This window comes from Tachysurus fulvidraco, chromosome 26 (genome assembly GCF_022655615.1).
Source record: "Tachysurus fulvidraco isolate hzauxx_2018 chromosome 26, HZAU_PFXX_2.0, whole genome shotgun sequence".
NCBI classification, from domain to species: Eukaryota; Metazoa; Chordata; class Actinopteri; order Siluriformes; family Bagridae; genus Tachysurus; species Tachysurus fulvidraco.
Window position 1 is genome coordinate 9,819,550 of NC_062543.1, and position 144,179 is coordinate 9,963,728.

At 36.9% G+C, this 144,179-nt stretch overlaps 3 protein-coding genes across 12 annotated transcripts in view; all 3 read left to right on the plus strand.

Moving 5' to 3' along the window:
• LOC113656687 (coronin-1C-A-like) overlaps nucleotides 1-31,574 on the plus strand; it is a 40,671-nt gene extending 9,097 nt beyond the window's left edge. The window contains exons 1-11 of one of the 2 annotated variants that reach the window (XM_027168033.2): nucleotides 2,393-2,765; nucleotides 5,145-5,344; nucleotides 7,146-7,268; nucleotides 7,347-7,476; nucleotides 13,444-13,625; nucleotides 14,045-14,164; nucleotides 16,435-16,539; nucleotides 21,146-21,291; nucleotides 24,004-24,061; nucleotides 27,793-28,035; nucleotides 28,129-31,574. In XM_027168033.2, the coding sequence (XP_027023834.1) occupies nucleotides 5,147-5,344; nucleotides 7,146-7,268; nucleotides 7,347-7,476; nucleotides 13,444-13,625; nucleotides 14,045-14,164; nucleotides 16,435-16,539; nucleotides 21,146-21,291; nucleotides 24,004-24,061; nucleotides 27,793-28,035; nucleotides 28,129-28,248 (1,425 nt within the window). In that variant the 5' untranslated portion in view covers nucleotides 2,393-2,765; nucleotides 5,145-5,146 and the 3' untranslated portion in view covers nucleotides 28,249-31,574. Of the gene's footprint in view, nucleotides 1-2,392; nucleotides 2,766-5,144; nucleotides 5,345-7,145; nucleotides 7,269-7,346; nucleotides 7,477-13,443; nucleotides 13,626-14,044; nucleotides 14,165-16,434; nucleotides 16,540-21,145; nucleotides 21,292-24,003; nucleotides 24,062-27,792; nucleotides 28,036-28,128 lie in introns of those variants that run through there. The other variant, XM_047809518.1, reaches the window with a different exon arrangement.
• Nucleotides 31,575-38,499: 6,925 nt separating this feature from the next.
• Nucleotides 38,500-51,466, plus strand: ptcd2 (pentatricopeptide repeat domain 2). 2 transcript variants are annotated; one of them, XM_047809600.1, is made up of 10 exons: nucleotides 38,500-38,664; nucleotides 43,026-43,118; nucleotides 44,097-44,226; nucleotides 48,538-48,655; nucleotides 48,868-48,946; nucleotides 49,244-49,335; nucleotides 49,536-49,649; nucleotides 49,971-50,045; nucleotides 50,133-50,246; nucleotides 51,257-51,466. In XM_047809600.1, exons 1-10 carry the CDS (start codon nucleotides 38,547-38,549, stop codon nucleotides 51,404-51,406), a joined length of 1,083 nt encoding a protein of 360 aa, XP_047665556.1. In that variant the 5' UTR covers nucleotides 38,500-38,546; the 3' UTR covers nucleotides 51,407-51,466. The 2 variants fall into 2 exon arrangements, with proteins under 2 accessions (XP_047665556.1, XP_047665555.1); XM_047809599.1 differs by having other exon boundaries at nucleotides 38,502-38,664; nucleotides 51,188-51,466.
• A 2,658-nt stretch (nucleotides 51,467-54,124) lies between these two features.
• Nucleotides 54,125-101,324, plus strand: fcho2 (FCH and mu domain containing endocytic adaptor 2). 8 transcript variants are annotated; one of them, XM_047809112.1, is made up of 28 exons: nucleotides 54,125-54,368; nucleotides 63,485-63,576; nucleotides 65,984-66,058; nucleotides 69,324-69,465; nucleotides 71,416-71,568; nucleotides 71,750-71,854; nucleotides 71,959-72,057; nucleotides 74,286-74,382; nucleotides 76,157-76,202; nucleotides 80,042-80,110; nucleotides 80,277-80,301; nucleotides 80,650-80,706; nucleotides 80,824-80,881; nucleotides 81,462-81,631; nucleotides 83,475-83,499; nucleotides 86,034-86,079; nucleotides 86,314-86,399; nucleotides 88,292-88,621; nucleotides 90,148-90,263; nucleotides 90,600-90,720; nucleotides 90,951-91,010; nucleotides 92,850-92,961; nucleotides 95,419-95,574; nucleotides 97,248-97,380; nucleotides 97,666-97,865; nucleotides 98,180-98,244; nucleotides 98,362-98,526; nucleotides 100,440-101,324. In XM_047809112.1, the coding sequence occupies exons 1-28, from the start codon at nucleotides 54,336-54,338 to the stop codon at nucleotides 100,460-100,462; spliced, it is 2,859 nt and encodes a 952-aa protein (XP_047665068.1). In that variant the 5' UTR covers nucleotides 54,125-54,335; the 3' UTR covers nucleotides 100,463-101,324. The 8 variants fall into 8 exon arrangements, with proteins under 8 accessions (XP_047665068.1, XP_047665066.1, XP_047665067.1 ...); XM_047809110.1 differs by having other exon boundaries at nucleotides 54,126-54,368; nucleotides 76,157-76,201; nucleotides 80,038-80,110; XM_047809111.1 differs by having other exon boundaries at nucleotides 54,126-54,368; nucleotides 76,157-76,201; nucleotides 80,038-80,110; nucleotides 86,317-86,399.
• Nucleotides 101,325-144,179: the final 42,855 nt, after the last annotated feature.

The window sequence follows — 144,179 nt, forward strand, 5'->3', positions numbered from 1 at the left end:
CACGCCTCCAAAACAAATGAAATCAAAAATTTGCACAACATTCTAGTTTGGACTACAACTGTTTAAACACCTACTGGTACATCCAGACTACATCCATGGGACTACTTTGTGTTGGCCCATGACAGAGCTTATCCTTAGAGCAACACGATTAAAGATTAATATCGGCAAGATTAATCATTTTTTCCCTGTGGTAAACTCTTTCATTAGTTCACAGGCTGTGCTGTAATTGGCTTTTCAGCTCATGAAGCCTAGCATGAATGATGCCCAGCTGTTGTTGCTCTTCATAAACTTTCATTTAAGCAAAAAAAAGCCTAACTTTACATGTCAAACCTTCATCCCAAGGTTTGCATCTACAGCAAATACATGATTATTTTAAAATTAAAATGGGTGAACAAACTCACCGTGAAAAGCAAGTTTGGACCATTGATCAGCAAACAGAATGCAATGTACTAGGACACTAGAGTAACTCTAGATAATTACTGTACTGTATATAGAACCATATTGTCAATCAGAACAGTATGGTCCAAAGCATCACTTATTAAATGCAAAGACCAAAGAATGATTGACTAGATTATTGATTAAACTATTGAAAAGTGTTCATGATCATGAACAGGTGTGCTTGATTTTGAACTGGGATATAGAGTATGTCATATGACTGGTCAGGTAATGTTGTTTGTAGTTTGCTAACTATCAGAGCAAAGTTAACATTAATATCTAATTTAGGTAGTGATGTGATTTATTTAGGAGCCTTGTTTGTTTTAAAGAGTGACTGGGTATATTGTAATGTTTGCAAATTGTAAACATTTGAATTATTTTATTTAATAATAATTTAAAACACTCATCATGCCATGGTGGTGCCATGCATAGATCTGCTGCTCACAGCTACAGGGTCCTTGATTTGATCTTGAAGTTGGGTTAATGTCTGTGCAGAGTTTTGCATGCTCTTCCAGTGGTTGAGTGGGGTTTCTCTTGGTTCTTTGGGTTCCACTGTTTACAAACATGCCACTAGAGGGTTGTCTAAACTTTAATGTCCTTAGTTGTGAAAGATTATGTAGCAAAGGACACCTCGAATCATATACATCACTGAGTTCACTGTGAGCCCAGCCTGCCTTATGTGCTACAAATGCTGCTCCCAATTAGGTTATTATGTTATATAAATGTGCAGTGGCTTATAAGCTATAGGGTCATAACACCTGAGCCATTAATCAAACAGAACTGTGGTGTAATAAATAGGTGTACCAGCATCATGGAGCTGTTCTGTGCAATGGTGGACTCGTTTTCACAATTTGTCCTGAACCACAATTTTTTTCTTCAGTTATGACATCCAAAAACTCAAATTGCAATTTGGCAACATCTGCCCTCTAGGCTGGTAAGAGTCTGGGATCATAGTTCATTCAGCTCTCTCTGACACCTGTCTCTCTCTGCCATAACTGCTTCAACAAGGACTGCTTCTCTCCATTGTCTGATGGAGTTAAGGTAATAAAACTACGCACTCCCCCAGTCTGTGCACAAAAACGCAACCCCTTCCACTCATTTCATTTTCACCCAGCATTTTGGTACAAACTGCATAACTGACTTGCCATTTTTAGTGTCTCAGCACATATGATGTTGGTGTTCTTTAACAACAGCCAAATGTCAAAAGGTTAGCACTGCCCCATGCCCTACCATTTGTCCATGTACACTGTCCTGGGTCTTGCCAGCTGGAGGTACTACCATCTTTTCACATACCCACACCTTGTCAGAGTCATGTGTTGTGGGCAGAAGAATATCCAATTCCAAGGTGGATGGCACATTTCCGACGCCTTGCATGGAATCAGGCTTTGGTAAATCTGGGTCTGCACACTGCCTGACTCCATCAAGTCCTGATGTATACACCTACATATACCAGTACAAACCACCACTTAGTGGGTCTGCTGTGGACTGGGGTGACTGTAGATGGCATTGGTCAACAAGACAGGATGATGGCACTGCACCCACGGTTTCGGTTGGCAGAGGAGTGATGCACTATTCTAGTGTCTAGGGTCCAGCAGCCAACATTTATAGGAGCCAATCACCCTCCTCTAACCCCATTAAAAGGAACTTCTGACAATATACTTCTGACCTGCTCAAGCATAGTTCTCTCTGCACAGGTGTATAATTCAGCATGGCTTTTTAATTCAGATGGGCCTGAATGTGCAGCTCCTCTTAAGCATAAAGCAAATAAGCAACTGGTGTACTACATTAATTTGCAGCTCTTATAGCACATCCCATTCTGCCATAAAGCTTGTGTCAGTTTTGGACTGGCATTCCCTCTGGAGTGAGTTCTCTTATCTATTAACAAATTTATTTATTAATTACTTTTAATAATATTAGTTGTTCTACAAGGTACTGTACCACTTGACAGGGTTTCCCCAGAGGGACAAATAGAAGACTGTACTAGGTGAAACAATATTAGAGTGAATCTGCTGGTAATGGGTCTGCTACTTGATTATGGTTAACCATATTAATCAACTATTTAGTTAGTGGCTTAACATTTTCTGTTCTAAACATTTGGGAGTATTAGTGTTGCTAGCGTGTGTTTAAGATGAGGTCGGGAATATAGTGCATATCACTGTGGAGGAGGGGAAGGGTAGAGAAGCAAAAAAGGGCGTTGCTCTATTTCATTCAGATACAGAAGAAGGGGATTAGATTTTGCATCTAACAGCAATAACACCTTAGTATTTAGGCTGGAGGATATATCAATGTTTTGATTACCTGCTTCGGAAGAAGAACCATTTCTATAAAAGGTAAGCTATTATGATCTTAAGGTATTATGTTTAGCAATAAACGCTTGATTTATCAGGCATCATTGATTTACAATGAATGCACCGGGACATGAGCAGCTGCAGTTACGGCCAGCTGGCGTTTGCTATTCAAATCATTAACCGCATTTTGTGCAGTAATAAGTGCAATCATTTCACGTTTTAGTAGCACACTGTTATTTATAGCTTGTGTATTGCCGCGTTAATTCAGGTTATTCTCCACCATCTTCTGTCCTGAAATTTTATTTATCGTCAGCTAACCACATAAGAAAGACACGAGCAATGCCAACCTGATCGATATTATCATTTACACACGGAAATACTAATTACTGCATCCATTTGTTTGTTCATAGCAGAAAGACAGATCTGAGTTCAGGGACAATAGCAGCACATTGCAGAGCATTTGATTTTTTTTGGCTTGCCTTTTCGTTTTGCTTGTAAACCCCACCAAATTTAATGCCACCTTCTTTAAAGCGATTTTTTTTTCATAAACAATGCTGACTGAAATCTAGCTGTGTATCGGGATAGGCATCATTGTTAATGCAGTGGGCCATCATCACAGAAGCAAAGGCAGATTTGCAGGCTAAACAGAATTGGTTAAAAAAAGACATGGGAGGGGAAAAACCATCAGTACAAGTTTACCTCAGCAGCATGGCTGAAGATTACAACACTGAACTGACTTAAACGTCGGCGTGTGTAAACGCATTTACAATAATACACAATTGCATATCATATAATTGTTTTAGTTACCATTGTTATAATTACAAATTTGTAGCGACATTTATCTACAAACTGGTCAACATACTTTTGTTAATTTACAGACTAGGTTTTTGTAAATGATACTAAATAAATAATACTAAATTCTTCTATAGATTTCTATAATCATTATAACAATTTTTCCATTGTTACTGCATCACATTGAACTGCAATATAGCTACATGATAGGCTGGTTTTTATTTACACACTTAAATGATCATATGGTAAAACAGAAAGCTCATTTCAGTACATTATACGTTGCCTCTGTACACCACCACAGTAGATTTTAAATAAAGCTACCAAAAAGTGATTGAAATCTAGACTTTCAGCTTTAATTACAGGTGTTAAAGGCAAATATCACATTAACAATTTAGGAATTACGACCAAAAGTAATTAGGACAAAATCATTAATAAACACCAGTAACCAGTTCAATTGGAGGCCATAACACTGCCTCCACCATGTTTTACAGATGATGTGTTATGCTCTGTTTCATGAGCCCTTTTTTATTTTTCTCCATAATATTCTTTTCTTATTACTTTGATGCCTGTTAATCTTGGTTTCATCTGTCCCAAAAATCTTGTTTCAAAAATAGGCATGTTTTTTTTTTGTTTCTTCATCCTGGTTTGTCTATTATTGAGTGTTACTAGTGGTTTGTATCTTGGTATAAACTCTCTGTATTTACATTTTATGATTGTAAACTTTGACAATGTATACAGAGTGTTCTTGACATGGGAGGAGGTTGTGAAGGCTTTTTCTTCACCAGCAAATGATTTCAGCAAACATCCATAAATCAACTGATTTCCATGGTTTTTTTTATGACTTTGGTGTTGCTGAGCTCACCAATGCATTCCTTCTTTAAAAATACCAAATAATTGACTTGGTCCTTTAAAGTATGTGCTTTTTCCCCCTTTTTTTTCAAACTTATAATGATCTCCTTTTCTTGCATTGGCACCTTTTTTGAATGCATTTTGAGTTTCTATGAACAGCTACCAAATTCAACACTTGAGAATAAACTCCAGACCTTAATTTATAATGAGGAAACAGGTGACCCCAGTCCATGAGTCAATTGTCCAATTACATTTGAGCCTGTGAAAATGGATGAACTGTCTATGCATGTGCATCTACAATCTATTGTGCTGGTGAAGAATTGCAAAAGTATCACTGTCCAAATATTTATGGACTTAACTGTGTTATTAAGCTGTAATTAAAGCTGTGATACTGCATCCTTTTCGGAAGTCAAAATTGTGGTCAGTTGAATAAAAAATTATTTAGTCATGCCAGATATTTAACATGTCACAGGTGTCTGTACAACTTAGAGTACTGTAGGTCAACAGATGGAATCTGGTGTGTCTCATACTTGGTTTAAATTACGAACCCGCACTGGCCTTTTCAATAAATTTGACACCCCAATCTAGTGAAGTAACTGTTATAGTACACCTTAGATTTCTAATTTCACCTATTTGTCAAAAAATATGAAAATACTTTTTTTTGCACTTTGCCTAAGTGAGAGTTTTGTCTTGCTCGAATAATATCCATTGAGAACCAGTGTGAACAAATGTTAACATTAATGTCTGTCAAATGGCTTTCTCTGATCTGTTCTTCTTCAGAGATGATCAGGCGTGTGGTTCGGCAGAGCAAATTCCGCCATGTTTTTGGCCAGGCGGTGAAAAATGATCAGTGTTATGATGACATCAGGGTGTCACGGGTCACCTGGGACAGTGCCTTTTGTGCTGTTAACCCCAAATTCGTTGCCATCATTGTGGATGCCAGTGGGGGTGGAGCCTTTATTGTCCTCCCTCTTCAAAAGGTAACTTATATTAACCTGTATTTCTTAAATATGCACTTTAAAAAAAATCACACAATTCCATCAGATTTTTCAGGTGCACTTTCATGCCTCGAAGGTCCAATTCAATCGCCTGTCAGAAGTGTTGTATTAGATTCAGATCTGGTGATGGGAAAACCAATTTTAGATGACTTCTACTTTTTGAAATGCATTATCATACTGGGTGATAATGGCAAGAAGAAGTATAAACTGTGGTGATGAAGCGATACACATGGTCCACAACATGATTGCTATTAAGAGGCCCAAATTGTGCAGAGTAAACATTCCCCACAAAATTACACTACCACCACCTTTCTAGACTATAGTCAAAACGCCGTTTTGTGAGCTTAAACCAGTCTGGCCATTTTCCATTAACTTCTCACATCATCAGAGTATTTCCTTCCCATTTACCATTCTGGGTAAATGCTATAGACCCTTATACAGTTAAATCCCAGGAGGTCACCAGTTATAGAAATAGTAAAACTAGCTTTTCTTGCACCAGTAATCATGCCATGGTCTAAATCACTAAGAGCACACTTTCCCTATTATGATGGCTGAAAAGAATATTGCCCAGATTTGGTGTCCTGTATCTGCAGGATTATGTACACACACTCACAGGCCACTATAATCACTGTTTATACAGTCATTTAAGCAATGAGCCTATCATTTGGCAACTCAAAATCACACATAGTCTGGTTTAGTTGAAAATTGGAAAAAGGCCAAAATTCTTCAAAATTTTGCTCTTCAAAATTCTTCAAAATGTTTCAGTTTGTGTTGCAAGTTAAAAATGTTAAGAATGGCAATTCTGCATTATTAAAAAGAATTATACTGAAAAAATCATATATTCTATGACAAAGTCCTTATACCTTTTTCTGCATTTATTTTTTGTTAACTAAAATCCACTGCTAAAAGTCCTCATTCAACTACCATCTTTTTCTTAACTTTGTGGATATTCGAAAACACCTTTTATAAAACATAAAGCATTATTACTATAACTGCCAATTCTTAAATCCTGGAGTGCAGAAATAGAGAAAAAGATTGCATTTTTTATTTTTTATTATTATTTCACATCTTATCATCAAAGCAAATAAATGCACTTACAGTCTGCCTAAGAACAATACAGCCTGGATAACACACCTGAGTTTTCCAGCCCTTTGAGAAAGGTGTTCCTGCTGCCTGTGTTCGACCCTTCCCTAGAAAACTGGAGGGACCTGTGAAATATAGACTAAATAGTTGAGGGAAAATGGGTGGTAGGAACACTGAAGGGACAGTAGGAAGCAGAGAGGGAATTAAGGCTATGGCCAAGCCCAAGCATGAAGCTGAAATAGCAGCCTCCATAGCCAAGACTAAGCCTGAGTTCAACATTGTGAATGACGTGATCACAGCTCCTGCTGACTACAACTGCTTGCTGACTTGTTACTGACCAGCTGGTATTTCTGAGTGATTCTGGCTTTCTAGCAGTCCTGTGACCACCTCTAGATTTCAGAAAGTGGGTTGGTCTGCCCCTCTGGTTTTGTAGAGTGCTTTATTCTAACTCCTGGTTTCTCAAAGAAGGTTACAGTATTTCTCCTTCCTGCTCCACTGATGTAGCACCACCTTCTTCCTGTTTACTGAGGATAGCCTTTCTCAACAGAGGATGCCACTCCGCTACCCTGCTCTGCTGAGGATGTCATTCGGCATCCCTTTGGATCCGGCTTTGTCCCTATGACACATGTTGCATGTTCTTTTCTCTATTGTGGTTGAGCACTGCTTGTGGAAAAATAATTATTCTCCCTTTCTTCTGCAGACAGGTCGTATAGATAAGGCTTACCCAACTGTCTGTGGACACACAGGCCCTGTGCTGGACATTGACTGGTGCCCTCACAATGATCATGTCATTGCCAGTGGATCTGAAGATTGTACTATAATGGTATGATTTAGCATAATCCAGGGTGTACAGAGTGAAAAGGGTTATGGTGCTACACCTCACTATTTATTGTCTCCTCAGGTGTGGCAGATCCCAGAGAATGGACTCACTACTCCACTTTCAGAGCCTGTTGTTGTGTTAGAGGGACATTCCAAGCGTGTTGGCATTGTGACATGGCACCCCACAGCCCGTAACGTTCTCCTCAGTGCTGGTAGGCAACCTACATGACTTAACAAAACATAGTTATAGTTTCTTTACAGAGTTTAGTTGGTTATCTTGAAAGATTTGGGGGAAATTGGTTGACTGAAATGGTATTACAAAGGATAGAGCCTAATAGTTTCAGTGTAGCAATAATAGCGCAGAATTTACTTCATGATCTCTATAAATATTTTTAAAATTTTTACCCCTTTTAACTTCATAAACTCACCAGACATTTTTTTTTGGGACACCTGCACCCCCTGCTTACTCTTAGGTTTCTTAGATTTTAAAATCTAATAACTTAAGGTATGAATAAGGTAAATCTTAGCAATTTAAAATCTTAAGTTAAATCTTACCCATAGCAATTTTAAAACAAAGGAAAGAACATGGATAAAAATGTAAATTTATGTCATTTTAAATAATTATTTAATGTTATGTCTATTGATTGGTATTTAAAATTCAGATTCAAATACTTTTGCTGCTCCTTTGTTGGTCTTTTTGCCTTTAGTTATGTCTTCAGTAAATTAATGTTTTTTTTGCAACATTTGAATGAGTCTGAGCAGAAAATATAGCTCTTTTTTGCCTCAGTCACATCATCAATAATCATACATGCCCATGCCGAATCACATACGACTAAGACATTTTAAATAGTAATGGTCTGTAGAGGTAATGGTTTTATATTTAATCAGTATTAAATCAAGGGTGTGTCTGTCATAAGGATAAATATTCTGATTGACCCCTGCTGATAAAGATATGTAGACATTCCTAGAAAATTTGTGTCTATATTTAGCTCAGGGAATTGACACTGTACGAGTATAATGGAACATTTGTTTTAGCCTGTTGATCTGTTGCCTGGCCCTGGATCTGGATAGTGACTGAATAGTGATTGACTATGCCTGTAAAACTATGCTGCAGGAAATGAGAGCAGCACCTTCCAAAGAAGGATACAATCCTGTCTGAAAATGCCAGACTTGCCCTAAAAAGTACTCTTATCAATGAGCCAACAGTGTTTTCATGGCACTTAGACATCTAGTCTCTTAGTAATGACTGACAAAAGTGTAGAACATCATCCCAAGAGTGTGGGGTTAACAAAAGGTCTCTGTGAAGGCCTCTCAAGTTTATCCACATCAACCTTGCAAACCATGTATTCATTGACCTTTGTATTTTAATTTTCAAACTTGAAAAGGTCTTGAATTTACATTTTTTTCATCCCACCTTAGTCTAGGTGTATGTGTGGAAGTAACACAAAAAAAGAAATTAAATGATATTTTCAAAGAGCACCGGTCTGAACACCAAACATAGTACCTTCAAACAATTTACAAAAAGAGCAATATCAATATTGCATAATATTAACAAATTAGACCAGTAATAATAATAAAAATTATGTTAAATGAGTAGCAAAACAAGACAAAAAAACCGTAAATAACAACCACTCGCCTAACTCCCTTTCTAACCACATTAGTAACATTAGTAACTAGCACATTCAACATCCAGGATAGCAGCTATAGCAACAATCTGAGAAGGACAAAGACAGAAGTTGTTGCTTTCTCTCTCTTCTCTGGCACAGTCCCCTTGGCTTTATACAGCTTCACTTGTGAGTGGACAATCAGCTCTTACCTGTTAAGTGGCAGGCAGGAGGACTCAAAAAATAAACATGGGAAAAAGAACACACGGTAGCAAAAACACAACTCTAACACCAGTTAACAATACAAATATGTCCTAGACATAACACATTCTTGAAAAGGTTTGGGCTATGTATCTTAGTGAACTACAGGTACTGGTCATATAATTAGAATATCATCAAAAAGTTGATTTATTTCACTAATTCAAATCAAAAAGTGAAACTTGTATATTATATTCATTCATTACACACAGACTGATATATTTCAAATGTTTATTTCTTTTAATTTTGATGATTATAACGGACAACTCAGGAAAATCCCAAATTCAGTATCTCAGAAAATTAGAATATTACTTAAGACCAATACAAAGAAAGGATGTTTAGAAATGTGGGCCAACTGAAAGGTATGAACATGAAAATTATGAGCATGTACAGCACTCAATAGTTAGTTGGGGCTCCTTTTGCCTGAATTACTGCAGCAATGCGGCGTGGCATGGAGTCGATCAGTGCCACAGACTACCTTTCAGTTGGCAATATTATGCAATATTGATATGAGAGCCCAGGTTGCTCTGATATGCCTCTTTTCCACCAAAAAGAACTGAGTGCTGGTTCAGAGCTAGCACTACAGTTGGTTCAAAGTTGGTTCCACTGGCGAACCTGGTGAACCGGTTTGCCTTTCCACCGGCTAGAGAGCCATCACAAAGCCGAGTCTCACGTTACCCAGCGCAGCAACGTTAGTGCAGCAACGTTAGCGCAGCAGCGGCAAACACAAACACAACAACAATTGCGGATGTTGCTTTACTGTTAATGCTCATGGCTTTGTGAACCTACATTGGCATCCAAACGCGGCGAATCCAACGTGTACGTGCAGCTCCATGTAATCTGTATAAACGGAGGTTGTAATCGAGAAAGTATATAATGTTATTTTATCATTAACACAGAAAAAAGTTAGCCTTAGCATGTAGCTACCTACTATCATGTGTGCTGATAATGTATCATATTGCGGTAAAGTAAAAGTGTTTTAAACATTAGTAAACTTTAGGTACATTATCAAATGCGCTAACAGTAGCTCCGCCCCCAGCTCCTGACGCAAGCAGTTCTTAAGTCTAGACCAGCAACGTTTTAATGCTACTTAAGAACCACTTTTCCTGGTTCGGAGCCGGTGCTTTGGCGGTCGAAACAGAAAGAACTGGTTCTAAATTAGGCTCTGGCTCCGAACCAGCACTCAAACTGCCTCAGTATAAAAGGGGCAATAGTGGCCTTCAGCTCTTCTGCATTGTTAGGTCTGGCATATCGCATCTTCCTCTTCACATTACCCCATAGATTTTCTATTAAGGTTAAGGTCAGGCAAGTTTGCTGGCCATTTAAGAACAGGGATCCCGTGGTCCTTAAACCAGGTACTGGTAGCTTTGGCATTGTGTGCAGGTGCCAAGTCCTGTTGGAAAATGAAATCTGCATCTCCATAAAGTTGTTTTACATCATCTGGAGCTCCCAGAAAATGAGCTTTAGAAAATGGTCAGGCTTTAGGTACTGACTGCCAAAGCAGTAATTGAGTGTTTCAAAACCAAGAACCTGAACTTGTTAAAATGGCCGAGTCAAAGACCTCAGTCCATTTAACAGTCTATAGCAAGATGTGATAATTGCCATCTCCATCCAAAGCTAAGAGAAACTCGAATAGATGCGCTACCAAGTATTGGCCCAGCCTGTGCAATTATCCAACATCTACATTTTGTTTAATTATACTTTACATAATAAAACAGGCATAAAGGTTTGCATTTTAAATGTTAGACATATTGAGACATATTCTATAAATCACATTACAATGAAGCCCATCTCAATTCAATTAACATTACAGAAAGCATGTGGTACACTGTATTTGTCTATATACGTCTGTAGTGTTTTGTCTATAACACAAAGGGTAAGGCCTACAGAGCTGGCTTGTGTGTCTAAATCAACACAGAATGGTGCAAGAATTCTATGCTTGTATCTAATTACTGTTCATAACTAGCAGAGTGGTTGTGATTGTGATGTTTAAATGCAGATCAAATCCCCGGGAATGTACCACTGTTTTCATTGGATGCAGTACACATTCCCCGCGCATTAATGCCAAGGAGGCACATGAACTCTATGGGGCTATAAGTAATCTGTAGAATGCTCATACAGATTGTTATCAGCAGAGATTTCAACCATGCAAATCTAAAATTGGTACTCTAAAAGAGGGGCAAACACAAAGGATCTATTTACACAAACACCCCAGGCACATACCCCGCAGAGCCCCAAGCCCATGGTGGCTACTCAGACCATATCCCTGTTACGCAAATTGCAGCAAACAGTGCTCATCAATTACTCTAAATCAATCCTGAAGCAGATGAAAACCTAGCTATCTCTGTCCTTCAGGGCTGTTTTGAACACACTGACATGTTCAGGGAGGCAGAAACCTGAACAGCGATTCCACCAACTTGGAGGAGTACACAGGATGAATGACCAGCTACCTTGGCAAGTGCATAGATGATGTTACTGTCTCCAAGACACCACGTGCTGCAACCAGAAACCGTGGATGACTGCAAAGGTGCAAGCGCTTCTGAAGTCCAAAGACTTCACCTTCAGAGCAGGTGACAACATGGCCTTAAGAACAGCAAGGTCCAAACTGTCCTGAGCCAATCGAGAAGCAAAGTGCACACATGCCCAGAGAAGTCACTGCCACCTTTGTGACAGCAGCGACACCCAGTGCATGTAGCAATTCATCCAGGCTATCACTAACTACAGGACAAGGTTACCTGCCTGTGACATTGATGCCTCCCTACCAGATATGCCGAATTACTTCTATCCTCGGCTTGAGGTGAAGAACAATGTGGCAGCAAGGAAGACCATTCCTTCTCCCAAAGACCAGCTGCTCTGTCTAACCATGGCTGTTGTGTGTGAACTTTAGAGAGGTTGACTGAAGAGTCAGCCCACAGAAGTCTGCTGGACCAGACAACATTCCTAGCAGAGTACCCAGAGAATGTTCAAAGCAGCTAGGGGATGTTCAACTGAACTGTTGAACTGACCTGTTCAACATTTCCCTCTGTAGTGCTGTCATTCCTACATGCCTGAGGGCCACCACCATTTTCTCAGAGCCTAAGAAGTGTACGGTCTCAATGATTACTGTCCCTTCACACTCACACCCATCGGTATGAAGTGCTTGTTGAGGCATGCTTACATAGGCCCCTATGACACACAATGTAGCTCTTGGGTACAATATATATTTGAGCATTAAGTATTCCAACCTTGGACTGAACTTGGACTGAAAATTCTTTATTTTTCCCATAACGGTATGTTATACATAAACATGTAACATGAAAGGATTATATTATTTAATTGTACAAGTTGTCAGTCCTACAATAATTCACAGAGATCTGTGCAGCAGAAGCTAAAAGCATTTTTGCTCCCTGACTTTTGAATTAAAAGCTTAGTCATGAGCCTGCCTTCTTGTTTAATTTTCCTCCAAAGTATGGCAAGAGACGTATTAGCAGTGTCTGTCATATTGTGCCAAAAAACTAGACTTTTTCCAAAAAAATTTCAGATTATTATGATGTTAACCTTAATGTAAAATATTGACTAGTAATGAATAAGTGACTGGTGTTGAAATGTATAAGATTAAGATGTAACTCATGTCCATTCCTGTTTCTGTTATTGGAAATTGCTTACAAGTTTCAGTTTACATGCAGGTCAATAAACATTTAGATTTTACATATTTCCACCCACAATCCAATTTACTCCCAGTGAAGCAATGTTGCATGGCTCAAGTTAAAAGCCTGTTCTCTAAAGAAGGCTGTTGTCCAAATTTTTGTATTATGGTCACATCTGTAATAAACAGGCAAAGACCCACAGTCTTCACCTTGTGTAGGTTAGCTCTGTGTCAGTCGCCTCAGAGGATATTTTCATGCAGACTATGCTGTCCATTAAAAGGTTTGAGTTAAATGAAAGAACAGTGTAAAAAGTTTGCTTATTTTGATTAGCTAAAGAATTTCATTCCAAAAATATGGATGGAGGGGGGCACAGTGGGTTAGCACGTTTGCCTCACACCTCCAGGGTTGGGGGTTCGATTCCTGCCTCCGCCTTGTGTGTGTGGAGTATGTTCTTCCTCGGGGGTTTCCTCCGGGTACTCCGGTTTCCTTCCCCAGTCCAAAGACATGCATGGTAGGTTGATTGGCTTCTCTGGAAAATTGTCTGTAGTGTGTGAGTGAAAGAGAGTGTGGAGGACAACACATTTTTGGTATTTTGCTAAACATTATCTTGTAATGTTTATACTTATTATTACAGTAACTGAAACGTACATCTATTTTAACAAAATTAACATAACTGCTGTTTTTTGTTCAGGATGTGATAATGTGATTATAATTTGGAACGTCGGCACTGGTGAGGCACTCATTACACTGGATGACATGCACCCAGACATGGTCTTCAGTGTTTGCTGGAACCGCAATGGCAACCTCATCTGTACCGCCTGCAAGGACAAGAAAGTGCGCGTCATTGATCCGCGCAAGGCCAAGATCACCGCAGTTAGTAGCACAAAGTTAACTGTGTTGATCGTTGCTCCAGTATATTATTGTCCATGTTGTTGGGATCTTTTGTACCTTCATCATGTAAGGAAAAACATTTTTGAAAATGGATGTGGTGTACCTCTTTTTAGCTTTTAGAATACAGGTTTAAAGGTACGTCAGTGCTCTTTAAAATCTAATTATATACGTTAAATAATATTAACACATACTTTTCAAGGTACAAAAGATGGCCCCTTGATGGTACAACCCAAGTGACAAGGAAAGTTATAGTTTTTTTGATCATGAACTGTTCTGTGAACATGTAGAATATATGAGTAACTGTCAGAAAAAAATAATAGTGGGATGAAAAAATGAAATAGCTTAGTGGGTAGGAATTCTTGTCTCTAGTGTATTCTTACTTTTTTCTATGTATTTTACAGGAGAAAGATAAAGCTCATGAGGGTGCACGGCCTATGAGGGCAATCTTTCTTGCTGATGGCAACATCTTCACTACTGGATTTAGCCGCATGAGTGAGAGACAACTGGCCTTATGGAACTCGGTGAGGCCTGAGAGACACCCCTCTCTGATGTACAGCATAGATTGATTATACAATCTGTGTATTATAATGTAATATATGTACATTATTACATATTTATGTTATTCTCAAATTCAAATCCTGTTTACAGTATCTGACTGGGGCTAAATAAACCAGTGATTGTTTTTATTTACTTAAGCTGTATGCTCCTCCCTGTCAACCATCTGTGACAAAATAAAACCCCAGGCCTCTGTCTGACAGATCAGTCTGCAGAACAAAAGAGAAAGTTAGGAGAAGGTAGCTGTAACACTTTTACTTTGCAGAAAATTCACTTGCATGGCTCTGTCAAATGGATAATATGCTCTCTGGCCAAAGTAGAAACCCAGATATCTTAATTCCACCATTTACACTTAATTCCATCCAATTGCATACATCTTTGGGTCCTCATCTCTTGGAACTCAGGACAGTCCTCAGATTTAGATGTAATGCTGCTGCCAGTCATTACATGATATGTTAGCTTTAGGACTACAAATTACAAATTTCAAAAGCAATTTTGTATTTTAGTGAACAGTTGAAAACCTCCAGAAAAAATTATATATTTAAAACTAGAATTGATTACATGGTTTTATTTTGACCATATAGTAATGTAGTGAGTCAAGAATCAAGTGAGGGATGAACACGGACACACCGGAGACAGGGATTGAGCAAAGGTGAGAGTTTTTATTCTGTAACTTGCAAACATGCAGCAGTGAAAGTGCAGGTAGGTGAAATTGTCATGGATGACAGAGTGCTCTGAGGTGTTGAGGCACAGCAAAGTCCGGGTGCATTGTCTTTGGACTCCTCCAGTGTCTCTGAAAACTAGAGGCATAGATACGTGTTAGTATTTCAACTTACGGACTTGTGTTACTTCACTTAAAACATTGCATTTTGTGAAACACACTTTCTGATTCCTGGTGAATAATTGTAGCCGGCACTCTTATTGGCTGACATTTTAGTCACACTCAGTTTGTGTTGCTCAGCCATGTGCTTTTTGACTGTCTACAATACTGTGGGCGCTGAAGTGGTGTTGTCCCGTCAGCACCCATGCAGTTGCACGAGGAGTGGAAAGATGCCGTTGATAAGTGGTGGTGCATGTTCTGCCATCACAGTAGCAGCTCAGAGGCAACTGATTGTGGGTGCTGCTGTGAAAGGAACCTCCAAGTTACCTTTGCATTGGTATCTGGGCATAAACCTGAGAGGCATGTGGTTGGTCAGCAAAGTGAAATGCTGACTGGTCACATAGTATCACAGATCATCTATGGCCCACTTAATTGTGAGGGCTTCTTATTCTCCTGTGACAGTAAACAGAATTTCTTCTTGGTGTGGTTGGCTTACACCTGATATAGAGGACAGAGTGCTTCTCCTCATTAAAACTCCAGTACAGGATGGCCCTCAGCCCTGTGTCTGATGCATCAGTGTCTAGGAGAAAGGGGAGGCTGAAGTCAGGGTTCTGCAGGACCGGCTTGCTGGTGAAGGCATCCTGTGCTAGGACCACTGCACCTGTATTGGCTGGTCTTTCTTGGTGGGATCTAAGAGGGGAGGCTTTAGAGGAGAGGGTAGAAACTGATGATAACCCACCAACCCCAAAAATGCACGTAACTGTTTTTTGGGGGGTGGGATAGGGCTACTTGTGAAAAGCATCTTCTTTCTTCTCCTACAGCTTAAATAGGTCCTGGCTAATGTGGTACCCCAGATACTGAAGCCTTGGCTTCATCCATCTGGGCCCAGGGATTAGTCCTGTGGTGGTAGGTTTTTTAGTGGTGCTAAGCTTTTGCGCTGATGGGTGATCGGCCACATAGCATAGTAGAGTGCATAGTAGGCTAGCTGGGCCTACCCAGAGAGAAACGGGGTCAAGGATGTGACTCCATTCTTCATCGGGTCACTCTTCCTTCATAGCGACCCACTCAATGATTTGCCGATACACCTCCAGGTCATCGTCACTGCTTATCTTGGTGAGGAATCACTGGTCATCTTGGCAGGGGCTGAGGAGAGGAGAGGTGGCGGCCTCTTTTATTTGGGTGAGGGTTGCTTGGATATTGTGTTTTACATATTAACTTAAAAAGTGCTACTGATTGGTAGGTTTGTTTCTCACTCACTAAGAAGTGTTTTATTTTGATGTTATAAGAGATGATTCTTGGATCAAACGTAGACTTGTTCATTAAATAGGAATGAACTATTGTGTACTTTAGGTGTCATTTTATGAGATGTTTGCCCTATCATACGCATAGACAATTAACATTGCATCTAACTTGCAGAAAAACATGGATGAGCCAATTTCGGTACATGAGATGGACACCAGCAATGGCATTCTACTTCCCTTCTATGACCCAGACACTAACATTGTCTACCTGTGTGGAAAGGTAGGAGATCTGTACACATATAAGTGCAACAGTGCAACTTTGTCCAACTGGTTGCTATATATATTTTTTACACCTCTATTGTCATCATCTTTTTATTTTGAAAATTTTAATAAATATTTTATTTTATTTTGAAAATTCTTCTGTTGTTTAATGGCATTGTCAGATATGTTTACAAATTATTTTTCTCATATATTAGGTAAGGTCACACCAAAGCCTTTGTGGATTTCAGTTTGTTGCTAATAGTCACCCAAACAATGAAAACATTTATTTGCACATTAGATGAGCTCTTTGGCCTTAAATTAAATTTACATAATTTCCCCTTTTGCTCAAATTTTTGATAAATTGATGTTAGTGTGTGAAGTTTACTTCTTTAATTTTGCACTTGAGCTACAAGGCAAATAAGGGAAGGTTATAAATGCATTTTAGCATGGTGCTTGTTTTAAAGGGCTGTGTTAAATTAATCAATAAATAGGTGGACTGAGCACATTATTAGGAGCATCTTCTTTGTTGAGTGGCAGTTCAACACATAAAATCATGCAGTGTTCACATCAGAACAGGAAATAATGTAATCCCAGTGATAATATCTGTGACATGCTTGTTGGTGTAAGATTTTTTAGTATTTCAGAAACCGATGACCATTTTTTAAATAACATAGAAAGGTGTGGAAAACAAAACAAAAAAACATCAAGGCAATAACAGGATTGTTGGTGGGAGAAGTCAGAAGAAAATGGCCAGATTGGTTCAGGTCAACAAGAAGAAAACAGTTACTCAAATAATCAATAACTTTTGTTTATTTTTTATCCATTAAAAAGAGAAAGTAAATAAACAGAAGATAAATGTAAATCAAATCAATATTTGATGTGATCACACCAACAGCATCAATTCTTCTAAGTACACTTAATCCCAGTTTTTAAAGTAACTCAGCAGGTAGGTTGTTGCAAACATCTTGGAGAACTAACCACAGATTTTCTGTGGATGCAGAATGCCTAAATTCTATCTGTCTCTTCATGTAATCTTAGACATACTTGATGATGTTGAAATCAGGGCTCTGTGGGAAAAACCATCACCCCGGATTTCTTGTTCTGCCCTATATAGTGGTGAGATGAAAAGCATGTCAGAATGCACAAGATATTGAAACTTGAGGGCGATGGGCTACAACAGCAGAATACTACTTTATGTTCCACTTTTGTCAGACAGAAACAGAGACTGAGGTTGCTGTGGGTGCAGGCTTAGGTTCAGAATTTGGCTACCAACAGAACAAATCCATGGATTTGTGAAATCAAATGAGAGATTTGAAATCAATGGAGAGTCATGAAAATGCACCTAAAATTCAGAAGAAATTGCATAATGCAAACCTGCCAACATGGACCAGAATCACCTTGTGGAATCTATGCCATGAATATTCGAGGCAGTTTTGAAAGCAAATGTATTAGTATAGTGTTCCAGACTAAGTGCTCAGTGAGTGTATTATTTAATTAATCCAGGGGTCCTAACACATTCCAGGGGTATTTGAACACCAGAATTCCCAGACTGTGCATAGAGGTAAACATAGTGCATTAAAGATTTTTTTACAAGAGCTTGCAGGCATACACTTGTGAAGACCCCAGGTTCCAATTTACTGAGCACTTCCAAGGGTAAAGGACATGTATGACCTGGTAAGGCCATGTGGTATTGCCAGTGATTTTGCCCCTACATCCAAAGCTGATTTCATTGTTTTGCTTTGCTGTGTATGATCATTGTGCTATATTTCCTGGTTTTCAATTTTGGATTCTGTTTCTGTTTTTTTTGTAAGCCCCGTGGACTGTTGCTAGTGGTTGTTTGACTTCACTGCCGTTCTCGACTTCATTACTGCCTACTGTTCGGATTTGTTTGTTTAATAAACTTCAACCTTAACACCTTCTACGCCCACTTCAACACCTCCAGTGTCAACACAGAGTGGAGGCACACACTGGGACCACCCTCCTACTGTATTATCAGCTGTGGTACACAAAGATAATCCCCTGTAAGGCAGCATGGCCAGACAATATCCCTGGGCTGGACCTCAGAGCTTGTGCTACGGAGTTGGCTGATGTACTGACTCCATCTTCAACCTCTTCCATAGTCAGAGCACCATACCCACCTGCGTCTAGACCACAACTATTCTTCAAAAGAAAAGCCTCCTGAACGATTACAGACCAATAGCACTCACTCCAATCATCATGAAGTGTTTTGAGGGAGTGGTGCTGGCCGATATTTAAATCAGCATTCTGGACACATTGGACCCACCGCAGTTCGCATACTGTCCCAAAGGTTCCACCTCAGATGCCATTGCTGCTGCCCTCCATATTTCCCTTTCCCTTAACTGGAAGATAAGTACACCTAATCAGGAAGCTTTTTATTGATGACAGTTCAGCCTTCAACACGGTCATCCAACATAAACTCACCCACAAATTTTACTAGGACTACACCCCTCACTCTGTGAGCGGCTTCTGGACTTCCGCAGTCTGTCAGTATTGGAAATAAAACCTCGGCCACCATCACAACAAACATGGGCAACCCCAAATGTGTTCTCAGTCCCATCCTCTATACATTGTTTACGCATGACTGCATCACGTAAAGCAGTGGTCCCCGACCTTTTTTCGCCGTGGACCGGTCAATGTTTGATAATTTTACCGTGGCCTGCTGGGAGTGTGGGGTGGCGGCTATACAATTAATTAAAATGAATGATAAAGCGGTAGAAAATGAATGAATGAATGAATGAATTTTAATTTAATTGTATTTAATCATGCCTTTTTAACTCACTACAACGCTAAATCAATGAGAACCTTGAGCTTGTTTCTTTGCAATGAGACGGTTCCATCTGGGGTAATAGGAGACAATGACACCCGAAATGTATTGCTAATGTCCAGTTTATTCCCGTTGTTTTGTTTTGGTTGGTGTCACTGCAGAAAATCCCGCTTCACACAGATAGCATGTTAGAAATGGCAATAGGGATTTAAGTGCTGTGGTGACAATCTCAGGGTATTCCGCCATGACTTTAATCCAGAACACCGGCAGAGTTTCTAACTTCCTAACGACGTCTGTTTCGTGCTCATTTTTGCTAATTTGCAGGTTAAATTTGAGCAAACACAATATACACATACACCAAGAACATGTTAAACATGAGAAAGAACAGAGAGAAGAGCGATACACACCTTCTCTCCACCAAAGCTACAACGCCACTGCCGCTTGCAGGCGCTCAGCTCCAGACGTCACCTAAACTCGGCCCGATATCATGATATTTTGCGTATGCAATATTGGTGCGGCTTCAGGTGACATCTCTCAGCTGAAGTTTAACCTCTCGTCCATGGAAAGTCACACAAATCCGAGAGAAATACACCACAGTAAATAAAATGGAAATAATTTAATGTTCCTTGGGTGGCCCGGTACCATTCGGGGGTTGGGGACCACTGACGTAAAGGACAACATTATCCTGAAGTTTCCAGACGACACTGCAGTGATATGACGGATCACTGTCTGGGACGAAGCGGCCTATAGAAGGGAGGTGGCCAGTCGTGTGATATGGTGTGAGGACACCCTCATCACAAACAAAACAAAGGAGATGATAGTTGAAATGAGGAAGGAGTGGAGAACTCATTGGTCACTTTTTATTGGTGAGCCTGAAGTAGAGAGGGTGAGCAGCTTCAAATACCTTGGTGTCCACATTAGCAATGACCTCATATAGACACAACACCACCCAGCTGGTTATAAAAAGGCACAACAGCAGCTGTACTTCCTGAGAAGGCTGAGGAAGTTTGCCATCTCATTTAAGATCCTCAACAACTTCTACAGCTGTGTTATTGAGAGTGTCTTAACCAACTGCAATTTTTGCACATATTACAGTAACATTGATTATATACATATATAGTTAACATTGTACAGATAACGGTCTATATTTCTATATTTACTGTACATAAATCTGCTGCAAAGTTCATTGTTTAAAACTATGTTTGTATTTATGTGTGTTTGATTTTTTACTTAATGTAAGATGTACTTTTTTTTACCTAGTTACTTTTTTTGGTACTTGCCAGGCATTCACTCTGGATAGCAAAGAAAGAATTTCATTGTACTGGAAAACCCGTTTCCTTACTGTGCATATGACAATAAATGCTTTAGATCTAAATCCTAAATCTAAAATCTATAATTGCATTGTCTCTTTTCAAATTTAACAATTCACATTGTCTCAAAGCAGCTTTAGAGAAGTAGCAAAATAATAATTAAAAAATACATACATACATTTAAAAGAAGTTTGAAATAGTAATTTAAAATTTAACATACTATGTATCTCAAACATATATCCCTAATGAGCAAGCCGGAGGTGATGGTGGCAAGGAAAACTCCCTAAGATGATATAAAACAAAGCACAAATTCAGCCCATAATTTATATTCCCTAATTATTCTGGGTTCAAATGCTTAACTGGCAGCTTGCCTAACTTGTTAGCAACATCTTGTAGCTCAAGTAACAAAACAAAAGAAGCAAACTTCAGAGACAAATTTCATTACGTGAGACATTTAAAAAAATGTTATGTACGTTTTATTTTTTGCTATATTACTCAGCCAAACTCTACATTATATTTTCTTCACACAGGGAGACAGCAGTATCCGCTACTTTGAGATCACAGATGAAGCACCGTATGTTCATTACCTTAACACCTTCTCCAGCAAAGAACCACAGAGGGGCATGGGCTACATGCCCAAAAGAGGCCTAGACGTTAATAAGTGTGAGATTGCCAGGTACATAGCACAATGATGTTACATATATGTATGTTGGTCTACAGGAACAAAATTTCTCATCTTTAGTAATTCTGTTGTATTGACTAGTGATTATGGGCACTATTATTAGGATCGTAATTTTTTATTTATTCTAAAGCCTGTGACAAAGCATAGTGTCTCCACTGGAGGCAAACATCACTCCTCTGATATCATTCAAAGTTTATTGTTTTTAGTAGTCTTGTCTTTATATTCTAAGGGTACTAGTTGTACCATAAAAGTACCATATTTTCCAAGTAGCTCCAGAGTATTTGATACTGTAAACCTCCTGTGTTTAAAGTGAAAAATACACTGAATATACACCACAATGTAAAATTAAAGCTTGTAAAATGTATGGGATCTTGCTAGACCATATATTTTAATAATTGTTCATAGTGAATCACAATGGGACTATGAGCGATATGGGCTGGGCGATATGGCTGAAAACTGTATCATGATATCAGTGTTTCATATTGGTCGATATCGATAATTATTGATATTTTTTCATGACCCATTTAAAATAAGGACCAGGAGAAAAATAGATTACATTTATACATTTTTATTTTAAACTTAACCTTCCTCTGATCATAATACCCTCAGTTATTAAGACAGAAATGTCAACAAGCAGGAAAACTCAAATAATTAAAATGTAAACATAAGTCTAAAGTCATGGTGAACACTTAACAATTATCTCTTAACATTTAATGTGCAAAATAAAAGAAAATGTAAAAAAAAATGATTAATAAAATGTAATAAAATTGTGCAAAGTGTTAAATATAAACATGGGCGTCGGAACCATTATAAGATGGTGAAGACTTTTTAAGACAAATAATATTGGACCCACCCACTTTTACCATCTCTATTCAGCGCATGTCTTTTTTAATTACTTTTCAGAGCGCCGCCAGACGAATCCATTCTGCTTGAGGAATTCCCTAATAAATTAAACTCCATTCCGTGTTTTACTTACAGCATTGACCATGCTCCTGCTTTCTGAAATCTATGGGCTTCCGATGCCCATGAATATAAACATAGAGAAACCTGAGAATTTAGTGCAAGTTTAGTGCTAGGAAGTTCACTAGCTGTTCACCTTCTGGTAAATAAAGTGTCTTAAAATATGTGCAGTATTTTGTAAACATAAATAAAACTGAGGTAGACTGAGATACATCTGTAATATAAAACACACACCTGATATACTACAGTAACATTGTTCGAAATACAAAACCTGCAGAAATATGAAAAGGTAACTCTTCAAGTTATTCTTACTCTAATCATACTTGAAATTGAACTATTGAAGTATATTTTCAGTCCAGTTTTATTTACAACTTCAGCGCTCGCTGTGGCGTTCATTTTCTGCTTATCAGTCGCCGGTTACTGAAGTATGAGACAACGATACATACTGTTACATGATTGGCTGTTAGCGTGTCACTCCCTATGTTGCTAGGTTACCAGAGAGCGAGTGCTCTAACTTTGTTGTTGCAACCAAACTTGCTTCGCAACCTCTGTTTTCTTCCGACGAAGTATAAAAAATATTGAATGTTTTATCGAACACATTTTTTATTGATATCGATCACATGTTTATCGCGATACATATCGTTATTGTTTTACCACCCAGCCCTACTGTGAGCAGTTTTTTTTTAATCAGGGCAGCACAGGTCTGTGACCATTAGGTTTGTGATAGTAGTGAAGTGGATCTTTCCAGTCCCCAACAGTCTTCATCTCAGACATGGATTCTTACGGGAAACCAGAGGAATTTCTATGGTTTAGCTAGTTCTTCATATCTAAGTTATCTACTGCTCCTGAATCAGTGAGGGTTTAATAATATCAATATAGAGGGTTTACTAATATCAAAATATAATGATTGTGAGCACTATTTTCTATACATACAGGTAATAATATTCACACTGCTTGGAACATTGAATCAAAAATCCTTAGCATTCACCTACAGAAGCGGGCCATTGTATTGTTTAGGGTATTTAACAGAAAGTCTGAGCAAGCTGACTTTGAGGTTATTAAATGTCCATTAATTCCTTCATAGTGGTTACAAAGCTATTCTCCATTTGGTTTCAAGCTACCCAACTTTCTCTGGATCCAGGGTAAGACAAGATTGATACACAGTGTAAGGATCCATATGCAGAAATCCACAATCCAAATATCAAAGTCATGAGAAACTGCAGGATAGTGTATAGATCTGACTTTATGTTTAGTTTTTACAAGCCAATCAAAATGTAACAGTGGATAAAGCCAGATTTTTTAAATTAATTTTTTTATTATTTGCCTCAAATGTGGGGGACACGGTGGCTTAGTGGTTAGCAAGTTCGGCTCACACCTACAGGGTTGGGGGTTCGATTCCCGCCTCCGCTTTATGTGTGTGGAGTTTCCATGTTCTCCCCATGCCTTGGGGGTTTCCTCCGGGTACTCCGGTTTCCTCCCCCAGTCCAAAGACATGCATGGTAGGTTGATTGGTCTCTCTGGAAAATTGTCCGTAGTGTGTGATTGCGTGAGTGAATGAGAGTGTGTGTGCCCTGTAATGGGTTGGCACTCGGTCCAGGGTGTATCCTGCCTTGATGCCCAATGACGCCTGAGACTGGATAAGCAGTAGAAAATGAATGAATGAAGTAGATTTCAAAAATAGAATTATAAATGATTTTACTACTGTTTGTTTTGTGATTTAACATGAACTTATCTTTATATTTAAAGGTTTTATAAACTTCATGAGAGGAAGTGTGAGCCAATTATCATGACTGTCCCAAGAAAGGTACTACTTATTGCAAATATGAATTTGTATTAACGTTGAAATATTACTTCAAAGAAATGCATCATGAATTGTATAGATATTTATATAAGCAAGTCTGCATGTTAACTAGCATGCCAATGCCTTCCAATCAACTACATGTATGTCTGTTTCTAATTGTCCGTGTATATACAGTACACTTTCTATCAGTCAGATGAGCCAGTTTCAGGAACTGCTGATCTCCATGGAATTTCTATAAACACTCTCCAGAGTTTACAGAAAATGGTGTAAAAAAAAGCAATTGTGTGTAACTTGAGGAGGGTCAGAAACATCTTGTTAATGATAGAAATCAAAGGAGACTGGTCTGAGCTTGTAACACTTTGTAAACCCCCAGTGCTGCTGTATTAAAGGAGAGCATTCATGCTGTATGAGAGACTCTGCTGTTTCTTTGGCTGTAGGCAGCTTTGGTAAGGAGATAAAGTAAACCATCGTGGAGAGTCTGTCAACCACGATCAGGACTGTGTACTTTCCATCTGACATGTGTAGTCCAGTGACAAAATCCAAGGCAACATGAGACAACAGGGAATAGGTAAGGGATGAAGGAAGCCTGCTGGTCTGAGAATATTGGATTTAGTCTGAGCGTTATCCTTGAGAAGATCAGGCCAACCAGAAGCACTGCTGAATTATTTGACATGTGCAATTAATACTAGAGTGGCAGAACAAACGAGATGAACAATTAACAATTAAGACTTGTGAACAAAGTTTCAGTGAGACAAACTGAGACTCTCTGCTCTTTGTCAAATCTAGCAGCCCCCAGATGAGCAGAAGAGGGCAGGATGCAGTCAGGGGCAGGTTCAGAATCAACTGGTGCAAATTAGTGGGACAGGACATCAGGTTTCAGGTTCCAAAGAAAAATTGAACCGTCCAAAGAAAAAAGACCATTGAACCTGTTGAGGGTTTAATCTCTTGGCTGTCCGAAGATTGTCGAGACCATGTTCGTCCACATGTTGAGCAGCTGTTTGGTTGAAAAGTTCCCTTGAACCAATGTCACCACTCCACCACCACGTCAAGTAGTTCCCAATCTCCAATGTCATAGTTTCTTTCTGCTGGGGTCAGGTGATGGGATAAGAAGGCACATGGATAGAGTCGATTGTCCCCAACAAATCATTGTATCATTAGTTCCCAGTCTAAGAAAAGTCAACCACAGTCTTGTGAGCAGGGTCCGACAGTGTGAGAATGAGAAAAAGTTAAATTGTTTTGAATGGCTGGTTGGCCTCTGAGTCCCAAAAGAAAGTCTATTTGGCTGAGGCAAGGTAATGCAGAGGATAAAATACTATACTAATACTAAATAACTATGGATAAAGTGGTGGTAGAATTTGGAAAACCCCGAAAACTGCTGTAGCTGTTCATGTGGTCCCCAGGAGCAGGCCAATCACTAACCACTGCTATGTTATCAGGATCCATATAGATGCTACCAGCAAAGAGAATGAAGCCAAGGAATTGAACTATTTTAGCAGGGAACCTGCTTTTCCTTGCTTTTACAAACAACTGGTTCTGAAGCAGCCTGCCAAGTACAGCACAGAAATGATGGACTTGATCTTTGAGGGAACAAGAGAATACTTAGATGTCATTTAGGTACACAAACACAAATCTAATAATCATATCCCTAAGGAAATTATTAATGAAGGCCTGAAAGACAGAGGGGGCATATGGGGCATAGCAAGGTACTCATAAAGTCAAGACAGTGTGCTAAAAACTGTCTTTCATTTGTCTCATTCATTGATGTGAACCAGGTGGATATGAAGGTCCAGCTCAGTAAAAACAGTGCCATCCTGAAGGAGTTTAAAGGTAAATAAGGTCAAGGGTAACGGATATCGATTCTTGACTGTGATGTTGTCAAGTTCTCAAGTAATCGATGCATGGTCTGAGAGTCTTGTCTTTTTTGAGACAAAAAAGATGCAGGATCCTTAGGTGATGTGAAAACTTTGTGAGGCTTCCTTCTCAGCCAGGGCAGATCAAAAGGAAAGAAGACGAGTTAGAAGCTAATGTATGGCTAAGTGAGCCTGGCCAGAAGATAATACTCCGACAAGGAAGTCGGAGCTGAAACAGGACATTGTAAAGAAAATGCTGATTTAGGGAGAATAGTCAAATGTAATAATCCCATCCAGGCACAGGCTCCCCGTGACCCGAGAAGTTTGGATAAGCGGTAGAAAATTAATGAATGAATGAAGGGATCCATTGAGTTTTGTAATAAATATACATACCGGTGCATCTCAACAAATTGGAATGTCAATGAAAAATTTTAGCAATTTTAGCAATTTGACTCAAATAGTGAAACTCATATAATAGTGTATTACATAAATTCAGTACACTCAGACTAAAGTAGTTTAATTCTTTGGTTCTTTTAATTGTGATGATTTAGAATACTTCATAAGACAAATAAAAAATTTTTTTTACTGAATTGTTGGTCTTCTGGAAAGTATGTTCATTTACTGTATATGGTTTTAATACTTGGTAGGGGTTCCTTTTGCTTTAATTACAGCCTCAATTCGGTGTGGCATGGAGGTGACCAGTCTGTGGCACTGCTTAGGTAGTATTGAAGCCCAGGTTTCTTTGATAGTGGCCTTCAGCTCATCTGCATTTTTTGGTATCTTGTTTCTCATTTTCCTCTTGACAATAGCTCATAGATTTTCTATGGGGTTTAGGTCTGATGAGTTTGCTGGCCAGTCAATCACACCAACAGTCATTTAACCAACTTTTGGTGCTTTTGGCAGTGTGGGCAGATGCCAAATACTGCTGGAAAATGAAATCAGCATCTTTAAAAAAGCTGGTCAGCAGAAGGAAGCAAGAAGTGCTCTAAAAATTTCTTTGTAAACAGCTCCAGTGTCTTTGGTTTTCAAAAAACACAGTGGACCCTACACCAGCAGATAACATTGCACCCCAAATCATCACAGAAATTTAACACTGGGCTAGGGCTATGGAATTCTTCACCCTTTCTCCAGACTATAGGACCTTGGTTTCCAAATGAGATACAAAACTTGTTCTCATCTGAAAAGACTATTTTGGACCACTGGGCAACAGTCCAGTTCTTTTTCTCCTTAGCTCAGCTAAAACGCCTCTGACGTTGTCTGTGGTTCTGTTGTTGTCTATGGTTCAGGTACAATTGTAGCCAAATTCCTTGACATGTCTGTGTGTGGTGGCTCGACCCCACACTTTTTCCTTCCACTCAACATTCTATTAACATGCTTGGATATAGTGAACAGCCAGTGAAGGGTGTCAATGATTGTCTTCTGGACAACAGTCTTCCCCATGATTGTGTAGTCTACTAAACCTTTTTACTAATAAAGGTTTCTAGGAAACCTTTGCAGGTGTTCTGAGTTTATTAACAAATGCAACGAATTGTATGAATTCGAAAGTACCAAAGACTTCTTCACTACTTCAATCTGTATGTACTGAATTTATATCATATATGAGTTTCACTATTTGAGTTGAATTACTGAAATTAACATTAACAATTAATTTCCATATCCATGTAACATCCAGATTGTGCTTGGGTCAAAAAATTCTTGAAAATTGGTCAAAATGTTGAAATGTTGGCATTGTAGCACTGTAAGTGTGTGTGTCTGTGTGTGAAGCCTATAGTGTTTAACCTAACCTGTAATGAAAATAGCAATGCAGTTCTTAATACAAATCCTTTGATTGATAATATTTTCAGAAATAACTGACAATTTTGTATTTGTGCTTAACACCCACAGTCAGACCTGTTTCAGGATGATCTGTATCCGGACACAGCTGGACCAGATTGGGCCTTGGAAGCAGAGGAGTGGTATGAAGGCAAGAATGGTGATCCTATCTTAATTTCCCTTAAACATGGCTATGTCCCTGGCAAGAATCGTGACCTCAAGGTGGTCAAAAAGAATGTACTGGACAACAAGTCACCCAAGAAGGTGGAGGAGACATCAACTATACAAAAGCCTGCCTCTCCTCAGCTCATTAGAGTAAGTATTGTAACAGTAACACATGTTATGTTGTGTAAAAGTATTCTATTAAAGCATATGCTTTACAATATTCTCTCCTCTTTTTATTTAAAGAAAAATGAAGTTAAGTTGGAGGAGCTGCTCCGAGAAGTGAAATCTCTTAGAGACCTGGTGACAATTCAGGACAGGCGAATCACCAAACTCGAAGAACAGGTGGCCAAAGTGGCATTCTGAGGCTGTGCTACAGGTCTGAGTCACCATATCAGAATATGAAGAGATACATTTCAGAGGGCCAGTCACTGCCAAAAAAAAAATCAAAATTCAACTGATCATTCCTCTTGCTGTTTTGTTCTTGTGACTACGACTTGAAGCAACATTCCAATAGGAACATTTTCATCTTGCCTCCCCTGAACATTTATTAACAAAAAAAAAATCAGCTTAATTTTGCTTTGTGTTGTGTTTTTTCATGGTGGAGTGGGTTTATCTGATAAATATTTCAGATTTTAGATTTCATGATTTTCTTCCGTTTTTTTAGTTTTGTAAAATTGTGATCCTTTGAATTTTGAAAGTCCAGAGTTTATCAGTATTAATCTTTTATTTCTTTGTGCTACCAAATGTGAGGTGTACCCCACCTGCCTATTTGTTTTGCTTTTATTTTATTCCTTTTACTGGTGGGACTTTACACTGTCTGTTTTTCTTTTGATGACTGGACAGAGAGAAGGTTGACCTCAGTCAGAACATCTCAGCTATAGAGGTTAAAATTACATGACTGACACAGAAATTAATCAAAATTAAATTTAGGATAAACTGAGAGTAAAAAAGATCTATCACAAACAAAAACACTGCAGGGAAAAGCACCATTGAACAGATACAGTATATTGCTTATCACCATATACTGTACCACAATTCCAGCATTAATTCCCTGCTGCTCACTGTAGTAGATTTTTATTCCAAGCTGTCAGTATCAGTGTACTAATTCTAAAAAATGCTATACATTTAGATGATTTTGATAAATTTACCAATGTTTCCAAAAGCAATAAAGCAAACGTTTAATTGAGAATCAAAATTTTTACCTCTTCTAAAACTGATCTGTGGTTGCTGTTCACCGATAGGACTCCCAGAAGTCAATTTAAGTTATAACTTATAGATAACGGTGTAATATAAAATTTAAGCTGTAATCATTGGCCTCTTGAAAAAAAAAACTTAAATACTACTGCTACCTATTTGATCAATTTAACTTTTTGTTCAATACAACTCAGCTACTTATTAATAGAGCTGTCCAGCCACTTTACTATTTGAGATTTAAGTACGGTCTATAAATATTTGGACATTAACTAAATTATTATTATATTTTAGATATCTCACAGAATGTTGGATTTGAAATAAGTTTAGGAAGATTTATAGCACATTTTGTATTTGTACCCCTCCCCAGTTTTAAGAATTATTAAGAAATGTCAACATGTCAATTCCTGTTCTTGTTTTACTTTGTACCTGTAGATGAAAGTCATGTAATTGCATGTAAACAACTACAAACAAACTTTGTTTTCACTTATTAAACAAAAGAAATTGACAAAAAAATATTTAAACTGTGGAAAATATTAGGACACCTTATGCCCTAATAGCTAGTGTTTTCCCCTTTGGTTGAAATAACCTCAATTTAACCACAAATGTTTCCTCCTTACACACCTCCAAAGATAATTACTGTAAAGTTCGTTTCTGATTATAGATTTATGCAATTTGACATCAACTATAGCAAGAGCTTGCTGTAGGTCCTGTGATAATATTTTAGGGTTTTTTGGAGATGCCTTTATGCATCTTGCAGTCAGCTCTTGGGGTTAATTTGCTATGATGGCCTGACGTGGCCATGTTGGCATTTCTTTGAAATGTTCTCCCCTTGTAAATGATTTTCTGGACGGTGGAATGGCTGATTACAATTATTGAGATTCTTATGAGATCCTTTACCAGACTCATAAGCATCAACAGTCTTCTTTCTGAAGGCCCCAGAGAGTTATTTTTTGTGAACTAACTTCATTTACAAGTAAATCAGATAAAAAGTTGATTTCAAGCATGGCTTTGAAACTAAAATCTGTTATTTTTACTTCTTAATATAGGCCATTTTGATGGCTATTCCCAGGTTCATGGAAGTGACCTCTTTGGCCCTTGAATGCTTCCAGTTAGTTGTGCATGATCAAAGCATTGGTGCTAGGCCATTTCTAAACATTGATGTTACAATTGATTATTTAATCAAGCGATTAAATATGTTAACATTCAATATTTTCCTTACCTTCAAAGACCTAAAACCTTGCTTGGTGAGACTGGTGTGACTGCAGTAGACATGATGTTCATGCCAACCCAATTGGCTTCATTTAAAAACAAATTGGCATTATACATCATTAACAAGTATATATTTATCTAAAAGCATCAACAAGTTTAACTTCTTTTTAAAAATAAAAGAAGCAAACATTGAATTGCATGAATACATTTCAGAATGTAAAATAATTTAATTTGCAACTGGTAACAATGGCATATAATTATTTTTACTGCCATACAGTTAGTAATGTAATTTAATTGCATAGATATGAAGTCTGACCAGCCATGCAAGTGGAATGTCCACTAAGGACCTCCCTAAGGATTCACCTTGGCGAAGAGCCATGCAGAGTAAATTTTTGTCACGTTATAAGCATCCAGACTGTGATAAGCTTTTATAACTTCTTTTGTATAGACACACTCAGTTTCAACCAGCTAATGATACACATCTGAATACGTTAATTGAGGTAAACAGTTTAGGCTTTGACTGAAAAATTGGTGCCTTAAATACTTATTTATTTTGTGAGGTTTTGTAAATTTCTTATTCGTTAAGTTCTTAACAGAACTTAAAAAGTTAATGTGCTTGTCATTTGGTTTTGACAGACCTGTGATTTAAAAATGGCACCACCAGAAATGCCTCAGGACCAGACATGCGCAGCAGCTTTGCAACGTTTGTTATTGTTTACATTTTTTGAAATGGTCTAAAAATCTCTCAGTGAAGCAAACTTTTTACAGTCTAAAAAATAAAAACAAACTTATCACAGGGATAGCAAAAACATTAGGTGTGTACCAATGAACTATTTGCAATATCCTTAAACAGAAAGAACACACTGTAGAGGTCAGGAACACCTTAAGGCCTGGAAAACAAATGCCAGAATAATTCTATCCTTGGTGAAGAAAAACTTAGTTTTGAAGCCAACAAGTGAAATGTTCTGCAACAGCCAAGTCAATCACATGGCCTGAATCCAACTGAGCATGCATTTCACTTGCTAAATGCAAAACTGAAGGCAAAACACCCTAAGAACAAACATGCACAGAAAACATTGCAGTAAATGCCTAGGAGACCATCATCATCGAAGAAATCCAGTGTCTGGTGATTAGTGTTATTATATTAAAAAGAGGGACCATGTAACTTTTTAAATGCTTTTGTTGGTATTCCTTCAGCTGCTTTCCTAACTTTTCCATTACTTTTTGTCTCTAAAAAATAGAGAAAACATAAAAAGTGGTGTAATTTCTACACTGTTTACCCAATTTTGATGTACATTCACTTAGCTCTTTTTCATTGTTTAAATTCTAATACTGTATACTGTGATAGTCAGCTTAAAAAAGAATAGCTTTGTTCAGATATTTATTTACTTGTCTATATATTCAGAAAGGCTACAGTATGTCCAGGTGCTCTACCTTATTCGCAATTTTCAGATCATCCTAGTCACATAATAGTAATTCCCCAAGTTGACATCTGAACTTGATTTTCATGAGGCAGTGGCTACCAGCTGGCCCTCAGCCATGTAAATGATATGTACTGGTGCCTCTTTGTGTATAACTGATTTTAGCCTTGCCCCTCAACAGTTTCTTGCTGGAGGTTAACTGACGTGAACCTGAACACTTGTGTATCCTAAACCATCATGTGCATGCATTCCAGGTTTCACTAAAAACACCCACAATAAATCTTGTTCGTATTATGTTATGTATTCAGTGTTGCTGATTGTGCATTGCCTTGTAACTTGTAAGTGTAAATTGCAAATTGTAAAACATATCAACAGTAGATTACAAACTTTCAGCTAAAATTATTTCATTATTTACCTTTTTAAGATTTTTAGTGTTCTCATAATTTAGTCTTTGACAGTTCTCACCCACCAATTAGACTGGCATAAAACAGCCAATCAGAGAGTAGTGAACACAAGATAGACAGGTAAAGCCAGCCAACCACATGTTTTCAAACTACTACTCCTGTTGTATCAATGGGTGATGCAGCAGTCAGAGAAAAAGGCCACTGTCACTGACATTTCACGCAACATGCATAGAAACAAATGGTTTCAGAATATATATATATATATATATACGTATATATATATATATATATATATATATATATATATATATATATACGTACATATATACGTATATATACGTATATATACGTATATATACGTATATATATACGTATATATATATATATATATATATATATATATATATACATATATATATATATATATACGTATATATATATATACGTATACATATATATATATACATACATATATATATATACATACATATATATATATATACATACATACATATATATATACATACATACATATATATATATATATATATATATATATATATATATATATATATATATATAATACTAATATACGTATATATATATTTCATTTTTTTTCATGTTTTATTACAATTCTGAGAACTTGAAAATTAAAGCAATTCTGAGCCAAGAAAAAAGGTTTAATTTATTAAAAAGAATAAAAGGTAAGAAGAAAAAAAAACAGTTGCCTGGAGCAATGCAATGAAAGTATTTCAGCTTTTCAGTGTGTATTGTATTTCACATAAACACACAGTGAAATGCAGCTGAATGAGGATTGCGTTTTGGAGGCGCAGGCATCTCAGCCTGTTTTGCTACAGTGTGGGGAGGATAGAACCCATGGTAAAGACCTTTGTTCTGTCTTCGCTTCTGGCAGTGTTTTTTGGTCCCGTTTCAAAAGGCCTGTGGAACATTTTTCTACAGTGCTAAACATGTATCAGTACTCACAGGATGCAAATTTTGAACTTATTGCACTGATTTTACATCACCTTGCTTCAATGATAAAAAGCAAGGATTGCGTTTTAAAATGTATTTCAGAACTGAATAGTATCCATCATTAAAAGCAGCTAGAGTATAACATGCACTGAGGCTGTCTACACTAGAATGCACACACAATGCAATTCAAGGTGGGCTTTTATACATTCTGTATCATTGCTGTTGCCAGTTGGATTTGGCTGTCGGGTTTGGTTCCCTTTGTACCTTCTTGACGGCCAACATCTCATCCCCCAACCATTTCTCATCTCCTAAAACATACATTGTCTGCGACTCTGTGTGCTACTAATGTCTTTTTTTCTATAGTCAGGCTGTGATTATATATGACTGATGCTTTCTCTCACCATGGAATTCAACAGCAAGCTTTAAAACCCTTCGCGTTCAGATTACTCCCAGCTAATACACAGTAGGCTTCATAAGCTTTCACTACAAGAAACTGATTTTCATCTAAGTTTACAGTCAAAATAAGCAATATTAATCTAATCAATTCTACTACATGAGAATACATGATTATAAGAAAAAGAAAAGCAATTCATAGCTCTATTGAACGTCTGAAAATAAAACATCATAAAACATAATGGATTATAATTTTCTTTTCTTTTGGAATCTTCTTCCAGCTGTCTAGGTACAGCGTCTGATCCCTCTATGTCTTCTTCTAAACACTCATATTAAAATCCCGAGGTGTGATTCCCCCCGTTGAGATTTTCACAGTTCTTTTGTTGTGCAAACACCCCCATCACCTGTAAGGCCTGGCTAATTTGCATATGCTCACTCAGAGTAGCTTTGTCATTGCCATAGTACATATCACATTTATATAACCCTTGTGCAGACCTGGGGTCTATTTGACTCATCTGGAAAGTTTAATGTGTCATAACTTGGGGTTCCTTCCACATATTTGCATGAAATTTACCAGGATTGTTCCAAATTATGAACTTTGCAAGTAAAATTAATTTAGTCTATTTTCATTGAACTATGTGTTCGAAAAATAAATACTTTCCTCCTCAAGTCCTCCCAAGTCAATTTGACCCAGCCACATTTAGTGGGGCAATAGGTCACACTTTTGCCCTTTTCAGCGCAATGAACATACAGACACAAAAATGCAAACATAAAATGTCCACTAACACACACACCCAAAACACACACTCACACACCACACACACATGCGCACACACACACACACACACACATACGCACACAAATTAGCTGAGTGAAGATATGGTCCATGGCTTTTGACATGTTTGTACACATACAGAATAAAACAGTGCATCTTCCGTGGTACTGGGAAGCCCTATCTGAGTCAGACGGCAAAAGACGGCACTGTGTGGGTAGAGGAGGACATTGGAATGCCTCTGTGCTTTGAAGTTCATGTAGCTAACATCACTAGTATTCTTTCATCTCAAAAATATTACTAAAATAAGAAATTCCACTACATGATGCATTAATACTAGTCCATGCAATTGTTACTTCTAGGTTAGATCATTGTAATTCCTTACTCTCTGGATGTTTTAGTAGGTAAAAAAAGATCCTACTACGTACAAATGGTGTTCATAGACTTCATTTAAGCATTCAACATAATCATCCCTCTGCACAGCTCAAACTGTCATGACACGGGGTAAGGAAGCGGACCCAAATGCAGATTAGCAAAACAAACAGGGTTTAATAACAAAGGGAACACGAAACAATCCTGACAAAGTCCGGGAGAGGGGGCGAGGCACACGGCGAGGTAGATGGGGGGAGTAAGGACCACGGCGAAGGCAGGTGTCTCACCGTTCCTAACCGTGACAGAACGACTAACCGAAATGGATCCAGCAGATATCCTGTTTTGCCTATGCCAGTAAGATTCCTCAATTGAGGAATACGCCGAGGTTTTTTCGGACCTATGTAACCAGGTGGACTTTGGGGAGAAGGCCCTGAAAGACATCTTCAGGCATGGACTGGAGAGCAAGGTGTGCTACTTAATGCCGGCTGGCCGAGAAATGGGGTCGTTGTCAGACTTTGTCAACTTAGCATTGCTCCTGGGCGGGTCCGCGTTAACCATGGGCAGTGGAGAGACGGAAGCCGGCCTTAAATTTTGGGGGGGGGGGGGGGGGCAGCAAGCACTGGGGTCTGTGGGCTACGGAGCCGAACCAGCCACCAGAATTCCCTACAGTACCTCCGTCCAGCCCAATCCCGTGCACACCTGTGACCGAGCAGGTTCACATGGCTACCATACCAGCAAGCTTGGCTGAGGCCCGTGCGAACCGGCTGGTCTCCAAACTGGCGGATACCCCGATGAGGTCGGTTCGGGCGGCTGGCATCCCTAAGCCGTCGGTCTCCCTACGGCACCGCCCTGGTCTCCGGCCCTGCTCTGGTCTCTGGCTCTGCCTGTAGCACCACACTGGTTCCCAGATCTGCTCTGGTCTCTGTGTCCACCTGCAGCACCGCCCTGGCCTCCTGCTCTGCCGGCGCCGCCCTGGCCTCCTGCTCTGCCGGTGCCGCCCTGGCCTCCTGCTTGGCTGGCGCCACCACTACACGAACTCGACCTGCCCTCCCTCCCTGGTTGCGCCTTTGCTCCACCCTCCTGGACTGGTTTCTGCGGACTTGGGAGCATCTGGAAGCCTCTCGTGGGGTGGGGTGTGGTGTAGGGGTTCTGTAATGAGTCTGTCTGGGTTTTCCTTTGTTTCTGTCTGCTGCCTTGTCCTGTTGTTAATTGTTTGCTCCGCCCACTTCTTGGTTACCATGGACACTAATTGTACTCAATCTTTCCTCCAGGTGTGTTGTCTTTGTCTCTGATTGTCTCTGCTTTGTTATTGGTTCTTGTTCACTATATCTACTCTGTTCACTTCCCTGGTGTTAGTCGTTGTTTGGTGTAGTATGTTGTCTGTTCCTGATCCCTGTTCTGCTCAGTGTTCTGCCCTGTTTTGCCTGCTTATCTGTTGCTTGTTTCTTGTTTTTGTTATTAAATCTCAAACTGCATTTGGATCCTCACTTGCCTTTGTCTAACCGTGACACAAACCATATCATCAAGTTTGCCAATGACTGTGGCCAACAACCTGTCTCTAAATGTTGATAAAACTAAAAAGATGGTTGTTGACTTCAGGGAAGCACAGAGCAATCACTCTCCACTGAACATCGATGGATCTTTTATATAGATAGTCAAGAGCTGAGAACCTCACCTGGCCACTCAACAACAGCTCCATCACCAAGAAAACTCAGCAGCATCTCTACTACTTACAAAGGCTGAGGAAAGCACATCTTCCTCCCCCATCCTGACTACGTTTTACAGCGGAATCCCCCAAACACCCCTCACACACGCTATTCTCTCTTCTGCCATCTTGAAAAAGGTACCGAAGCATTCAGGCCGTCAGGACCAGACTGTGTAACAGTTTCATCCCACAAGCCATCAGACTCCTCAATAACTGAACTGAACTGTACCGAGCACAATATACACACACATCAACTGTATGGACTGCACTGATCTGCACTAAATACACACTCTTCCAATATACATCCATGTCTACAGCACCACTCATATCAAACTGTTTACATGCTGTTTTGCACACTGCTTTTGCTCTTTGCACATTTCAGTCAATTTTTGTTTTGCAAAATCCATTACAATACCTCACATAACTGCTGCTATTATATTAAGTGTTCATTTCAGTATTTTTACACATGTACTATAGAAAATACAGTATGTATTCTGTTCAGCACTGCTTTTGTGTTTTGTTTTGTTTGTACTGTCTTTTGTCTTGCAATGTTTGGACCAGGTTGCACAGATGTGGCAAGGACTAACTTACTTAAGTCCTTAGCTATGTGTTGAATGGTCTTGCATCACAGTGCCTAAGTGAACCATGTCTACACCTATAAAAAGGTGCAGTCTATATGTTGGTACCTGAAGTATCAAAGGCTACAGCAGGGGGGGCAGAGCTTTGTCTTACAATTAATGTAACAACCTTCCAATAAGTGTTCAGTTCTTAGTCTGATAACACATTTGTTTAGTCAAGCCTTTTATGAATAGTGTTTTGGTGAGCTTAGATGTTTGTTTAGCTATGCTGTTTGTGCTACTCTTGCGAGTCCCTGCCTGCACTTTGCACACAATCTCCATGATCCTTAACCATGATCACAACCATGCCTAATGTTCAAAGTGGTTCACACTCTTCCAATATACATCCATGTCTACAGCACCACCCATATCAACCTGTTTACATGCTGTTTTGCACACTGTTTATGCTATCATTGCTATCGTAGTGAGGACAGCTGAGAATCATATCAGTCTCTCTTCCCTCTATCAAGGACATTTACGCCACACGCTGCATACGCAAGTGGTTTGGATTGCACTGATCTGCACCTGCCTCACCTGCATTTGCATCTGTCTCTGTGTTTCAGTCGTGACAACTGTAAAGGAATGAAGGAACTGGGTAATTAACGATGCACACAATATGGTATTCCAGCAAATTCAGACAAAAGTAACACGATTTGCAGCCAAAAAAGCCTTTTTGCAGAAACAAAAAATCTACATGAATAATTTCTACACAAGCAACTATGCCTTTTGAAAGATGTGTAAAAACTGCATAAGGAACATTTATGTAAATAATGATGCCCTATTACCAAAGCAAGAAAAATACATACACTCGCCATCCACTTTAATAGGAACATATAACCTTGTACCCCTGCTCACTTATGCAGTTTTCAATAAGTTATTCAGATGCAGTTCAGCTTGATGTAACAATGATGTAATGTTCACAGCAAAAATGGGGGAAAATATAATCACAGAGACATGTTCAATGGTCCTTGGTTGATTATTTTATATTTAATTACTTAGCAGTTCTTTTGCATGAAGGTACAGGACTTGCTTAGTATATTAATATATTTCCAGCATTTAGCAGAGCGACTTACATTTTATCTCCTTTTTTAATACAACTGAGCAATTGAAGGTTAATTAAGGGCCTTTCTCAGGGGCCCAGCAGTGGGGAATCAAACTCAAAACCTACTGATTAATAGCCCAATACTTGAACCACTAGGCTACAACATCCTAATCCAACATATTCTTACATATACTTTCCTAATTAAACAAATTCACAAATTTTTCCCCTCAAAAGTCTATGGAGAAAATAAGAAAATATGGTTAGGAAGATATAGATAGTTGACTTTAGATGCATTTGCCCATATTAGTATTCCCTTGAGCTAGATGTGGAAGAACTCATATTGCAGCGAAAACGGGGGAGTTTTATTTCAAAACCTTTTATTTAAACATTTGTCCCATTATAATTAACATGACTTTTTTGATGAATTAAAAAACCTGTTGTAAATTTGCATTTCTATATGTACATGAATGTAATATATCATGATTCAGAACATATAAGAATGTGCGTGTATTGAATCGGTGGCTGCTGTATGATTCGTTTTGGTATAGTCAAGATCCAAGATGGCGCTGCGAGGACTGGGTTTCTGTGTTACTTTTGTACTTCGTCACGTCAATTCTCCAAGACTAGACGTGTTTTGTTCGGCAGTGAAATTTAACAGTATTACATGCAGAATTGAAGGTGCGTTCTTGCTATTTGTCAACTTATAGTCTGAACGCGTTTGTTTTGGTCAGAAAGTTCCGCTTTGGTTTTCTGCTCCTTTCCACACTGCACATTAAAGGGCTTTTTTTTTTTTACTGTGCGTTTCACCAGCTGTAGAAGATTTACTCGGGGTTATGAAACCCAGATCCGAAGGTTTTTACCCCACATTCTGTTGCCAAACGTGTTCAGTGTCATGTCATATTGTGTTCGGACGCTGGTTAGATGCTTTACACCCAAATACATCATAACACGTGTTTTCCACAGTAACAGAAACCCATATTGTGTAATAAGTCAAAATAAAAGTCAAATTGTAACGGAAATCGCATTAATTAGGAAGAGAAGGTTTTATTTTACAATTATGGTCAGAAAAGATGGTTCAGGACAAACCGGATGGTATATTAAGGAGTAATATTGAGTATTTAGGAAGGTGACTAAATGACAGATGCACTAAAAGTGTTTGCAGACAGAAGAATAAGAACAGGAAATAGGCAGAGGTCAGATATCATGGATCATCTATAACACAGACCCAAAACAAGATGAAATGAAGGACAGAGCAACTGAACAATAATGACTCAGTTGTGTCAAACGTGAACACTAGTGAGGGGGAAATACTGAAAAATTAGAAGAATTTTATATATGAATCAATGACAAATAAACAGGCAAAAAGGATTAAAAACCTGAGAACGAAACTGTGCTGCAGAGCAGACTAATTCTTTTTAACTCTCTCAGAGTTGAGTGTAAGAAGTTTTATTTAAATCAGTTGCAGAATTGATTTATTTGTTAATTTTATGGTTTTTGATCTGTAAATATGTAAATATTTGACTCCCGTTGGCCAAAAAAACTCTCAAGCGGTTTGCTCATGATGAGAAAGCAATTCAACCCCAAAAGAGCAGTGCCCTCTCCTGTAGAGCAATGCATGTTGGGATCTTTGTTACTGGCCATGTTTGTTTAGGTAATGGTGTGCAACAGGAATTGTAAGTTAATGTGTCTAGTGCAGTAGATATTGAGCTAGTGATTGGAAGGTTGTTAGAAGTTCAAATCCATACGCTGCCACTACCATGCCCTTAAACCTTAACTGCCTAGTTGTATGGATAAAATCACATAAACGGAACGTGCTCTGGATAAGGGCATCTGCCAAGTGTATGAATGTATAATGCTTTATATTGATGGATCTGTGATGATGAAGTAGCCAGAAAAACTGTGGCAGTTTCATCATGCTTCCTGCTTCAGGCAGCCAATTTTCTCATTAACTATATGAAATGTACCTGAGACTTTTAATGCATTTTTAAAGCCAAACCTTTTGTATTCGAGCATTAAAAAATTTAAAAATGAGTACCTGAATTCTGATAAGAGCTGACTTAAAAATATGCACTTAAAGGACATACAAATTTCAAGAGTAAATGACAAGTACAACAAGTAAATGAAGTAGATATCATTATTTTAACGTTTTAAATGTAATATGTTGTGTGGTCTTCACCAACTTCTATAACACACATATAAACTCGGGTAGCAGAAAAAAAAGAACCATAAGAGATTTCAATACATTGTCATGTATTGAAATCTCTTGTGTGTCTTTGTTTTTATACCTGGGGTTATCACAATCTCCTCAGGTATCACACAATATATTCATTTAAATGTAATAACATTACAAAATATAAAAGGTTTCAATGTCTGTAAATAAATTAACACTATGTTAAAGTAAAAGTAGCCAGAAAAACTGGCAGGTTCATAATGCTTGAAACTATCTAGTTAGTACAGCAACATGGAATGTCCTGAAAAATAAACCACTTTTGTACAAACAGACATCAAACAGGTTGGCCAAGGAAACAACAGCAGTTGATAACAGCACATTGTTAGCTGTAAAGGCACAACCACTATTTACAAACAACCTTCTGCAAACAACATTAGAGCACATTTGCACAACATTTTACTAGTCATACTGTTTGACATGGTTGACTAGCTGGTTGGATAACTGTAGAAGATCAAAATATATTCGTAGGATTTGGCAGATACCCATAGTGAGACAACTTACATTTATCATATTTGTACCATATTTGTATCATATTGTTCATATGTGAGCACACATTTTGTTCTTTAAAATCCCAGCACTGTCACTGCTGGTATTTTAACAAACAACTTTCTGGTCAGTGGTTCAACCAGGTTTGTTGCAAGAACATACAGAATGGGGGGCATTTCATTTTCATAGGGGGCACTTTTTTATGATCTGAGAAACAGACATCTTTTTGTTACTTATTGCAGAGTATTCATCAAATAACAGTGAACACAGTGCCATCTAGTGTAGTAGTATATCAATAGTATATAAGGCACAAAAGCTCCACAATAATAATACATACAACAATAATAAAAACAACGCTAGACCTGGGTTCAACCTCATATATCCACTGAGCTACGACATGCATTAAAAGTTCAGCATTTATATATAAAAAATGATAGACTCAAATCTAATATTGTTGGTTTTCATTGTTGAGGATAACAGACAACGCAATGTTAAATGTGCCTTTACTGTGGTTGTATTTGATTTGGCAGTATGGACTTTAGCACAGTAAGATATAGCAAATGGTACTGATTATGGCTTGGACACATATCATGCTTACTAGGGCAGGGACGATTCACTAATCTGGCGATTCAATACTATCCTGATACTTTTGTGCCGATTCAATACATATTGCGATTCTGTAGCTATTGTGATTCATTGTTTAAATCAGTGGTCCCCAACCTTTTTTTCGCCGCGGACCGGTCAATGTTTGATAATTTTACCGCGGCCCGCTGGGGGTGGCGGCTATACAATTAAATTAAAATTAATAATTTTAATTTAATTGTATTTAATCATGTCTTTTTAACTCACTACAACGCTAAATCAATGAGAACCTTGAGCTTGTTTCTTTGCAACGAGACGGTTCCATCTGGGGTAATAGGAGACAATGACACCCGAAGTGTGTTTCTTATGTCCAGTTTATTCCGGTGTTTTGTTTTGGTTTCCGTCACTCCAGAAAACCCCGCTTCACACAGATAGCATGTCGGAAATGGCAATAGTGACAATCTCAGGGTATTCCGCCATGACTTTAATCCAGAACACCGGCAGAGTTTCTAACTTCCTAACGACGTCTGTTTCGTGCTCATTTTTACTAATTTGTGGGTTAAATTTGAGCAAACACAATATGCACGTACACCAAGCACTGTTAATTATGAGAAAGTACCGGTGAACAGAGAGAAGAGCGATACACACCTTCTCTCCACCAAAGCTATAACACCACTGCCGCTTGCAGCCGCTCAGCTCCAGACGTCACCTAAACCCGGCCCGATATCATGATATTTTGCGCATATGCGGTATTGGTGCGGCTTTAGGTGACATCTCTCAGCTCCCGGTTAACCTCTCGTCCATGGAAAGTCGCACAAACCCGAGAGAAATTCACCACAGTAAATAAAATGGAAATAATTTAATGTTCCTTGGGTGGCCCGGTACCATTTGGTCTACGGACCGGTACCGGTCCGCGGCCCGGGGGTTGGGGACCACTGGTTTAAATTTAGAATTTTGTTTGCTTAATAAAGATTAGACAATGCCAAATACTTGATCATACCCTTAAAGAGACTGTATATGAGTTATATTAACAAAAACAATGCATCACATCTTTCTGAATTTTTATTTCAGGAGCATACACATACATAGTGCATAAAGAACCTTGAACCATAAAACTTTCAAGTACCAAAAACTTGAATATAATATTTAAATTTGCAAAAATTTAAGTAAATATAATATATACTTATATATACATATACTTAATATGGAGAAAGCCGGTTAATCGGGCAGCGATAACCATATTAGACGCATTGTGAGTAAAGCAGGGTCTTTATCCGTTAAGTTCCATTCAATCGCTACACCACGAAGCAGCTCTGCAAGATTTGTCCCCGTGTGACTCTCATGAAAGGCTTTGGTTTGGAGCACGTGAGAAGATAAATACCAGTCATGTGTAATGTTATGGGCTGTCAGGGTTATATGGGACTCTGTAGCTCGCGATGCCCAAGCATCGCAGCAAATGCAACTCGTTGAGCTTTGCTTAAACGTTTTTTTACTTCTGACGCAACCTTGTCATAGATTTTAGGCACGACTGTGTCTGCGAAAAGCTTCCTCGATGGAATAACCCATTGTCTTCTTTGTAACTTCATTAATTAATAAAATCAAAGTTAATCAAATGTCTTCAGATACCAAAATATGAATGTTTTTAATGCTTGATTTGAAAAGCGGTATGATCTATGATTATATCAGGAGTTTGAGATTGTTCACATGATGTTTACAACTGGCCAAATATTTCTGGTTCCAGCCAGGCGTTACCTTTTGTCAGAGGATGTGGTGAGACTGGAAGATTTTCAAAAGAAGAAACTTGCTGTGGCTCGACAATTGTCTGGATCAAAAGGTTGGTGATGTTACCTAAACAAAGTCCTGGCTTGTGCGATATAGATTTTTCTCTGATTGTAATTGCTAAACAATTATATTCTGAAGATCTGCCAGCTAAGGACAGGAAAACAAGCATTTTTCCAAAAGAATTTGAGGTTTAGGAATATAGGAGGGGCATAAAAATAATATTACTAATATTAGAATATTTTAACTGTGCAGTCATGAACTGTGGCAATTGCAAAACCCGGAGGGTGATTTATTAATTTATTCTACAGTAATGTCCAATAAGCACTTAAAAAAACAGAACAGTTCTAGATAAACCTTTTACAACTTAGTTGTCTAATGCCCACATGACTGACATTTTAAGTGTTAAAGCTGATCTCAGTGATTATCAGGAGAAAGTAAATGCTGATAAATCATTTCCCTCTTTTGGATAAAATGTGTTCCCAATAATAATGTTAGTAAACGTGTGTTCAGTTTATACTTGTCAAATGTTAGCCAAGATATTTCCAACTCTGATGGATATTATTTCACAACTCAACATTTAGATGTTTTTTATTTACTTTGATGGAAACCCACGTAAGCTGAGAGCATATGGAACTTGGGAAGGGGGCTCAGCTTCTCAGAAATGTATGTTAATATGAAAAAGTTCAAAACTGCAGTTCCAGGTTCACATGCATATTTTAGTGTACTACCATGTTTTTGCAGAAAAATGCAATATTCTATCTTCTAATTTCTAACATTGACAGGTCTGGTAAAATAAGTGGTGATAAATGTCACTAGATTTTATGTCAGTGTAATATCCTGTTAAAAATATAAGATTGCACAGCACACAGCACACTACTCAATAATGTGGAATACTTAGTAACCTATGTATAAATCCACATCTGTCGTCATTATAATTCCAAAAAGTGTACTTATAAAAGTGGTGTTGAATATAACTTGTAGACAATCTCTATAATTCTAAATCTTTGTTATTCTCTCTCTTAACTCACAGGGCATTTCTTTGCTGCATTAAATGAGAAAATAGAAACTAATCAGTTGCTCTTGAAGGATGAACTGAAGCTGCTTCTCCTTCTCTGTCAGTCACCTGAGGATATGGTTATGGCTAGAAATGCTATCTACAGGTAGGTCTAAATTAGCTGTTGTTACCCTGCATGTATACCCTGATTGATCCGCATGGTCAGCCAGTGACTCATGGGATTGTTGTTGACTCAGAGTAAACAATGACCCATTAGTTCCTCGGGAGCTCTCGGCTGCACTATTATAAACTGTTGTAGAAATGACGTCATTTACATCTGCACTATTTACTGTACAGTGTCACACAAATGAGGATGGGTTCCCTTCTGAGCCTGGTTCCCCTCAAGGTTTCTTCCTCATCATCTCAGGGAGTTTTTCCTTGCTACCGTCGCCTCCGGCTTGCTCATTAGGGTTAGGGATAGATATATATAGTACAACCCCAAATCTGAAAAAGTTGGGACAGTATGGAAAACACAAATAAAAAAAGAAAGTGCCAACAAATACATGAGAAAATTATGCAAATGTTCCTCAAAGAAAGATAGGAAGACATTTGCTTATTTCACCTTCAACAGTGCATAACATAATTAAAATATTCAAGGAATGTGGAGGAATTTCAGTGCGTAAAGGACAAGGGCGCAAGCCTAAGCTGAACAACCGTGATCTCCGATCCCTCAGGCGGCACTGCATCAAGAATCTATAAGCGATATAACCACATGGGCTCAGGACTACTTTGGCAAACCTTTGTCAAGTACCACAATACGTAGTTACATACACAAATGCCAGTTAAAACTGTACTGTGCCAAAAGGAAGCCCTATGTTAACAGTGTCCAGAAGCGCCGTTGACTTCTCTGGGCTCAGAGGCATCGGGGAAGGACCATCATGCAGTGGAAACGTGTACTGTGGTCAGACGAATCAGTATTTCAGATATTTTTGGGGAGAAATGGATGCCGTGTGCTCCGGACCAAGGAAGAAAAGTATCATCTAGACTGTTACCAGCAACAAGTCCAAAAGCCTGGGTCTGTCATGGTATGGGGTTGTGTCAGTACCCTTGGCAAAGGTAACTTGCACTTCTGTGATGGCACCATTAATGCTGAAAAGTACATAGAGATTTTGGAGCACAATATGCTGCCTTCAAGAAGACATCTTTTCCAGGGACATCCATGCATATTTCAACAAGATAATGCAAAACCACATTCTGCACACATTGTTGCCCACCTTAAGACTTGTTTGCAGCAAGAATGGGACAAAATTATACCTGAAACACTTCATCGCTGGTGTCTTCAGTCCCTAAACATCTTTTAAGTGTTGTGAAAACAAATGGCAACATTACAAAGTGATAAAATGCTTTACTGTTCAAACTTTCTTGACATGTGTTGTAATGACCGAAATAGGAATTTTGTATTTTTGAAAAAAAAAACAGTAAAAATGATGTGGAACACATTATGAAATACATTCATTCATTCATTCATTCACTAACGCGTATCCAAACTTCTTGGGTCACGGGGAGCCTGTGCCTATCTCAGGCGTCATCGGGTATCAAGGCAGGATACACCCTGGAAGGAGTGTGAACCCATCGCAGGGCACACGCACACACACCCACACCCACACACTCATTCACTCACACACTACGGACAATTTCCCAGAGATGCCAATCAACCTACCTATCAATGAAGTACAAATCAAAGTAAATTTAGAAATCACTACTTTCTTTTTTATTTGTGTTTTCCACACTGTCCTAACGTTTTTTGATTTGGGGTTGTATTTTAAGATTGAAATTCATATTTTTTAATTAATTTTAAACTTTAAACATATGTATACATTTATTTTTTTATTCTTATTTTTCTTCTTCTTATTATTGTTATCATTATATTTATGTTTCTCTTCTGTTTCTATACTACTGTAAAGTTGCTTGAAGACAATGTGAATTATTAAAAGCACTAAAATTTAATTGAATTAAATATGGATCACATTCAAATTTTATCATTAATGTTCAGAAATTATACTTACAAATCCTAAAATCATAATAATAATATTATGACTATTTTACTGTGCAGACAGGAACAGTGGTGATTTTTAAAAATGAATTTTGTGATTTAAAGTGATTCCGAAGTAATGTGTAGTAAACACAAAAAAGGTAATCAAAATAATCTGTATAATCCTTTTACAAATTGGTTGTCTAATGTTTGTGTGAAAATCTCATATTTTTTCTCTTTTGGACAAATTTTGTCGGTGACATCTTTAAAAATAATTATAGTAAAGTTATGTTCAATGTATACACATAAATAAACATTTATCATGATGGAAAGTGAGGGAGACAACATGAGTCCATTTTCCAGATGCTTTTAATATCACTGAAATTAGACAGTACAGATTAGGCATCAATACTATAAATATGAACCGAAATGTGTATCAACATTACTCTTCCGTACAAACAGTTGGCTACACATCAAATGCTAATTGTCCTGCTTATATGTTTTTATACTGATTTTCTGAAGGTCTATTTTTATTCGAAATCTCAGATGTAGTTCACCATATTTTGGAATCTGGAACAGAGAACGTTTGAAACACCTGCACACTGTACATGGTTTTATTTTTTTTGGACTTGTAAAGCCACAGATATAAATGTTCTTGCACTACAACTCAGTATCCGATTGCAGTTGATTGCAGCATAGTTTTGTATTTAATCATAATTCTGCTTGCAGATTAGGTCCCGGATAAAAAAACAAAACTTTTTAGATATAATTCTGTGGTTTGTGGCCTGCCCAAAAAAAGTTGCCATTGGTGAACTAGTCCTACACTCTTTGCCAATGCATTGTTTTTTTCACAATTTATTTATGGGAGAAAAGCAGGTAAATTAATCCACATTTCTAATCCACTAAGCACTGGGCATGGTCAATACAATAATGTGGATTGTGGAAATAACCCAACAAAACCTGTGCCCTAACACCAAAGCAACCACTGTGTGACAACAATATCACACAGGTTGGACCAGGAAGACAACAGCAGTAGATAAAATAATTGTGAGGGCTGTAAGGAAAACCCACAAAACAACATTCGGTGACATGATCAGCCAGGTCTGCAGGGCAGGGGTGAATGCTTTGTAAACCATCATTTGAAGAAAAATAGAAATATAGAGGCTATACCACATGATTCGAAGCGCTCATCAGCAGGAAGAATTGGCCAAATTGCAAGTAAGAAAAAATGACAGAGATGAGCCACAAAGGATCTGGAATCAGGATTAATCTCTTCAAAGTGAATGAAACACTTTTCATTTAACACATCTAGAAGTAAATATCAGGAATCAAAGGGAAGGTGTACAAGACAGTAGTGAGAGCAACTCTGCTGTATGGGTTAGAGACTGTAATAGTGAGGAAAAGGCATGAGACAGATGGAGGGAACAGAGATGAGGATGTTGAGGTTCTCTTTAGGAGTGACGAGGATGGACAGGATTAGGAACGAGAGGGACATCAGAGGGACAACTAAGGTTGGCTGTTTTGGGGACAAGGTCAGAGAGGCTAGAATTGAGATGGTTTAGACAGGTACAGAGGAGGGATATGGTTATATTGGTAGGAGGATGTTGGAGATGGAGATACAGGTAAGAGGTCAAGATGAAGGCAAACAAGATGATATATGGATGCGTTAAAAGATTACATGAAGGTAACTGGTGCGAGAGTAGAGGATGCCGAGGATCGAGTTAGGTGGAAACAGAATATTCGCTGTGGTGATCCCTAATGGGAACAGTTGAAAGTAAAAGAATAAGATGTAAATATCAGGAAATGAAAACAAATTCTGATTCTAATGTCTCATGTTAATTTTTTAATTTCAATCCCAACATTCTTTTTTTTTAATATTCCTTTTAAAGGAATATTTAAAAAAAAACTACAGGTCAGTAATTAATGCAGGTTTTGGGTTTTGTCTTGCATTCTGGTTTTCATGTCTTTTAATTTGTAACCTGTTTCTTACCTTATCTTTCCTTGTGTTTGTGTCATGTTGTGATTGTTTTTTTGTTGTAGTCATGTGCTCTTCAGTTCTCATTGTCATTGGTTCCCATGAGTATTTGACCCTGAGTGTTTGCCATGTTGTTTGTCGGTTGTTGTCCGTAATAGCTGTTTCATGCGCTCATGATTCTCATCCTGTTTTGTCATTATCTTTCCTGAAATTCTTTGTGCTTTTGTTTTATTAAAATCGTCTACCTGCATTTGAATCCTCTGCCTTATCTTTTAATGTGACAGTAATGTGAATCACACTCTCTGATGATCATTAACCTTCGTTTGCATTGCTTAAACATAGATATATAATTCAGTGTGTAAATCTGTTTTTTTTTTTGTTTTTTTTTATTTTTTTTTTTTGCATTGTCTCTATTATTATTTCAAATAAGAACTTGCAAAATACAGTTTTATTTTCATTTCTCTATGCAGGTACCATGAACAAAATGGTAATATGGTATTTGGGGAGTTCAGGTTTGGACCCTTGTTTATGAGGCTGTGCTATGAGCTGGGCCTGGCGGATTTAGCATTCACTACACTAACAGATAAGGTACCAATATTCAAAATTAAGCATTTTTAAAATTATTGTTAATGTATTTATTTAATAGAGACATCTTGTGCCATCTATGTTTTAATTTTTCTGTTGTTTTTTTAAATTTATCTCCGTGTTGGCATGTCAAATAATATCACGTATAATGCAATTTATTGCAATTATTAAACTTATTTCCTTGTAATTGTTTTGTTATACTTTATTACTTTAAGAGGCTAAAAGGGTTCTTTCCAGACTGTACATCCTTCAACCTGGCCATAGACCTGCTATTCAGTAAAGGCCAATTTGAAGGTAAGACTTACATATGACTAAATGTATGTATGTAAGACATACATTTACAATAAATTTCCACAATAAATGGCAGATGGTAAACAGCAGCATTAAACCATTATTAGATCACAATCACATATCCCTTTATTTTCTATCCAGAATATGTGGCACAATTATTAGCTTGAAATTACAATGAGTTCATGTCCTATGAGGCACTTGAGGTTGTGGGTACCTGGCTTTTTTTGCCAAAACATGCTATGATCATGCTCCCTGAATTATATCCACATACAGAGTAATAATGTTGATGTGTCTATGCAGGTGTGTTGGAGCTTATAAGGGAAATGAAAGCCCAAGGTGTTGTTTTCAACAAGGACACCTTTACGCTGGCATTTGCTACCTGCTACAAGCTAGTATGAAAACTTTTTTTTTTTTTGTTTTTAGACTTTTGCACATTTTGGTCACTAAACTTTTGCATGTGGTGTTGGAAGAATGTTTTATAGCTAATATATTTTGACAATATGTTTACATTTATAATGCATTTTAATAGAAGTGTTGATTACATAGTAGAATTTTAATTAATCTCTGATTTCTTGTATGATGTAATTTCTAGAACACCGCTAAGTCATACCAGATCTGCTTAGCCTTGCTAGAGGAAGGTCAGACAAAAGTCAGCTTCATTCCTAGACATGCTTATTGTATTGCAGTTGCCTTTGCACTTAAACAGGTAAGTAATTTACAGTATAATCAACTGTATTATCCTATTAAGACACATACTTTAATAATGCTCAGAACATGTTAGCAAGTAAATAAGAGTAGCAAAGCATTTAGAGGACATCACAGTTCAAAAGTTCTAAACCTTAAAAGAACAAAATAAATTGCTAAATGAGTGAATAACATCCTGTGAATAGCATATTAAATTGGTGTGTAATAATAGAATGATGTAAGACAATATGAATTATTACCATAACCTTGACTGAATGAGAGGTTCACTCTTATGCCTCTACCCATCCATGGAGGGTGAAATCATTGCTTATGCATCTTTCAGGATGATGTTGAGCGAGCACAGAGTATCTACACTCAGATCATGAACACAGACAGCAGACTATGCCAAAACCTGAGAGTAAGTCTGTTTGTGTGCTATGTACAGTATAAGGATTGAGAGAGACCAGTGCAAACTCAAACTTTTTTTTTTGTTGACTTCTTCCAGGTACTTCTGTTGGCCATGGCAGGATCTATAAATGATGCAGTTTCTGTCCTCACAACAGCCCTGCTATCTGATAGTTTAGTGTTTGTAAAGAAGCCAGACTTCTGCCAAGAAGTGGTGAGACTTTTTAAATGTTTATGGCACTTGATGTTGTATAAAGAAAATTAAACCAATGTAATTGCAGCATGATTTACAATTTCGATTTATCAGCAGAAACAAATGTCACCAAGGAATCCTCTAGTGCCCCTTTTCCACCGAGGCAGTTCGAGTGCTGGTTCGGAGCCAGAGCCTAATTTAGAACCAGTTCTTTCTGTTGACCGCCAAAGCACCGGCTCCGAACCAGGAAAAGTGGTTCTTAAGTAGCACTAAAACGTTGCTGGTCTAGAATTAAGAACCGCTTGCATCAGGAGCTGGGGGCGGAGCTACTGTTAGCGCATTTGATAATGTACCTTAAGTATACAAATGTTTAATACATTTTTACTTTACCGCGATATCATACATTATCAGCACACATGATAGTAGGTAGCTACATGCTAAGGCTAAATTTTTTCTGTGTTAATGATAAAATAACATTATGTACTTTATCGATTACAACCTCCGTTTATAAAGATTACATGGAGCTGCACGTACACGTTTTATTCGCCGCGTTTGGATGCCAATGTAGGTTCGCAAAGCCATGCGCATTAACAGTAAAGCAACATCCGCCATCGTTGTTGTGTTTGTGTTTGCCGCTGCTGCGCTAACGTTGCTGGGACACGTGACACGTATACAGTGATGTCACACTCGGCGCTGTGATGGCTCTCTAGCCGGTGGAAAGGCAAACCGGTTCTTAGAAGGTTCGCAAGTGGAATCAACTTTGAACCAGCGCTAGCGCTAGCGCTGAACCAGCACCCGGTTCTTTCCGGTGGAAACCATCATTTATGCCAGTTTATCATTTGAAATGAAATGGATTTTAACAATGTAGATATACCAGTCTAATTACTGCTGTCATAACTTTCCCAATAGTTATTGCCTCATAACTGATATAATGAACACTTCTAGATGTCACTTTATTTCAGGTGGATGTGTTAAAAGAGAGAAGTGAAAATGGGCCATGGAAAATTCAAGTTGATCATCTGATTATTCAGCTACAGAAAGCAGGTCAGGTGAACCCAGAAAGGCTGGACCACTTGCTGTACCGCACTCCTACAGGGAAAAGGAAGCTTTTTTCTTTTCTGCACGAGGGGACCAGCAGGACCAGCAGCCGAAGGACTCTGAGACCACTACTGTTAGAGTAAACACACACATGATGGTCATAGCCACTGTTTAAGTTAATAAAATATTAGCAGTACACAATACTGATGCGTCTGTTCCTGGTATTAAAACTGTAAAGTTTTCTTTAGAAGTGTGGGGAAAACAATTCCACAAGCTGTCAGAGTGTGCAGAATACATTGGGTTGTTGGTGTTAAAAGTGAGAATTGGTTTCTGTCTAGAGAAACATATATTTTTGTGCTCATGGGCTGCATTTATTATAGTGTATTTAATATATAATTTTGAACAAGATGAGGGTGCATGAGTGTTGACATGACAAGGCATTTTTTTTTTTTAACATTTAAAAATAATTAATTAATAAATGTAAAGAGCATCTGAATAGTTACATATAAATATATTAACTGTGATATATTTTTATAAACAGTGAAAAGTATTTAATACCTTTTGCTTTTTGTACCATGAAATTTTAATTATAATTGAGCATTAATTGACAGTCATCCAATGACACATTTTCAAAAATTTGTGCAATAGTGGTTGTTGTAGGGTATGAATCTAGTGATCTAGTGGCTAAATTGTAAAGCACATGAACAATTAATCAGAAGAATAATAACATTTGTTTCTTTCAGCATAAAAGAAAGAAACAACATTCTTTCAGTATGTTTCTTTGGGGGTACAATATATAGTAGATTATCAAGACAATCAGGCATTCTGGATTGAAATTTGCTGCCTAGTGTCAGAAAGCTTGGTCTCGGTCACAGGTCATGGGTCCTCCAACAGGATAATTGCCCAAAACACTCAGTAAAAAACAGCCAAGAATGTCTAAGAACTAAACAATAAACTACTCTGAAGTGGCCTTCTATGAGCCCTGACCTAAATCCTATTGTACATCTGTGAAAAGTGCTGACATGCAGTTTGGAGAATGCAGCCTTCAAACTTGCGATAGCTAGTGCAGTTTACTCCTGAGGAGTAGGCCAAAATACCCATTAGCAGATGAAGAAGACTCATTGAGGATAATATAAATTGCTTGATTGCAGTGATCATGCTGGAAATGTAATTGTAAAAGATTAGGGCAATCACTACAATATTAAAAATATTAACGGTACCATAATTTTTGTCCAGGCCTGTCTCATTAGTTAATTTTAATGCTTATATGAACCACAATTTGAAAGCCTTGTCTGATTTTCATTATTCAGTTTTCAGCATTTTTATTTATCTTTAATTTAGTCAGTTTTAGGTTATTTAAGTGACCATTGTGGTCATTTTTTTTTTCAAAACATTTTTTCCATGTGTATATCTAAATTAGGAGTTTATTATTGTGTTTATTTGCTGAAGAATAACACTAAATATAAACTACATACTTGTGAAATGGTCTCTTCTGTTATTCACATTTATATAAAAATGCATCAGATTTTCAGAAATTAGAATCCAGAAATATGATCAATCAAAATGTACATTGTCTCTAAAACAGATCTATTCATTTAACTGTTTAAAGGTAAAATAATTTCCTTTCTGCTAGATAGTGGAGCTACATATTCACTGTTGATTAAAACTGTGCTTTATGTGATGCAAAGTTCTGTTTCGGTTAATTCTGTGGGAGTGTAAGGGTTCCCATCTTTGAAAAACGTAGCTATTCACCATTAAACTATGAACTACAGTGGTTAATTATAAATTCTTAGTATCTGAGTTCAGTTATGCAGTTAACCTTATAGGTAGATATTTATTTACATTATTACAATGTGTTTTCCTAATTTTGTGTTTGAAGTCTGATACACTGGCAGTAGAAACTGAATCCTTTGCTTTTTTGGATAAAATCCCATTCCAAAGATGCATTTGATATTGCTAAACACTTCAGAACTTCAAGTAGTTTCTAAATCTAATAATTGGCCTTACAGACCCAATATCCTATTTAAACTGAAGCGTAACAATAGTTAGGTGTAATTAATTATTCACTCTTAAAAAGAGAATATCTCCTCTGAATTTTCCTGTTTCCAGCCTAATGTAAGGCTGCAGAGTTTAACTGAGACAAAATTTCTTCATAATTTAATTACTGTGTGATATGGAATTTTCTTTTGCACCAGTAATTAGCATCCTAATTGTTTACACTGGCAATCTACTATTAATCTATCCCATGGTCGGAGTATCACATCGTCGCATCGATGGTATTACCATCTAGAAAATGGATATTAAGCTAGGGTGTCCCTTGCTGTTAATGTATGTCATCCTTGCCCGAACTAAGTGAGAAGTTCAGCATCAACAGACTGAGGAAGTGAACCTAGTAGCAACTATGTGTTGGGACCATCGATATTGGTATAGCACAGTTAAAATTGGAAACAAAGCAGAAATGAGGACTTTCATAGCTTTCATTTGTAATAATATTGTAGTTAGGCATCTCTTAAATCTATGATAAAAAGCATATTTAATGACAAATCTTTAGTAAAACAATGTTTTAAAAACATCTGAAAACTTTAAAACTTGTAATGTGTTAAAAGTCCTACAGAATTCCACTTCTGTGAGATTTAAAGATCCAGTTTAAAAATTCTCACTTAAACAATGCATCCAGTTTGTTCTAAAAAACAAGCAAAACACACAAAAGTGTGATAAATTTTCATTTATATTTTTGTAATATATTACTGAACTATTTTGTAATAAAGTTTTTCCTCACATATTGTTACTGTTAACGTTCGAGATTAATTGTAGCGTTATTATAGGCTACCGCTAGGGGCGCTGACCTGCTGTTAATAATGGACAACACCAAACTGCATCTGGAGGCTAAAGGAGACAAGTGAACCCGTGAGGGGGGAAGTGGAGTTTCACACCGGAGGAAGGAAAGGAAAAAGAAAAGGGGGGAAAAAAAGAGCTCAAAACCACACAAAATCAGGGGAGGGCGGTGGATTAAGTGTTTTAGTTAATCGAATTTGAGACAAGAGACGAAACTTCAGAAGAAAGGAACCCAAAATGATAACGCCGTATTTCCTGGAAAATTTCTGGGTAGGTGTTTTTGTTATAATCCGCGGTTGTGTTCATACTCATACTGTCATACAGTCAGCTGTTCAGTTTAAGGCCTTGTCATTCTGTAAACCACTTCAGAGAGCCGTATCATAGCTCGGCTGCTCTTTGTATTGTGTTCCTCGGTTTAGATTACCGGTAAACCGTCAGAACAGACGCCCCGCTCACCGCGTTACTTTGGTCGGCAAATGTCGTCTCGCGACACCAGGGATTGGGCCTCTGTGAACTCGGACAAACATGAACAACCAACAGGAATCCACCTTTCTGCAAGCTCATTGGCTAACGTAGAGTGATGTAGCGCGTTAATGGTTAAATCTAGAAGCCCATTGGCTCCCGTTGCTGTTATTCACACTGGATTTATGTTAAAGTGAGAGGAAAAACATTTCATAAAATCTTCCCGTGAAACTGATTAATGACTTATTTTTCCTGGCTGCGTTATGAATTTGAAGTTAAAACATATTGTGGATCTTTAGTGTGTCTAACTTAAGGGTAGATTAATGTTAGACACCACTGTAGATATAAATATAGACTATGATCATGAACCTCGACTGTTTACAATAAAAACCTTTCAGTATATTCACTTATGTGCTCTCTGGTGAAGTGTATCATGGCCTAGTTTATTCCAGGAAAAGCTTTGTGTTCATATTTTTCTCAGATTTCGTCTTTAATGGAAATTAGATTCTCTCAACTGCTATGAACACTGATTCAGGTCACGTGTTGGTTTACAGGTTTTGTTTCTGTCCATCAGCATACAGACATGAAGGACTTTAAAGAACTGTCAAAACAGGAAAAAGTGACACTTTTACAGATCACAATCTGATACGTAGTTGTGTGTCTGTCTTCCTTTTGGTAATCTGTTGTTAACACACTTAAATCTGTTAGAAGACAAAGTGGGGATTGAGGTGAACACTCAGACAATGTAGAAGTTTATATAAGAGCTTTGTTTTGAATATGACAACAGTGGTTATGGTCAGCTGTACGTTTGCTCTGATACATTTCCCATCTACTGTATGTCCTTCTGCCAGACATTAATGCACACGTCGATGATCAAGGACACCCTGCTTTTGAGCTTTCAGTAGGTTACTGCCATCTGAGTTAATAGCAATACCCTCTGAAAGAACTTAAAAAAAAAATTGTGAAATATATATATTTTTCTAAATTCTCCCTACTCAATAAATCATTACTAGCATATCCAGAAACACCAAAATATTTAATCAAAAATATTAGTGTTTACCAAAATATTTTAGCTATTCAGTAACATCAACAGTGAAAACTGTCGTGTTGTTGACATTAGACAATTGTACATATTAAAATGCACTGTTTTGTTTTTTTCAAAATTTAACTTCTAAATTGTGCTTTAAATCCACAATGAAGCTTAGACAACCTATGAAGTCATTTTTTAAGGCATGTGTACTCTGCATGTGAAATACACATATAGACACATTTATATAGACATGTAACTTAAGTCACATTTACAAATGTATGAATGCTTTTAAAAATAACATACCGATCCAAATAGCATTCATTTTAAGGAAAGCATTACAACAACATTTTCTGATAATTAAAGTGGAACTTCAGTTTCAGAAAGGTGAGGCTAAGAACATCTGGAATGTAATTCAGCAGGTCTTTCATCAGATGCCTATAAGAAGGAATATAAATGAAACAATATGATTTATTTTGCTTTATTCTACTGCTGGGAAAACAACAAAAAATATGTAAAATCTTTTGTATGGATACTGAAGCTGCAATCAGGTTTAACGTCTTTAAACTTGTCATTTTCTGTGTTTGTTTCAAAGCATATGTTGCCGGAATTTCTCATTTTGACTAGACATTAGACTAGAACAGACTTGTCAAACCATGTAAATACCACAACAAATGACTGTGTTAGAGAAACCTCATTTCCTCTTCCCCACAGATGCATGCATCATACCACAAGAAATTTCCTCTCCACTCTTTGACCTCTGTTTGTACATGGTGGTGTTTTTGTGTGTGTGTGTGTGTGTGTGTGTGTGAATAAACATCAGGTCAAACTAGGGCTGGGTGATATGGCTGAAAACTGTATCACGATATCAGTGTTTCATATTGGTCGATATCGATAATTATTGATATTTTTTATGACCCATTTAAAATAAGGAACAGGAGAAAATATATTACATTTAAACATTTTTATTTTAAACTTAACCTTCCTCTGATCATAATCCCCACAGTTAAGACAGAAATGTCAACAACCAGGAAAACTCAAATAATTAAAATGTAAACATAAGTCTAAAGTCACAATGAACACTTAACAATTATCTCTTAATATTTAAGGTGCAAAATGAAAGAAAATGTAAGAAATGCTTAATAAAGTGTAATAAAATAGTGCAAAGTGTTAAATATAAACATAGAGAAACCTGAGAATTTAGTGCAAGTTTAGCAACCAAACTTGCTTCGCCACCTTCTTTTTCTTCCGACGAAGAATCAAAAATATCAAAATTTTTATCGAACACATTTTTTATTGATATTGATCACGTGCCTGTCGCGATACATATCGTTATCGTTTTATCGCCCAGTCCTAGGTCAAACTGATTCTTTTGCTATAGTTTGAATCAACTGTTGGTGCTATAGCTAAAATAAGCTCTTTGAGTAAACATTGGTTATCAAAGAAATTAATTGATAATATGATATTTCATTTTAGAGATTCAATAACAAGCATAGCCTGGTCTGAGCAACCTCTTTCTGCTCACAGATGGTAGGGTCCAAATTTGGCACCAACTTTATAAATTCGTGGACCCAATCTGCCTTGTGTCTACAATCCATTCACCGGATCTATATCTAATAGAACACCTTTGGGTGTGGATTAACAGGAGATATGAAGCATGAAATAGCACCTGCAAGGTTTTTATGATGCAATCATACCAAAAGGATCAGAATGGCGCTATGGTCTGAAACAGAATGACACTGTAGTTAAAATCGCATTATTCCCTCACTGCATGACTTGCTGAAAGACTTGTTTCTTGAATGAGTAGGAATTCCTAATAAAGTGAAGTACTCTGAAGTGCTTTCCTGCTCAGCACAATTGTACAATGTGGGTGAGTTTCTGTAGCTTTACTGTACTTTACTGTAATGTTTAATAAATACAATGTTAGCAGAGCATGTTCTACTTGCTTTAAGATTTTTTCGTTTAATTTGCCTTTTTTGTTATACTATAGCGAAAATGGTGACAGGTAAAGGAAAGCTGTGAAGAACCAGGGAAGCCACAAGTTCAGATGTGGCCAGGCGGGTCCCTTACATGATAGGACGTTAATTTTCTTGTTCTTTCATGCACTGTGATGTGTATAAAATGCTGAGCAGGCCCAATTGACTTAAATATTGATTCAAGATGGCAAAAAAAGAGAAAAGCATTTAAGCATCTGTGTAGCATGGATATAAATAGTGTCCACACCCTTACAAAATTGCAAGCATGTAAAATATAAAGGCAGAAATGTCAGACTTGTTACAACTTTAATGCAATATTCCAACAAGGAGAAATCAAGAGAAAAAAAGATATATTTAATTATTTGGAATAATTTACTTAAACATTTACATTTTAAATTCACAGCATTTGGCAGATGCCTTTATCCATAGTGACGTACAGAAGTGCTTAAGTCTATATCATTAAATGCTAGAACTCTTGTTCACTGGGCTACAAACTTAAGATACCATGAGTCTAAATCACTATTCAAAGTTTTTTTTTAAAATACACCCAACAGGGAAGAAAGTTCTAGTTGAAGTGTTCCATGAATAAGTAGGTCTTCAACCATCGTTTGAAAATAGCTGTCTGGACATCTATGGGAAGTTCATTCCACCACCTCAATGATAGAACAGAAAAGAGTCTTGTAGTATACTTGACTCTTACCACTAGAAATGGTGGGACCAGTCGAGCAGTGCTGGTAGCTCTCTGCGAGTTGCAGCGCTTTGAGGTACGAGGGACCTGGTCCATTTTTGTGTTTGTAGGCAGCAGCATCGGTATTTTGAATCTGATGCGTGCAGCTACCGGAAGCCTCTTTTATTAAAGAAGAATACAAATTTGCAAGAGAAAATAAGAGGTCTCTTAAATGTGTTTACTTTTTAGAAAAATCAACATTTTTATTTCTGAAATTGCACACATTAATAACCGTGAAAACTAAACCCATTTAGTGCATTTAATCACCATATTACATTCTCTGGTGGAATGATGAATATGGTAATGTCTTCAAGCCACTTTGCAATATTTGCAGCTGTGTGTCTCTCTTCAAGGAGCATCACGTGTGTGTGTGTCTGGGTGACCGAGAGAGTGAGACTATGAACATGAATGACGCTTGGGCTTTCACAGAACCTTGCTAATTTGGAGACATCATAATTAACCACCATATTGATTTATGGTCTTAAATAGTCACTACATATAGCCACAATCAACATGTATTTTTATGGGCCTTCATTTCAACTAGCAATCATAATGATTTAGGCTAAATGCAAATGCTAACGTTACCTTGTGTCAAACCTGTGACCTTGTGTTCATCTTCTCCTCACCACTTTCTCCCCATTCCTCTGTTTTTCATTTTGCAGCGTCTGTGTATACATCACATGTCTAGAGTTTAGCGGATTGTGCATCAGTAATAATTAACTCGAATACAAAAAGAAAAGAAAACATGGGGAACATGGGGAAATTCAGTGCTCCATGTGAAGTTACAGTAAATGGACTAAACGAAGCTTTGACGTTTTGTTTTCTTTTTGTGTTCTAGTTACTTGAGGAATCATTTCAGACCTACTTCACATTGCAAGGTGGTCTCCTGTGACCTCTTTTTAGGTCAGTCCATAGGTTTTCAGTAGGATTGAGGTCTGGGTTCTGACTGGGACATTCCAAGAGTTTTTCTTTTTTCTTTTTCCTTTCTGAAGCCATGCCTTGGTTGATATTAGCTTTGGGACATGTATGATTGGTGCTTTGGTCATTATCATGTTGGAATGTTAAATTCCTCTTCAATTTCAGCTTTTTGACAGGACAGAATGTTTTTGCCAAAATATCTTTGTATTTCGAGCTATTCATTTTTTCATCTATCTTGACCTGACCCAGTGTCTTGATGTGTCCCTGGCATAGCTGAAGAGAAACAGCCCCAAAGCATAATCCCCACCATGCTTCACTGTTATTCCTTAGAAGATGCTCTGTATTGGCTTTGTGCCAGACATACCTTTTAAAATTAAGGCTGAAAAGTGCACCCTTTGTCTTGTCAGATCATAACACATTTTCCACATTGTTTGGGGGGACTGTATGAATCTTTTGACATCATTCAGTCCGGCTTACATATTTGTTTTTGAAAAAAAAAAAAAAAAGCTTTTGTCTTGCACCCTACCCCACAGCCCAGAGTTGTGCAGAATACAGGGGATGGTAGTCACATCCTAGGACTGACCAGGACCTGTTGGCTTCTTGGTACCGTTCTTTATCTCCTCGCCCTCCTGACCTTTGCAATGTGATTATGGTGGCACATTTTCTCCACTTATTGATGATGGTTTTGCCAATGTTCCATGTTACATTCAGTGCCCCTGATATTCTTTTAAATGCTTCTCCTGCTTTTTACCTTTTGACAATTGACTCGCCGTTTCTTTGGCAACTCTTCTTGGCACATGGCTCTCAGTAGAATGCAACCCCAAACATTCAACAAATGCTAGAGCAACGGCCTTCTTTTATCTGGGTTTAAATAGACACAGGTATCTGCCAAAGGCTGTAAATATAAAAGTAAATGTACCTACAGGTCAAATTTTGAATGTGACTTTGTAACTCTGAGTGCAGTTGCAATCAAGGTGTTTATTATTTATTTAAAATGTTCCCAATAATTAATTCTTCTTTTTTGTCTCTAGATTTTTGTTTGTTGGAAAGATCACAATAAAGATGTAACGAGTCTGACATTTATGTTGTTATTTCTGTGTTTTTATATTTTAAAAACCTGCAATTTTATAAGGGTGTGTAGACTTTTTATGTCTACTGTATAATGAGATTTCTGCAAAAATGATTAGCTTTTATGTACTATAATAAGTAGCTGAAGTAATCAAGTAGTAAACTGTTAATCTGCAGTCATAAAGTGACATACAGTACTCTAGATTATTAAAATAAAAAATAAAAGATATTCTTTCAACAATCTAAAGCTTCTATTTAGTCTAGATGGGAGACATTGCAGATGTAGTACAAGGACTGTCAGATTCCAGTATAAATGTAGTAGAGTGGGTGGTGTTAGTGGTGGTGTTCTTTGGTACAGTATCGCTCAACAATCTGATGGCCTAAAAGAGGAAGCTATTCTACAGTCCACTGGTGTGGGATCTGATACTACAGTACAGTCCTGTGTGTCTGATGGTACCAATGTATGAAAGCCCCTTGTCATTGCAAAGCAGCACAAAGTGTTTTTAACTGAAATGTGTTGTTCATCTTCATCTTGATCAATCATAATCCTGATTTGAGCGGTCTTTTCCAGAATGACCAAGAACTCCATTTATTCATGACATTAGGGGAAAATATTCAGTGTCTTTCAAAGACACCAGGTTTAAAACAAATGGAACAGATATTTAACACAATCACACAGCATTACCATAACCATTGTCAAAGTAACAACCTTGGTAATATCTTTAGGAAGATTAGTGCTCATCCCTCTGTTCCAGAGAATACTGGTGTTAGAACACCCCAGTATCAAATATAGTGCTGGATATATATGCATATTTTAAAATCTCAATATAGGAAAACATGTATTAAATTATGTGGACATATAAAGTAATAGAGTAAAGCTAAACTAGAACACTCACACAGACCCTAATGCATCTGCATCCCATCTTTGACTGCACACCTTCTCTCTTTCAGTACCATTCCCTTTGCATCTTCTTGCATCACCTCCTTCCTCCATACCTGTATCACTCCATCCCTACATACTGTCTACATTTTACACACTTTTTCCCCCTGTATAATGTTTTAATCCAATAAACAAATAATAAGCATTCATACTTCATATCTGGTAATGCAGTTTTTGCAATAGTGTTATATGTTAGTAGTTACTAATGATATCAAAGTCAGAATTTCAGTATCATGGCCACCCAAATATCAATATTTTAGGTACAAAATAGGTACAGAATGTACACAAAGATTAATGGATGGATAGAGTGTAATTGAAAGAGGGATAGATGGACAGAGTGTGACTGAAAGATGGAAGGGAGAAAGAAGAAAATGTGTTGCAAAGTGATGAACAGAAAGCAAGAAAGAAAAAACGAGAGAATGAAAAATAGAAAGAAAAATGGTGGGACTGGAGGAGACATATGGACAGTTCAGTAGGTAGACCGAAAGAGTGAGTGTAACTGGTAGAGAACGAGTGAGAGAAACAGAAGGTGTTACAGATAGAAAGGAAGGAGTAAGAAAGAAATGAATTGTGTTTGCAGAAAGAGTGTCTATGTTTTTGACCCCACTGATTTTAGGTGTTTTCATCACATGATGTCACAGAAAGATTATTTGCAATCTTTTGGCTTAACCTGGTGTTCAGCAAGGTATGTTGTAAAGGCTGTGGTTGAACAGGGATGAGTAAGTGGGAGGCAGGCTCAAAGGGGCTCATTATTTCTTTTTCCTGGGACCTCTTTTTTTTTAGCATGCTTTGAATATGAATCACATAAACACACATTTCAGCTCCACTCTTTCTGTCCGTGTCTGGTGTTTGCTGTTACTCAGAACACTTACTACAACTATCCGCAGGTGCCTGTTTATCCACCCACACATTCCCACTGACTTTGCCTTCCATTCACAAATGTGGTCTTGACCATTTCCATGCTGCCAGTGTTCATAGTGTCCATAATGCTCATATGCCATGATTGCTGTAGAGCTACATAGGTTTGTTAAACTACTTGTTTAGTAACTACGTATTAAATATGTATCTACTCGGACCAGAATTTTCCCTCCAATTTGCCTTGACTTTTTTTGCCTGCAAAAATGTCTGGTTCAATATGTCAAACACGAAATTTTAGAAAACACATCATGGATTTCATTTAAAAAGCATTAAAGTTTTAGTCACAGCATTAAATTATGAAACATGGAAATTAGGTGATTCAGTGACACAATACAGAAAGTTACATACAAGTAATATATTAAGTTTTAGTTTTATGCAAGAATTTACCTTTAAAAGATTCATATGAGTACTAATGAGTTCATATGTGAGAGCCAGGGTCAATAATCACACCAAGGTCTTTTACTGCTGCACATATTACATATTACATATTGTAATAGAAAGACAATTTAGAGTTACTCTGTAATCAGAGCTTATTTCTTCCGAGTAAAAACACCTCTGTCTTGTCAGAGTTAAGCAGGACGTTATTAAGCGTTCACTGTCTAATGGCCTTCACACATTCATTAATCTTATTAAGCTGGTGACTCACATCTGACTTATCTGAAACATATAGCTGCATGTCATCAGCATAACGGTGGAAGCTAAGACCATGTTTATGAATAATTGTACCAAAGGGTAGCATATATATATATATATATATATATATATATATATATATATATATATATATATATATATATATATAGGGAGAAAAGTAATCAGCCTAAAACAGCACATACAGTATTAACATACAGTAACATTAGTATGTTTAGAGTAGTCAAAATTGTGCTCTACGAACTGATAACGATCAGTCAAATAAGACCTAAGCCAGGAGAGGGCTGTCCTTATGATCAATGGTATCAAAAGCTGCACTTAGATCAGGTAACACCAGCAAAGAGACAACCCTGGTCAGAGGCCAGTAACAGGTTATTTACAACTTTAACTAGTGCTGTCTCTATGCTATGATGAGGCTAAAATCTTGACTGATACATTTAATGAATATTGCTCCAAAGTAGGTAAGAGCATAACTGCTGTCTTACAACCTTTTCAAGGATCTCGGAGATAAAGGGGTTGGGTTTTTGCAACAAAGGTTTCATAACTGCTAGTTTAAAAGATTTAGGCACATAGCCAGTCCCTTATTAGTTTTTAAAACACAAGAATCCTCAGGGATTTAGGTTTGCTAACACTAGTACCAAACTTCTGGTTGTGCTTTATGTATTTATTTATTAATCTGTTTATTTGTTTATTTTGTAGGGTGAAAGAAATAATGGGTTTGATATCCTCTATCATAATATGAAACATGGCCAGATATCCAGCAAGGAACTTGCAGACTTCATTAGAGAAAGGTAATTACACACACACACACACACACACACACACACACACACACACACACACACACACACACACACACACACACACACACAGTTATGTAGAAAATTAAGCCAAGATAAAGTGTAAGAACTTTTTCCACATTTTATGTGATATTAGAACCATTAACATTTACCTGAATAGGTAACATATGTACGCTTGTCAAGTGAAACAAAAGTTCTTTCACTTGTTTTTTTTTTTCCTTCATGTCATCTGTGGAAACATAGTGCTTCTGAGGCTGTAGTGAAACCACAGTTGGAATATGTTCCAAGCCCCCAGTGGATGACTGAAACCATGGATAGTAGTGAACACTAAATAATGTACACTGTACAAACCTATTATAAAGTTTATTTATATATGACGACATTAGTCACAATAACTAATAATAAAAAAGAACAATTATTATAATAAAAATGCCAATGTGGTCCCTAAATAGTTCTTGTGATGATGACACAATGCCCATGTGTGGGTAGCATATACAGCACAGATATGCTAGGATTCTTTTATTTACCAAATGTGGGAACATTTAGAGGGGAGTGAGGAAGAAACAATAATGAAGCTGGTTTGTTAAACGCTGGTCTGCAGGGGTCTTTCTTAGGGTTGGCAGTACTGTGGTTATGTGAGGACTGGGCTTTTAGTCACCACATTCCACATTTCTCCTCCAAAGATGATGGTTCACCACCATCCTTTCAGGTTTTTAAAAATGTGTTGGACAGAGGAACGGAGAAAGTGGCAAGGAGAAGATTTAGGCAAAATAAAACAGCAGAAAGTTTCCAAGGTTTGTGATAATTTCAAACTAAACCTCCATGCAGAAAACACACTGTAGCATCTCATCCAAAACACTTAGTCCTTGTATCAAGTCCACTGAGCGGAGTCGACACAAGGTAACCTTAGTGTTTACATTTAGCCTAAATCGTTATGATTTCTAGTTGAAATAAAGGTTCGTAAAATTGTTAGAATTTAGGGAAGTGTGAATGAAGCCAATACATAGAGGTTTTTGAAGGTAACCTGTTCCAGAGCACAGACAACCTACGACTGTGAGAAAAACCTCAGTTTTCAATGACATAAAAATGAAGCAAAGCGCCAAGACAATTTTGGAGTAGTAATGATTTTGATACAAGTCATTACATTTTTTTAGTGGCCTAGCCAAAGCCCTGACCTAAACTAATAGAACATCTTTAGAGAGACAGAAAGATGACAATTCTCAGATGCACTTAAGGGGATCAGTCAAGAAGAATGGCGAACTGACTAAACCAGGTGTGCAATGAAGCTCAACCAAAATTGATGTGGAAATTGCTGCCAAAGGTGATAAAGGGTCTGAGTACTCACTAAAATGATGCTTTTTTATTTTATTATTTTTTTGTAGATTATTGTTATTGATTATAAACTCACTCTACGTGACAGTTCTTGTCCTAGAGAATTATAGCAAGCTCTCATAATACTTCCAAGATATCAGCATTTGCCTTGTTAACTAAACTTAAATTAGACATTTTATTTAAATATAAATCTTTGTGACCAGTATGTTTAGAATCAACATCTACTGTTTTAATAGCAATTGTTAACATTTGCCACTGTTGGAAAATCCTTCTCTTGTTTCTTTTGTAAATCTATAACTTAAAAAATACATTAAGAATAAATTAAGATTTGTGTTCTCTTTGAGAGAAAATATTTTATATGTTTATTATTCTAAGAAAGCATACCCAATCAGGAATTGAATCATTCTTAACCCTGGCCAAGGGTTAGGAATTTAATTAGCTACGTCTCACCTTAAAGGATAACCTTGCACATATATTATAAACTCTGTTTCTGTTGTGTTTTTGTTTACATTGCCATGTGCCATTTTTTTATTTCCTGCCCTGTCTCAGTTCCTCTCCTGCCAATGGTTGGTGCCCTAAATGTTTCTGGATTATGCTCACCTGTTTTGTATTAGGTCATTAAGTCACCCTGTTTAAGCCCGTAAGATCTTACGTTTTTGCCATAGGTTTTATGCTATGCAAACTAAATGGATTTCTGTCCTTGGATCAGCATTCACCCCTTACTTGTGACATGTTTATGTATGTTGTGCTTATTTGATTCTCTTATAACCACTCTTTCTCTTATTTCTATTATCAGTTGTTGTTTTTTATGTAAAAAAAAAAGTAAGAGCTGAATAATTCACTAATTTTCTGCTAAACTGCTAAACCAACATTTGTACCATGTTCAGCCTTGTTCAAAATAATAGAGTGCAGGTTTAAGCAACTGTATTGTTAGAGCAAGTAAAAACAGATTTTTCTAGGTTTATTATAAAACTAATATATTTCCCCATGCTTGTTCGTGTTTGCTTTGAAATCAGTGTGGTAATAAATTTCCCCAGGAGTGACTGTGAATATGATGTGTCTACAGGGCTACAATTGAGGAGACCTACTCCAGAGCAATAACCAAACTGGCCAAGACTGCTAGCAATTTCTCTCAGTTGGGGTAGGTCTTTGTATGTTTGTCTTGTGTTGTGTCATGTGCGTGTTTATGACTAAGGGAGAAATGGTTTCACTTAAATTCCTTACATTTAACTTAATGGCTATTTCTAAAGGCACATAGTCAAACGTCTAAGGCTGTAATATAAAACTGATATCGTTTTAGTGCTCAAACTATTGTATCTGTTGTGAGATTATTTCATTTATAAATTCTAAATTCAAATGGTCATTTGCATAACATTATATACACCTGATTCCATGTGAAACTTTTTGTCAAACTTCTAGTCTGTGATATTGTAGATGTTTTTCAAATGGAGATCTGTGGTAAGATGGTCGGTGCAGTGGCAAACTGGCAGCAAAAGAAATGGCAAAACTCTCGAAAAATCCAATGAAGTGTCTTTTTATTTATGTGAGCCACCATTCTCAGACAGGTGTGAAAGAAGCCAAAGCAAACTTTCCATTGAAAAATCAAAATTTACCAAAAAATAAACAAATAAAAAAAAACTATTCAAAGTACAACTCAACACTTAACAAAACACAAAAGGGAATAACAAAATTGTTGGCTACTGTTCCAACAAACACCCCTCTACCTCTGCAGCATTTCCTTTGTCTTTTAATCATCCTGGTCCCCTCCCTTCAGATTCAAACGGGCCAATCATAACACTCCATTTGTTAGCAACACTATGTTTCTAGATCTTAACACTTTACAAGTCACACCCAAAATAAAGTCTACCTGTAATCAAAGGCACTATCATTTAACAAAATCACTGAAATCTCTACATACAATACATTTATAATCTTTGCATGCTTGATCGGATGACTCCTCCCCTTCAGGATGCTATAACACTGGCTTCCTGTTCGCGGGCCACTCCCTTTTAGGCCTTTCCTGAATCGGCAAGACAAATATTCACATTAATACAACCATTTATTGATTTCACCTTACTTTGGATGTTACTAGCAGTCAACATGGAATGTGCACCTTTCATGTGACTGCTCCAATAGTAAACCAAACAAAATAAAGAACTTGCCAAATTGTATTGGGTCTTTATTTAACTTAAACTGTGTGTGCCACATCACAAGATCGTTGTTTAGGCAACAGTTGAAAACTTCCATCTAATAATATTTGAACATATCTACTACAGTTTTTAGGTTAGTTACATTCTACAAATTTGAGGCACACTAGACAGAGTAGCAGGATCTGTTATAAATCTGGGACGCTCTGGGATGGTCTTTCTCCAAGTTTCTGTTATTTTTACAGTAGCAGTACAATGCATAAAATGTATGCAGATACAGGTCATAATACATCAAAGCCATGTACAACAACGTACAGCAATGACAGGTTTTGATCATGGCATTGATGTTGGTAACAGAAGTGCTTGTTTAATCGCTTTTCTTATTAGAATTATTGAAGAGGAGAACAAAAATAATTGTGTGATTGATAGATCTGTGACTGGAGCTACTAGGCTGATGAGATGTCACAGGAAATGGGTTCAAGCTTTTTTCTTGTTGTCTAATGGTGTCCTGCTAAATAAATAATAGTTGTTTAAACACTTAATAGCTCTGAATGTCTGCTGTTGTTTTGAGCTCTGAATTTTTTATTTGTAAAGATTACATTAATTAAAAAAAATAAATAATAATAACAAGAAAAAAGAAAATTAACCTCCATAACGACCAGAGAGCTGTCTTAGGGAAAAGCCATTTTAAAGCTGAGAAAAAAAGGAAAACCTGTGATCATGTTCTATCATTGCACAAGCATTAAGCATAGCTTTTAAGAAAAAATTAACTGTCTTAAAAAACAGGTCAGCCAAGGTAAATAGCAGCAGGTGATGGCAGAATCATTGTAAGAGATAAACAGTCAACAGTCAACCTCAACATGGCAGATACCTGTGATAAAGATGAAGGTATCACAATTAGAAATGTTGGCCAATGTACAAAGAAAATGCACTCAGTCTTACTGGGAGGGTATCTCTGTCGATCTATCGAACTAGGAGGAAGCTTTTACACTGGCCAAGTCAATGACCCTTCACCTGCTTGACATTGCATTTGACCTGGTAATTGTAGGGAAACCCTTCTGTATTTAAACAAACACCTGGAACAAGTTTGGGCAAAGGCCTAGAAAAGCATCACAAAATAAGAAGAATTCAACAGTTTGGTGATGTCAGTAGCCAAGTTTCCATCCAGGTTTTGCACTGTTCTGTTATAAAAAAAAGTGAAGATGCCTTTAAAGTGAAATTTGCTGTCTTGTTTCAGTCTTAGTAAAATGACCATACATTGTTGTAAATATGCTGTGTGCACCGCTGAGTAAATAACAAATAATGCATTATATTAGGCTGAATGTAGCAGAGGCCACTGAAATTCTTTGAGGACATTCTTAAATGCTTGATAAGAATGAAAAATACATGAAAAATGCTTAACATGGCCTATTACGCTAAAACAATGATCAGGGAAAATAGTTTTTCTCTCACCTTTCTCTTATCGTAACTGCTATCTATGGCTAAGATCATTAATAATTAAGGTTTAATAACCAGAATCCAAGTGGAAAGATAACATTTTAATTTAAAGTGTTTTCTGCCCCAGAGAAAACCATTAAAAAGAAAATGCTTAACATGACTTATTTCATTAAACAGTCATTTAAAAAAAAACTAATTGAGTATACACCTTTTTGATGATGCAAACTATAAAAAGGTAATTTTGAGTAAGTTCTAAGACTGAAATCTGTTTTTTTTTTTTCCAGATCATTTCTGCTTTGCATTCAGAATATGGTCTTGTCTGATTGCCTGTACAAAGTATGCTTTATTAATATGGTTTTACTTAAAATTATAATAAGAAAAAAAATTCTTTCTACTTGTACCGTGGTGTCTTTGTCTTACTAAAAAACATGTCTATGATAAGAGAAACATGAGAAATACAGTAGGTTGGATGGGACATGCGTCTCTGTTGCCCCAACTGATGGCTTCCACGATTACATCAACCACAAAGCCATCTGTTGTTCTCCAGGCACTTGTTGCTCTGTTTCTCTGTGTAACACAGTAACTGCCTAGTTGTATAATCTGTGTGTGATATGCTTTAGTATTACATCAAGAGAGTACTTGTGTACTGTAATGCAGGGTTTGGTGGTATTCTGGTGAAAGTGGTATAACACATAGCAAACTGTGAGCATTAAGAGTATACATAATTCCTATGGATTGTTTGCCCTGTCTAAAGTATTGTTTGTATAAATAGACTGTTTATATTTTAAGTGTGATGGTTTTAAAAATTCACTTCTCCTACAGGACATTTGCACCAGTATGGGATGTGTTTAAGGTGTCAACAGAAAAGCTGTCTGTCTGTCATATGGACCTTGTGCGCAAATTGCAAGAACTCATCAAGGAGGTGCAGAAATATGCAGAGGAACAGACCAAAGCCCATAAAAAGGTACTGTTTCTAGTTCAAATTTTGTTAACCAAAAACATATACTTTTGTTTTTGAGACAGGATTGGTATAATTAATTAGGTAGAACTAAAGTAAACTTAAAGTTTACTTTAACATATGTGTACTGTTTATCCATTGTTAACAGATTTAATTAGCAATAATAGCTCCAATAAAATGAGGACAATGCAATAAAGCCAGAATAACACAAGTCAAATGCAAAATGGTTTAAGGATAAATCTCTAGATGGGATTGTAACAGAGTTCTTCTAACTAAATAGCTCCTTGTGTATATTCCATCTACTTTTTTGTCATGACATATCAGGTCAGAGCACCCTGCTACAGAATATACACACAAATGAAAAGAACTAGCATAAAGAGAACAAGACAGATATTAAGCATAAAAACATAAAGGAAAATCAAATAATTCATCATTTCCTTGATTATATAAAATGTGCGTTCATAACCATTCCATATATAACCCATCCATTGGGCAGTCACTTAGCTTTAAGGCATGCTATCAATTTAATTCATTATCCAACTAAGAGTCAGAATAATCCAAAATGTTCCAAGCATACCTTTAAACCAAATATCATAATTTTTTGTCATAATCTCAGGTGTCAACATGACTCATTGTGATGTTAACAATACATAAAAGTATGTGCAAATGCATTTTAAAGCATATACAGTTATGTATAAAAAATTACCGTATCCTTGGAATGTAATAAAAACTTAAAACATAAACATAGTTTTGTAAAAAAAAAAAAAAAAAACATAAAACAAGAACTAAAAACAACAATAACTGAGAAAAGTATACTGACAACAATCAGCTCAAGATGTGTGCAAAACTGGGTGAGGAAAAACTGTGTGTGTGTGTGTGTGTGTGTGTGTGTGTGTGTGTGTGTGTGTGTGTATATAGTTATCTATATATATATATATATATATATATATATATATATATATATATATATATATATATATATATATATATGTATGTATATGTATATGTATTTTTTTTTGTTGTTGTTTAACCATGACATGATTCTTCCCTTTTTTAAATTGCTTTATAATTTCTTTTTTGACAAATACTTAATAGCATGTTTGGATCTGATTCACTCAAAATGTGGTCCACATTGCTACTAAACCAGTAGCACTGCGGGCAGGTTGAACCAAGTTAGCCAGTTAATGCCCATTATAGGCAACTCCTTATAAGAATGTAATCTTGCTATCTACTGTTAAATAGTTTCTTAATGCACCCTTTCATGTGGACCCAAAAACGATGTGTATCTAAGCCACACTTAAAAATGTGAGATTATCACTACATCAAGAAGTCAAATCAACTGACATTTATTTTACAGAAAATACCAAATGCACACTTTGACCACAAAAATGCTTAATGATTATGTACCTTTGATCGAATATGCTGGATATTAAAAAGATCTGAAGTGGGATTTCTTTGCTTGCTAGAAGACGGAAAACAATAAGCATCTCCTGAAAAAAAAGAAAAAAAAACTGCATTATGAAATAAAAAAAAAATGAAACAAACAAAATAGACAGCCCGAAATATTGAGGAGAAGGGAAAAATCAAACCCTTTGATTTAAACACAACACTGGCATGAAACTCTCGATAAACAAAAAAAACAAACAAACAGATATTGTGAGCTGCAAATCACTTTATTTTTGTCCAGCTTAAAGCTGGAGATGACATTTAAATTATAGACCCTGCTAGACAATGCATTAATTTGAATTTATCTGCAATACTGGTTTGAAAAATAAAACACTAAATCAGAACCTTTTTTTCACGTCAGTGGATCCTTGTCTGTAAGTCATGCAGACATTCAGTAGTAATTGAAATTAAGGTACATTAACTGTTTTACCATTTTGATTCAGAGCACAGAGACCTCAATTGCTTGACCTGAAGTATTGAACTCGGGTAATCTCATAACCTTTATATTAGACTAAGGAGGAAGTGGCACCCACGCTGGAGGCTGTCCAAAACATCCAAAGTGTATCCCAAGCATTACAAAAAAGTAAAGAAAACTACAACAGCAAGATTCTGGAGCAGGAACGCATGCGCAAAGAGGGTTCCACTCAGAGAGACCTTGATAAGGTATAAGCACATACACTCGAGTGCCATATATAAGTGTTTGGACTAATAACACATACTTGGATATTAAGACACCTGTCCACACGTCCTGTATATGCTTTTAACAGAAAATGGAAATGCGTATATGCACCTACTGACCTTGAAAATAATGAGAACAAATAAAATGTCTGTTGTGTATGTTCAGGCTGGGCTAAAGGTAAAGAAAGCCAGAGAAATATACAAGTCCTATGTAGAGAAATACGCCAGCACAAAGACTGAATTTGAGCAAAAAATGGAAGATACAGCACAGGTATGTATGGTTGCGCAATTGTGTATTTATGGTTTTCCCCCCAATAATAGACTCAATTTAATCTCTTCTCCTCTGACCTGTTATCCGTGTATGTGTTAAAACAGAAGTTTCAGGACATTGAAGAAAGCCATATTGTCCAAATGAAGGAGATTATACGGTCATATTCTCACTTGATTGAGGATACACACACACAAATTGGAGAGGTGAGTACACACAGACTTAGACACTACAATGGTTTTTAAACCCTTTCCACATGAGCCCAAGTCTTTTTTTTTCCCACTCGCACACTACCCAACCTATAGATCAACACCCAGTTATATAATAATAATAAGAAGAAGAATATGAAAAAGAAAAAAGTACAAAGAGTAGTAAGAATAACAATATTGAAAAATAACATTTAATAACAATTAAGTTGGCATGGTGGATAAGTCAGCAATTTGACTGCCAACCAGTTTAGTGTGGATAGGATAGAAGTGATGTTTTCATACCTTCTGGTTCTTGAACTCTAGATGCTGAATTCATGACTAACTGGAGCTTGTTTCTGGCTTCGTGTGGTCCTAGTTACATGTGTTCTGGTCTTCTCAGATTAAAGTATGAGGAAGTAAATAGGCATCCATTGTCTAACGTCTTTTACCTATTCTTTAACTTTATTAAGCTGGTGCCTCTCAGCCAGTGTTGTGTAAAGTAATAGAAAGCAATACTTGAGTAAATGTACAAGTATCGTACTAGAAAAAGACTTTGGTAGAAGTGAAAGTCACCTTTTAGAATACTACTCAAGTAAAAGTCTTAAAGTATCTGATATTTACTGTACTTAAGTATCAAAAGTAATTTTCTGATATTTAATGTACTTAAGTATTTGAAGTAAAAGTAAAAAGTAAAATTTCAGTGATTTTCGGTAGGCTTAAGAGCAGGGGCAGTTCTAGGATTTCATCTTTAGGGGTTTTAGCCCTCGGTGAGAATTTAAAACAAGAAGAGTTTTATATTATATATTATATGACTACATAGTAAGCCAAAAGCTATGGTATTATTAAATGGCAAAAGTCCTTCCATCCATCCATCCATTTTCTACCGCTTATTCGGGACCGGGCCGCGGGGGCAGCAGTCTAAGCAGGGATGCTCAGACTTCCCTCTCCCCAGATACTTCCTCCAGCTCTTCCGGGGGAATACCGAGGCGTTCCCAGGCCAGCTGAGAGACATAGTCCCTCCAGGGTGTCCTAGGTCTTCCCCGGGGCCTCCTCCCGGTTGGACATGCCCGGAACACCTCCCCAGGAAGGCGTCCAGGAGGCATCCGGAACAGATGCCCGAGCCACCTCAGCTGACTCCTCTCGATGTGGAGGAGCAGCGGCTCTATTCTGAGCTCCTCCCGAGTGACTGAGCTTCTCACCCTATCTCTAAGGGAGCGCCCAGCCACCCTGCGGAGGAAACTCATTTCGGCCGCCTGTATCCGGGATCTTGTCCTTTCGGTCATGACCCAAAGCTCATGAGGGTTCAACCATAGGTGAGGGTAGGAACGTAGAGACTGGTAAATAGAGAGCTTTGCCTTGCGGCTCAGCTCTTTCTTGACCACAACAGACCGGTATATCTACTGCATCACTGCAGAAGATACACCGATCCTCATGTCGATCTCCCGCTCCATCCTTCCCTCACTTGTGAACAAGACCCCAAGATACTTAAACTCCTCTACTTGAGGCAGGAGCTCTCCACCAACCTGAAGGGGACAAGCCACCCTTTTCCGGCTGAGAACCATGGCCTCGGATTTGGAGGTGGTGATTCTCATCCCTGCCGCTTCACACTCGGCTGCAAACCATCCCAGTGCACCCTGGAGGTCCTGATTTGAGGAAGCCAACAGGACAACATCATCTGCAAAAAGCAGAGACGAAATCCCCGGCCCCCATACTGCGCCTAGAAATCCTGTCCATATAAATAATGAACAGGACCGGTGACAAAGGGCAGCCCTGCCGGAGTCCAACATGCACCAGGAACAAGTCTGACTTACTGCAGGCAAACTCCTGCTCCGGTCATATAGTATTTTTACTTCGTTACATTACAATACTGCTCTCAGCTTTGCTGAAACAAAAAAGCAGTGGGTCTAAAAGAGAACTTTATGGAACACCAAACTTTACGTCCATTTACATCTATAAACTGATATGACTAGTCAAATAAGAGGGATATTCTGATGTATGAGCACTGATGTTAAGAAAACTGTTGATCACTAGATCAACAGTTTTCTTAACATCAGTGCTCAATCTGGCTCTACTGTGCCATTTTGATGGCTCAAGGGTTCCCATTTTTCTTAAGCCTGGGTTAAACTTTGTACTATAATTCACTTGTTTTTCCTGTAAGCAGAATATAGTAAAATAATAAATGAATGAGTGATTACTATGTACCAATTTATTGTCTAACTATAAGCTCCATTTGTTTCATTGTGAAGGTGCAGAAAGAGTTTGTGATTAACATGGAAAACACATCTTTGGAAAGTCTATTACATAAACTTGCCGAGAACAAAGGGACCGGCAGAGAAAGGCCAGGTAACATCTTGCACACAGACACGCACACAGACAAACACACACTCACACGCACAAACACACACAAACACGCACAATAATACAGACAGGAGTCAAAACCACAAGAAATTTATTGACTTTTTCCAAAATATTTAAGCTTAAATATACCGATATGATGCATACTACAGTTTATTAGTCTCAAGAGAACAACATCACTCCAACACAGTTGTAGACAAGCTTGTAAAATTAAATTTGGTGCAAGCACACACACACACACGCACACATACATACACACACACACACACACACACACACACACACACCTTGATTTGCTTGTGAGGGCCAAAATAACCTAAAAACGTAATACAGTGGGTAGGCTTTTAAATATTTAGGTTGACAGGAAGGTATAGAAGCTATGTGACAAGGCTAAAAACCAAACTCTGACTACACTGCCATATCTCTCTATCTGAAGAAGATTCTGCAAATAAAATTCATCTACTGTAAAGATCCAATATCCAGACTGATCCTTCCACCCTTTCCATTTGCTATTCTGGTGTAAAAAAATATCGCTGGTATTCAGACTGCAAATTCATTCAGGTTAGTCAGATATGTGAAGTAGATAAATAAGGAGCCACACAGTGATCTGTTTCTGCTTTACTTACACACACTAACTGCTACAAGAAACAACTGATCTTGCCTAAAGTCAGAAATTTTCAATTTCAATTTTCAACTCTTGGCTGTTGACGTACACAATTGGCCACACGTTGTTTGCATATGAAAATGTTACATGATTTCGTGAAAATAGTGTGTCAAAGGTGTGTGCTTTAAAGCTGGAGACATTTTCAGCTCATAAGTGAGCATGTTTTCTGATATTTCAGATATGTTCTATGGACACAAAGATAACACAAAATGCATTTGATATTGTTTTATAAAGACAGAAATGCATTCTACAAAAGAAAGATAACATCGGACAAATGGTTAGAACACCGGCTATAATTTTTTATAGTGATTGTGTTAGTCTAGCTGCTGATAGCATGAACTATATATTGCAGTGAGTAAGAACATGCAGAGAAACTAATAGTGCATCAGTTGTGACTTGCTTGTTCTCAGGGTTTACAGAGCGGCTACTGTATCCTTGTGATATCAGCTGCAGTATATTCTTTTAATTTTTTGGGAATGTTAAAAAAAGACAAAAATGTCCCCAATGCAGTCTTTTTTCAGCTCCAGTAGTGGGGAAAAAAAAGAGTCTTTGTTGCATGTAAAAACTAAAATATTTGCTCCAGCCATCTGCCCTCTCTTTACTCTTAGTCACAGAAGTAGGTCTATTTTCTTTTATTCATTCTTTTATTTCTGACATTTAGAAAAAAGATGTTTTAATGTCTTTCCTTTTATTCGGTTTAAACAATTATTCACAGAAAACTTTTGATGAAAATAGCTTGTGCTTTAGGCTACTGATAATATATAATGAATTGATAAAATGAATTCATATGTTTTCATTAAATTGAACAGCATTTTAATAAAAATGTGTAGTTTGTTTATTGTTTCAAAAAAAGGATGGATTTTAAAATGTACTTTCATTGTATGGCTTTTTTTTTATTTAATTTTTACATTAAAAATTGCAAAATTGTAATTTTTCAGCAGTTCCCCCAAGAAAGTACGTACAGTCGTCTGTATTCAAATTAATCTATCATTATGTGTATTTCTGAATTGTATGGAATTTTAAATTGCATGGCCTCAACCAAATACATTTCAAAACTTCACCACCTCCTAATTTTATATTTGCTGTGTATTCTTACAGGACCCATTGACTTTGAAGAATGTACTGTTTCTCTTACTACGGAAGGTATGTCACTTTTTTATTGTTAATTGGCTTAAAGCAGTACAGGAGACATCTGGAAACTAATATTTCTTTTTGCTTCATCAACAAAAGCAACAGACAGGGCAAACAAAAATACAATTTGCCCTTTGCACAAAGCAGTTGATGAGATTCAAGATATTATTTGTCACATACAAAGTTATATACAGTATACAACCTGCATGTCATCTAAGTTTAAGAGCCACGACGCGGTAATAGAATGTGATGTGCAGTATGTTATGGTTAAGAAAGTGCAAATATTCCAGAATGAAAAGTGATATATTTAACAAGCAGGTGAGTTACAGTAAAGTAGTTAGTAATAAGTAGAGAAGTAACAGTAAAGAGCAGTGTGCAAAATTGCAGTGAGTTTTTATGGAAATGTGTCTTTTTGGTATCCTAAGGGATTTTTTAATTTGGACATGTGTTAAGCTCGAGGGCTCTGAGCTTGGAGACCAGCCTGTGTGGGTAGAATTGAAGGCTGAAAACAGCAGCCTCCCATAATTCACCTTATTGTTGTCGGTGTGGGTGAGGCTGGTGTGGAGGATGTGAGAGATACCATACATGGTAGGCAAACCTGGAGTGTGTTAATAGTGTCAGGGATGGAGGAACAATTTAAATTTTAAAGGAATCTCTCAAAAACCTTCATGACTATCAAGGTGAGGGATTCAGGACTATAGTCATTTAGGCAAGAGTACTTTTTTTTTTAAAGCCTGTTGGCTTCACCTCAGTGGATCTGTTGTGGTCCACAGTCTTATCTGTGACTCATTAAAGATAGAGGCGAACAAGACAGTAAGCTGGTAGGTGCGGAATCTCAGTACAAAGCCAGAAATGCCAGGCTGATTTTCTGATATTCACACACTTCAACGCCTTCCAAATCCTGTGTTGTGAGAATTGTGCACTCATTTTCAGCAGAGCTGGCTAATGCGAGCATAGTTAATCTTGAAGCATGTAAGGAATATATTCAGCTCATCTGCAAGAGAAGAGTCAGCATTGACCACAGCAGTAGATAAAGACACTGATTGTTCTCAGTGCCTGTTACATGCGGCAGTCGGGAGACATTGAGCTGGAAATGAGACTCCACGTGCCCCCTGTACCAGAGTTTATGGAATTTCACTGAATGTTGGCAAGTGTAGCATGTTGATTTGTACTTGTTTATGTTCCCTGACATGAGCCGTGTAGTATATGCTGATGTAAGCATGTTCACAGCAGACGAAAAAGATCATCTTTTCATTGGCTAGCAGACTTGTGTACATTTGGTGTACATCTTTTAAATACTGCATGTGTGACAATCTGGGGAAACCTGCTGTGGTTGAAAACTGATGCCATCTATGCATTACGCATTACATACGTCCTCTTTCCAAATTACATTCTGGTGCCATCTCATGGAATTCAGCAGCAATTATTTCAGCACTGATGTAGAAGTCATGTGAAGAGCAAGACTCAATTTAAATTCTGTGTGGTAAATTTAGATTAACTTGGTTAGGTGTGCCTTTAAACTGTCCGGACATGTAAATAATTTTTAAAATTTACATTTTTTTTTGCCCATTATTTAATTTAAGTTCTACCCAGGGCATGTCAACAATTTTTGGCCATTTTTTTATGGCCAGTTTTTCAATGCCCATAATCTACACAAATTATGTATAAACTTACATAGCTTCTTATTTAACAACTTATTAAAACTTGATTAGCCCCAATTAACAAGGCTCTGATAATATAACATTTTTAATACATAGAAACCTATTTTGTAATAATATATGCACTATTGGATAACATTATACTGACTGCAATTTTTAATGAGCGCAGTGCTTTGCTTAATTACATATTTTTGCTGCTGAATTAGCCCGCTGGAGGTTTACTGCAGAGGAAAAGTAAGATAGAGCAGTATCTACAAGAGATAAAGTTTCATTTTCTTCTATTATGAACAAGCATTTAATCATTTTAGTGGAAATGTTGTAAAGGTATTTTATTTACAGTGTGGGGGGAAAAAATTGTTTGCCTTTGCCCACTGACAAAGAAATGATATTTCTATCATTTTAATGGTAGGTTTATTCTAACAGTGACAGACAAAATAACAAAAAAAAATCCAGAAAAACGTATTCCAATATAGTTATAAATTGATTTGCATTTTAATGAGTGAAATGAGTATTTGATCCCCTATCAATCAGCAAGATTTCTGGCTCCCAGGTGTCTTTTATACAGGTAATGAGCTGAGATTAGGAGCACTCAGGGATGGGTATTTCAGCATGACAATGACACAAAACACATGGCCAAGGCAACAAAGGAGTGGCTCAAGAAAAAGCACATTTAGGTCCTGGAGTGGCCTAGCCACTCTCCAAACCTTAATCCCATAGAAAATCTGTGGAGGGAGCTGAAAGTTCGAGTTACCAAATGTCAGACTCGAAACTTGGAGAGGATCTGCAAAATGAAGTGTAACATAATCCCTCCTGAGACGTGTGCAAACCTGGTGGCCAACTACAAGAAACGTCTGACCTCCGTGATTGCTAACAAGGGTTTTGCCACCAAGAACTAAGTCATGTTTTACGAAGGGATCAAATAATTTTTTCATGCAATAAAATGCAAATCAACTTTTTTGTTGTTGTTGTTATTCTGTCTCTTACTGATTTAAATAAACCTAACATTAAAATTATAGACTGATCATTTTTTGCCACTGGGCAAACATCAGCAGGTGTTATAATTATTTTCCTCACTGTATCTTTTAAGGTATATGTTATTAATACAGTAACAGTGTTTGATGGTAGGTTGCAAGTTAAAATGACTTTATGCAGCATTTCAGCATGTAGTACAGTGAGCTCTCAAATGCAATACAGTGAGTAGCTGTTCTAATTACATCTAATTACATAATGTTTAAGAAAAAAGTGAAATATGTGGCCCACAGGCCTTGATTTAGTTTCATTAGAGATTAGAGAGTTTGAGTCATTCTAGCCAAATAGAAAGGAATGTTATTCACCAAGGCCTTAGACAAATGTCTTAGACAGCAGTGTACACAAGTGACAGTACATTGCAAAAAAAAAAATAAAAAATTACCATTGCACAATAGACATACAATTATGTGGGTAAAATAAATACAGTCAGAATGGGACATTAGAATAAATGCAACACAAGTTCTTAAAGAGCACAGTGGTATAATGGGTGTTGATAAGGGCATCATAGTAGTCCCTGATATATAGAACTAAAATTACTCTTGTGTAGTAACTGACAAGTAATACGGACAGTCCTGAGTCTGTATTTGTGTCTTGGGTTTAGCAAAGATTAGGAGACAGTGTTAGTGGAAAGTAGCTGATGTGTGGTGGGGTTGTGTCCATTCAGAGGCAGATACTTAGCTGGTGGTTTATTTACAGAGGGTCCTGACAGCTTGTGGAAAGAAACTCTTCCAGATTTGATGGACTTGTCCTAGACACTAATATATTTCAGGGATTTTTATGGGATAGTTGCTTGTGTCAGCCCCTGTTCTGGTGGCTTTACATCATTTTTTGTGTGTTTGTTGGAGACAGACAAACCTCCATGGTTCATCACTTCTAATTTTCTGATTGTGATTTAATTAACAAAATTAGTAATGGAAAAAAATATGTGCATGTCAGAGAAAGAGAGAGACAGAGAAAGCTTCTTTTTAAAGTATGGTATAACAAGGCCAATTCTTTGTTGTTTTTGTCATACATTTGTCACGCAATTTGGCATCATGTCTGAATGTCTATATAAAGCCCTGCGCAATACGCAGTTCTTTTGCTTTTGCTAAAGATTGTTTGTGTATATTACTGCTGGTCAGAATATGTCTTGACATTGCACTGTATGATTTGTGCTTCTAGGTGCTGCCAAACCTCGAAAGAGAAAGCCCTTTGCAATTCCAGGACGAAGAAAAGACAAGGATACAGATTCCACGTAAAATGAGAACAATTTTTTGTTTTGCATATTGTAGTCAATTACCTAACTAAATAATTTATTGCATTTAGGACTTTGGCTTTATGAATGAACTGTAAATGTTTTCTTTAATACTATCATTAATTTCTTCTTAAAGTAATTATGATTTCTTTTTCCTTTAACTCAGTGAATCTACAGAAGTTGAAACTACTGTAAGTATTCCTTATGTTTTATTTGTGAAACAATGCTTAAATTATACTGATTGTGTTTCCTTTGTTGTTGTTTTTTGTATTATTAGAACTTCATAGTACTTTCATAGTACTTTATTAATTACATAAAAAGTAAATGGGAAAATGTGGGACTATGAGTGCTATAGAAATGAATAAATACAGAGAAATGTAAAATTACATGACATTACAACAAATCTACAGGAATGGTGCATGCAGTAGACTTTTGCTTAGACATTCCTGTTCAGTTTTTTTTTTTAAATATTAAGCTGACCATATCTTGTAATGTACGCATATACTTAAACAGAATTTTTATATTTAACCTTTGAACAGAACACTGCCAATGGAGCTCCCGCCGATAACTATGGACCTATAGATTTTCAAAATGCTGTGAGTTTTGGTCAAAATTGTCTGTGTAATAATGAACAAAATGCATTAATTGTGCTATTGCAATATTTGTTTGAGGAAAAATTAATATAGTGTTTAATCATCACTGTTATGTCCCAGAATGTGCCTCAGGTTGATGAAGAAGGCTTTTGTATCAGACCGGAATTCAATGAAAATGATATCCTTTATCCACATAAGCCCACCTAAAGGTACTCAGGCTCTTCTTATAGTTATTTGTTGTTGTGTGTGCCAATAGCTCTATTCTGTACGCCTCTTATCTTGTAATCACAGTTCATTGTATGGTTCTTGATTTTCACAGTTTATTTTGTTTTAGTTACTGCTTTGGCCATATTGATTACTTCTAGTTATACCTACTGTATGTATTTCTATGTGGTTGTGATGTTGTCATTAGGGGATATATAGGACTGTATATGTTATGGAATCAAAAACACTCCATTATGTGGAGTCCGTCTGAAATTTTCCTTGAAAATATTTGTCATTTCTTCTCTGTTTTTAGTAACATACATGAGCTACAGTACCAAGGTTCTAGTAATTGTACAATATTTTATTCCAAAATATTCCAACTAATTATTTATATCTGTGCATTGCATTACATTTCCCCAAATTTCTAATTAGTTCCCATAAATTCCCGAATTGGAATATTTCCAAAATTCCCCAGATAAAGTTTAATATTTACCAGAAATTTTCTGGATATTTTCTCCCACTTTGCAAACCTATTCCTTAATGATTCCATCCACATACCAAAGACAACTCATCATCCAGTGATTCAGATGAAGAAGATGAGCGCAGAAAATTTCATGTGGAAATCAAACCTGTGCAGCCCAACAGTGGCACACAGCAGCAAAAAGCCTCTATTGACGAGCTGAAGGCTTCTATTGGAAACATAACCCTTTCCCCCTCTACTACGGTAAGACATGTATACAGGGCCACATACAGTATAGACAGAAATACTGGGCATTAAAATATAAGCAGACATTAAGGTGCTAACCACATGCTTCTGTCAAATGCAAAGAATGGAAAGATAAATCTGGAGACAGGATCTCCTAGTAGATTAATAATTTTCAGAAGGAGAAATACAGCAGTATAGTTAGTTTGGATTCGTCCTTGTTACACAATTGTTCTACCATCCTCTCTGACTAAATGTGTGAAAACCGACCTAATACGGCCCCCTCTGAAAGTATTGGTGTTTAGTTTTTCCTAGAAGATGTTGTCTCTAAGCAAAAGTTGAAAATGAGATTATAAATCAGAATTTCAGCTTTCATTTCCTGATGTTGTTAAATAGATGTGTTAAATAAGTTAAAATATGAAGTTCTGCAAAGCCATGATTGAGCAGTTGATGACAAACATTGTAAGAGCTATGAAGAATGTTCCATGAAGCTGCAAGCTTTCCAGAGCAACATTTTCTGCTGCCAATCCAGTCTTTCCTTCTCCACTTACCACCTTCATTTGTGCACAGTTCTAGTTAATTGTTCTGTTGCCAGATTGTGCTGTCTCTCATCTTTCCTCCTTAGTCACTGAAGTCATTTGGAGCAGTCATGATCATCATGATCTATAAATTCAGAGAGTTTAGTTGCAGTGTTTCTTGCTGGTCCTGTCTCAATGATCAGTCGACGTTTCCAGCAGTGCTAACCATCTAGCATATCTTGTTTCTGTTCCTTGACAGGAGTGTTTATATATCATATGGAGAGCTAATGGGAGCTTTTTTCTGAACTGTTTTCTTTAATCTGGGCAGGAATTCTGTAGAGCTTGTTTTTCATTAATGAAATGCCTCCTTGGATTTTTTTTATTCAAGTTAATTCAAGTATCACTTGGTTTTGCATCACATTTAAGTAGTTTAGTGTAATGCAGAATCAAATACTTATTCATCAAAACAGTGTTGGTTGAACCCAGAAAAGAGAGATTTCACCTTAGTCGGGAGAGAAGTGATTTAATATAACAGTTTTTTCTCATTTAGTATCTTTTCACACATTTTTGTTTTGTTCCTATGTTTCGGAAGCAATTAATATGTTATAAAAAGAGTCTAGTAGTCTTTGCACTGGCTATAGCACAGTTTACTTACATTTACATTACCTTAACTTCTTTGTGTATTCTTTATTCCAGTAACCAGAAGCAAGGCTTTTTGCTGTTTTCCTTCATCCTCATCTCACAGATTCTAGCATGACACTGTCTGCATTCTCAGCTGCCTTCTGCTTATTGAACAGACTTGAAAATTCATTGTACTTGTTCTAAATTTGAGCAGCAGTTTTTACCATTGATTTATACATCATCTTATCACATTTGGAATTTTTCACTTTGTTTTTCTGCAATCCAAGTTGTGCATCAAACAGAATCACATCAATTCACCTTTAGAGCCTTGTAACCTAGAGCTTTTCCCCCAAGCTTTTTGCAGATCATATTTACCCCAAATACCACCCTTCTCTGGTTTCATGTTAAAATTGTCATATATTTTTACTGACACAAATTGCGTTTTTTGCTTCCTAGGTTGTTCTTTTGTATTTGTAGTTCATTCCATCCAGCAAATCATCCTTATTGAGGGTTTAAAAGCCTACCCAATATATTAAGTTTTTAGGTTATTTTGGCCCTCACAAACATAGCAAGGGGTGTGTGTATGTGTGTGTGTCTGCGTGCGTGTGTGTGTGTGCGTGTGTGCTTGCACCCTGGGAGGACTGTTTTTTATAAATGTATGTGGAGACACAATGCTTCATGTCCTTTATTTTCATAACTCTTATAATTTGTCTTTTCATTGCCAGATCCACATGAGGAGGAACCAGTCCAGTGAGTAGTTATTCTTTTCCTCCTCCCATCATTCCCATAAAGCTTTTCTTTAGTCTACTAAGTAAAACAGTATGTTCTTGGAATTCTACAAGGTCAGTTGATTGGGTTATAAAATGTGTGTTATGACACTGACAAGCTTGTTAACAAAGTATTCAGTTATCCCACTTTTTTCTTTGTTTTTGATGTGAGTTCTAGTGAAAATGCCATTTTTACAGACACACAATTCAGTTCAGGGTGACGATTCCAACCAAGATTCATGGGGCTTCACCAGGAAGAACCACAATGCACTGACTTGGCTTTGGTATAGAGGTTAAACATTGCCCTAGAAAGTCTCTCCCATACAGTTCCCTTGCACTGAAAGTGTCTTTGGTGGCATCTAATGGGGCATTACTTCCAATCGGATCTGGTTGTTAAATTTGAAAACCATCATCTAGTTTTTACCTCTATAACAAGTTTGTTATGGTTGAGCTATAGTCCTTCCCAGAAGTATCCTTCAAAATGCAGCTTTTGAACTACACCAAACATTTGTATTAACTAGCCTTTTTCAGTCTTTGTGCCTTTAGAAACCATAGATTCCTGTTTTTGTCCTTCATTTTCCCCAATCTAATTTTAAATGGGGAACTGACCTTTACCAGTACCTGCACTATTATGTATTGGAGTATTGACACATAATTGGTTGATTTTGAACATTTCAAATGAACAAATAGGCATAAATCAGAAACGGTGAAACAAGGCAGATAGATAGAGACTGAGAGCAAGATGGCAGTGTGTATAGATGCAGTAGCTTTGCACTCAGTTCAATGCTGAGTGTTTTAATTACCAACGCAAGTGCACTGATCAACAAAACAGAAAAAGTGCTCATAGCAACACAGAAACCCATGCAGGGCGATTACAAGTAAAATCTATTATTACAATGTAAACAAACTTGTACATTAACACTCCAGACTCCCCAGATGTAGTACCTTACAATAAGAAGCATATGACAAGAGAATGTACTGCTGTAATTGTTGCTGTTATAGATTTTGAAGATCTTATTCCATCTTCATCCCATTACAGAACGCTTGACTGACAAATGGATTCAGCAGATTTATTTTGTTTTATTTATTTATTTATTTGTTTGTTTGATTTGTTTGTTTTGGGGGTTCCAGGCAGTTTAGTGCCAAATTGTATATGCCTACAGTTTCTACCTCCATCAGGTCACACCTCACTCTCACCTGTGTCTCACTATATCATGTTCACATTTTAAGTTCTAGGTTTTCAGTGTCTCATGGTCAGGCTGTTCTTATAGTTATTTGTTGCTGTGTGTGCCAACAGCTCTATTCTGTACGCCTCTTGTCTTGTAATCACAGTTCATTGTGTGGTTCTTGGTTTTCACAGTTTATTTTGTTTTAGTTGTGCTATACGTAATAAATCATATGCGCTTGCGTTTGACTCCATCTTCATTCTGTGACACTTAACTGCAGAACCATCTCACTGTGGAGCTACTATAGTTACTCAAAGCACATTTTGTCAGACCGAGTGAGAAAACAAGAACAACTGCTGTGATTTGGTGAACAGCTTTTAGTGGTCAGGGATTTACTCTAAACTTTACTGATGTTTCACATATATCGGAGGATCGGTGTTGGTGGGTATTGGGGCAATGAAAGCCCCTGGCCCTGGCACAATACCCAAGTTGGCAAAGGAGTTCACTACAAGCTTTGCCAAGAATGTGGTATGTGGGCATGTGGTAGCCGAGTGGTTAAGGTGTTGGGCTACCAATCGGAAGGTTGTGAGTTCGATCCCAGGTCCACCAAGCTGCCCCTTTTGGGCCCCTGGCCCTTAACACTCAATTGCTCAATTGTATAAAAATGAAACAACGTAATATTAACGTAACGTAAGAGTGTCTGCCAAATGCAGGAAATGGAAATGAAATGTGCAAGCTGATTACAGTCCAATTGCACTCACAGCTAGTGCCTGGAGGTCCTACGGTCCACCCATATACAGCACTATACCCACAGAGACATAATTTGTATTAAAAACAGCAATGCAACTGCCCTTCACACTGTAGTTTCATTCTAAATAGTAAGTGACAGGATGCTACTTATTGACTGTTCTGTTTAACCTTCAGCAGAATGGTTGAAAAATTACACAACCTGGGTGTTAACCACCACTCGTGTCTATAGTTTAAGGACTTTTGGTGGAAGGAAGGAATATTTGGTGTAGTTTTGGGGTGGGGCAGTGTTGTTGAAGGTATTTGAATATAGAGGAGTTAAGTTGGTCGGGGATTGAGTGAGTGTAATCATTACATGTACAAGTACACTAAACCAGTGCAATGATATGAATGTCTATGTGAATAATATGAATGTTTTATATTCATAATATTTATATCTTATGGTATGAATGGACCATTACAGTTTCATACTGTATACCACACTTTGTTTGCAGCAGGCCCCAAAATATTTTCTGCCTTATAAGGGATTGAAGTGAACAGCTGTGAGGAAATTAAACAAACAATTTTGCTGCTCCTATTAACTAGAGTGCATTCTCTCCCTCAGATGATGAGTTGGGAAGGTCCAGAACACAGCAAGCGTCATATACAGAGTAAGGGTGTATCACATTTAAAATGGACAAAAACAAGATTTGTTTCCTTTTTTGGGCTTACTCAAGTTACCTATAACCTATTATAGAGTAAGCCAAAAGTAAGGGACTCTAACACTCAATTGAGTTTATTTTTTCATTTTTATTTTTACAGCATATAATAATCTATTATGAGCATAGCTAGAGGAGAAATATTCAGTGGTCTCAATATTTTTAATCACCAACTTTTTCTATTAGTAGACTGACCAGCAATGACCTGCTGTCTTTGGATCCATTTGGTCCCAATCTCTCTGGTGCCCCTTCCTCTGTGTCTTCCTCTGCAGGTAACACTGGTCATTTTCTGATAATAGTAATGATAATATTAATTAAAAAAAAATTGAGCACTAGCAGTCAAGAATGGAGATGTGTCCTCATACCTCTTGTGTGTCTAGTACACAAGGCTTTGCTCTGTGAGCAAACCAGTGATGTGCCCCTGATAATTTTATGGTGTTCATGCCATTTTTTTTTATGAAAGAATAAATATGTGAGGGTGAAAAAAAAACAAATATACAAAGAAAATACAATGTGCCAGAAATTAAATTTAGAATGAAGAAATGTAATATTGAATAGGTGTTTCTTGAGTTTCTAAGAGTGTCAGTCAATCTCTGTCTTCACAATATAAGACAGATCTTGATCATGTAAAATGTAGGATTAAAGGACCATGTCTGAAATGTCAGGTATTAGTATTGTGCATTTATCATTTATTTGCTGGCTTTTTTTCTATTGAAATATTCAATATGGGCTAGTACATCTTTGGCTAAATCGGCCTGTTATAAAAATAATATTTTGGGTTATTTATTTATCTATCTATCTATCTATTTATTTGTTTGTTTGTTTGCTTGTTTGTTTATTTATTTATTTGTTTGTTTGTTTGTTTGTTTTTTTAAAAAAGCTTTTGAAATAAAACAGAATTACCATAAGTCAGGAAATTCTGTTTTTACCCTCAAGTCAAGAGCACATAGTCTTTTAACCCACATTTTAATGCACATAACCGGATGGTAAGTCATTCGCTCTCTTCCTCCGTTTTTCAGTTTTTAGGAAATTGCCTTAATCTAAACCTAATGCATTATTGATATTGTGTCCATGCTGGTGAAAATGTCTTGCCTTTATTCGTCCTCAGCAGTTAACATTGGAGACTTAACACGGGCTTTAATGGTCCTGAAAACCTACCAAACAGTACTCTTATTATATCTGACTTCTGTCAAAATAGTTTGAACATCTCTTATGTTCATATGTCCATGGATTATAGTTATTCAGTTTTTGATTTTAATTTTCAGATTATTTTTATTCTGTTTATTTTCTAAACACTCCCTTTGAAAAGTGAGGACAGCAAAGAACATTCTCTTGTTTTTGCTATACACTAAAAACTTTTGGTTTTGAGATTAAAGGATGAATATGAGACAGCAGATCAGAATTTCAGCTTTCATTTCCTGATATAAATTCCTAAATATAAATGTGTTAATGAACAGATAAGTAATAAACTTACTTGCACATCCCTTGCTTATACTTTCAAGTTTGTAACCCTATATCACATTACTAAATTAAATGCTTTTCAAGGATGTTTTGCTTTTACATGTCAATACTTCCTGAGGAGCATTGAGTTTTATATTCGGTCTTGTTGGTAATTAAGATTCATATATATAAATAGAATTTATGTGTCTAGGTTGAACAAAAAGTGCATTTTGTTTATTGGCTAGTTGTTGTTCTTAATGTTTTAGTAATTTCACTATCCATTTTCCACTCAACCTGTTCATTTTTGTGATGAAACAGAATGCCTCCATTTAGTACTTACATTTTTGTTTTCAGCAGTAGGTTGTCTGTGGCAGTCGGTTATGGATAGTGTAAGGAGGTATTCAACTTTATGTGTATACTGAATACATTATTGATGGCCAAATCTGTCTCTTAATAATAATAACAGCTGCACATACATTTATTCATGACTTTTTTAGAGGGCAGTGGAAGTGAGCATACATCTCTCAAGAATCACCCATTCAGGGTATCATTTTAATTCCCCATCTAGACCTAAGCAGTCTTACTACTGTACTCTGGTTCATAGCTTGATTAATCCATATTTAATTGGCATCGATGGTTGTTTGAAGAGCCTGTGTTTCAGCTGTGAATAAAATTCCTCTATTGCTTTCTCCGTTGCTTGTTCCTCCCTCCTCTATAATCACAGAAGAGTTTTTCATTCCCATCCCCCCATCCCAACCCAGAGCCATGAGCACTCCTCCTTATCTCAAAAATCATGGGGATGCTGATACTCCCAACACCAGTATCGATCTACTTTCTTCTTGGACTCAGAACCAGTTGGTGGCTTTTGTGCCATTTGGTGGGCTAACCTGGGCTAACCAGGAAAGAGCTTGGACAGTGCCTATTTCCCACTATGCCAAAACCCCATCCAGCAAACCTGCAGATCCCTTTATTAGTATGGGCCAGAAGAAGGAAAGCACCCTGTCTTGGATGGAAGACCATGCCATGACACCAACAGCTGGCCATATGCAGGATGGTAATGCTAAAGAATAATTATGCAAAGCATGACAGCATTTTAGAGCACAAAGTAATGCTTTGTATGAATGAGTGATGCAATTAACATGGGTTCATAAATGTATACTAGATTGTAAGAAAGAAGAATGAAATAAATATGAACCAGAATTTTCTTATTATTATAGTTAGTAATATTATTATTATTAACAACAACAACAATAATATTAATAATAATAATAATAATAATAATAATAATAATAATTTAGAGATTATTAAAAACAGATTAGCTAGCTTATTGTTGCTACTGTCTAGAATAGACTGGGGACTGCTGCTGTTGCCAGTTTCGGGTGTGAACTTTAACTAGCTAATATTTTTTAGGGGCCAAAATGCAATCCTGCTGATTTGTTTAGTTATGTTAATGTTTTTTTATAATCATGTTGTAATATATAGTTCATACTATATAATTTTTTTGTTGTTACTTTTTTGCATTTGGTTCTTATTTCTTGTTTTTTTTTTTTTGTTTGTTTGTTTGTTTGTTTGTTTTTTCAATTAACTTGCACTGTAAAAAAAAAAATGTTGCCTTGTAATTTTGCATGTTCTGGTTTGTCCAATTTTCTAAGGTTTGTTTGTTTTCTTTTGTTTGGCAAGATTGTGACCAATGACTGTATACAGTATTTGAGTGGGCTCATAAGGGTGGGTAAAAGTGAACCCAAAATGAGTCCCTCTCATGATTTATTAGTTTTAACCCTTTCCATGTCTTTGTTACTAATTGTAACATAAGCCAAACTTACATTTTAAGTTGCATTCCAAAAAATAATTGATATTACTAGAAGAGTTGCACATACGAAGGAACGTAACATATTATTAATGTTTGCCATGGCATCTTCTTTTGAGCATTAATTCTGCTGAAAAAATGATCCTGTTTTAGTCCCATGCATGCCCTAAGTTTTATCTATGGTTGAATTTCATTTACATTACAATTCTTTTCACTAAAACAAAAGTGACCAGTCTGATCTTGTCTTAACCTACATTGAGCAGTATCTTCCACAGATACAGATACAGGCATGTCATGATAATAGTCAACAATAATTATAAAGTTGTATCCATAGGGTATTCCCAAATATATCAAGGCACATTCAACCTCTAGCACTAATCTTATATAGTGAGCATGTCAGAGCCTTATCACGTGTCAGTAAAGCAAAGGTTTCTAGCATAAGTGGGAGAAATTACGAAATCATTTTCATTTACATAGCGAGCTTTATATTTGCTTATATATAGGTGATTTGATAAATGGCACATACACATGTGAATATACAGACATTTCTGAAACTTGTATACACAACTTTAGTAAATGACTGATAAATGCGGCTTATTGGGAATTAATGGCATCATATTGTCCACTCATATATACAGACATTGGTTCAGATTCAGGTACTCTGATGCATGCTTGTGTAATATTTTGCATTTACAAGTGTTGCCTGTTTTCTAGTTTGCGCCAACACTGAAACTCCTTATTTTACATCTATTTTATCTATTTGTTCTGCATAGTTCCACCCTCTAACAGACCTACAACCCCTTTGGGCACAGCAGCTATAGTTCCTCCTCCTCGACCCTCATCGCGGCCTAAACTGCCTGCGGTCAAACTGAGTGGCATCAATGAGATTGTGGGTACTTTTCTATTTTAATTTAATGATGTGGTGTTATTTTACCATCTTTAAATGTCAGCTGTAAAAAATTAGCTAAACTTTAAATACGCAGTCTTCCTCAGATATTTGAATGATTACAGCACCTTGAAAAAAATCCCACACTTTGGTCATTACAAATAAGTTATTAGCTATAACATTGCATTCATTTATTTTCTATGGTGTTTGGAGAACTGGTATGTTAATTGTTATATTTAATGTGCTTGCTAATTAAATCTCATTTTAATTAATTAAATCTCTAAATATCTTTTTAGATCATTCAAATTTGTTTACCTCTTGTTTTGTTTCATAAAAAAGGCACGTCCGTTCAGCCCTTCTGTGGCAACCAACTCTAGTCCTGCACCTCTAGCACGGGCCGAAAGCTCCTCCTCTCTGAGCTCTAATGCCTCACTGAGCGCGAGTAACACTCCCACCATCGGTGAGAAATCCATTCCCACTCATTCCTTGGTAAAATACATTACATCTATCATAAAATCACACGGAAAGAAAGATTCTCAGGAAAGCAACCTCACATGTCCGTCATCAATTCTTTTACTCATAAATCTGGCTGTACATACATTCACTACATTCACACTCATCTATGGGTTTCATCATTGCTTTTCTTTGAATTTTTGGTTTGGATTTCATCTTTTTCATCGATGGTGTTAGAGGATGATGTGTTTGTGGCGAAACTGCCAACATTTGAGAAGAGGTGTGAAACCCCTGCAGGTAACATACATTATGCTGCGGAATGGAAAAGTTCATTTTAACTTACAAACTAACTCTATTGACTCCTCATTGATCAGGCATTTCAAGTGACCTTTACTAAATATCCTCATTGCTGCTTAATTCCATTCTTTTCATTTGTCCGTGCTGTGTTTAACATCTTTCTTTGGTTTGAGCATGATATTGAATGCCATACAATTATGTGGTTTGAATTGTTTCATATTTCCAAATAAATACGTTATGATTCACAAGTAAATGTAGAGAGATTCAAAGAAATTGAACAAATCCATAACTAAATAGAATGCGATCTACAAATATGTCACAAATTCACAAGCTAAAAAAATTTGATTTGCAAATAAAAAGAACTCTCAGCCTTGCAATTCATTCTTGGAGCTCCTTTTGCAAATAGGTATATTTTATCCACAGCCTACTCAAGCCAATGTAATAAGGGCAACATTGTACTGACCATTCGTAAGAGTTGTATAAGCAAAACCTAAAATTTCACTGATGATTTCCTGAGGTTATCCAAGCTTCAGAAAGTTATTTAATCTGTCTCTTGATATTTGGATTCTTCCATATCCATGTGGTCTTTCAGTCTCCACCACATTTGCCGGGTGTCGTTGCGCTGATAAGTAAGAGAAAGTCCATCAGATCGCACTAAATCCAGGCAGTAAACACTAATTTTGTGACAGCAAACAAATTGCACATCTTCAGTGTCCTGAAACAGATGTTCCAGTGTAAGATTTACTCTAGAAAGTACTCTGTGAAGAACTTGCCATATCACATAGTTTTTCAATTCATTAAAACACAAACACGTGTAAATTTGTTCAATGTATTAAAAAAACTATATTCATAATGGAATATTAGCCTAATGATTAGTGGTAACTAAGAAAAGATATTTTTAAAAAATTCTATATAACTATGGCAAGCTACACCATGACGTGAATGTGGCCATTTAAGTCACCTTGAAATTTTTTTAAATCTTATTTTGTGTAATTTATATAAGATTCTTTCAGTAGGATTCATAGTAAAAATATTACTCTCTTTTTTTGTTGTTTTAAATTACACACTAACATACAAACCAATGGTCAGATAATAACAATTTAAGTTTCATGAGTCTTAACTAGGCAAAAAAAAAAATTTCTTAATATGTAATAAAACATCATTTGTCAGATGCACATTTATTATTGATTAGTGGTCATAAAGACTAGTGACTCACAGAGTCACTAGTCCAGCCAGAAATTGTTAGACCGGTAACTTTTAAGGTTCATGAGCTGATCTGTTTAGAGAATGTAAACATAAACATCAGTGGCTGCTCTAATTGGACAACACTGATTACCATGTGCTTTGGCATGCAGCTTGTGATGATAACACTTTCTTTCTGATGCCATCTTTGTGCGAATTTTGCATCTTTGTACATCTTTGTCTTGTAACCCCACCAAACTAAGTTTATTGCAAAATCAAAACTAGGGTTTTGCTGTGGATTCAATAACAATGCAGGAACAATCGATTAAAACATATTTTCCTTCAAAGTAAGAATTTCTTAACCACTAATGTTGCTTATTTTTGCGATTTGATGGTTAAAGCCACTCGCCTATCAGGATTCCTCCTGATCAGCCATGTTGGAGAGCCTTAATAATACACAGGTTTGGTTCAATATGAATCTATTCCTCCTGGATAGGGCAAGAACGTGCAACCATTGGTCAGATCAATGTGGCTGTTATCCGATTGTCTTGAGTCGATTTGGAAACATGAAACAATTTACACTGTATGTTTTATTTCTGTATAAGTATTTTGGATTTTTCCTGTTATGATCCTTTTTTTGCTCTTCTATGCTTCTAGGGACATCTCGTGGACCCAGCCCTGTCACGTTAGCATCCCAGGATTCACTTCCCATTGCTGTTGCATTCACAGAGTCAATTAATGCATACTTCAAAGGAGCTGATCCCAGCAAGTGAGTTCTTATGTTTTAGATGTAATTTGTACTCTACACTTGAAACAGTGACTATGAGAGTCTGTATTCACTGCTCATATAATTAAAAAAAATCATTCTTTTGTACTTATTTTTCATACCATGTTAAAAAAAACCCATATTTATTGAATGCATTGTAGATAAAGATGATGTTTTCTAATCTAACAAAAATACACATTTGGAGACTTGCTGTGACCATATTTTAATACCTTGGATTGATTATGAATTTTCTTTTAGCTATTAAAAAAGTATACTGCTATACTAATATACACATTAGTGAGGTTTGCCTTTTCAAATATTATCTTTTTGTTCACTTAACTAGCTCACACTATATATTACCAGACAGAGGGTTGTAGCTTTTGTATTTAGTTATAAATATAAACCAAATCAAAACATTTCAAAATAATGTTCTTGATATATTTGGGGTTGTGATGCCAAATGCCAGTGCACATATGATTAGGTTTCATTATGTTTAGGTAAGTTTATTTTGTTTTATGTTCTTACTGACGTGAAAAAAGTCATTCTTGTATTCTAAGTCAGGGGTATTCAATTAAAATTCAAAGAGGTCCAGTTACTAAAATTTCTTCCCAGCAAAGGTCCGGATCTTATATTGTCACTTAAAATAGTGTACCCTCATGTTAATAAAATCAATAATGCACATACATTTCTATATAATTTATTGTTAAATTTCAAGTGTTTTCAAAGTCTGAACTTGTATGGCACTTGAATGGAAAACAATACTGTAGTTGTCTTTACTACATGTCAAGTAACAGACAACAGACACTGAATTTCTTCTGAATAAAATAAATAAAAAGTGCAAACACAGCTTTGTGCAGCCTGAACTTAGGGCCTATATTTCAAGTAATGTAAAACATTCAGAATCTTCTGAATAAAATAAAAGTGCTTTTAATCTTTAAGAAAAAAATTAAACAAAAGACTTTTGAGCTGCCCCTTTTTTAAACATGAACTACATTTAATAACACAGGAACCTTAGGCAAAAAAACATTTCAAGTAAAACAGTAGAGGGCAGAATTTACTATATAAAAGAAAAGTGCAGAGCTTTGAGCAGCTCCCTTTTTCCTCTCTCCTTTCCACCTCTCCTTACTCCTTTTCCATCTTCCGTTCCTAGTGAGAGAAATGGTCATGTAACTGTCCTGCCAGCAGTTTGAATCTTAATTGTCCTGCCGGCGTAATTATGTGCATTACTGCCACCTTCTGCTCTGGAGTATAGAACAGAAACAATCTGTTTTTGGCTTGGCTTTTGATGACGCTCCTGTCGTAATAACTAGATTATTTGCGCATGAACGAAATATGTCACTCGGTCCGGATCCGGACTGCGGTCCACCATTTGGTGATCCCTGTTCTAAGTTATAACATTTTCAGTTCAATATATATATGTACAGCATTGTCTCAAAGCATCTTTACAGAAGTATAGAAACAGAATTCAAAAAATGAAAGTTTAAAAATGAATTACCAAAAGTTAGAAAGCAGTAATGCTAAACATACATAATCCTGTTATTCATGAAGTGATCAATGAGGGGTAAACAAAACTTTTTTTTTTTTTTTTTTACTGCTAATTTTAATAAAAGTGACATAACGACATCTTTGTTATTTAATTACAGGAAAAATTAAGCTTTTCCAATGTCTTGGTAACATAACAAAATACACTTATACCAGATTTGGTATACTTAGATTTGGAAAATAAATATTTAATTTAAATGTATTTTATTTTAGTTAGTTTTTAAAAAATGAAATTCTAAGATTATGATGCTTTTGTAACATTAAAATAAACCGTGTTTAATTATTTTGTCGCTCAAAATATGCGTCATAACTCCCGACTTGCGAAATCCGACATACAGAAACAGACCCATTTTTGGCTTGCTGCAGCCAGCAAGTTAAAATTTTGATTGAATATGAAGAGGACTCAATTAGACATTGAACATTTTATTTGAAAGTAACCTTCAACCCAGCGTCTTTTTTTGTTAAAGTTAGTTCAAACTGTTCAAAATATTTTTGTTTGATTGCAGAAATAATATTTTTACTCGGTAGCAGTTCATTGATTTCATAAATGCAACACACTACAATTTTTTTTCTATACCTTCCATAAAGGTAAAAAACGATATATGCAGTGTTCTCTTCATTTTAGATTTCAAAAGGCTCCAAATGGCTCTTTGAGTGCCGACCCCTGACTTATACCAATGGAGTGCTACTGGCATTATTAAACCAAGAGGTTCTTGCTGTAATGTAACAATAATTTGGTTTAATATGTGAAATAAAATGCCATTAATGAGGATATTACAAAATGTCTACCTTTTATGTGAATCTAAAAATAAGGTATACCAGTATTATACTAAGCACACATTTACGATAGCTAACTAAAATCATTTAATGCAGTTTATGTAAGAATTTAGATAAATTGAGCTTTTTCCTGTTTTTTAGGTGCATAGTGAAGATCACAGGAGACATGACGCTTTCCTTTCCCAGTGGTATCATTAAGATCTTCACATCCAGCCACTCTCCAGCTATACTCAGCTTCAGACTCAGAAACACAAGCAAACTGGAGCAGATACTACCAAATCAGCATCTTCTACACAGGTGCGTGTGTACGTGCTCTCATGCTTGAGTAGTGGACACCGGAATGATCCCCCCTGTTTTCTTACCAGTTTTGATGCATAAAAAAAGACTTAAATAATTGCTTGCCAGTTGTTGCGCTGATTGATGGGAGACAATATTTTTCTCACCCAGAGGGAACAGATCATTTTGGATGGTTGTGGCTTTGTTGGGATTTGACATCATAGTCTCCTCATGATGGGGTGAAAGCATTTATATTGCTTTCACTTTGGAGGCAGAATGACATAATACTAATCATAGTAACCTACTTACTAATCATAAAGGCCCACAGTCATGTTCTCTTGTTTTCATGATGTGAATATGACCTGCAACATTTGGAATATACTGTACTTATTATGGATAAAATGAATAATATAATTATTTTAGAATGTTCACAAACACAAAATACGACACCAGCTGGCATCATGTCAGTGATTCTGTTGTAACACAGGTGAGAGTGTTGACAAGGACAAGGCTGGAGATCACTTGGTCATGATGATTAAGTTAGAATAATAGACCAGAAGCTTTAAATAGAGAGTGCTGCTTTAAATAATTGTTCTTCCTCTGTTATCCATGGTTACCTGCAAGGAAATAAGTGCAGTCATCATTGCTTTGCACAAAAAGAGATTCACAAGCAAGAATATTGTTGGTAGTAAGATTGCACCTAACTCAACCAAAACCATCATTAAGAACTTCCAGGAGAGAGGTTCAATGTTGTGAAGAAGGCTTCAGGGTGCAAAACAAAATAGAAAATCCAGCAAGCATCAGGGCCATTTCCTAAAGTTGATTCACCTGCCGAATCGGGGACCACCAGTGCAGAGCTTGCTCAGGAATGGCAGCAGGCAGGGGAGAGTGCATCTGCACACAAGAAGGGCAGCAAAGAAGCCACTACTCTTCAGGAAAAAGTCAGACTGATATTCTGAAAAAGGTAAAGGGATTGGATTGTCTGATTGACTGGGGAAAGTCATCCTCTCTAATGAATCTCCATCTTGATTGTTTGAGGTATCCGGAATTTTGTCTGGGGAAGAAAAGGTGAGCATCAGTCCTGTGTCATGTCAAAAGCAAAGCCTTCTGAGACTATTCATGTTTGAGGTTGCTTCTCAGCCATGTTTGGGGTTGCTTCCCACTTAAGAAAGGTTTCTCGGAGAGCAACTTCTTCAAGCCATCCAAGAATGGTTTGGTGACAAATAATGCCTTTTAATAACAAAAATAGCTCGGGGAACAAAATATGTACATTTTGTCAGACATTATGAGAATTAATATTTGTGTCATTATTAAAAGTTTTGGGCAAGGCTGTACATTGAGGTTTATAAATTTGGACATAAAGTAGTTAGTTATTCTGGCTGTATATGAGCTCAACACAGACTATCTGATGTAATTTACATCTAATTATTTGCATCCAGATCAGGTGCAGACTGTGGGAATGAAATCAATATTGAGAAATTAAAAGAAGTGCTATTTAGGATTTGCAATGTAGGATTTAATTCAAGTAAAGTAAGTCAACAACATTAGGTATGGCCAAATCAAAGTTGCATTGTTTCATGCTGCACCAGTGACTGTAAACTTTTAAGTAATTCATTTAAAAAAACGGCTCTCTAATCCTTTTTTGTTTTGGCTATATTTGTAAGACAAATGTGTTTTGTATGTGTTTCGTGTAGTGAGACCTGCCAGAATGACACTAATGCTAAAGATTTCTGGATGAATATGCCTGCACTGACGGCATATCTCAGGAAGGCTTCAGAACAGAACCCAACCTCTTCTTACTACAATGTCGACATCCTGAAGTACCAGGTATACACCGGTTGCTGTATTGTGCATAAGACCAATAATATGTCTGTTTGCTTGAGGATCCATTTATCTGTCTTTTGGTCAAAGTGTTTATAAATTTTAGACTGTTGTGCACACAGTACACTTTGCAGCAGTACCACATATGGCAGCCAGTTGTACGATTTTGCTAACTAAAGTGAAATGCAAAGAATTTTTAAAAAATGGTTTCTAAAACTTTGTTTCTGAGATTGCAGTGTAAGGTATCCATCCATTACCACTTTAATTCTCTTGGACATTCATCACCCGTAGGTGTCTTCTAATGGGATTCAGTCAACACCACTAAACCTGGCAGTATACTGGAAGTGTGCACAGAGCACTACAGACCTGCGGGTGGACTACCACTACAACCCTGAGGCCATGCAGCCACCTGGACCACTCTGTAGCGTGCAGGTCCTCGTACCTGTCAGCGGTGGTGTCACCAACATGCATTCGCTCCCCAGTGCCATTTGGTAAGGCACAGGAATACACCAAATCTTAGTTCTAATTAATATAATCTCTCTCTTTCTCTTTTAATCACTCACTGGCTAATATAATGTGGAATTCTAAAAGATAATCAAAATATATATGAAGTTTTGTAGGCTGGGTGCACAAATTTGTAGGCTTAATTTGCCCAGATGCAAAAATGACTTTTGTCTTATAATTTCTGAAGCATTCATATCATTCTGACAGATATTACTGAGGAAACATCTTTTGATATTATATAAATTATAATATTGAATATACAACTGATTTTCCTACAATTTTTTTTTTTGGTTTGTTTCAGGAATCCAGACCAATGTAAGTTGTTATGGAAGCTGAATGACCTCTCTGAGAAGTCTGAAAATGAAGGTATGAATGTTGCTTAGATATTGTGTCCTTGCTTATACATCCACCATAAATTTAAGCAAATAAATTATTGCTTAAAATCTTGTGTACTAGAAAATGATTTATTTTTGTGTGTTTCAGGTTCTGGATCTATGAGGGCAAAGTTTGAGCTCTCAGATGGCCCCTCAATTCCAGCCACTCTGGCTGTTCAGTTCTTTAATGAGGGTAGTACTACCTCTGGAGTAGATATGGACCTGGTTGGATCCGGATATCGACTCTCTCTCAATAAGAAGAGATTAGTTTCTGGTAAAAGACTAATAAGACAAAAATCTTCATATAAATTCATATAAATTGTTGAATATTTAGTTATTGCTCTGCTCCTTCCCCTAGTGGTATTTTAATGTACACACATTAATAATAACAGGAATATATTAGATCTTATGTGTGTAACATAAACATAACATACAGTTAGGCCCAGAAATAGGTGGACAGTGACACAATCTTCATGATTTGGACTATGCATGCCACCACATTGGATTTAAAAATAAAAAACTGAGACGCAATTGAAGGCCAGACTTTCAGGCTTAATTAGAGAGGTTGAACAAAAATATCCAATGAAACGTTTAGGAATTGCAACCATTTTAATACAGTCACCTCATTTCAGGGACCCAAAAGTAACATGACAAATTAACATTACTGTAAACAAAATTTTATTGAAAATCTTTTGGAGCCAATGACTGCCCGATGTCTTGAACCCATGGACATCACTAAATGCTGGGTTTCCTCCTTTGTGATGCTTTGCCAGAGCTTTTTTTGCAGCTGTCTTCAATTGTTGCTTGTTTGTGGGACTTTCTGTCTTAAGTTTTATCTTAAGCAAATAAAATGCATGCTCGATTGGGTTGAGATCTGGTGATTGACTTGGCCATTGCAGAAAATATATGCAGAATATTGCTTTTGCAGTATATTTTGGGTATATATGTCCAATCAACCTTGCAGCATTTAGCTGAATCTGGGCAGAAAGTATATCCCTATACACTTTCGAATTCATCCGAGTGCTTCTGTCTCCTGTCACATCATCAACAATCACTAGTGACCCAGTGCCACACATTAATAATAACAGGAATATAATAGATATGCTATGTGTGTAATGTATGCCCATGCCATCACACTGCCTCCACCATGTTTTACAGAGGATATGTTTTCGGATCATGAGCTGTTCCAACCTTCTCCATACTTTCTTTTTCCCATCATTCTGGTACAGGATGATCTTAGGTTTATCTGCCCAAAGAATGCTGTTTGAGGCTGATTAATGGTTTGGACTTTGTGGTGACCCTCTGTATTTGCTCTCATAAAGTTTTCTTTATGGTAGACTTAGATACTGGTACATCTACTTCCTGCAGAGTGTTCTTCACTTCGGTGGACGTTGTGAAGGGGTTTTTCTTCTGTTTCACTTCCATTGAGAGTTTGACCACATGTTGGGATTTACAGCAACAGCTTCCAAACAGAAATGCCACAGCTAGAATCAGTTTCAGACCAGGGCTATCATAACTGTCTAAATAACCTACCATTCAAAACTCTAAACAGATCCAAAGTGCTTTAGGTGTTTGTTTTGCTTAATATTATTTTTCAATAGCGGCTCTGTGCCTTATACAGTATTCTTCGCTTAAGTATTGGTTGTTTTAAATTATATTTTAACCAGTGGGAAGATGGAGATAGTACATTATTTACATTATTTACATTTTTATCTGCTTAATTGATGATGGATTCAGGAGGGAACAGCCCAAAACCACTTTTGAGGCAGTAGTCCAATTACTTTTGGTCCCTTGAAAAAGTGGCAGCTACATATTAAGGAGCTGTAATTCCTATGTGGTAGCCTAGTAGTTAAGATGTTGGACTACCAATCGGAAGGTTGTGATTTCAAATCCCAGATCCACGAAGTTGCCCCTGACAAGGCCCGTAACCCTTAATTGCTCAGGTGTATAAATGAGAAATAAAATGTAATTTGCTCTGGACAAGAACGTCTGCCAAATGCCGTAAATGTAAATGAAAGTCTGCACTTTAAGACAATTTTAATTATGTAACTGTATATTGTATATGTTTTTGAATAACAAAACTTGTCAGTGTCTAAATATATATATATGAACCTAACTGTTAATTCTGTGAGAAAATATGTTTTAGTGAGTTATTAAATTACTTTTTTGTGTATGGGTATGTTACAGGGCGTTATATGGCAGACTGCTGAGATGTCAAAGATGAGGCACATTCGATCCATCTGCTGAAGAATAAAAGGACTACTTTTCATTGGCATCTTCTCACTGCACAGCAGAGGTTAAATGGAAGGTGAAACAAACGGATTGTTACCCTGATGGCTCCTCTTATGCATTTATTCTAATCATTCTGAACTATACTTAAATCCAACTAAATGTACCTTTTTGGGGAAGAAAGAACTTTTTACTACATTTTTATTACTGTAGCACTGAAAATCAAACACTGTCAGAAAAAGAAAAGAAAAAAAAAAACTAATAAAGAAAGCCAATAAGGAATGTCTGAATACTGAAAAATTATAAAATCAAAACTAATAATTTTATATTTTTCGATTTATTTTGACTTCTTTAGAAGGTTTGCTTTTATGTATAGATAAATTTGAATATGACAATACGACACAAATATACAGTGTAAAACAAAATGAAAAGGAAAAATACAGTATATCTGCACTAACAATCTTCCAGGCCATTTATATAGACATTAACCTCTTAGTTGTTTAGTTTATTTTCTAAACATAACTTTGAACATAACAGATAAATTGTTAATGAGGGAAATAAATGCCTCAGGAACGTGAACATTTTGTGGTTCTGTCCTAAAAGTTATTCTTCCACGACAGGCCTGAGGTCCTTGAATAAAATCCATGTAGCATTATTTATTGTTCTCTAGGATTCTACCAAGCTTCACAGCTGTGGATGTACATTTAAAAAACAAGCCCTTAGGTGGCTGCGATTTTTGATTCCTCACAGTAAATGAAGGTATAAGCTATTAAATCAATTATGTGATTTATGTTGAGTTTTTAAATTCACTGTCAAGAATTCTCGTCCGTTTTGGAGTAATTTTCAACAACAACAACAACAAAAAAGAAAACCAAAACCTTGAAAACTGCCCTTAGTGCCTATTTTCTAACAAACTTGATTTCTACTATTACAAGCTTATCTTTGTTGCTAATTCTGTTTTATATATTTTACTGGGACATTAAAGGGAAAATAGACATAAATGACCGCTATATATGAATTATTGGTAATTCTTTAAAAGAAAACAAAAAAAAAAAAAATCAATGGTAATATGTGTTCTGAATATGTAGCCCCTTAAATACGATTCCAGCTTAAAATGTGACAGACCTAAAACATTAAACTTTGTATATTTTATGATGGTTTCAATCTCCCCACACATGTTGATGTTTAGTCATCTTTTTGGACCTTGAGTTTTAATATTCTATAATACACACTATACTGTCTTGCCCTTAAAATACAGATGTGATCATCTAATGCTTCTTTAACCAGCCATGTTTGCTTACTAATATTCATCTATGGATTTTTGCTGTAGTTGAGTAGTCCTACATGCAATTAATTACTGAATCACTAGGAATTAGATTACCCAAATATTCCAACATACACAAAAGCACTGAGAAATTATAGCGGAAATGAGATTGAATTTGCCCCATCTCCAATTTCTCTTCTAATGTTTCCTAGACACAGGGCAGGCTACCATAACTGTTTAAATAACTTACCATTTAAAACTGCTAAACAGATCCAAAGTGCTTTAAGGGGCTGTACAGTGTTTGTTTTGTTTACTATTATTTTTTAATAGCGGCTCTGTGCCTTATATTCTCCGCTTAAGGGTCAGTTGTTTTAAGGGCTATTTTAACCAATGGGAAAATGGAGATAAATAGACCCTAAATAATACAAAGGAATGTTTGATATGTACTAAAAATTTAAATGTGTAATGTTCAAATGTGTAACATTCTAGGGAAGTTTTAGTCTTTTTAACAGCAATATCTTTTTCCAAAAGATAATCTTTAATGATGTAACTAGACAGAATTAAAATAAAATCCTAATCTTTACTGTTTTATTGGAAATAATAAAGATGTATGTTATTGTATTGAAAAATAATAAAATGGCATTGGGCATTTCATGTGGAGGCAGATATTAACCAGTGGACATTAGGGTCAAAACTGAATTGTGTGACACTTTTTTCTGTCCAATACTACAACATAAATATCTGATTTTGTGTTTTAGCAAGCTGGTTCTTGCTGCCTCTATATTCATCAGATAAATGTGTGAAGGCATTTTGGAGCTATCTTGTCTCTTGCTCCGTTTTGGTCTCAAGCTCATGGATGTGTTAAATGATCTGTGTAAATGTTTTTCTGAGCATTTTTACAAATTTACCACTTTGTTTTCTCATGATTTTATTGTTTGAAATAAATGTGTAATATATAAATCTATACAAATATAAAAACTATATACATAATTAAATGTGTGTACTCATTTGTTTATTTTCTACTGTTTATACATATTTAAAATTATAAATTAGAATTAGTATATACTGTAGATTGTTGCTTTATACTTGGTGATGCACAAAGCAAAGATGATATAGCAGCAGCTGTTGTAACACTAACCCTGCTTGATCAACTGTTTTATGAGCTATTTTAATCAATGGGAAGATGGCGATAAATAGACTAAAACTAAAAATCAAGTTGACTTACACATGTTTGGTGATGCACAAAGCAAAGAAGATTTAGCAGAAGCTGTGCTGTAAACTAATTTTATTTAAAATTTGAGCTAGTCTTTGTTTCTCTCTGAACTCTTGACTAAAATCAGTCAAGCATGTCAGGTACTGGCAGTGAGTAATGTAACCCAAATCTAATTTGGGTGAGATAATATACAATACAAAATCATGATTAAATCCTTATCTGTACAATTAAAGTTAATTGTGCATTTCAGGTGGATGTCAGACAGCAATATTAGTGGTAATGACAGATTTTTTTATTTAATTTAAGACACAATTTATGTTAAAAAATAATTTTATGAGAGTTAATAAAAATGGTTTGGTGTGGGTTTATAAAATATGTTAAATAAGAAAAGTACAGAGCTGCTAGCTGCAATAGTAAGAAATGCAACTCATTAGAATCAAGGTCTGAAGATAAGTTCAAATAAATCTTTCACAAGCTTTGGAGGATTGAATCCACTGAAGCTCTGATTTGTAGATAGTTCCATAAGCAGTTCAACATGTATACATAAAGAAAATAGAATGCATTCTTGATAGATTTTTATACAGTAGTATGGTTACCACATGACTTTCAAACGGTTTTGATTTTGTTACAATTTAAGTTCTGGTTCAAATAAAAAGGCACCAAAAATCAAAAAATGACTAAAATATATAAAAACAAGGTATAAAAAGTATGGTAAAGTCAAGAACATGCTGTTAGGTGGTGCATGCAATGCCACACAAACATATGAGAAGACTGCTCTTTGCCACAGAAAAAACGCATTTAGAAGGAAGGAACAGAAGTGCAACGCCCTGGCAAGTGCCACTGACAGAGGTCAAGATCATTCAGCACCAAGGTCACCCCTCTGGCAGAAGACCACAGCGGAAAGCCAAGTAGGGAGATAAAGGACAGGAAAAATACAAATGGAACTAACATGCTGTCTCCTCCTATTTATAATCTCCCCCAGATAACAGACACTTCTACTAAGCTCTAGCCATGCTTCTGGGATGCTGATCTCACCTTCATTGCTGTTGGTTGGACTGCACAACCTTGCCGGCTACACTGAGACTTTATGCTACACGCACAAAAAGTAGACCCCTCAAGGACTGCTCATTTTGTCTCACTGATCCCTTAATAAAAGCCACCACTGTGCTGTTCTTCTATGTCCCACTCTCAGAAAGATCCTACACTGAAGATCTTCTACATGTGGTGATCCAGGAGCTGGAAAAAATCATCCAAAGTGCAACAGAGGAACTACTGGAGTGCCAGCAAAACTCCCACTCACCGTAAATCCCACTACTCGATCCCGACCGCAGTACTCATTGCTGATTCACTAAGCTCATGGTGGAGGACAACGTGGAAGTGCATAAGTCATAAGTGCCTTTACCAAGCAGATACTGGACTAGAAGAAGAAGCCCTGGGTGTGGCAGGCTTGCATGGCTCATGAGGAATGTGACACCGATGGATCCTTCCCAGGTGAGTCCCAACCTCCAGCTAACCCACTCTCTTCTGTCTTCCAACAGGTCACCTAAGAGGGGAGCTTTGGTAGGGAGAAGAAGGAGGATGACCGGCTGAAGCACTGCAGGAACCAGGTGTTACAGGTACTGTAGAAGGGGAGAAGGTCGACCCAACCCGACCAATGCCCTCGGCAAATTTTCTTGAAAGAAACAGCCTCCTATATCACCACATGAAGGGAAGGGAACCCTGTGACCTGTTGGTCATACCGCAGTGGCACACCCCCTTCTTCTGCATCTGGCTCACTCACAGCCACTTGGGGGACATCTAGGCCCCAAAAACAGCTTATAAATTCTGCAGGATCGATTTACCTGGCCAGGCATGAATTCAGAGGTGCTAGTGTTTTTCCGGCCCATTGTCAGCAGACTGCCCTCCAGAAGCCCTTAGCAGCAAGAACTGCAATCAAGTGTTTGCGATAACTTGCAATGAGTCTGTTACAGCACTTTGGAGGAATTTTGGTAAACTCATCTTTGCAGAATTGTTGTAACTCAGCCACATTGTAGGGTTTTCGAGCATGAACTGCTTTATTAAGGTAATGCCAGAGCATCTCAATAGGATTCAGGTCAATATTTGACTCGGCCACTCCAAAGTCTTCATTTTGTATTTCTTCAGCCATTCAGAGGTGGACTTGCTTGTGTCTTTTGTATCATTGTCCTGCTGCAGAACCCAAGTTCACTTCAGCTTGAGGTCACGACCAGATGGCTGCACATTGTTCTTCATGATTTTTTGGTAGACAGCAGAATTCATGGTTCCGTTTATCACAGCAAGTCTTCCAGGTCCTGAAGCAGCAAAACAGCCCTGGACCATTACACTGCCACGACATTTTACTGTTGGTACAATGTTAATTTTCTAAAATGCAGTGTTACTTTTACACCAGATGTAATGGAATTTTAAAACACATTTTCCAAACTTTTTCCAACTTTTGTCTCATCAGTCCACAGAGTATTTTCCCAAAAGTCTTGGTGATTATCAATATGTTTTCTGGCAAATCTGAGACAAGCCTTTTTGTTCTTTTTGCTCAGCAGTGGTTTTCATCTTGGAACTCTGCCATGCAGGCCATTTTTGCCCAGTCTCTTTCTTATGGTGGAGTTATGAACACTGACCTTAACTGAGGCAAGTGAGGCCTGCAGTTCTTTGGATGTTGTTGTGGGGTCTTTTGTGACATCTTGGATGAGTAGTTGCTGTGCTCATGGGGTAATTTTGGTCGGCCGGCCAATCCTGGGAAGGATAAGCACTGTTCCATGTTTTCGACATTTGTGGATAATGGCTCTCACTGTGGTTGGAATGTCACAGCTTCATGGCTTCATAACCTTTTACAGACTGATAGGTCTCAATTGCTTTATTTCTCATTTGTTCTTGAATTTCCTTTGATCTCGGCATGATGTGTATCTTTGGAGGATTTTAGGGGGTTAGGGTTCGGGTGTTTTTCACACAGGGTCATGTGGGTTTTGTTTTCCCTTAATAATAAAAACCTTCATTTAAAAATTGCATGTTATGCTTACTTGTGTTATCTAATATTTAAATTTGTTTGATGATCTGAAACATTACAGTGTGAAAAACCTGCAAAAAAATTTAAAATCAGGAAGGGGGCCAACACTTTTTCACACCACTGTACTGTATGTATGAATGCTGTTCATAGACTTCAGTTCAGCATTCAACACAATCATCTCTCAGCTGCTGATCGAGAAGCTCAGCCTGCTGGGCCTGAACTCCTTCCTCGGCAACTGGATCCCGGACTTCCTTGTGCATGTCCAGCACCACCACATTGAGCTCAGCCCACTGCTGTTCACTTTTTTGACCACAAATAGATAGGTTCAACAGCTTATTGCCTGGTGTAAACCCAACAACCTGTCTCTGAACGCTGATAAAACTAAACAGATGGTTGTTGATTCAGGACAGCACAGAGCACTCTCCTATTTAGAGATTGTCAAGATCATGAAAGTCCATGTTGTTCATCTGGTGGAGAACTTCACCTGGTTACTCAACACCAGCTCCATCACCAAGAAAGCCCAGCAGCGTCTTTACTTCCTATGAAGTCTGAGGCAAGCACATCTCCCTCACCCCATCCTTACCACATTTTACAGAGTGACCATCAAGAGCATCCTGAACAGCTACGTCACCAATTGTTTTGGGAATTACACTGTCTCCGATCGTAAGACCATGCAGCAGTGAGGACAGCTGAGAAGATCATTGTATTCTAGACATTCACTCTCCTTTGTTCACTAAACTTAGGAAGACCTCTTGTTCTGCTCCTTGGCTGTTAGATGTGTTGTGCAGCAATGGGATAGAACTAAGATCAGCAGAGAGAAAGCTGAATAAATCACGTGACACATATCTCGCCTCTTTCCATACTCTCCTGGAAAAATTCTTTGCAATCTGCCTTCTACAAGGAAAAACTAAGCTTCTGCACAAGATCATTGTAAGCTCCACATCATCATCTCTTCAGAAAAGAGAAAAATGGTAAAAATTCTTGAACTCATTGTTTATAATCAGCTGTCTATTTCTTGCAGAGCAACCTCCAAAATCTCAACCTATATGGCTTTAAAGTGGCATATTCTATAGAGACTGCACTTCTGGCTGTTTCTGAGAAGCTAAATTCTGCTAAATCAGCCAAGCTGGCAACTGTCCTCATCCTCCTCAATCTTTTGGCGGTATTTGATATGGTCAACCACAAGACTCTTGTCCATACTCAGGAAAAAAATCAGTTCCTAAAGTCTGGGCTTCTGAACATTAGATCACTTGCACCCAAAGCACTTATTGTAAATGAAATCATCTCAGACAACAGACTTACTGCACTCTGCCTTACTGAAACTTGGATTAAACCAAATGAATACATCAGTCTAAATGAGTCTACACCATCAGGATATATCTATAAGCATGAGCCTCATCAGACTGGTCGTGGAGGTGGTGTTGCCACTATCTCTAGTGATCTCCTTACTGTTACTCAGAGAACGCAGTATAGATTTAGTACTTTTGAAGTGCTTGTTCTTAATGCTGCACTCTTGCACATGCACACAAAAAAATCCATGATGTCTTTTGCTATAGCGACCGTGTATAGACCCCCAGGGCCCTACACGTTGGTGGAGACCAGGCCCACCACGACAGTGTCTTCAGCAAACTTGATGATGGTGGTGGAGTTGGAAGTGGCCACACAGTCATATGTCTAGAGCAGGGGGCTCAGAACACAACCCTGGGGAGCTCCAGTGCTGAGGGTGAGGGTGGATGAGGTGTGTTTGCCCACCTGTACGGCTTGTGGTCTGTCTGTTGGAGATTTGTTGACAAACCGGCAGGCTGAGTCCCAGAACCTCCAAGTTAAGGGTGAGCGTGGATGGAATTATGGTGTTAAACGTTGAACTGTAGTCCAAAAACAGCATTTTTGCATAATTCCTTTATCTGTAGTCCAGGTGGCTCATTGTAGTGTGGAGAAGATGAGCGATGGCGTCACAAACAAGCCTTTTTTTATCAAAGGTCTGGTGGCCTGGTGAAAAGGCTAACATCATTATTAGAGACCTATGACATTTGTGATCATATAGTTGTGACCATCATTGATAAAGAAGTGTCATGTTAAGGCCTGATCGTGTGTTGCCCCAAACTCTTCAAAGTGTCCAGCAATGTGATGAGGTAGTGCTTCAAGTTTACCACCAGGGGGAAGCATGCACTGCAGTGCTGGAGGTTGCACAAGGGAAGGGAAGGCAACAGACATGGGAAAGTTCAACCCTAAAAGAAATAATGATGGAGAACAAGGAGAACCAAACTGTGGACGATGTGGTAAATGAAACAAATAACATTTGTTTCTACATGCAACAAATGTAAAAATTCACATAAACTGTTTCATAGGTGCCATATTTCCTGGATGGTTTTACAAATTCCCACAGGGCTGATGATCAATGAACACCAGTTAAAATTAAAATGTATACTGGTGCAGAGTCAAACATCATGTCTTTCAAACTTTCAAATGTCAAGAAAGACTTTGCAGCCCTGGTGATTTTTTTTAATCAATTTTATTTAATTTTTCAAGCTAGCACACCATACAAAGGAAATATATGCCTGTTCCCAGTGCATGTTGTCTGTGGCAAATGTACTCTCGTGTAGCAAGTGTAAATAATCTGCTAAGTCGATCCACATCGTCCTCAATGTCCTCAACATTCACAAAGTTTACAAAGCTTATGCTAAGCATGCAACTTTGCAAACAGATCCAGTTTAAATTCAGTTTTCATAAAATGCTCAGCCATATGTGGTGCAAACATACAGATACAAGAGGTAAAACAGAAGCCAAAACATAAAGGGGGATATTGAGATAGTGACAGATATTACAGATTGGTGGTGAACCCATGGTGCCAGTGCCAAAACAAAATGGCAAGGTACACATCTGTGTGGACTTGAAGAAATTAAATGACGCTGTAAAAAGGAGAGGTACAGTATGTCTTTCCTGCCACCGAGGAAATAATTGCAAAGTAGCGTGGTGCTACAATGTTTTTATTTTCAGCTCAGGTTTTTGGCAGATACCTCTATGCTGAAAAGCAAGCTAACCATGTTCATAACATGTTTTGGTTAATACTACTTTAAATGTCTTTCATTTGGCACTACAAGTCCCCCAGAAACCTTTTAACACAAAATGATGGAAACACTAAGGCTTCATATAAGGCTATATATTGTGTATAGATGATATATTGGTGCATTATGACACCATACTGTACCACAACACCATAGTCCCAGCCCCTGTTCTTGGTGATGGAGAGATTGAGTAAGCAGGGTTTAAATCTGAATTATGAAAAGGGGCTACTGAGAAAAAACTAGCTCTACTTTCTTTGCCATGTAATAGAAAAAAAAAAACAGTTGTAAGACTTGATACTGAAATTTAAATGTGTACTCTGATTGTTTAATTACCTTGGCATATATTTCCCTGTCAACAATTGTGAAACTGTTATGAGATGAACAACAGCATGGACATGGGCCCATCTGCAGCAGGGGAGGTTTAAGTCCATCAAAGACATTTTGTCTACTTCACCAGTCCTGAAATTTTATGATGTGTCTATATCTGCTGTTGTTGCAGTAAAATAGCAGTAATGGTCTTTGTGGTGTTTTGTTACAACTACCCAATGGACACTATAAACCAATGGTGTACAGGTCTCTAAGTCTATTTGAGGCTGAAAAGATATGCCCAGACGGACAACAAAATGTCTGAAACGTGTTTAGAAAACCTAAAGTCCGTGCTCTGCTTTGAAAACATTAAATTAGACCACAGAGCGATATGGTGACAGACCACAAACCTCTGGTGCCACTAACGAACAAGAATGGCTTGGATATGAGATATGTATCTATTGGTTAAATACTCCTGTATTTGCCAGGCAAAACATAGTGGTAGTTGCTGATACCCTATCACAAAGCCCATAGAATCTGTGTTAAAACTAAGATCACTACTGTCAAGATTTGGTTGCCTTGATGACCTTGTCTTGGACGATTCAAGTGCTGAATTCCAAACATTTGCAAAAGACTTTGACTTCCAGCACATCAACCCTAGTCTGCACTATGCACAAAGGAAAAGACACACGGAGAAGAGAATTTAGAAAAAAAAAGAATTCTAAAACTGAAGAATCCTCCTCTTGCACATCTTGCACAAAGACAACATTCCCCATGCTTGAAAAAAAATCTTTAGCCCCAGAGGCCAAATCTGAAAGATGTAAGTTGAAAAGACAATATGGAAAAGCAAAAGCAAGCCTTCAGCATTAAACCATCCTAGCCATGATGTTAGACTCTTACCATTATTGCTTCCTGTTGGTGATGTACTAGCAAAGCTGAATCATCAGAAGGTTTGGAAAACCGCTACTGATATCACTGGTAAAGCCCCGTCTCCAAAATCCTTTATCATTAAGACACATCAGGGTGCATTACTGTGGCATAATTGTCATCTGAACCGACTTAAAGATTCAACACTAAATTAAAGTTCTGTTTAAACATTGTAAGAGATTTTTTGCTAAAAACTGAAATGGGGAGATGTTATTCACAATTTGAATAAACTGCTCAGAAGAATATGACTAAGCATTAAGCAGAGCTGAAATATAGATGATGTTCTCATAGATGAGGCTGGGTTCCCTTTTGAGTCTAGTTCATTTCAAGGTTTCTTCCTTATATTGTCTTAAGGAGTTTGTTTTCTGGCCCCTGTCACCCTTAGCTTGTTTATTAGGGGAAAAGTTTATAATTTATGTCCTATAATGTATACGTATATTTCTGTTGCTTTGCAACTGTGTTCCTTGTTAAATGTACTATAAATATATAATCGAATTGATTTGAAATTTGGTGTGCTGCAACAGTCAGCTAATCTGCCACTGAAACTTTAATAAATACTTCAAAAACATGGCCAAAACTTTATATTTACATTTACATAGCCAATTCTATTTACATTTTAGCAGGTGTTTCACACAACTTGCGTTGATCATTGATGAATAAATTCATTGTTCTTCAATGTTCTTTTCTATACTAGCAAGAACTGGTCACCGGGAGCTCTATTTGAAAAGATTGCTTGGACCCCACAGATTGCTGCTACTGATATGGACCCCCTACTATCTGATATTATCTCACAAATTGCCCAATGGGGACATGCATTTCTTGTTTATGCACACAAAAACAACTAAAACTTTCGGAAAATATAGTATTTTTAATACTTTTTAGATTAATTTACTTTCTCACTCTAAAAAGCTTATTGGGACATTTGGCTTCATCCACTTAAAATGACTGATAATTATGCATAATATGATAAAGCTATTTTTTGCAAACTAGACCTTTTATTTAATCAATCCTTTAAGTTGTATTACCTCAAAAACAACAAAATTTGCCAGTCCATTTTTCCTGCTTTTCACACAGCTAGTATTGAGTTATTGTAAGTATTGTAAGGCCCATGAGTACATGCATGTTCTATATATGAAACGTGAACATAAAAAAATGTCTATGCTGGTGGTCTTGTAATGCTGCTTGTTGCTTTAAAACTCTAAACAGTGGACTGGAAAGAGAATGGTCAAATGGATTCCTTGTTTGCAGTCAAAAAAAGTGGTGGGAGACAGCTTTGTTGTTTATGAAAAACATGTGAAATCAATCAATTCCTAATTATTGTCAGGCTGTTCCATTTTCATTCACAGTTGTCCCCTCATAGGTAGTGCCACCCAGAGAGTTAGTGCCAGTCGCACTCACTTATATAACACTTTATTAATCTATATGGGTGGTTTTTATCATCCATATTACACATTGCAAGCACTCCCCTTCCCCCACAGAAACACTAATGGCTTGCATGTGCGAGTGCACTCTGAATGAAGGCAGACATTCTCACAAGCCAGCTTGTCTGTAATATGTCTGAGAGTAAACCTCCTGAGTGGTGAGATCAAGAAAGTAATTAAACACTATAGAGGATTAAATTGAATTTACATACAATAGGTATTTATATATGTAGAATTTCCCAATCTGATTTGGTGGGTGCTACAGAAGTGACATTACCTAGCATATGGGTGGTATGTTTTATTCCCTATGGCAGTCAGCTGCTCTCATTAGACTGTAAAAGTTATTGCCTTGTGTGCAATGTCCCCTCTCCATACTCAGGTTTTCTCAGCTCCAGCAGGTGTTTGCACCATAGAGGCTCCAACTCCTACAGTATGACTGACCGTGTGAATAAAATAAGAAGGTCTTCCTTTAATTTCAAATAGTCCATTGCCTGAAGTGTTTACTTTCTGAGATTTCAATCAATGCCAATATAGGACAAGTTACAGTAAATCTAACAGGTCTTATGGATTGCTATTAATGTATACATTTTATACAATGGGGTAGTGATTAAAAATTATGGCAATATTCTTGTGATTATTCTGTATTTCAAATGGAAATATCATGTCTCTGACTCTAATAAAGTAGAGAGTATGACATTAACAGATGTTCAGCACATAGCTTAGAAAACTTGCTCAGGTCAAATTATACTATCCAGTCTCTCTATTATGTTTCTGCCTGTTTAACACCGAGAAACTATATATCATATGAATTTTGTTTGAATCTTAAATTCATATTAATAAATTCCTTTAAAGTCAGTTACTGTATTTGTCTAGACTTTTTAACAATGGACAATGCCTCAAAGCATCTTAACAGGAATGTAAAAATGCAAAATAAATTTTTTTAAAAAGTTTTAATTTGTACTCATCTCTAACGAGCAAGCCAAAGAGGAGTGGACTTATTTTTTCCAATGTTTCTGAATGTTGCTTCTCTATATGTAAAAAATGACAATTGAAATCTGTTGTGTCTTTCTACTGACATCTGAGACTATTTATTAGTTACCACACTATAGTGGAGTCTAAATAAAGGTTAGGTGGGCAATCACGAACTATTTGGGTTTCAAATGTGTATTCATACACATATGGTCCTTGTTTTGGCTTACATACCCTGATATCTCAATGATGACCTATGACACAGCTCCCTGAGAATGCAATGATTTTGTCATCCGAGTTCCAAGTTCAGTTTGACCTCAGAGATCAAAAAGCACAGTGACTGGGCAGCATATGAACCCAATGTGTCACAATTTTCATGATACCATTTTCAGACCGACTTTTCAAAGGCAAATCTTTCAACTTCCACAGATTCCCAAGTTTAGTCATTTTAACTAGGTGTTTTTTCCTAGCGTTTCTCTTTCTTCTTCCTCCTTTAACTACCCTTTTCTCTTGTCTTTTTCATTCTTTGAATTGCCTGAGGCATGAAAAATCTCTTCTTGGATAATTTGCACCCTTTCCCAATTTGTTTCCCTCACTTTTTCTGTTCATTATTACTGCTACCTCTCTTAATTCACCCCACCCCCTCTGTTCACCCGTTTTTCTTTTTCCATGGTGTTTAAAGATGTTTCACTTCAGCTGTCACAAATAATGTTTGCCTACCCAGCTGTCCAAACACCATTGGGTTTTTCTCTTTCGACCTAGTATGTTACCAAGAGCAAGGGAGAAAGTGGGGGTGCAGGTGAGGGGTCAGAATAGGAGAGAAAAGAGAAGGGGCATGTTTGGACATAAGCAATTATGTCTAATTATTGTTTTTCTTTTCAGTTTCCCTGTCTTGATGGAGGTCCCAGCCATACACACAGGCTATAATCTAAAGGAGGCTCTGTGCTGCGGCTCATCCCTGGGATTGATGAGCTTTCATCTTAATGTGAATCTGTAGTTGATTCAAATGCAGAGCGATGGGAAAATTAACCCTAAAGCCCCAGCATTCAATGGGCTCATTTAAGAGAACTGTTTATGGCAGTCTTTATAATTAATTTGGCTTTTACAAGAAACTTCTCCCCAGCAGGGGGAAAGCCACTTTACTACTTTACTAGTGTTCTCTTCCTTTTGACTTTGCATTTTTTTTTTTTTTTTTGAAGGAGACTGAAAATATTTTTCACTGCCTGGCACCAACTTGGCACAAGTGAATATTCGTCTAGCTGAATTAAAAATTGAAAGCAAAATTAATTTACTTTCAATTTTGCATCACTACCATTGAGTTTATTAGTGCATTAGTTCAAATAATTAATTTGACAATCAATTTGCCATTGGATAGAAGATTTGAATGTCATCTGACTAAAATCTCAATGATTAGCTGTGAATTTAAACACTGACATTTTGACATCAAATGATTTAATACAAAAATAGATACAATAAAGCTGGTAATTAAATATGAAAAGCGTGAAATACATTGGAGGTTTGTAAACATTATGTTTGAATACTAGAAAAAAAAAAACTATTCATCATGGTTCACTGAAAAATTGTGGGACTGATAAAATAATAATCACGTGCCTTGGAATGACCTAAGAAAAAAGATATGCCCTGTTTGGTACAGTATATGCCAACAGTTCTGTGTTACTTACATTAAACATTTAATCACCCCCTCCTGTATCTGCCTGAGCACACTCAGGAGATTGTTGAATATTGTTGTTCAGACTATTAAAGGCGATTTTTCTGCTACATTATGGCCTTTTCCCCTTAGCTTTGTGTGTACCTAGCTGTTAAAATGATTTAAACGTTTATATAATTCTGTCTTTATCTGTCAAATTAGCCTAGATGATTTTGTCTGTGAAGATGATTCAACAACTTTTTTCGGTTTCTGACCAAGTGCCTACTGCAAAAAATTTATTCCTTAAAGTAACTTTGAATATAAATGAGTGTATTTATATTAATAAACATTTGCCAAATATGACTTATATTACTAAATATTTTCCAGACATTTATAATTCCTCGAGCAACTCAGCAGTCCCAACTTTGTTTTAAAACACAAGTAAAATATCTATTCCCAAGAATACCAAGGTGGACTACAGGCCACTGGCACTTACTTCCAGTGACATACTTTGGGCTGATACTGGATTATATTATAGCATTCCAGATGATCTAGACACCATACAATCCATGTACTACAGCAAAAGGTCTCCTGAAGATATGCAAAGGATATTTGGAGGAGTCGATTGGCCAAATGTTGGGGCTACAGCACAAATGTTAAAATTTTGGCCCTGTTTGATATCTCACAAACAAGGCCTACAAACAAAATAATATATTTCAGTGATAGGCTGGTTTTAGCTCCTCCCAATTGGATATTTGCATATAATACGATTTTTTTTTTTACGATTTGGTATCATACTACTCAAAACTATAAACTATGTTGATATTTATAACAATATTACGGTGGCAGAGAAGTGCAAAACACATTAACAAATCCGAAAACAAAACAACAAATCCGAAAACAAAACAACAAATCCGAAAACACATTAACAAATCCGAAAACACATTAACAAATCCGAAAACACATTAACAAATCCGAAAACATATTAACAAATCCGAAAACACATTAACAAATCCGAAAACACAACAGTCTGCTGCAGGGAAAAGTTGGAATGGATGGATGGAATGGATTACTGTGGATTAATTTTGTTATTTTCTTATATTTAAACAGAGAACTTTACATAAGATTCCATACCTGAATATTGGTAAGTTTCCATTCACAAACGATACCTACCATTTCTGGGTTGTCTGAATTGTCGTTGTGTTTTCGGATTTGTTAATTTGTTTTTGCATTTGTTAATGTGTTTTCGGATTTTTAAATTTGATTTCGGATTTGTTCATTTGTTTTCGGATTTGTTTATGTGTTTTTTTGATTTGTTCATTTGTTTTCGGATTTGTTCATTTGTTTTCGGATTTGTTCATTTGTTTTCGGATTTGTTCATTTGTTTTCGCATTTGTTAATGTGTTTTGCACTTCCCGGCTACCGTACAATATAGTTGCCACATTCCAGTGAGTTCTAGTGAGGCAGAAGAAGCAACTATAACTAAGGACTACTTGCATTAATTGCTTTAATCAGAAAATAATTATACAGGAGATGCAAAGGGGAAGAAGATAAATTCAGATACTTCAGAACTGATTAAGTTAATATTTTGTATGCTTTCTCTCTGTACTAATTGGGATTAAAATTTTTGATGATTGAGGTTCAGTCTTTTTAGGTTCATTAATTTTCTCAAACTCTAAAAAAGTTGCATTTGAACAGGTTTCCTCTGCCAAATAAATGTATCATGACTGAATAGACAACACCAAATTTTCTTGAAAGCATATAAATTGAAAAGCATATTTATGACAAGGTTCTAAGGTTGGTTCTGAATTTCAGGGTGTGGTCATAAATAGAGGTGGGCATTTTGTCACAAACCTTTAATGGTGGGTTCAGAGACTCATTTACTAAAACCTCTCGAACTGGCAGCTGGGGTTACGTTCACAGTGGGTTGAGATTCAGATACTGTTACCAGTTACTCAGTAACCAAAAGAACAACTTAGTTCTTAGATTTTGTGTGTTGCATTGACCTGATAATCTTTAACCAGATTTTCAATGATCACTGAATTGTATCAAAAACATTCAGCCATTCAGCCTTCACCTTTTTATTCTACAATGTATCTGTGTAAGAACTGGCTACTGGTTACTGTTGTTGTTGATGATGATGATGATGATAATAATAATAATAATAATAATAATAATAATAATAATAATAATAATAATAATAATAATAATAATAAAGTTTTCTAAAACAAACAAACAAACAAACAAATAGACAAATAAATAAATAAATAAATAAATAAATAAATAAATAAATAAATAAATAATACTGACTTTATGTCAACCAATTCAAGTAGGTGGAGCATAATTAACTAAAAAAAACTTCATCATACCTTGCACAGTTTCACAACAAAGAAAATATATTATACTTAAAAAATATATACAGGACAAAAGTCTGAGGTCATTGGCATAGTTTGGGGCATGGTCATGCATGTTTCTATCCATATTTTACAATGCCATATGTGAATACCTGCTTTAACAAGTTCCTCTTGAGCTTTCTTTGTTGTGTATTTAAGGACTTTTTCCTAGCCATTAGGGATAACTAAATCTATATAAGGATATCTGTAAAGTTGCTTTGTGACAATGTTAAAAACACTATTTAAATACAATTTGATTGGTTTTTTTTTAATTTATAGTGACAATCACAAAACACAAAGACAGAAGCAAAACAAGGTTTTTTGAAGAAATGCAGCATCAGGATCATGATATGAGTTAGCTATGATGACACTAATAACAGAAGACAAAAGCTAGACACGATGTGTGCCATGAGTTGAGACATGAGTTAAATACTCATTCAACATAAATGTGCATCAGTTACAGTCAAGTGAAATGAATGTAATGATCATATGAACCCAACTGGCTGGTGTGAGCCTTAGTTTACACATGACCAATATTTGTCTTTCTAATGGTTAATATTTGGGCCACAAATTTTGAACAATGGAAATTTGTTTGTTTTATGTTTCAGCAAGCCAAATTTGTTCATATTGTTACACAGTACCATACAGATATATTACATATATTTTACTGATTGATAATGTGTGCATTTCATGTGAATTTCAGCAACCAGTGCATCCATATGCCTGAATAATGGACAAATATTAATTAATTACTTAAATGCTTTTTATCATTACAGCAATCAAAACTCTCCTTCCTTCTCTCTGTGTTACATTTCCCCAACTGTAATGAAAGAGGAAATCATCAAATACAAGCAATGCAATTTTGCATTAATTTGAAAGGCTTGTTTATGTTTAAAAAATATTTTATCAACTTTTTTGCAATGCAGTAAAATTTTGTGCTATGCAATCTGTGAGTGAATGGTAGTGAGGTCACCATCACAAAATAAAATATTGTCCATATTGTAGAGAATGAGAAACTCATGTTTGCTTCTTCTTCTTCTTCTTCTTCTTCTTCTTCTTCTTCTTCTTCTTCTTCTTCTTCTTATTATTATTATTATTATTATTATTATTATTATTATTATTATTATTATTATTATTATTATTATTATTATTATTATAATTAAGTATGGCTAATAGGAGGAAAAAAATTTATACCTCTGCTAGAAAGGTTAATTATTCAAAAATAGAACCCAAAGTTGAACTAGATTTGTAAAGTGCGTTGCGACAAACTTTGATGTTGGCTTTGATGGTGCAAGTATTCACAAAGGCCGGTGCTTTTTGGAGGCAAGTGGACATAAGGGTCAGTGTTACTTTTGGAGGCAAGTGGACAGAAAGATTGTGAAAGCTACAGGACCACTAGGGTGCCAATACTTTTGGAGTCGAGCGAACATAAGCATGTGACATGATCCGAATACCCATGAGGCAGTACCCCTCATTGTGCTGAGTGTTTTGATATGCCTCATGTCCATGTTGTGCAAATTTTTGTTTTTCACGTGACGTCATGCGACGTCACGTGACGTCACATGATGTCACGTGATGTTACGTGATGTGGCCAGAATACACGTGAGGCAGTTTTCCTCATTGTGCTGAGTGTTTTGATATGTCACATGTCCATTTTGTGGCAAAATTTTAGATTTTGCTTATTTTGGGGGCAGGGCTACGCGTGACATCACCCGGTGGGGTGCCAATACTTTTGGACAAAAGTGACTACTGAGGGTTTGCACATTTCATGTCAATACTACAGTCATTATGGGATTCTACTTATTCTTATACTGCATATAAGAGTACATGTAATTTTTACTGTTGAATGAACAATAGATAGATAGATAGATAGATAGATAGATAGATAGATAGATAGATAGATAGATAGATAGATAGATAGATAGATAGATAGATAGATAGATGGATGGATGTGTGGTAAATGTATTGACTGGGGGCCGATACTTTTGGAAACATTGGATTGATAGTGTGGAGTTGAGAGTTACATGTATGGAGAGTCTCCTTAACATCTACAGAGAACACAGAATAGAAGCCGTGCCTGAGCTCTGCGCTTCTACAAAGCCAACATAATTAAGCGTCTGGGATAAACAGTAGAAGCATGGGTCATGAGTGAAGAGTCTCCTGTCATGCTGGCACCACAATTTGTAATAGACACTTTATTTAGAAACACAATTTTTGTCCCATACATATAATCATATTTGCCATAACAGTGAAAAAGCCTAGATTGCTCTGGATAATGAAACATTTCAGTCAAGAATCTCCAATATCACTGCGATTTAAAAGGATCTTGAACTTAATCTTAATCTTAAGAGGAAACTCTCTTAACCAAGGTTCGCAATATACAACAGTTACCTCCTACAGACATGGTGTGACCAGCCTTTGGGATTAGAAGCTCTGTCCACAGCAGATACTTTGCATTTATCAGCTTAACTGAAATCAATTACAGAGTAGAAATGGGAATAATTGTGGAAATCAATATGTCCAGTGGGTTGTTAAACTCACACACAGAAATGTACTAAGATATGTATTTATTCATGAATGTGTATCTGCTACACTCTCAAGACACATGGCTGGTATGTTTTCGGAAAATTCTCAGGAATAAGAAGCGTCTGGGTAATTTGGTGACATGGGAGGCCCCTGGTGTTTCGTTATCTGAGGACCACCCATCCAAATCAAGCCTGGACAAACAGAATAGCTGATGGCTATAATATGCAGCAGATGGAGAGAGTGCGAACGAGGAGGACAGAAAGAGAGACAACATCAGCACGGATCCACACTTTGGTGGTCATGTGGTCATTTTTTTCTCCCATTAGCCACCTGGACCCACAGTGTTTAGTCAGCCTGGATCAAGTCTTGGGTTACATTTATGTTGCTTTGAAATAGCAAAATCTCACCCTCTCCATTCTTAAACACCATCCCACACACATGCAGTTCCAAATTTCAGATCTTAGCATATATGAACATTCTTTGAACCTGTCAGTGGGTTGGAGAAAATGATGGAATGATAAACAAACAGATGCACTATGGCTCCCTCCTATATACAGAGAATCTGTCTGGCAGAATTACCCTGGCAAAATAAATATCAAGAGAAACTATGCTCATATTATATAAATGTAGTCTAAATTGCTGAAAGCGTCCAAACTAGAATTGGTTAAAAAATCTTTTAATTTGAAACTTTTGAGTTTCATTTATACACTGTTTAAAATAATTAAAAAAAACAACAAAAAAACATAAATCAGAAGGTAGGAGACCCCAATGTGTCTTAAGAGTCATTGCTTGAAACAAAACATCCTTCAACACAACATATAAAACATGCTAATAAATCAGACAAGGCTAATTCATCACGTCTTTCATTGCTCCTTCTCACTGTCATCACTGGTAGGTACACTGAACCTGACACACTTCTACTGCTGTGTCTCCTCTCATCTTTGGGACATGTCCAATTCATTCTGATACTTTAAATAAACAAAAGAGGAGTTAAAGTAAAATGTTTAAGAGTGATGTCTCACCAAACTTTTGAGCAGCCTGGCAAAAGTTATAGAGCAACTCTAAGGAATGCCTTAAGAAAGACATAGGGAGAACATGTATAGGGACTAATGAACTATATTAAACTTATTTAACTTATATAATCTTATTTATTTACAAATATTCATTGTATAATATTATGGTATTATAATAATTATGTTGGCTTGACAAAATTATAAAAAATCCTGTTAGACATCATCAAGACCAAGCTATGCAACAGATTGTGCTACTTACTGGGCAAAAGGTTTCAACAGCATGCCAAATGTTCCAGGTTTGCTACTCCTCAATATTTTGTATATTGGGTCTCTTCAAACTGTTCTCCTGTAACATCGTGCAAATCCAAGAACAGGTTGTGAGAATAAATCACAGTAAAGGGTTTATGCATCATCACACTACTTGATAAGAATCTTCATTACCACACTCTAAATATACCCAGAAGCTTTTGTAACTGTGTTACCTTTAACTTGAAGAATTTGTCTTAAATTCATGTTTTTGAATAAACATAATTGCCTGGATTATGCTGAAGTTAATGCACAGCAACATTCAACTGCACTTCCTGTTGACCATCTTGGATTTGATTATTAACATTTTTTCAGTATTCCTCCTATAAGTCATGTCCCAAACATAATTAGATGTGGCATACATAATCTTCAGACTAACCTGAACAAAAGTTAGAAAAAAGAAATCTGAATACTGCACATGGTTTGCCCTGTAATGGACCAAAACGTTTGAGTGAAGCTGCCGAACAGGATTGGCTGTATCACAGACACTGATACAAATCTCAGTAGACATCTTCAAGATCATGACCATGGCTACGTTTTGACAGCACCACCTACTGGTCAAACATTTCAATGGCATGCTTAATACACTTCCATTCCATTATTGCTAATCCTCCTCCAAATTTTGTCCAGACTTGACACACGTCCTAATGTCAAAATAGCACAAGACTAGCCCACGGGTCACAGTCATATTTGCAGCTGCAGCATCAGTGCCACCCTGCTGCCCATTTCCTTATCTAGGGGTTTCATTCTACAGTCAGAGAATGTTTTGATGACTGTCCATGGTCAAAATATACACACCATGAGTGAAACTACAAATCATTGTTGAATCCTTTTTCCTAAAGATAGGACAAGCTAATCTTTTGATAACCACTGTCTGTATATAATACAATAAGTCATGTTTAACAGTAAGTGAGCTAATGTTAACGGCTACAGTATGTTTGTCACAAAACTACAACAAAACAAATATGTGACTTATCAAAATGCTAGACTAAATAAGGATAATTGCAAGATGTGTATTTTTGTAACATCACACTGATGTCACATGCACTTGTATTCTAAAATACAAATCATAATAACTACTGTGACGTAGATATGCGGCATATAAAAATGAAGAACAGAAGGTAGTGATGTCAAGTGAACAAGTCAGAATGTGTCATAAAAACTATATTAACTGTGATCAAAACCTCAAGTTATATATTTTCATCACATACATAGATATAGATCAAATTAGATTCAACACACGTTCACGTGCAGATGCATGTGAGTGTCACATTTTGCACAATTTTAGCACCACTCACATTTACTTCAGAAAAAATTATTTTTGTTATGCTTCAGTCCTAGCATTTACATATATGACATTTGGCAGATACCCTTATCCAGAGCAACTTACATTTATTTCAGTGTTTAACTGAGTGTTAAGAGCCTTGCTCAAGGGCCTAGCAGTAGCACCAGTTCACCAGTTCAACATGACCCCTGAGCTACCATATCCCAGCACTGCCAAGCTGGCCCCAACTTCAAAAAGTTGGAAAATGCAAAGAAAAAATTTCACTGTGATGAATTTCACTGTTATTAACAAAATAAATGAATCAATAAAGTTAAGCTTATAATTACAACAATTAGAATTAGAATCTAATTAGAAGTTTGCAATGAACACAGGACAAATTCTTATATGGGGATTTGGTTATTGTTATCTTAAAATAATATTTTGAAACCTGTTGACAAACAACATTGTGAATATCTTGATGAGTTAATAATCAAGACTCACTAGGAACACACCTACATTCATGCTGTTTTCCTATCAGCCATCATGTGACAATAAAAGTGAGCAGATACAGGTCATTAAAATTAACTGAAGCTCTTGACCTGTGCCTGCATAATATTTTGATCGGCTCACTGAATAACTGCATGAAGGAGCATGTGTACCAACGTTACTGCTGAAGTGACTGGAGAGTTTATATTCAGGAGAAAAATACAAGGATATGAAGGAAACTTTGCCACAGGGATACACAGGGTGTAAGAAGCTTGAAATATTATAACTGAAGCACCCATCCTACTGGCCCATTTTCTTTCACATTAAATTTCTAAGAAATGAACAATATTTTTTTTACATGAAGTTTCCATGAAATGTAATTTAAAATAACAGGTGAATTAGTCCATGTAGGCCTACAATGCATTTTTGTGATATCTGGAAATAATGTATTTATTCAAATTAAAGCAAAGGACACTAAAATATGGTTTGGTTATTTTTAGGCATAAATAATTAAAAAATATGTCCTTATGTTACTTAGGGAGATAACATTCAGTAGATAAAATACTTCAGATTGATTGAGTGATTGGTTGATTTATTGATTGATTGATTAAATTGAGAAATATACTGGATAATATTATTAATCTAGACATAGGGGGTTGCAAGCCAGTGATTTCTGTGCCGGTCCCAACCTGGATAAATAGAGAGGGTTGCATCAGGAAGGGCATCTGGTGTAAAATGTGACAAACCTAAACATGCAAATTTTCAGTGGGAATTCCATACCAGCTTGGTCGAGGTCTGGGTTAGCAACGACAGCGGAAATTGGACTGCGGTTGGTCATGAAAGGAGAGAAGGGAGACGGGTTTGTAGACAGAGAGAGAAGCAGAAATGCAGGTCTATGCCTTGTAAGTCAGTTGTATTAAGACAGAATACATGTGTATGAACGAGATGGAGGAAGTAGAACAGTGAGGTTACAGGGAGCTGAGGTCAAGAAGGTGCTGGATTTGGGGTCAACTGTACAGTGCGACATGTTCAGGTTCTTTTTAGGAGTGACGAGGATGGACAGGATTAGGAACGAGCACATCAGGCAGACCGCTCAGGTCGCTGTTTTTGGGAACTAGGTCAGAGAAGCTAGATTGAGATGTACAGAGGAGGGAGATGGTTATATTGTTAGAAGGATGTTGGAGATGGAGCTGCCAGGTAAGAGGTCAAGAGGAAGGCCAAAGAGGAGATATATGGATGTGTTAAAAGAGGACATGACTATAATTGGTGCGAGAGTAGAGGATACCAAAGATAGAGATACATGGAAACAGATGATTCATTGTTGCGACCTCTAACAGGCAAAGCCAAAAGTAAAAGAGGAAGATATATTTTTGTTTGCTGTCCATAAAACTCATTAGTAAAGAGTTAGTAAAGTATAGCAAGTATCCCTGAATCCTAAAGCCAAATTATTTCAATCTCAGTTTTTTTGGTTGACCTTTATTAGTTCAACCCAAAAAACTGAGATTGAAATAATTGGCTTATTGCCAATAAATCAAACTGAGGTAAAACATGCAAAAAGTGAATCCCAGGTTATTAAACTAAGCTCAGTTTACAAAAGAATAATTTAAGGAAGAAGGTTGAAACTGTGTGAAACTCTAATGCAAAGCATGTGATAAGTTTTGTAAGGTCAAATCTGGGTTTGTTAGGTCAAACATGGGTTTTTCTTTTCGTTTACTGAGCCACATATTAAGACTTAATCTTAGGTTTTATTAACAGGAACCATCTGTAGTCATACCTCAGTTGCTTAAATTTGCCAGTGAACCTCAAGTAACAACTGCTGTGCTTTCACTTTGGGGAAGGCAGAACATCATTTGAAAAAATGTGATTTTACAAAACTATATAAAAGAAAAGCACTAATTTTAGGTCACAAAGCAGTGCCATCAATACGCATCATTAAGGCCCAGCTTTAGAGGAAATAAGCAGTAATATCTGAATAAAGTTGAATTATTCTTGATGTAGGCAGAAAAAGGGATGGGTTTAAGGAAAACACAGTCCTATCTTTTATCCCCCACTCCCTTTGAGAAAGACAAAGCGAGCCGAATGGCTGTGTGGAAGGTTGCGTCTGCGAATGGTTACTATTCAATTTGTATTTCGTTCCCCGCTGGTCACGGAGGCGAGATCAGAGGAGAAAGTGAAAACACATGGCCGAGGTCAGGAGGATCGCAGAGACCACCAAAGCTCCATAAACACACACACACACACACACACACTCACACACACATACACACACACACACAGAGAGAGAGAGAGAGAGAGAGAGAGAGAGAGAGAGAGAGAGAGAGAGAGAGAGAGAGAGAGAGAGAGAGAGAGAGAACGTGTGAAGAGATTGAATAAACAATGGCTGCTATCGCCTGCACCTTATTATCCTATAATTTACGCAGCGTGAGAGCTCAGAAAGCATCTTTGGGCTCTTCTTATGCCATTTTTAACACAGCACTCACTCCGTGGCTTTCGACACAAATCACAAATTGTACTCGTTATGCTATGAGACAGCTCTGAAAATCCGAAGGCCTAAATTGTGTATACTGTAAATATCGTCTGGAAATTTTTAGATAAACAGCAAACTATTTCTATCAATAACAAGGCCATATCTTATTTGACATAGTGAGTGAATTAGGCTAGTGAATAAAAACAAAAACATAGCATTTGCAAGTGGTGATCAGGAAGAGCTGCAAAAAAGAGGGCCCAAAAAAGTCGGCTGTAACTTTTGGCTTTTTTGTTGTTGTTTTTGGACTGGGGGGGAGGGGGGGGGGGTGTCATGCATGGAGATGAGTTCATTTAGCTCTGTTTGTCTTTTCTTTCTTGTTGTCGGGATCGTTAATGTTGGCTGCTGTCGGCTTGTGTGATAAATGACTGCTCGCGCTTATGGGCCTCTCGTGCACTAATTAGGGTTCTGTGAAAGTCCGTCTCCGGCGTGTGAACACAAACCAAATCCGATGAGCTCAACAAGACGGAAAACGCTTCTCTCTGTCCGTTCTTTGAAGTCCGCTGGCAGATCCATACATTTCTCAATAAACCACGGAACGTCTGTTTTCAAGTCAGCCCATTCTGCTCCAAATAGAACAGAGATTGTTCATTCGTCTATGGCACAGAGAGACGAAGGGTCTCTATAGTTACCTCTGAGTTAATGAACCTCATCAAGGGGTTCATTAAAGCCATGGCCACATGTTAAAAAACCATATAATCGGACATTTTGATTCTCAGATAGAATATAAACTAATTGTATTTACTTTTCCAGAACTGCCCTACCTTATTAACCTAGTTTGTATGTATATTTTTGATCAGAAATGGTGATAGCCTATACAGATTGTGACACACTCAATATTTAACATCCAATCAATTTCTTATTTCATTTAAAATTCACTGTGTTAGTTTTGATATGTCAGCAGAGTCCTTCTGTAGTTATTAGGCTGTGATGATACTGTTATGACAGAACATTTTTTTTTTTTGGGCGATAGGTGTGTGTGTGTGTGTGTGTGTTTCCCTAGTTGGCCTAGTTGTGTTTCAATGAAAGCACCACAGATGATTTAACTTTTTATATTTCCTTCCATTGACAAAACATGTGTTTCCCATAGAAATCACACAGGGCACAGAATAACAGATGTATGTCAATGGTGGGTTGTCTGTATTAGCCACCTCTCGCTATTGAATACACCCTTGAATACATTATTTCTCTAGTCACATCTTATTTCATTGTGGGATCATGGACTGTCATAAAAGTGTGCGTTCATGTAAGAAAGAAAAGACCATGCAAAATTACATAAATATTTCATACACCACATAATAATCATATCAAGCCTTGAAAGCAGCCTTATATACAGTATCTTCCAAGCCCAATAGCCTGTTTCCCAAACACTGTTCAGTCAGCCGTAATAAGCCAATTGATATATATCAAAGCTATTTATTTATTTATTTATTTATTTATTTATTTATTTATTTATTTATTTATAAATTTTTTCAGTTTGACTTTTATACCAAGTTTTCCTATTTTATAGGGCTGGTTTTTGTTCATTTAACTTTAATTAACCTTAATTACCTTTGTGTTGTTTTGTTTTTTTTTTGGCTTGTATAGCTTGATAGCCAAACCCATTTAATTTTCTTCTTCTTCTTCTTCTTCTTCTTCTTCTTCTTCTTCTTCTTCTTCTTCTTCTTCTTCCTCTTCTTCTTCTTCTTCTTCTTCTTCTTCTTGTCATGTCAGCAACTAGAACATAATGCAGTCTACAAACATGGCAATGGACTACAATATTTATTATTGTAAATATTATTGCTTCTTATTGATCTCATCTTTTCTGTGTCTCACTGATTGCAGTCTCCCAAAGAATGCAGCCCATCTAACTCACTGGATCACAGCATCTCTGTATTTAAAGCTCTATCACACAAAGATTGCAGATACGCTTAGTATGTCTCTCAAGGATCACAAATGCTCTTTACTCAGTCTTTTTTCCCAAAATCCGGATATTCTCACCTTATTCCTCTCAAGGACTGCACACATTCTCATTCATTTACTCATTACTCCTTTACTCTCTCTCTCACAGTTCCCATTTCATTCATTAATCTGCCAATCCTTCAGTCATCCCTATTTTTATTCACTTACCCCCTCTATAAAAAATCCTATTCCTTTTCATTCAGATTTTAATATTGAGGTCCTTCCCATGCCTCACACTCCCAGTTTCCTTCGAGCATCCAAATCCTTCCCTACCTTTCCCCATCCCTCATCATTCATCTCAATGTTCATTCTCATTTATTTTAGCCCCCTCCTTCACACATCCTTCTACAGTCATTCCGCACAGACATTGCTTTGGTTAAGGAGATCTGCCAAATGCTGTAAATGTTTACCAAACTTTCTACATCTTTTCTAAATCTTGCTGTAATTCAATATGTTAGTGATTTAAAAAAAATCACTGCAATATCATACTGTTTGGGAATTTACCTCAAACTGTTTCTGGTGAACAGCACAGTCTGCATGAAAATCTCCAATGAAGATGCCAACACATCTAAAATACACCCAGTAAAGCCTGTGTATGTGTACAGGTTTGTTTTTGTGCAGAAAATCTGATGTAAAACATGACCCAAAATCCCATCTAAAAATGTATACCTTTGCAACAGAAAACCAAACCGATACATTTTAATGAAAAGGATAAAAAAAAAAAAATTGCAAAAGTGTGCACACTCCTGAACTAAAACCTAGATTGATCATGCTTTCATTTTTATTACACTTCTCAGTCTGTTTAGATAAGAGACTATCAGCTTGGCACATCTTGATTTTCTGAAAATTTTCCCACTCCTCTTTGTAAATACATTCCATTTCTGTCAAATTGTGCAAATTATGGAAACAAACTTTAGTTTTGCTAAAACACAGGATTTGGAACAACCAGAGCTTGTTATTACAAACACATAAGAAATTAAATTTGAAATAAAAGACACATCAGTGGTGTTCATTTCACAAACTTTGACCATACACTTTTTGACAAACTCTCCCTCATTAAAGGGCCGGGCAGATTTTGCAGTCTCTGCTGCCACAATAAAGCTTTACAGCCTTTACAGCAGTTTCACTTTGAGAGAGAGAAACTGCCAGGAAACCAGACTTTTTTCATCTCCTCCGCCTTCTGGAGCTTCTGCTTTACGTCCTTAAACTTCTCATAATGCTTCATTACATAGTGTCTTCTTGTGTTATATTCTTTCGTTACAGACACGTTAGCTCCGTTAGCACACAAGACAAACAGGTCTGTCCTTTATATTCGTGAACAGATAATCTGCCTCCCTCCTGTCTTGAAAGCTCCTATTGTCCATCTTTCGTTTGGCCATTTTTGTGGAGGGTGGAATTAACTTGCCCGATGTGACTGTAAGATGGATGTTAACGACTGTCAACAGAGAATGAGGGGCACTTGCTGTTCTTGACTATGCGTCAATACAGTGGCAAGGCATTCTGGGGTTTGTAGTATTAGCATTTGTAGCATGCGGCTAGCCAGCTGTAATACGGCTAGCCGGCTAGCCAGCTGTCAAACTCAGTTGGGCCTGAGTTTGACACCCCTGCTCTAAAGTTTATAATGTGTGTCTATGGCAAAAAAGGCGACTGAGACCCGGTACCATAACTGGAACTCAGATCACTTAGAAAAGTAACAGCAACAAACGTCAGACCAGGGTCTACGACAATTTATACAGAATCACTGTCACTCTTGTTCATACTCAACACCATGTCTTATTCATTAAGGGGCATATTTGTTCAATAGGTTTAACCAATGACATGCGTGAGTCACAGCTCACGCTCGTCAGTGAGAATCAGCCAAAGCAATCAAATGTTTTACACAGACAGGACTTATTTGGGGATGTGGTAGCTCAGTGGTTAAGGTGTTGAGCTACTGATCGGAAGGTCGTGGGTTCAAACCCCAGGTCCCCCAAGCTGCCACTGCTGGGCCCCTGAGCATGGTCCTTGACCCTCAGTTGTAAGTCACTCTGGATAAGGGTGTCTGCTAAATGCCGTGAATGTAATTGAAGAAACATGTATGAACAAGAATTATTTGATCATTTAAAAGAGTTGCTCAAAACACAGATTCTTTCATGAAAAAACACATTTACATTTATGGCATTTGGCAGATGCCCTTATCCAGAGCGACATACAAATTGCTTTTAATTCTCTATTGATGAATACATTAACGTTACAGACTTTTTCATAAAACAAAAAGGGAAAAGTGCTAGCCTAAGTGTTTCAGAAAGACGTAGGTCTTCATCCGTCATTTGAAGATATCAAGTGACTCAGTTGTTCGGATATCTAGGAGAGGTTCATTCCACCACCTCAGTGTCAGAACAGAAAAGAGTCTTGCAGTATATGTTCCTCTTACCCTGAGAGATAATGTGACCAGTCGAGCAGTGCTGGTCGAGGTGTGCGAGGTGCAGTGCAAGGAATGATAAGAGCTTTGAGGTAAGAGTGAGCTGGTGCATTTTTGCCTTTGTAGGCAAGCATCAGTGTTTTGAATCTGATGCATGCAGCTACTGGAACTCAGTGGAGGGCGCACAGCAGTACGATGGTGTGTGAAAGCTTAGGATGAAACCAAATCATGCAGTTGCATTTTGGATCATTTGCAGAGGACGAATTATGTTCACATGTAGACCAGCCAGCAAAGAGTTGCAGTAGTCTTGAAATGCATGAGCAGACTATGTGGATAAAAATGGCCAAATATTTCTGATACCAACATGAGAGTGTCACATTAGCAGGCAAGGAAAAGGACAGTTGGTTGTCCATGGTTGCACCAAGGTTGCGAACAAATATTGCAAGATCATGACCTGGGGATGAATTAACTGGGATGATCAGCAATTCAATTTTGCTGGGATTGAGTTTCAACTGATGAGCTGGCATCCATGATGATATTTCGTCTAGACATGCTGAGAACCAAAACAGAAGTTCAATTCAATTCAATTCAAGTTTATTTGTTATCGTCTCAAAGCAGCTTTACAGAACATAAACATAGAACAGAAGTTAAACATAAGGAGAAAAAAGAATTAATGTAGTAGAAAATTAAGATATATATAGTTCACAGTGTGCATGTACGTATGTAAGTATTTATTTATCCCCAATGAGCAAGTCTGAGGGGACTCAGGCAGCAGTGGCAAGGAAAAACTCCCTTAAGAAGTCATGGTATCTGAGGGTAGGAAGGAGAGTAAATGTTGAGTGTCCTCAGCATAGCAGTGGCCATGCAAGGAAATAACTTCACCAAGAGAGTAGGTATTACAGGGAGAAAAGGAGAGGACCAAGTACTAAGAAACCTTCCAGGCAGGAAGCAAACCATTCCCGTGCTGATCCACCAATTCCAGGACTCCTGAGGGTGTACGAGGGAGTCTTAAGGTTGACCGTATCAAACACCACCAAAAGGTCGAAGATGTCGAGGACAGATGACAGCTTGGATGATCTAGCAGTATGTAGTTTCTCAGACAGCCAAAAGGGCAGTCTTTGTGGAATGTGTTGCTTTAAAGCCAGACTGGTTGGGTTCTTGGAGGCTTTTCTATGAGAGATAGACAGACAGATGATTATCCACAATGCATTCAAGAATCTTTGAAAAAAAAAAATTTATACCGTTTTATAGTTACTGCTGTCTGATGGATCCAGAGCAGGTTTCTTCAGGATGGGAATAAACTTACTGTAGCTCCCTTGAAGGTAATTGTTACATGACCAGATGTTAGGGAACTATTGATGATTGTGGTGTTGAAAGGCAGAAGGTCTTGTGAGATGGTCTGAAGGGAGTGGATCCAGTTGGTAGGATTGCATGACTGGATGACTTGTAAAATCTCTTCTGCTGCTAAGTTTGAGAAATGTGACAATAAAGGAGTAGGGGAGTCATGTTTGTAGCTGGAAAAGGACAGGTTGGGAGACTCACTGAGTAATGTATGAGGGACACTATACTAATACTAATTTCTCTGTGGCATAGAGTCCAGAAGATGTTGTTTGAGATTCTGGTTTGTCCTGACATGATTTCATCATGTAATTTCTACAGATATTTCAGGTGCCATTTTATGTTGATCTTATTCAGAAATCTTATTCAGTCATAGGCTGCTCTTTGTATGGTTTTAAAATGGTGGTGCCAAAAAGGACAATCAACTTTCATCTGGACAATAAACAACATCCTTGCAATGAATAATACCAATGATTACACTGTACAACACCTTATAATGGTGCTGGAGCATTATATTTACTAAGCCACATTTAGAATAATCTCACTGGACAATAGTAGGCAATATTCATATCCATATGCAGGTCACTTTACTTATATTAATATTTCTTTACTTTTCTCACATTTACTATATGCAATACTGCATATATATTCCTGGTCCTTGTATCCTTGTTTAGAATTCTTACATTTTATTTGCATTGTTGACAATACTTGCATTGCACTGCCACTTGTAGCGTAACTAGAAGTCTGATGATTATATTTACAATCTTTTCACCCCCCCTGCACCGCATCATTTGCTTGTTTAATTGCATTGGTGTACTTTTATCTCTCTGTGATGATGTAATAGAAGAATTTCCCTCTGGGATGATTAAAATGATCTATATGTACATTCTTCCCTTCCTCCCTTCCTCGCTCCGAGACCAACCCTCCCAAAGCTGTTCAAATAAATTCAGATACTGTGTCTGACAAGGTCAGTGAATAACACTTAACTCATTGTCATGTTCATAAAGCCAGTCTGAGATGACTATTGCTTTGTGACATGGTGCAATACCCTGCTGGATGTAGCCATTAGAAAATAAGTAAACTCTAGCCATAAGGAGATGCACATGGTCATCAACAATACTCAAATAGGTGATGACGAATTAGTGTTAATGGGCCCAAAGTGTCCCAAGTAAACAATTAAAGAAAGGCAGGTTGGGTTTCATTCATTTCGTGCCAAATTCTGATCCTACAATGCGCTAAATTTATCAAGCGTTCCCAGTAAAGTGCTGTGTGTGTATCTAAAACTACTAAAAGCTATCTGTTAGATTATATGGCTATATTTTGTTGAATCTCAATTGCAAAGTTACTCTAAAATTTTACTAGATTTAGATTTTTTTTAATTCAATTAATTTTTTTTGTATAGCGCATTTAAAGAGTTCACATTGTCTCAAAGCAGCTTTAGAGAAGTATAACAGAATAAAATAAATAAATAAGTGTCAGGTTTAAAATTAAGTTTCTATATTTATCTCTAACATCTTTCCCTAATGATCAAGCCTGAGGCAACGGTGGCAAGGAAAAGCTCCCTGATATTATATGAGGAAGAAACCCTGAGAGGAACCAGACTCATAAGGGAACCCATGCTCATTTGGGTGACACTGGACAGTAAATAATGTAAATAAAAATAATATCCTTCCTACATCTGTTTGTATTGAGTTAATTAATTTTTACTCAAGTTATTTTCAGATTTTCTGATTAATAATCTTGGTTAGTCCTTGAGATACAACACAATTAAGGCCACTAAAGGTCAATGTACCAATGTACAATGTACAAGATATCAGAATCTTTTATGATGTGCCTTTTAGTCACACACATTAATTTCTATTTAAACTGGCCTGGATTTGCACATGTAGATAAATTTGATGGATATTTTATTATATGGAATGATAAAAATGTTAAAAATAATGAATTAATCCCGCAATTTGTTTACATAAATGTCAGAATTATTAGTACTACAACAAATTTGCTTAGAATTTGACCGTTTGTATTTTGTGGCATGTAAGCAATAAAATGTAAAGCTCATGATGTGTAAAAGAAAAAAAAAAATCAAAAAAGTACAGATCATATCATTTATTTAAATAGTCTTAAAATAACTTGATACATTTGATATATATGATATATAGCATATCAAACTATATTGCATATCACAGTTCTTTGTTTGTTCCACCACAATGCCTGTCTTACTCTTTAATGTGCCTTAAGCTAACAAAATAAAATACTATGGGCCACTGGGTCCATATAAAAAGTAAGCTGGTGGTCTACCCCACCTGTTTACGCTGTCCATGTCTTTCATGCCTTGTTAGTTGGATTTATTTACGGATTCTGTGAGGTCAATGCACCTGCCACAAGGCTGCCTATGTTGGATGATTAACCCAAGTGTTAATGAGGAGTCTCTGGTTTGATACATTTGAGAGAGAGAGACAGGGGGATTGAGAAGAACACAAGGGTGGTAAGTTTGAATCTTGATTGGCTGTGAATAGAAGGATTATCTCATAGGCATTTAAAATAGATGACAAAAGATTTGTGGTTAAATGCTCACCATTCTTTTCAGCACAGTTTATTCACTTGGGTCTATGCCGCAATAGATTTGCTCTTATTCAAGAGACACAGGTTTTAACTGGGCCACGGAAAAGACTAGTGCCGGAGTAGTTACAAATCTCTTGGTCAAACATGCTGTTGTTTGTTTTAGTAGATGAACACTCATAAAAATAAAACAAAACAAAATAAAATAAATAAATAAATACATACATAAATGTCTTCAACCTCTGAGTCAATGCTGTATTTAAAAATTTTTACCCCATTTACCAGCGAAGTAAATTTTTACTTTGATTACATTGTACATAGAGCATGTACATACAGCATAGAACTGCTCCAGAGAACTGCTATCAAAGTTTTTTTTTATTATTATTTTAAGATTTCAATGATCTTTCATTCAGGTAGTAATACAACAATTAACAATGGATTACTGATGTTTCCCAACGCATCCTTTTATAACGCTGAAAAGTAACAGAGGAAAGGGGGGAAAGAGAAACACAGCAAACTCAAGACTTCATCATTCAGGTTTTTGAAGCCAGAGAGTTTTTGAAGTGTGTGTGTGTGTGTGTGTGTGTGTGTGTGTGTGTGTGTGTGTGTGTGTGTGTGTGTGTGTGTGTGTGTGTGTGTGTGTGTGTGTGTGTGTGTGTGTGTGTGTGTGTTTAATTTAACAACCCCCACTACTTTCCCCTTCCAGCTCTCCTGGTGTCAGTACGGTTACCATGCATACATTTGTTTTGTGAGGTGAGGGCATTTATTTCCTATTGTAACGTGAAACACACTAGAGCTCCCCCCTACTCACTGCCTCTCTCAGTCTCCTCAGATTCTCTGTTTCCTATGACTGGAGAGACACAATTAAAAACACATTAGATCTCTTTGAGTGCTTGTTATTTCATAAGTAAGGGGTTGCTGCACTGTGCAAGGGCTTTAAATGTGGGGAAAGCCACAGCATGTGGAGGGGCCCAGGGGAGAGATGGGAAATAGATATTAACCCCAACCAGGCCGCTTCTCAAACCGCTTTGGCCCACCCACACTGACACCTGCACACTGGAGGGACACACATACACTTTAAAAAGCATTCTAAAGTAACACACAAAGATATATACGCACACACATATATAAAGCAGTTCCCCTTATGCATGTGTATTCACGCTATGCTCTGACTGGCAGGAAAATGTTATGCCTGATACATTTATGGAGCTAAAACTAAAACTGACTGATAATATACTGGGGTATATAAAGTATACAGTAGGTTTATTTAAACCAGTTATGAGTCTGTGGCAAAAAACTATTATCTGCCTAACTGACACAACAAAAGTGTTTGTGGTCTTGTACATTTTTTTGAATGTTCACTCACATTTAAGTACACTATAGGAACATGTTCAGTATATTAGCTGTTTCTTTGTCTCTAATGTCACATCAACATACTGATTCATATTTAGCAGCCACTAGTGGGTTATTTGGGATTCAATCTGAGTATTAATATATTTTAATTGAATTAGAGTGGATGAATATCTTGCTTTACAAAATGTTTTATGAGCTTTTGAAAAGCAGTACAGTATAGTCAATGCAGACCTTAATAGCTAGCAAAGTAGCCTGAATAAGACTGGGCTAATATGGTCTGAGGAAGCATGGTGGCACTTTCCAAGTCCTGGGTCCAATACTGTGCTTGAGTTACTGTCTATGCAGAGCTTTATCTGTTCTCCCTGCATTGAAGTGGGTTACTTCTGGGTCCACATACAGGAAAGTGGACTGACTACCCTAGGTGTTAATAGGTGCATATACAGTTCTGTACATGGTGCCCTTGGATGTATGATGGATGGATCTTGTCTGGTATATACTCCAGATTCTCTGTGACCTTTCTCAATATAAAGCAGTTACTGAAGATGAACAAATGGCAATATGCTCTGTTTTTCTTATGCTGGTAAAGACATTGGATGTTCTATTGTATATTTTCTCAGTATCATGTGGGTTAAACATATTTCTTGTACCTTATTATATTTCACATCTGATTTTAGAGTTGTCACTCACAAGCATCTAGGAGACTATTGTCAAGTGGTGAAATCCTTATTTTGGGCAGATTAAGTACTTTACATTTCTTTTCTTTGTTGCATTAGTTACCTGTATGATCTGGTCTTTATCAGCGATAATTAGAAGACTTGGAAAAGAAGGAATTAGTGTTGGGTCTGTGGTAAACTCTGACTTTGCGATGACCCATTAGTTAATACATTCTATATGTCCATTCAATAATAATACATTATTTTTACTCTTATATTTCTTCTACTTATTATTATATTAATTTCTTTTAAAACACAAGACAAATATAATTTGTTATCATCAGTATAGAATGTCAACATCATGCTTGCAAATTACCGGAGGCTGGGTATAAAGGACGAATAACAGCGATCCTAAACCAGAACTATGGGTCACAGTGATGTATTTTTTACTTTTGTAATTGTGTTATTGCAGGTCATTTGATATTTCCTATACAAGCAGTCAGCTTGACATCTTAGAAGATTTCCTCCTGCCCTTTTGATCTCTGTGACTTATGACTGTAGTTCAATGCAGTATTGATGACTTACCTACAGTTATCCATATCTAATGGTGGAAAAAGTACAGAGAACTTTGTAAAAATGTAAAGCAAAATTAAAGCAAGTACTTACACTTAAAATCAACATCATTTGAATTTATTTTTCATAATTAAATTACTCAGAAGTAAAATATCTTATAAATAACCATTAACTAAAATCTGACATGCAACCAATCCCATTAAGTTAGTTACTAGAATTGATGCTAGTCTCATATGGTACTAGCAAAGAAACAATGCTAATTTATTTAAATATATCATATGTTAGCTAATTAGTGAAGCATAATGGCAATTTATCTTAAATTTTTTTTTTTCAAATTAGATGGAGTTTATGCCTTTGACATGAAGAAAGGAGGAACAGAGAGAAAAAAGAAAGAATATGGTGGATGGATTACCTTTAGGGAGGCTTGATAAGTTTCAATCTACTGTACTTACACTCTCTTTTCACTTCCAGTTGTTCATGCTGTTGTGGAGTGATGATGATGCTGATGATGATGATGATGATGATGATGATGATGATGATGATGATGAGTTTATAAAAAAATGATGGTCTTGTTGTCCTAACACCATGGATTGAAAGCTAGCATGTCTGGTCTGAACCCATGGAAGAGCTATCACACCTTTCAAGTAGAGTCCTCCATGGCAACAGTATTCCCTAATGGCAGTGGCCTTGTTCAGCAGGATAATGTGTCCTGCTACCCTTCAAAAATTGTACAGGAATGGTTGAGGAACATGAGAAACATTTTAAGGCATTGGCTTTGACTTCAAATTCCCCAATCAAGTATCTGTGGGATGTGCAGGACAAAAAACAAGTCCAATTTCTGGAGGACCTACCTGTTATGCCAGATGCTACAGCACACCTTCAGAGTCTTCTGGAGCCCATGCCTCCATAGACAACATTAAGCAGGTGGTTGTATGTTTTATTAACCCAGCTGACAGCTAGGTACAACTTTGTTGTAAATTTTAGTTATAAACGAGTTTAGAATTTAGTTATATAAAATATACAAATAAAATTATATAATATAAATATAAATAAACACAATTAAATTATATATATATATATATTAGTTTTAGTTTTATTTTTTTAAATTTGTTTTGTAACTATTTGGGAAATGTTTTGGGAAATGTTTGTTTTAGTTGTTCAATACAATGTGTGTATAGGGATTTTAATTATTATCCTATTATTTGGATATTATATTAACTTATTATTGTGGACATTGTGTTTGCAGGATGTTTACTGAATATTATGTTCAAGCAAGAGAAAGATTAGTGGAAAGTTTTGATCAAAATAAAATGTTGTGATACCGAACTGAGTACTGAAAATGTGAAAATTGTTTGTTGTATAAAATCAGATGATGTGTGTGATATTTTTAAATTTAATTTTAAGTGTTTGTGATTTTGCATCCATAACATTTCAGCATGAAAAAATATGCCAGCATTTTTAAATGTCTTTTATTCTGTCTTCTGGAGTACTTAGCAGGTTAGTGAACTAAGTGTGCATGTGTGTCTTGGGAGAAAACCATAAGACTGATTAGGATTTATTTGAGAAGTCTGTATGTATGTGTGCATGTCTGTGTGTCTGTGTGTGTTCATGTATTTAGAGTCATTGTGTGCAAAATGATATATAGACATAATCAAATAGGAAAATATAAGTAAGCCAGGCCCAGTCTCAGTAGTGGAGTGTTTTATTATTGTAGCTTAAGGTGAAGCTTGGTCATGCTCTCTTTGATCCTGTGTGTGTGAAGTTTATTGTTCTAGGTGAGGGTGGCACTCAATACTAGAGAGTTTGATTACACAAAGGTTAAATCTTCTAAGGATCACAGGAAAGATATTTGAAATGTTTTCTTTAGGATCATGAATACTTTTTCTTTTCCTTGAAATAAGAGTGGTTTGCGTTCTCTCCCCTAGAGCAAATACCAGTACAAAAGGGAATAGCAGAAGGATGAGGGACAACTAGTATCCTTCAGAACATCACAGGTGACTGACTTCTTAAGCATCACAACAAAAGCTTTGTATACTTCCATTGTTAAAGCCAGTAGTTAAAAAAACAGATAGATTTGTGCCTTGGGCCAAATTGTATTTCAATTCAAAGAATAATTTTATAATGTCATTTTAAAAATAGCTATTAGTTATTTGAAAAATGAGGACAATCGAGTACACATCTCTCATACAGTTTAGACTATGAATTGAAAAAATACACACTTTACAGGACACTGGGTGTTAAGTAATTTGGGTATTGGATATTAGGATTGTTTAATGTCCTGTGGAAGAATTTGATCATCATTAGTGCTATGAACCACAACAAACCAACAAGTTTAAAAACTTTGATCAGATATTACATAGACTTTTTTACTTTTACATATTGATTATTTGGAGGCATAACATTGGGTGTCTTTAGTTAATTATTAGCTAACTATAAATAATTCTATTTATTTCTTACTGCTAGCATATTTTCTAAGATGAAGCTAAATGTCAGATTTTTGTAGAAATAATTCAAGACAAAAAATATTTTGTACCTTTTTTTATTTTATTTTATTTTATATATTTTTATCTACATTGTTTGCCTTGAGTTAACAAAAACCGAATGAAAATGTGTCTATTTCTAGATATTGGATATATAAAATGTTTGGGAGAAAAGCAAACTATTCTGAAAATTGATGAGCTCCATATAAACATCGGGCAAAGAAAGCACTGGTGTACTAAAAACCAGACATCGAACAGTCTGCCAAGGAAAACAACAGCAGATGATGACATAGTGAGAGCTGTGAAAAAAAAACAGACAGTGACATTTCCAGCAACCTCCACAAGGGTAAATGTATCACAATCGACTGTTTGAAGATGTCTTTGAGGTCATAAATAAAGAGGCTATACCACAAGATACAAACCACTCATCAGAAGTAAGAATTAGAAGGCCAAAATGTTAATTCAGAAATACAGAGATTTACATTTACAGCCTTTGGCAAGCACCTTTAGAAACTTACATTTATATCATTTATACAAGTGAGAAGTTGAGAGTTAAGGGCTTTTCTCAGGGGCCCAGGGATTTGAGCTCAAAACCATCCAGTCAGAAGTCAAAACACCTTAGACTCTGACCTTCAACTTCCCACAGCCTGTATCTTATGGGTTTTTGCCATGGGCATATTAATGGTGCCGAGTGTAAATCACTGTTACCTTGAAATCAGGGGCAACACAGGTTTGAATCAGGGACCTTTGAATCTTGATCTGCAGTCAAATGCTGTACTACTGAATTAGACCCCATTAAGAGTCACAAAAGTTCTGGTAACAAAATTAACCATCACCAGAATTCTGGAATGGTATAAGTGTGGACGGGATCTGTTTTTGATACAAAACAAACAAGCTAATCTTGCTTGTCGAGCATCGTGGAGGTAGTACAAGCCCGTAGGTGGCTGGGGTGTGTGTGTGAGTGTGTGTGTGTGTGTGTGTGTGTGTGTGTGTGTGTGTGTGTGTGTGTGTGTGTGTGTGTGTGTGTGTGTGTGTGTTCGGGTGGTTCCCCCTCACTGCCAAAGGTCCAGAATTTAAGTCGTTTTGTTCATGTGATTATTGTCATCATTGTTTTAATCAATGCTTGTGACAAATATTCTGTGTTGCTGTTTCAAATCAATATGATACATTATTGTAGCTGGACACGTGTGTGTGAAAATTGTCCGTAGTGTGTGAGTGAATGAGAGTGTGTGTGTGCCCTGCGATGGGTTGGCACTCCGTCCAGGGTGTATCCTGCCTCGATGCCTGATGACACCTGAGACACAGGCTCCCCGTGACCCAAGTAGTTCGGATAAGCGGTAGAGAATGAATGAATGAATGAATGAATGAATGAATGAATGAATGAATGAATGAATGAATGTTGTTAGTGTGGTCTTTAAACTTATGAACTGTGTATGGACTGACAAAGGTGGTACATGAGGAAGCAATTTGACAACAATGCAGTAAATAATTTAGGTGCATCAAAAAGCGTGCTCGTTAAGATACCAGCAGACAAGCTAATCCAGCACAAATTAGTGCATAAAAGGTCACCAAAATGAAGCATTTGAACCTCATAATTAAATACAAAAGGAGGAGAAAAACTGCAAAAAGGTCCACTTTTTGAAAAAAGAACCCCCCTTTCATTAGGCTGGCTACAGACCTGTAGTGTCGTGGCTTTTTTTGGAACAGTCTCAATAATTTTTACTTTACAAAAGATGTAACTCATGATGCAACAGAATGACTGCCAATTTAATGATAAACACATTGTAATTGTAGGAATTTCATAATGTAACATGACATGCTGCCAACAAAACAAAGGGCTTTATCAGGGCAAAAAAGTGTAAGACTGACTATGTCAGCCAACCAGCCCATAACCTATAGACCAAGAGATAGACATAAAGTCACCATTCTGTTTGCCCTAGCATTAGCCCCATTGCAGAAATTCTATAACATTTATCCTGATACTGTGAGAACTGTTAGTTATACTGTGACATTCACATTATGAAAACTCATTTCAAACATTTACCAATATTTTTGTTTATGAGGATTCTAAAACTTGTGAAATATATCAGTAAACTTGCAAGAGCTTTCTAGAAAAAAAATGTTACATTATGACATGAATCATACAAAACTATATAACTATAAGAAATATAACTATACAGACATCAGTGGTATACAGAACATACACTTACAGAAAGGCTCTATTGGTTCACATTGTTATTTGTACTGTATAAATGTTTTCTAATATAGTTTCATTCTCAGTTCTGTAGAACAGAAGTATGAGATGGAAGACTCAACTATAAGTACAAACTCTATGTAATTTCTCTTCATCCAGATTAATAAAATTACTGTTGTGTTATAAAATGCACATGCCAGCTGTGTGTGTGTGTGTGTGTGTGTGTGTGTGTGTGTGTGTGTGTGTGTGTGTGTGTGTGTGTGTGTGTGTGTGTGTGTGTGTGTGTGTGTGTGTGTGTGTGTGTGGAGAAATTACCCTGATCCCCATTGAGTCTAAGTTTTCAAAGTTTTCAAAGGGAAATATCAAGCAATCCCCAATGATTAATGTGTTATTAAAACTCTGTGTGTGTGTGTGTGTGTGTGCGCGCGCTTGTATGCGCGTGTGTGTGTGTGTGTGTGTGTGTGTGTGTGTGTGTGCGCGCGCGCTTGTATGCGTGTGTGTGTGTGTGTGTGCGCTTGTATGCGTGTGTGTGTGTGTGTGTGCGCTTGTATGCATGTGTGTGTGTGTGTGTGTGTGTGTGTGTGTGTATGCTTGTGTGTGTGTGTATGCATGTGTGTGTGTGCATGTGTGTGTGTGTGTCTCTGTGTGTGTGCGCTTGTATGCGTGTGTGTGTGTGTGTGTGTGTGTGTGTGTGTGTGTGTGTGTGTGTGTGTGTGTGTGTGTGTGTGTGTGCGCGCTTGTATGCGTGTGTGTGTGTGTGTGTATGCGTGTGTGTGTGTGTGTGTGTGTGTGTGTGTGTGTGTGTGTGTGTGTGTGTGTGTGTGTGTAATGCTCTCCCAACTAATTTTCACTTAAACCCCCACTAGCCCCAACCATTTTGTGCACATTCAATTCCCTGCAATAACATGAACACTGTGTCACCATGTCGCTGACCTCCATCATTCAAATGGACCAGGCACTCTCAAGTTAACAAATCAATGAGAAAATTGTTAAGGTCTGCAATGTGTTCAAGACGACATTCTCTTGAACATGTGTCTCTGTGTGAATGTGATTGTATATGATTGAGGAAATCCCACCCCAGTATTGCGATGACCATGACATAAACTAATTTTCTAGAGCAGCTTTTGCCTTCATTGTATAACTGGGAACATTAATTCAAATTTAAGAAACAAGATATTTTTTAATCCCACATCAAATTGGTTCAATAAGAGGAGTACAGAGAATGGTCATTTAAAAGAAAAACACAGCACTAAAGGAAAATGGCAACATATTGAACTTAATTCATGCATGAATAATATTTGCATTGTCTATTAAAAAAACACTATGCTGGAAGTACAGCATTGTGTCTGAAAAATTAAGTTACAGTAATAATAGTGTTCTCATCTTGAAATAGTTGATGTAGTTCAATTTTTGCTAATTAAATTTGATTTGTTACTTTGTTGGAAAAAAATCACTTGGACCAAGTTTAGAAAGTGTTAAAAACATTTTTGGGTAATTTGGCCCTTTTGTGAATGCAGTGTTTTAAGGGAAGTACAGGATAAACTATAAAAAGATCCAAGCCCAGTCAATTACATTTTTGTGGTGGTGGTGGTGGTGGTGGTGGTGGTGGTGGTGGGGTGTGTGTGTGTGTGTGTGTGTGTGTGTGTGTGTGTGTGTGTGTGTGTGTGTGTGTGTGTGTGTGTGTGTGTGTGTGTGTGTGTGTGTTCATATTTGTGCGTTAAACTAATGGCAAGCTTAAATAAGCAGGGAATGGTCATAGAGAAAACCAAAATAAAAGTTGAGGTCACAACCTGGTGGAGAAATGAGTAAATAAAAAATGTTGGCCATGGGGTGGGGTGGGGGTTTGGGGGGTAGTGGTGTACTACAGGCGGAAAAGACCCAATAATGAGACACAGACCTTTCTGAAGTCCAGACCTTCCTGCAGATGGACAAATTATGTGTTTATTCTTGTGTGTGTGTTGTATGTCTGTGTGCATATCTGTTTACAAGCATATTCTTCTCCACTAACCTTTCTCAAAACTATAAATGTAACAAAGAAATGAACTCAATAAGACACTGTCTAAAGTGTGCAGGTATATTTTGATTTTGGAAGTGATAGAAATATGTGGAGAGAAAGACAGAAATCACTTGTTTGCGATGGAAACTTTTACACATTTTAACTTTAGCTTATTTTTTCAAAAATTTATAAAATTGTGCAGAGTACAATTATTTTAATCTCCCAGGTGAAGAAGTCATTAGATGTGTGAAAATACAAAGCTACCTTGGTCCCTACAGTCAGCATGTGAATTTATGATAAATATTTTGTTTGGAATGTGTTCATATAATTCCATAAAGAAAAATAAAAGTTTTGTTTTTTCTTAAATATTTCCTTCTATGTTTTTCACACTGTCTCACCGCCCTGACAACTTACAAAGGTAGAACAATGTGGAACAGTGTTCTGATTCTTCTATTAGTGTTTGTCTTACTTGTTAAATGATGAATTTCCTGTAGCCTTGTGAAACATTTGCACATGTTTTCTTTTGTATAGAAATACTCGCTCTCTAGAACATTAACAATATCTCTTCCTCATTACTTGGCCGGATTGATTACAGATTGCCTTAGCCTGTATCATACTAGGTTTTGCGTGACAAGAGAAATGCCTGGTGTTTTGTTTACCTGGATCCGTGCCATGTGTGTGTGTGGAGACGTAAACAAACACACAAGCACACACACACGCACACACACACACACACACACACACACACACACGCACACACACACACACACACACATTTGCTATTAGTAATCCATATGTTTGCTCTCTCTCTCACTGTCTCTCTTGTAAACCTGTTATTCTATTTCTATAATATATTTGTACAAACATCTTATCACTATACAGATGGAAATTTATTTACATGATCATTTTATAGCCCTAGTGCACTGATACCTATATTACCACGGCACTGATAAATTCTACATTCTGATTGGGCAGAAAGCTGCTGATAAAATTTCTATAACAGCAGCTCTGACAACACCAATGGCTGTAATTCACCTTTTTTAGGCAAATAATAAATGTGATAAAACATGTTATGTAAGAAAGAAACCTATGGAAGGCGTTTCCATCACAGTTTCATACATGATATATGCTATAGGCTACTATCTAGTGAATTTTTACTCCATAATTGACAGCTGAGGGTCAACAATCTACAGTCATCCATCTTACAGTCTAACAGCTTGTTGTGAGTGGTAACTGTTTAATGGTAATCCCATTATCCTCCAAAGCTATAAAAAAAATTTTTTTTAAAAAAGCACATATAGGAATTAACCCTAAAATATCTGATTTTATTTTCTCTGTCTTTCTGTGGGAAACAATGTCACTGTGCTGTACACACATTTCTGCTGTAGGAAAGCTTATGCACTCCAGAATCCCCTTTTCCTTCTCCCTCATTTTTTAAATGTATTGACAATAGAAATTATGTGTCCCAATCTGGCAATGCTGTTATTAACCAACCTGTCATTTGATCCTCTCATGAGCAGGGGCAGAATAATTCTGGCTCCAACTGAGCTCTGTTAGCTCTTCTTTGCAATTCTTATTTTTAACCAGTAGGCGCGATGATAACTCTATTCAATTAAATAGTGTAGTGGAATATATAGAAAGGCAAGAAAGCAGTTTAGCTTATATCTGTGTAATAGCAACATTTTAAAATGTTTTTTTTTAAATCAAAAGCAGTAATTATAATGTCAAATGAATATACAATGCATAGAGTTACACAGAGTAAATTGGGACTTTATGAAGATCAGCATTTGTTGAGAAGATATCGAGAAGATATATATCGAGAAGATATATAGAAGATATGTGTGTGTGGGTGTGGTACTGCCCAAT

What these genes read in the sequence shown, in the direction of transcription:
- fcho2 (XM_047809110.1), top strand. Translation starts at nt 54,336, where the DNA reads ATGATAACGCCGTATTTCCTGGAAAATTTCTGG. An exon ending in CATGAGGAGGAACCAGTCCA is followed by an intron (nt 83,500 to 86,033) that starts GTGAGTAGTTAT and finishes TCTCTCCCTCAG; the next exon opens with ATGATGAGTTGGGAAGGTCC. An exon ending in CTCTGTGTCTTCCTCTGCAG is followed by an intron (nt 86,400 to 88,291) that starts GTAACACTGGTC and finishes CTATAATCACAG; the next exon opens with AAGAGTTTTTCATTCCCATC.
- ptcd2 (XM_047809599.1), top strand. Translation starts at nt 38,547, where the DNA reads ATGGCGCTGCGAGGACTGGGTTTCTGTGTTACTTTTGTACTTCGTCAC. An exon ending in TCACTACACTAACAGATAAG is followed by an intron (nt 48,656 to 48,867) that starts GTACCAATATTC and finishes TATTACTTTAAG; the next exon opens with AGGCTAAAAGGGTTCTTTCC. An exon ending in TTGCCTTTGCACTTAAACAG is followed by an intron (nt 49,650 to 49,970) that starts GTAAGTAATTTA and finishes TGCATCTTTCAG; the next exon opens with GATGATGTTGAGCGAGCACA.